At 32.5% G+C, this 144,179-nt stretch overlaps 12 protein-coding genes, 2 long non-coding RNA genes, 1 other non-coding gene and 2 pseudogenes across 23 annotated transcripts; 6 read left to right on the top strand and 11 right to left on the bottom strand.

Annotated features, from left to right (window-relative positions):
- The first annotated feature begins 3,466 nt into the window (after positions 1-3,466).
- Positions 3,467-4,069, top strand: LOC102663419 (uncharacterized). Its single transcript, XM_006588221.1, has one exon. The coding sequence runs from the start codon at positions 3,467-3,469 to the stop codon at positions 4,067-4,069; it is 603 nt and encodes a 200-aa protein (XP_006588284.1).
- Positions 4,070-5,650: 1,581 nt separating this feature from the next.
- LOC106794442 (pentatricopeptide repeat-containing protein At1g12620-like) lies at positions 5,651-7,452 on the bottom strand (annotated as a pseudogene).
- Positions 7,453-9,528: 2,076 nt separating this feature from the next.
- Positions 9,529-9,736, top strand: MIR5674A (microRNA MIR5674a). Its single transcript, NR_048913.1, has one exon. It is a non-coding gene; the product is annotated as a microRNA MIR5674a (primary transcript).
- A 3,331-nt stretch (positions 9,737-13,067) lies between these two features.
- LOC100781273 (protein C2-DOMAIN ABA-RELATED 4) lies at positions 13,068-13,500 on the bottom strand. Its single transcript, XM_006588219.1, has 2 exons — positions 13,489-13,500; positions 13,068-13,358 (listed from the first exon to the last, which is right to left on the bottom strand). The coding sequence occupies exons 1-2, from the start codon at positions 13,498-13,500 to the stop codon at positions 13,068-13,070; spliced, it is 303 nt and encodes a 100-aa protein (XP_006588282.1).
- A 1,407-nt stretch (positions 13,501-14,907) lies between these two features.
- LOC102668410 (uncharacterized) lies at positions 14,908-16,541 on the top strand. Its single transcript, XR_416051.4, has 3 exons — positions 14,908-15,168; positions 15,344-15,409; positions 16,270-16,541. It is a non-coding gene; the product is annotated as an uncharacterized lncRNA (long non-coding RNA).
- Positions 16,542-49,107: 32,566 nt separating this feature from the next.
- LOC100779660 (pentatricopeptide repeat-containing protein At1g12775, mitochondrial) lies at positions 49,108-51,051 on the bottom strand. Its single transcript, XM_014761712.3, has 2 exons — positions 49,971-51,051; positions 49,108-49,272 (listed from the first exon to the last, which is right to left on the bottom strand). The coding sequence occupies exons 1-2, from the start codon at positions 50,739-50,741 to the stop codon at positions 49,108-49,110; spliced, it is 936 nt and encodes a 311-aa protein (XP_014617198.1). The 5' UTR covers positions 50,742-51,051.
- A 1,845-nt stretch (positions 51,052-52,896) lies between these two features.
- On the bottom strand, positions 52,897-55,299 carry LOC121172852 (galactose mutarotase-like). Its single transcript, XM_041005495.1, has 3 exons — positions 55,143-55,299; positions 54,532-55,052; positions 52,897-53,052 (listed from the first exon to the last, which is right to left on the bottom strand). Exons 1-3 carry the CDS (start codon positions 55,297-55,299, stop codon positions 52,897-52,899), a joined length of 834 nt encoding a protein of 277 aa, XP_040861429.1.
- Positions 54,414-58,779, bottom strand: LOC102668851 (putative pentatricopeptide repeat-containing protein At1g12700, mitochondrial). Of its 2 annotated transcripts, XM_026123801.2 has the most exons (3): positions 56,971-58,778; positions 55,194-55,247; positions 54,912-55,052 (listed from the first exon to the last, which is right to left on the bottom strand). In XM_026123801.2, the coding sequence occupies exon 1, from the start codon at positions 58,699-58,701 to the stop codon at positions 57,061-57,063; it is 1,641 nt and encodes a 546-aa protein (XP_025979586.1). In that variant the 5' UTR covers positions 58,702-58,778; the 3' UTR covers positions 54,912-55,052; positions 55,194-55,247; positions 56,971-57,060. The 2 variants fall into 2 exon arrangements, with proteins under 2 accessions (XP_040860932.1, XP_025979586.1); XM_041004998.1 differs by having other exon boundaries at positions 54,414-55,247; positions 56,656-58,779.
- Positions 58,780-60,457: 1,678 nt separating this feature from the next.
- On the top strand, positions 60,458-65,267 carry LOC100779133 (putative nuclease HARBI1). 4 transcript variants are annotated; one of them, XM_006587400.3, is made up of 4 exons: positions 60,458-60,559; positions 62,270-62,733; positions 62,812-63,037; positions 64,627-65,267. In XM_006587400.3, exons 2-4 carry the CDS (start codon positions 62,296-62,298, stop codon positions 65,139-65,141), a joined length of 1,179 nt encoding a protein of 392 aa, XP_006587463.3. In that variant the 5' UTR covers positions 60,458-60,559; positions 62,270-62,295; the 3' UTR covers positions 65,142-65,267. The 4 variants fall into 4 exon arrangements, with proteins under 4 accessions (XP_006587463.3, XP_025979587.1, XP_006587461.1 ...); XM_026123802.2 differs by having other exon boundaries at positions 60,491-60,559; positions 62,265-62,733; XM_006587398.3 differs by lacking the exon at positions 60,458-60,559 and adding an exon at positions 60,566-60,710.
- A 2,928-nt stretch (positions 65,268-68,195) lies between these two features.
- LOC100778596 (uncharacterized protein At3g17950) lies at positions 68,196-69,695 on the top strand. Its single transcript, XM_003533276.5, has 2 exons — positions 68,196-68,840; positions 69,029-69,695. Exons 1-2 carry the CDS (start codon positions 68,757-68,759, stop codon positions 69,518-69,520), a joined length of 576 nt encoding a protein of 191 aa, XP_003533324.1. The 5' UTR covers positions 68,196-68,756; the 3' UTR covers positions 69,521-69,695.
- Positions 69,696-71,274: 1,579 nt separating this feature from the next.
- Positions 71,275-74,978, bottom strand: LOC100778062 (pentatricopeptide repeat-containing protein At1g12300, mitochondrial). Of its 2 annotated transcripts, none has more exons than XM_003533275.5 (3): positions 72,784-74,978; positions 71,904-72,017; positions 71,275-71,576 (listed from the first exon to the last, which is right to left on the bottom strand). In XM_003533275.5, exon 1 carries the CDS (start codon positions 74,861-74,863, stop codon positions 73,211-73,213), a length of 1,653 nt encoding a protein of 550 aa, XP_003533323.1. In that variant the 5' UTR covers positions 74,864-74,978; the 3' UTR covers positions 71,275-71,576; positions 71,904-72,017; positions 72,784-73,210. The 2 variants fall into 2 exon arrangements, with proteins under 2 accessions (XP_003533323.1, XP_025979585.1); XM_026123800.2 differs by having other exon boundaries at positions 72,800-74,978.
- Positions 74,979-83,149: 8,171 nt separating this feature from the next.
- Positions 83,150-87,404, bottom strand: LOC100808360 (surfeit locus protein 1). 2 transcript variants are annotated; one of them, XM_003534089.5, is made up of 6 exons: positions 87,110-87,404; positions 86,866-86,951; positions 85,725-85,963; positions 84,476-84,644; positions 84,109-84,392; positions 83,150-83,526 (listed from the first exon to the last, which is right to left on the bottom strand). In XM_003534089.5, exons 1-6 carry the CDS (start codon positions 87,261-87,263, stop codon positions 83,457-83,459), a joined length of 1,002 nt encoding a protein of 333 aa, XP_003534137.1. In that variant the 5' UTR covers positions 87,264-87,404; the 3' UTR covers positions 83,150-83,456. The 2 variants fall into 2 exon arrangements, with proteins under 2 accessions (XP_003534137.1, XP_040860931.1); XM_041004997.1 differs by lacking the exon at positions 86,866-86,951 and having other exon boundaries at positions 87,110-87,241.
- Positions 87,405-88,575: 1,171 nt separating this feature from the next.
- On the bottom strand, positions 88,576-90,052 carry LOC100807824 (non-specific lipid transfer protein GPI-anchored 8). Its single transcript, XM_003534088.4, has 3 exons — positions 89,556-90,052; positions 89,229-89,255; positions 88,576-88,997 (listed from the first exon to the last, which is right to left on the bottom strand). Exons 1-3 carry the CDS (start codon positions 89,998-90,000, stop codon positions 88,861-88,863), a joined length of 609 nt encoding a protein of 202 aa, XP_003534136.1. The 5' UTR covers positions 90,001-90,052; the 3' UTR covers positions 88,576-88,860.
- A 4,536-nt stretch (positions 90,053-94,588) lies between these two features.
- Positions 94,589-101,091, bottom strand: LOC100807288 (protein TIFY 6B). Of its 3 annotated transcripts, none has more exons than XM_003534087.5 (7): positions 100,781-101,091; positions 97,589-97,782; positions 96,928-97,205; positions 96,707-96,797; positions 95,994-96,315; positions 95,448-95,508; positions 94,589-94,987 (listed from the first exon to the last, which is right to left on the bottom strand). In XM_003534087.5, the coding sequence occupies exons 1-7, from the start codon at positions 100,866-100,868 to the stop codon at positions 94,861-94,863; spliced, it is 1,161 nt and encodes a 386-aa protein (XP_003534135.1). In that variant the 5' UTR covers positions 100,869-101,091; the 3' UTR covers positions 94,589-94,860. The 3 variants fall into 3 exon arrangements, with proteins under 3 accessions (XP_003534135.1, XP_014617706.1, XP_014617707.1); XM_014762220.3 differs by lacking the exon at positions 100,781-101,091 and adding an exon at positions 98,188-98,289; XM_014762221.3 differs by lacking the exon at positions 100,781-101,091 and adding an exon at positions 97,899-98,104.
- Positions 101,092-109,693: 8,602 nt separating this feature from the next.
- Positions 109,694-121,895, top strand: LOC100776995 (probable serine/threonine protein kinase IREH1). Its single transcript, XM_006587397.3, has 18 exons — positions 109,694-110,657; positions 112,902-112,966; positions 113,113-113,295; positions 113,384-114,763; positions 115,159-115,331; positions 116,023-116,263; positions 117,736-117,828; positions 117,911-118,051; positions 118,147-118,239; positions 119,401-119,605; positions 119,938-120,023; positions 120,151-120,239; positions 120,441-120,492; positions 120,604-120,660; positions 120,757-120,930; positions 121,013-121,090; positions 121,421-121,605; positions 121,691-121,895. The coding sequence occupies exons 1-17, from the start codon at positions 109,940-109,942 to the stop codon at positions 121,499-121,501; spliced, it is 3,909 nt and encodes a 1,302-aa protein (XP_006587460.1). The 5' UTR covers positions 109,694-109,939; the 3' UTR covers positions 121,502-121,605; positions 121,691-121,895.
- A 4,752-nt stretch (positions 121,896-126,647) lies between these two features.
- On the bottom strand, positions 126,648-129,851 carry LOC100776467 (probable inactive receptor kinase At1g48480; annotated as a pseudogene).
- An 11,265-nt stretch (positions 129,852-141,116) lies between these two features.
- LOC102666905 (uncharacterized) lies at positions 141,117-143,192 on the bottom strand. Its single transcript, XR_416050.4, has 4 exons — positions 142,867-143,192; positions 142,395-142,477; positions 142,161-142,275; positions 141,117-141,932 (listed from the first exon to the last, which is right to left on the bottom strand). It is a non-coding gene; the product is annotated as an uncharacterized lncRNA (long non-coding RNA).
- Positions 143,193-144,179: the final 987 nt, after the last annotated feature.

The raw sequence follows: 144,179 nt of genomic DNA, 5'->3' as shown, positions 1-144,179 counted from the left end.
TTATGTTTGTTTTATGGTTTTAAAATTGTACAGATTAAGAGCTAATTTTTATAAAACTACATTATTATGATCACCATACCAAGTTAGAGAACGTAGATCTAAATGTGATATCTAACACATTTTAGTGGCTCTCCACAAACCTAGCTTATCACTAATGCTTTGTTTGAATTGATGGTAGAAAATGGAACAGAAATGAGATAGAGTGGGAAGGTAAGTTATTCTATTGTTTAGATTTTATAAACTAAAATGAAACACATTTAAAAAGGATGGAATGAGATCCATTCCACTCCACTATTTATAGTCATTTTTCTTCCCCTAAATTTGGAAAGAATGTGGTGGAGCCAAAAAAAAACTTTATATTATTTATTCTTACTATCTTTGCTCAAACACTACGTAGCTTTGGATTGATAGGCTCTGTCCTTCACCATTAAAATGGATACACTCTCAGCTATGTGTGACGGTGCACTAACAAAACCTATTATCTTTAGCAGAAAACTACACGCATATGTTTTATACACACATATGTCCATGTATCGCTTGTCTTCAAAGAATAATAGTGCACGAAACATACTTTCAGTATATAAATCAAGTATGTCTACAGAAAAATAAAGATAATTTTTTTCTACGAAAGGAGATTAGAGCTAGGCAAATATATCAAGTAACTTGCTTGCTATCCATAAGGGTATGTATATTCATGAGATAAATGATGGAACACCTTAATTTGGCAATATGGGAGGGGCAAGATTTTGGCAATCGATGACTATTCGTGTATTTCCTTAGAAGCAGTAAATAATTTTTTTTTTAAAAAAAATCTTACAAAATATTTTAAAAGTAAGTGTAATATGAGAATTAAAGTTATAACTCATTTTGTTTCTTTTAAAAAAAACAATGAAATAAAATATTTGTTCTATTTCATAATAAAATATCTAAATAATTGAATGGCATCCTTATTCCATTTCATTTCAATTCATTTTGGTCTATTATATTCTACTCTTTTTTTTATCACCAATTCAAACAACCTAAATATAGTTGTTCAAGGAGCATATGGTTAGGCTCAGTCTGTTGAAGCCACTCATTGGGCTAAAGAGCCATTCGCAACATGAAGTTCTAGAATATTAAGTGGTTTAAATAATGTATCATGCAATGGTGGATATATATCCAGAAAATTATGGACAATTTTTCGCCAAGAGAAAAACCCTCCTACTAAATCCATATCCCGAAAATTTAGTGTTTAATGTGAGGGGTTTCTTAAGCATATTGACAGTTCCTGATCGAGTATAGCAAAATATTTATTAGGAGAAATTATACCCATTTTTGGATATTTGTCTCAAAATCGATTTTCAGTGTTCACCTTGTATATGACACTAAAATTTAGGACTATTGTTAAAATGAAAGATAGCAATGATTCACATAAAGTAACATATTCAATGTTGTAAGAGCAAGAGTAATGTCTTGTTCATGAACATACATTCACACTTATAGAGTACTAACATGAAATTGGGTTTATGTACATTGACACATTAACAAAGGATAATCTACAAAATAATAGTGCAGAATTTTTTAGAACGAGGAGGCCACTTCAAAAGTATCAAATAACCCTCCATATGTCCATTTAAACTTCTCTCTTCCGTGCCATTCCAAGTTCGATTGGAAGATATTCTCCAAACTTACCAAAAGTTTATTTATTGGTGTTAAGTTATAAACAGACCTGAAGCAACCATGATTGTAATAGGAATCAAATGAGAAAAGTAAATAGGACTTACGTTGAAAATCACTTTTGTCCCTGAATATAAATCAATATGATTGCAGAATCAAGTGGAAACATGGAAAAAAAGTAACTCACAACTCCAGGAGTACTTGCCCTCCTTTCCAACCAACAACACTCCAAATCCAATCTAACTCAATAGTTTTCCTCCAATTTATACCTTCTGACTTCTCCCTCTCTTTCAATTTGGTTAGGATGTTTAACTAAATCACTGTTAAATTTACCTGTTAACAACTTCAACTAACCCTAGTGTGAGCACACAGAAACCCACCTTGTGCTTGCTATTTTTCCTTCTAGGCTCTAGCATAACTTTTTTAATTTAATGTCTGCAAATGAAGTTGCTCTGATTGGAAGGCTTTGTATACATTGCATCAATTCCAACATCAAGCAAGCATGGTTGATTAGCAACAGCAAAGTAGAGCTGGTCATGGAAAGGTGCATCGATGATTCTAAGATCCGATGTTGTACCACTCTCAACAATGTAGATAGAGATAAACCCAAGAGATAGAGAATGGAACTTAAAAGCTCTTGCAGCAGTATAAAATAATGCTAACATATTAAGTTATTGATACTCAGCATATAGCAATGAAACTGACAAACAATCTTGTATGTAACATATCAGAATTAGAATTTGGGCTTAGGGTCAAACTCAACCCCAGAAAAACAGTTATGAAAGTATTAGCACACAAACGAAAAGGAACAAAAAATTCAGACTTTAGAAAATTGGCTTACACCCAGAGTCCATTAAAATTGCACGGTTACTAATATATGATTTTGAATTGGCCAGCCTTCTTTTCTTTGAGTTGTTGTGATTACCTAGTGCAGATATAATCCAGGAGAAATTAAAATGCCTTCATTAGGACGTCTGAACAGAGGCCTAGGCAATCCATGTATGAAGAAAGCAAGAGAAACAATGGGTCTACTTCCATCCTTCACCAAGCTGTTTTGCCTATTCACCATATGTTCACATCCTTTGTGCAAATTTAACATCCGAAGACTGTCATGTTTGTATCATACATGACAGCATAGTCGTATGCTTATTTTTTTCATTTTGTAAAAAGAGAACAAGAAGCAATCAGAAAAAAAATAAGATCCAGTTTTAGTTTCTATGCTTTTAGATAAACAAAGTCAACTATAAGAGATAAAGCATTTCAAATAATCTTGTCAGTTTCAGATTAGTTTCACAACTGAAACACTAACAATGAGGAGTGACTGAGTAAATCATTAAAGCAAGCATCCACAATACATTGAGAAGGAAAAGGATGGTTGAATCAAGACAGTAATCATTTGACTATTGTTATATTTATAACATAAAAAATGAAGCTAAGTACGTGTTGAAGATATACTTTTATAACTGCATAATATTTTATTTTTTCAGTTTTTAAAATAGGATTTAGTAAATAAGTTGGTTTCCTATATTTTAGGAGTAAGTCAGTTTTAATGGATTAGCCTAGTAAATAAGTGGTTCCTATCTTTAAGGAGCAAGTTAGTTTTAATATTCTGTTTTGCTAATATCTTGTTATCTAATTAGTTTATCTTTTGTTATTTATTGTATTGCTGCTGAGAACAATTTGAATTAGAATAGAATAATTCTATTTCCTCCGCATACGCATTGTTTCTCTTCTCTCCTCTGTTTTTTATAATTTCCTCCACAAAACCAACAATTGGTATCGAGAGCCTTATTCTTACGGGACCTCTACCATGGAAGGTGAAGCAAGTTTTTCCCACATAACTCTTCCAATCTTTGATGGAGAGAATTATGATCTTTGGGAAGTGAAAATGCAATCTTACATGGAGTCTTTGGATTTGTGGGATGCTGTGGAAGAGGATTATGAAATATATCCGCTGCCTGAAAATTTCACCACGGCCCAAATTAAAAATCACAAGGAAAAAAAGATGAAGAAGGCAAAGGCGAGGTCATGTTTGTTCACTGGTGTTTCACAAATGATATTCATCAGAATCATGACTCTTAAATCACCCAAAGCAATTTGGGATTATCTGAAAGAGGAATACGCTGAAGATGATAGAATACGAAGCATGCAAGTGCTGAATTTAAGGAGGGAATTTGAGCTTCAAAGGATGGAAGAGTCAAAGACAATCAAAGAATACTCAAACAAATTGTTGGGTATTGCCAACAAGACAAAGTTGTTGGGTAGTGATTTTGCTGATTCGAGAATTGTAGAGAAAATTTTAGTAACGGTGCCGGAGAGGTATGAAGCATCTATAGCTTCATTGGAGAACACAAAGGATCTGACAAAAATCACATTGGCAGAAGTGCTACATGCCCTGCAAGCTCAAGAGTAACGAAGGTTGATGAGGCAAGATCGTGTTGTCGAAGGTGCTTTGCCCGCCAAACATCATGAAGTTGATGAAAGCAAAAAGGATTTTTTCAAGAAGAACCAACTAGCAAGCAGCGAAAATAGTGCAAACAACCAAAACAAAGGTAAGGATAAAAAGAAAAATTATTCACCTTGTCAACATTGAGGCAAAAAAGGTCATGCACCTTTCAGATGTTGGAGGAGACCAGATGCAAAATGTAACAAGTGCAACCAGATAGGGCATAAAGCGGTGATCTGCCCCAACAAAAATCACCATGATGAGGGAGCTCAGATTGCTAATCAAGACGAGGAGGACCAACTGTTTGTGGCCACATGCTTCTTGAGTAGTGAATCAAGTGAAAATTGGTTGATTGATAGTGGTTGTACTAACCACATGACATATGATAAGACTCTATTCAAGGATTTGAAGCCAACTAATGTCTCAAAGGTCAGAATTGGGAATGGTGGCTATATTCCTGTAAAAGGAAAAGGAACTGTTGCAATTTCAACGTGTTCAGGTATCAAATTAATATCAGATGTTCTTTATGTACCTAACATTGACCAAAACTTGCTAAGTGTAGGTCAGTTGATTAAAAAGGGATTTAAAGTGTCCTTTGAACATCAACATTGCTTTATCTATGAAAGGTAAAAGCTTTTCATTTGATCCAACAGAGGAAGAGCATACAACCTATTTCACTCAAGTCACACCCACGGAACTCTGACACAAGAGACTTGGTCATTGCCATCTTGAAAGAATGCTAAACATGAAAAAAAGGAAATATGCAAAAGAAAATTTGAAGAAGTTTCAAATGGAGGAATGTAAATCTGTTAGCACACCAATGAATCAAAAGGAGAAGTTCAGCAAGGAAGAAGGTGTTGATAACATTGATGAAGGATATTATGGGAGCTTGATTGGATGTCTAATGTATCTCACTACAACAAGACAAACATTCTATTTTCTCAAAAGAACAAAACTGGAATTTTTGTTAACAATCAAGTAGCCATTGCTATTGCAAACAATCTCGTGTGTCATGGGAAGACTAAACATTTCAACATCAAGGTTTATTATTTGATAAAGATGCAACAAAGTGAAGAAGTGAACTTAATTTACTACAAGTTTAAAGATCAACTGGTTAACATGTTTACAAAGTCACTACCTATCAACAAACTTGAACTCAAAGAATTGGAGTTTACAGTTCCAAAAGCAAGGATGAGCGTTGAAGATATACTTTTGTAACTGCATAATATTTTATTTTTTCAGTTTTTAAAATAGGATTTAGTAAATAAGTTGTTTTCCTATATTTTAGGAGTAAGTCAGTTTTAATGGGTTAGCCTATTAAATAAGTGGTTCCTATCTTTAAGGAACAAGTTAGTTTTAATATTCTGTTTTGCTAATATCTTGTTATCTAATTAGTTTATCTTTTGTTATTTATTGTATTGCTGCTGAGAACAATTTGAATAAGAATAGAATAATTCTATTTCCTCCGCATACACATTGTTTCTCTTCTCTCCTCTGTTTTTTATAATTTTTTCCACAAAACCAACCGTACGTATCACCTTTAATCAAAAGTAAAGTGATATTGAGCCCATTGCATTGTTCATCTTCTTTCTTACGTGTAACTAGAAAGTTCTAGTGTAGTTTAGTCTTACAACAAGCCTCTAGCAATCATTTCATGAAGAAGTTTTTCTGCCTTATCATTCTCATCTTTTTCAAAGAGAGCATTGATGATAATTTCAAAAGTTACTGCACTAGGGATGCAACCATTGTCTTCCATTTTTGACCGCATGGTCAATGCTTCCTCAAGCAGACCCTGTTTACAATACCCATTGATCATAACATTGTATGGGTAGACATCGAGATCATATTCTTTAGTCAAAAGATCTTGAAAAACCTCTTGTGCATCCTTAAGTCTTCCACCTTTACATAGTCCGTCAAGAAGTATAGTGAATGTGAGACGGTCGAATCTCTAATCTTTCATTTTGTTGAACAATGCAATTGCCCTGTCAAGATGACCGTTTTTGCATAATCCATCTATTAAGGAATTGTAGGTGATTACATCTGCGGGTATACCTCTATCATGCATCTCATCAATAAGTTCCCAAACATAAGATATTCTCCCTGATTTGCATAAACCATCCATAAGAGAACCATATGTCACTATAGTGGGAACCATATTTTTCTGATGCATCTCCTTAAAGAGATTTAAGGCCTCGTCCACCATTTTACTCTTACAAAATCCTTTAATCATGATATTGTAACTGTGAACATTAGGAGTCACTCCCATTAGGGGTATTTATAACAAAGCAGGAGATAACGAAGCTGTAATTTCCCACAGGTGGGCCAGCTATTGAAACAAACTCATAGTGGTAGTAACAGAATTGATTCTTACGGAAATAACAGAATTCCAAAATAGTTTTATCCTAATGCTATTATCAGCAAGAACTCGTGATACTGAAACTAAATGTAATCTTGATATTGGGCTGGTCTCCTAGTAATCCTTTTGGGCCTGCCTTGCGTAAGTGTCCCTTGTCCTGTGTCCTGTGTCCTGCTGCCTTCGTTGCTATCACAACATTAGCAGAAATTCCCTTGGCAGTCATTTCAGAAAATAAACCATAAGCCTCACTTACAAGTTGATATTTGCACAGGGCGTCAATAATTGTGTTGTACATTTCCACGTTAGGTTTAGTCAGTCGTCCATCAATCTTTCTCACCAACTTGATGGCACCTCTTGTGTCTCCTATCTTGCATACTCCATTGATCAAAGTCCCATAACTAACTTGGTCGAACTTAATTCCTTGTGCTAATAGCTTGTCGTGAAAGTGCAGTGCTTTATTGACTTGTCCCTTAAGACAGAGACCTTTGATGAGTGTTGTGAAGGTTATGGTGTGAGGCTGGTAACCCCTCTTGAGAATCTTGGCCAATACAGAGAAACCGAAATTGATTTGACCCATATGACAGAAACAATTCATGAGAATGTTCAAAGTAAAAAAGTCAGGCTGAATTCCCTTGAGTTCCAATCGGTGAGAAAGGGAAACAGCAGTGGAATAGTGCTTCATCTACGCAAAGGAATCTAAAATCTTGTTAAATTGGATGACGGGTGGGGTATGACGCATACACAGCATGCTATTGAATTGGGAGACGGCATCGTCAACATTTTGAATGGATGGGGGCTGAGAGTGAAAGTGGGAATGTGAGGAGTTTTGAAGAAAAGAGGGAAAATTGGGAATGGAAAGAGAGACGGAAAACCTTAACCTTCGTGAGAATGAGATTGCTGAGAATGGATTGTGTTTGTTGGGGAGAAATCAAAGCTCGGTTTTCTCCGATTTCAGCTTCGGCGTGAAGCCAATGCAAGAACTTATGGAATGGAAGGCAGGGCATATACAAAACTTGTTTTCACTTGTGTAACTCCATAGTCTTTTAAATCTACTTTCTTTATTATAAAAATTAAAGTTGCACATTTGTTTTATTTTGAATTGTTAAGTTTGAAATATTTAATTTTCATCTTCTATATTTTTAAAAATTTCCGTTAACATGATTTAATACTAATATTTTTAATTTAAAAATAATTCATTTAAAGTAACGATGATTAAAAATTATTAATATTTTTTTTAATTTTATTTTTCTCCACCATAAAATAGCATTTAACATTTTAAGTATTTTAAGTTTAAAAGTAATTAATTTAAAATATTTTTACTTTTCTATTATTATTTTTTTAAAACTTTAATGAGGTTTGTTGTGTTTGGAGAAATTTCTATAGTTTTTCAAAATAAACAAAGGTTTGCAAAGTAATGGCAAAATTCAAGGAAGTTACGAGTAAATTATGGGTAATTTGTAGAAAAATATTTAGAAAGCAAAAATTTTTTGCTTGTCTTTATTTTTTTTTATTTTTTTTTTCTGAATAAACTTTGTAGTCATTTTTTATATTTATCAATGTTACGAGCTTTTAAAATGAAAGATTTAGTTATCACCCAAAAATTAGTTTTGGAGCATTCTAAAACAAAATCTTGCTTCTAGTATATAATAATGATAAGTCATGACCTCCTATTTCAATATATATATTTTTTTAGAAGAAGGTTTCAGACCATATTTGTTCAGGGTGCAACTATTCCCTAAAACTGGTTGAAGAAAGTAGGTCCCGATTTGATTTTTTTTATGGAAATCAAGAAGAAAGGAGGTGAATCACAGTTTTTAAGGGGTGTGAGGGACTGTGCTTGATGTGGAAGGACAATTTAGAAGTGTATATTTCATCTTTTTTTCTAAATGACTCAAAATAAGCAATTTCAACTCTCAGTCATATATGGTTTTCCTGGTTAAAAAAGTAGGAAGATGCATATCATGAACATCTTACAATCTTTAAAGACAAGAAGTGATACCTTGTGGCTATGCATAGAGGACTATAATATCATTTCCTCTCCAAAAGATAAAAGTAGGGGCCCCAATGTTTTGGTAATATTCATAGGAAGATAAAAGAAAGGACTCAATCTGAATGTGTATTGACGAGTCCATTTCGGTAAAGAATGAGTTGGATGAACTACTATTGAAGGAAGAAATCATTTGGGAGCAAAGGTGGTGGAGGGATGGCGAATATAGTTGATAATAATACGTTGGAGGTGCTGAATACTCCATTCAAACACGAGGAAGTGAAAGAGTTTGTTCTACAAACATTTTTGGGAGGTAGTGGGTGATGATATCACATAGCTTGTTTTGGATATTCTCATAGGTCTCAACACCACCTATATATTGTTTTGATCCCTAAGACTAAAAAATCCAAAACGAGCAACTGAATTTAAGCCTTGTTTATGTCACTACTAAAAAATGACTACACAGTGACAAATTTGTTATTAGGAAAGTGAAATTTATTTTTTAAACATACTAAAATGAGTATAAGAATCATCTTAGAATGTAGTATGGTGAGAATTTCGTCTTTATAGGAAAAAAAACTAGAATAATTTTATGCAATAATTGTCTTTGATTTAATTTTCCCTATTTATGAAATTGTCATTGTGTCCCATTTGAAATCCCAAAGTTGTTAGCTCATTTGTCCCCTCCGTCATGCTCTCCGTAACCTAGCCTCCGTGGTGTCGCCTGTCAGCCTCTCTCCATCGTCCTCTCCCCAATCATTGTCAATCGTGCCCTCCATTATCGTCACGTCATCTTCGTGTGCTACCATCGTCATACACGTAAGTACCCTTATTTGTAGCAATTATGAATTTCGTAAATTCTTCGACGCTCTTGCTCTATCATGAATCTCATCAATAAGATCCCAAAAATAAGAGATTCTCCTTAACTTGCACAAACCATTGATAAGAGAATTGCGTGTCACCATGTTAGGAACCATGTTTCTCTGATATCAGGTATCGCAAAAGATTTCATCATCACAGTTATCATACTTTTGGCTTCTTTCACCTTCCCTTTTTTACATAATGCATCATTATAGGTATAAACACTTGGGTTGATGGTTTTCAATACAATTTCATTTAAGAAGTTAGTTGCTTCTTTCAGCTTACCAACAATGAAGCCACACAATCAAGAATTACAAGTGACAACATTAACAAAAATCCCTTTGACAACCATTTTAGGAAAAAAAAACCATACAAGTTTATGTTTACATAAACAGTCAATAATTGTGTTGTACATTATCACATTAGAGTCATCGATCTTTCTCATCAATAGGACGAGAGCTCTTGTGTCTCCTGTCTTGCATATCCCATTGATCAAAATACCATAACTAAAATCCTTGTGAGTGTTTTCTTGACGCGTCCCTTAAGACAGAAACCTTTGATGAGTGTGTTCAAGGTTATGGTGTTTGGCTGGTAACTCCTCTTGAGAATCGTAGGCCGCAATAAAGAGAAGCCAAACGTGATTTGACCCATATGATAGAAACAATTAATGAGAATGTTCAAAGTAACAAGGCTTGGAACACTTCCCTTGAGTTCTAATCGGTGAGAAAGGGAAGCGGCAGTGGGACACTGCATCATCTTTGCAAAGGAATCTAAAATCTTGTTAAATTCAATGATGGGTGTGGTATGATGCATGCACAACATGCGATTGAATTGGGAAAAATCATCATCAACATTTTCAAGGGATAGAGACTTAGAGTGAAAGTGATAATGGAGAGTTGGAAATGAGGGGTTTGGTAGAAAAAAAGGGAAATTGGGATTGAAAAAAGAGACAGAAAATCTTAACCTTTGGCAACAACATCGATGTTGTGTATTCACATGATACTTGTTAATGTGAAATCGAAGTCTACCAACAAAAAAATAAAAAAAAGGGTTTAATTATGAATTAGTCGTTCAATTATTTTAAATAATTTAATTTGATTTTTAAATTTTAAAAGATTTAATTTGATCGTTAAATTTTCAAAAAATAAATTAATTCAGTCTTTAAATTTTTAAAAGCTTCAATTTAATATTCAAATTTTAAAAAATAAATCAATTTATTTTCCAAATTATTTTTAAATGATTCAATGTGATTCTAAATTTTTTGGACATTTTGTGGTTGCAAGGACATCTTGGTGCCTCTCCTCAAGAAGCCAAGCAATAGCTCTACAATCTATAGGATGTTGCATATGCATTTCAATAAGATTATTTTTTTAGATAGATTGTGAGACTATATCTAACTGTATCATTCCAAAGAAATTTCAAAACATTAAAGTTTATCATATCCTGAGAAAACTGTGCTGCAAGTTTATTTTCTTGAAATGTTGTTGGATACAGTTTGTAAGTACGGAAGCCAATGCAATTCTCATATGTTGACTAAGGCATCTAAATCTTATGAGCGTCCACAAATTTTTATGTTAGCCCTTCGGATATTGATTCTCTTATTTTCCAAGATTTAATATAAATTATTTATTCTCACAAAAAATATAATATTAATCAAATGTGATTCTTGAGAATGCAATGCATTAAGGAAGGATCAAGTTACTCCAAAAGTAACTAAAGAATTGACACTTCATTGGGTTTCTAAGGAGCCGTTAAAGGAAAAAGTTGATCAATGTCAACGGAGCACGTAAAATATAAGGTGAGAAAGGATCCAATGAGAACTATGGCGCCAGAGACTGATGTTGGGAAGGTGACCTCAAGTTTTGTGACACCCTTTACCCTATACATATATGTACTAATAATATATGGAATAATAAATTATAATTAATTAAAAAAGTTTAAACACACATTTAAATAAAAGTCTTTCAAAATGATAAAAGACTCACATTCAATTTTCTAACATCATAAAATGACTGTCAAATAAATACTAAAATCATCTCGGCTTAAAACAAGGTCGTTGAAGACTTCATGCAATTAATATAGAAACTTATGCCCCAATGTCACATCCTATCAAAGCATTGTGTCCCAACGTCCTTTAGCACAAGTTTCCTTAAAGTCATTCACCTAGTCATCTGCTCCCCGAAACACAAAGTTTGAGATTATCACAGGATCCAAAGACAAACAACACACAGAGAGTGAATCATCACATTCCTAACTAATAGAGGATCAAGACAACTAGATATACATGTCATATAAATGAGATACAACTTACTTAAACATAACTCACGTAATTCCACCACTGTCATTTAAAAATCACTTTTCAATCATCAATCATATTACACATGAATCACACACTTCGATCAAAACACAATAACACTCATCAATTTCATAATAAACAATTAGCAAACGTTATGCAACAGTTATACTAAGACTCAAGCCTATATGTAATGTGGTACCATGTCAACGAAATTGAGAGGAAGAGAAGGCTTAGAAGCTATCGTCAGTCTGAAAATTGACCTAACATTTCTCTATTTATAGCTAGAATACTCACAACCTATTATTTACTCTGTTTTTTTTAACTAATAATATCAATAAAATAGTTGTTGTACCATGCAAGTGCTAACTGTTTGAAAGCTTCTTGGATGACTTCGAAAAGGTTAAAGATATGGAATAGAGAAAGAGGCTTGTGATACAGAAACAAAACATTTCTCACATGATTTTTCTTTCCCTTGAAAATCCTAAGTAATAATTGAACCACCACAATTTTATCAAAAATTAGCAGATTGCTCACACCTAACGAAATTGGTGTAAGATCATTTTTATCCATACTGATGGAAAAAACAACTAAGAATGAGAAAATGGAAGATTAGTTTAATTTATAGGCACATGTAAAATTGTTTATATTATCAATTAATCAGAATAGTGATAAGTGTGACTTTTTTATAGTTATTAAAAAGTCAACAAACTTATAAACATAGCAATCTATGAATAGATGGCATTGTAAAAATCTTTTACACTATCAACAAATAGATTGTTTACTCTTTAAATATTTGTAAAAGATGTGATGCAAACTGCAGACTCAATTAAAAGTAACCCTCAGTAGAAATCATTTGTCTTTCCTCTTTGAATACATATAATTCCTTATCATGATTGCTTTACACAATACAATATTAATGTGGTTTTTAATCTTTCATCCCATTTACAAATTGAATACAACATAAAATTAAAACTTACATCAAGATGCAAACCACTGTCCTTTCAATTTTTATTAGGAAAGTAATAAGTACACCTAATTCACTTGTGAAAATAATTTAAACCACTTAAATACAGTTTCAAGTGAAACAAGTTTACAATCAAATGATGACAAAGATGATGCAGTTACTGTTTGATCTAGAGTGGAAGTGTGCAACATTATTCTTTTTATCATCTTTTGAAGCGTAAGTGACATGCAGATTTCATTTAGGAGATGGGACCAAATCAATGCCTCCATCCCCTTCCAAAACACACTGAGACCAGACTGAGACCAGAACCAGAAGATAAATTTTTAAACATGAAAAATTACAAGTTCTAAACTGTACTAATACATCACATACATTCCGGGAATAAACACAAGTTCAGTAATTTGTTCCTCAACAAGTCTTAGATACCTTAGATAGTCCAAGGCAAAAGCCAGCTTATATGCATGAAGTTGTTAATACACAAACACCTCATAAGTCATAAGATCATAAAACCTTAGAACCAGGAAGATCAATCCACTGCAATTGGATTTCCACTTCACCACACTCCACATTTTGCAATCTAAGGATCATATCTTGGACAACCTTGCCATTGCTATAAGTTATGCAGCTCTCGTCTGCCAGGCAATTATGCTTGCTTGGTTGTATTCTTGTGACTACAGTACCATTTGGAAGGCCAGTTAAGTTCATCTTCAAGGCCTCTATAAAGGGAAAGATGTCAAATTCTGCATCTCCCATTTTGTCATCTTTGCTAAAAGTGTCATGGTCATACACAGTCTGCAAAATCAGAAAGGATCATCAACCAATGAGCAGTCTAATTATGATGAACCAAAATTGATGTATCCTAACATCATATATTAGAGAACAAATTAGAACCTACGTTTGAGGATTGCAAACAGGATTTTACTTTCCAAGGCATGGCAAATGTAGTGCAGAACAATTCATGAAATTTATTACAATTACTCAATCACAGATAACAATGTTCAGGGGTGTTGTGTAGATTGTGAACTCATTCTCACTTTTGTTATCATGAAATTTACTACAATTATTTGTTGAATCTTTTCAAAGGTATTTGGGGATAGATAAATAAAATAGGCTTGTCATCGTGAGACATAAAGGAGAAGTAAATGAATAGATATGATACAATAAATTCACTTGAATTGATAAAGAAAAATCATAAAATCATACATCCTAGGCAAACAAGGCATGTTAGGTCCTAACATTCGCATTCCATTGAATTCTCGATTTAATTCTTTTGCTTTTAATTCTTTTGCTCTCTACTATCTATAATTTCCTGTTATTATTTCTTATTCTTTCTTCCCCCCTCTCTTTAATTATTTCTTCTCTTATAAATTGAAAAGTATACAATAAAAAATACAACACAAAATTCCTGTGAAATCCGACACTCGGACTTTCGAGTTTTACTACTTAGACATTTGGTGCACTTTCCAAATTGTGAACAATGACCTTTCGAAAACTTGTGAAGAGTTGTGACTTTTCAGAGTTATATTTGAATTTTTTTTATTGATAATTGATTACATATCATTGGTAATTGATTACATAATTATTTTGAGGGGTCATGTCTTTTTAGTTTGAATATCAAAACTCTCCTGTGACTAGTAATCGATTACACAACAATGATAATCCATTACAGCTTAAAAATTCAAATTCAAACTTTCTGAAAATTGTTTAAAAACATTTTTGCTTCTAGTAATCGATTACCATATAAAAATACATAATTTTCAAAGATGTAAAATTACTTAAAATTTTTATAAGAGATTTAAAAACTTAAGTCTTTTAAGGCCACACATTTGCAATTTTTTAAAAAAATTCTTTTAACATATAAAGGATTATTGTGAATCGTTTCTCTTGATTTTTTGATTTTGACTTGAATCAACGTTGAATAACTTCAATCTTTTGGCATCATCAAAATCTTCATACATCATATGCACTTACAATAAAAAATTATCAACTCTCCACATCCAACATGGAACTAGGAAAGCATCAGCTACAGTTAGGCCATGGTGTAGTGTAGCCTAACTCCTTTGATCCAACAAATAAATGATATACAAACCACTCGTGTAATTAAATTCAACAACAATAGAAATGTAACTTAATATATAACTGAGGCATGTCACTGCATATCCAATGTGGAATGCTAAAAACATCAGCAGCAGTGAGGCCACTGCATAATCCAACTACTCTGATCAAACAAATACAAAATTTACAAACCATTCATGTAAAGTCAAGAACAATAGAAATGTTATTTAATATGGAAATGAGGTGTGTGTTATCTTTTCACCAAGCCTCTTGAAACACACCGTCCTGCAGTTTCTTTAAAACTCCCGAGAGCTCCCCATTTCCGTAAACTTCCTTTCTTTTTCTTCTTGCAGCAGCCACACCTCTCAACCCTAACCCTTTTGCCCCAAAAATTTAATCTTTTGATCCTTCACTCATCTCCTTCCATAATTCCGAAATTTGCAAGCTTATTACATCTTTGGGTTTTTTTTTCCAAGCACGAGAAGGTGACGGGAAAAAGGAGAAAACACTACGCGTTTCTTTGGTCTTTCTATTTGATCTCTTTAAGGTAAATGTTTATGACCCGTTATGCTAGATGAGTATGTTATAGCACTGATTAGTCATGGGCTGTGAGAAAGAGTTAAAAACTAAGTATTAGAGATTATTGTGATTTTCTCAAAACCCTAGGTTAGCTAAAATTGGAGATTTTGTCTAATCCCTTGTTCTATTATTTAAATGCTTAGGTTCTGTGGAAAATACTATGGTTGACCTTCCTAACAACGGTAGAAGTCAGTGATTGCGTTATTTAGGTGAGTAGCTAATATACTTAGCGATTTTCTCAAAGTTCATTTATAGAAAAGCAAGTATACTTCCGAACATATATATATATATATATATATATATTTTTTTTTATTTTTTTTTTTGGTGAGCTTTGAAAGTTATTTTGAGATCTTGATAATGGATAAGGATGAATGTTGAACTGTTTGTTTAATTTTATTTATGTTGAGTTCATGAATGATATGTGTCGTTTGCTACAACGAAGATATAATGTAGCCTATGGGATAATTTCTCATAGTATAATGAGGATAATTTCTCATAGTATAATGATATGTGCCGTTTGCTACAACGAAGAGATAATGTAGCCTATGAGATGATTTCTCATAGTATAATGATATATGCCGTTTGCTACAACGAAGAGATAATGTAGCCTATGAGTTGATCCCTCATAGTACAATGATATATGCCGTTTGCTACAACGAAGAGATAATGTAACCTATGAGTTGAATTCTCATAGTATAAATATATGTTCCGTTTGCTGCAACGAAGAGATAATGCAGCCTACGAGCTAAATGCCGTAGTTATATAATTACCGTTCACCACAACGAAGAAATAATGTGGTCTATGTGCACATAGTAGAATAAACGCTTGATTATTTAAAGTAATTATGTTGAATACCAGATTATGAGAAGTCCTTAAATGTATATTCTTTGCGTACAGTGATTTCGAAAAGCAAGTGCATTTACGTTCATTATTTATTTAAATGTCATGTTAATATCTTTTGGAAATGGAAAGATTTATGTTAAATGGTGCTCTCTTTCATGTCTGCTTAGTATATTATGCTCTCACTAAGTCCTTGTGACTTACCCCCTTATTTTACTTCTTTTCTCAGATACCCAGTAGTGGAGTAACCGATTTCCTGGGATTTACTGACACACCTAGGAACTGGATTATCTTTTTGGTAGGTCCCCATTGTGTCTGATGGATCTTTTGGTTGTAACTCCAGTATAATGCAGCTATAGGGACCAAGGTAGTACTAGATTTAGAAGGGCCTCCTTTATTTTGGAAATGTAAATGACTCTCCTTTATAGATATGATGATGATGCACTTGTGATGTTTTGAGACACTTGATGATTAGTGGTTATAATCCACTTTGTTATTAAATGGATGAGATGAGATACCAGTACATGAAATTGTCCATATATATATATATATATATATATATATATTGTGTTCTTTACAGGTTAGGTTGTATAGGATAGACTGGCCAAACTAAGGAAGACATAGTCTGTGCGCCGGCCATGATCAAGAGTGGGTCTTGACACCTCTAGTGATCATTTCACAAAGAAGTTTCTCTGCCTTATCAGCCTCACTTTTCAAAGAGAGCACACATAAATATTTGGAATGTTATTGCATTAGGGATGCAACCATTGTCTTCCATTTTTTACCGCAAAGTGAATGTCTCATCAAGCAAACATGCGATTGAATTCAGAGAAAACATTTTCAAAGGATGGAGGCTGAGAGTGAAAGTGAGAATGGAGGGCTGAGAGTGAGGGGTTTGGAAGAAAAGAGGGAAAATTGGGAATGGAAAGAGAGGCAGAAAACCTTAACCTTGTTGGCAGTGACATTTTGTTATGTTTATGTGTTGTGGCAACTGGCAAGTTTGACCTGATAATCTCATGCAACTTTTAACATGTTGGATGTCTACACTATGAATTCGAATAGCCACTGCAATCCTCTCTGCTCTGAGGAATCAAAGTGCTACATGATATATCTTCAATTTTTTATTTATTTTTTGCTCAGCAAAAATAGAATTATATATATCTAAAATTAGTACCAGTGGTACTATAGTTACAAATGTTTATGAACCTAGCTGGTTCCAGTTTTTACAACCACCAAGCTAGGAACAGAATTAATGTGTTACATAAGCCACCCACATCATTCCCTGCTAAGAGCAGAAATATAGATACTTGTATTTCTTAGCCCTGGTGTATTTTTACATTAAAAATCTAATATAAACAGACCTGAAGCAACCATGATTGTAATAGGAATCAAATGAGAAAAGTAAATAGCACTTACGTTGAAAATCACTTTTGTCCCTGAATCTAAATCAATATGATTGCAGAATCAAGCGGAAACATGGAAAAAAAGTAACTCACACAACTCCAGGAGTACTAGCCCTCCTTTCCAACCAACAACACTCCAAATCCAATCTAACTCAATAGTTTTCCTCCTATTTATACCTTCTGACTTCTCCCTCTCTTTCAGTTTGGTTAGGATGTCTAACTAAACCACTGTTAAATTTACATGTTAACAACTTCAACTAGCCCTTGTGTGAGCATACAGAAACCCACCTTGTGCTTGCTATTTTTCCCTCTAGGCTCTAGCATAACTTTTTTAATTTGATGTCTGCAAATGAAGTTGCTCTGATTGGAAGGCTTTGTATACATTGCATCAATTCGAACATCAAGCAAGCAAGGTTGATTAGCAACAGCAAAGTAGAGCTCGTCATGGAAAGGTGCATCGATGATTCTAAGCAACGATGTTGTACCACTCTCAACAATGTAGATAGAGATAAACCCAAGAGATAGAGAATGGAACTTAAAAAGCTCTTGCAGCAGTATAAAATAATGCTAACATATAAAGTTATTGATACTTAACATATAGCAATGAAACTGACAAACAATCTTGTCTGTAACATATCAGAATTAGAATTTGGGCTTAGGTTCAAACTCAACCCTAGAAATACAGTTTATAAGGTGAGAATTGCCTAAACTTTATAGCACTACTTAGCCCCCCCCCCCCAACACCCACCCACCCATCATCTAACATAACACATGTTAGCACACAAACGAAAAGGAACAAAAATTTCAGACTTTAGCAAATTGGCTTACACCCAGATTCATTAGAACATGTGAACAGAGGCTTAGGCAATCCATGTATGAAGAAAGCATGAGAAAAAATTCAGACTTTAGCAAATTGGCTTACACCCTAAACTCTCAACATATTATAATTAGAATTTGGGTTTAGGGTCTGAATCGACCCTAAAAAACTAGTTTGTAAGGTGAGAATTGCCTATGGTTTATAAGCACTACTTAGATCTTATCTCTGGTCAATGTGAGATTAAACACACCCTACACCCATCACAATGAAGGAGCTCCGAAGTGGCTGCTGCTGTTAAGGCAAGCCAAGGGTGGCCGCAATTTAGATGACTTTCTACCATAACACATGTTATGAAAGTATCAGCAGACAAATGAAAAGGAACAAAAATTTCAGACTTTGAAAAAGTTGGCTTATGCCCAGAGTCCATTAAAATTGCATGGTTACTAATATATGATTTCGAAATGATTAGCCTTCTTTTTTTGAGTTATTTTGATTACCTGATGCAGATAACCCAGGAGAAATTAAAGTTGTCAAATTATTTAACTGCCTTCGTTTGGACACGTGAATAGAGGTCCTGGCAATCTATGTATGAAGAATTTATTAGGAAAAATGGGTCTATTTCCATCCTTCACAAAGCTGTTTTTCCTATTTACCATATATTCATCTACTTCGTGCTCAGTTAAAATCTGAAAACTGCCATGTTTGTATCATATATGGCAGCATTGTCTTGAGCTTATGCTTTTTTAAATATAAAAAAAAAAGACAACAAGAAACAATCCAGAAAAAAAAATAACGTTTACTTTCTCTGGTTTTAGGAAAATAAAGTCAACTATAAGAGTCCATCTTCTTTTTCATGTGTAACAATAAAAAAGAGATAAAGATTGACTAGTTGTCTTCAAAATTCAAAATAATTTAATGTATAAATAAAAGGATGCTGAAGATTATCTGAGCATAAATCCATGAATCTATTATAACTCACATGTCTAGTGGTCCACCATTAAAAGCTGATATCAACTTTCCATTGGTTTAGAGTGAATAAATAAAAACCATGAGCAGCTTTTCACATCTCAATTAAACTGGCATTAGATTCACATGCAAAACATAAATCAACAATAAATGCTAATATAAAAAGGAATGAAGTATCCAAACTGTATTGAATGAATATCAGTATCTAATTCAGCAAACAGAGGATCAAATTAAAGCATGACAGACCCAGCAGACCAAAAGGAAAAAAAAATCAACATCCAAATCTGATTCATGCTCAAACAAGAGGTTGTGCGTGAGGGGTATTAGCTCATTCTCTATGGTGATCACTGGTCAAAGATTATCAGTGCTTCAGCCTCGATGAAGTAAACTCCTCGGAGTTATCAGTGCTTGATAATCTTGAAGCAGATGATGAGCAAAGCTTTATAGAGAAGTGGGATAGAGACAACAGCATTCTCCACCAACTCAAAGTCGCGCATGATTCAAGACTCAAAAATTGTCTGAGCCTGAGTGACAATGTGAGAGATTGGGAAACAAAACGTGAGGTGGCCATGGAAATGTATTAGATTGGCAAAAGGAGCAATTTCCCACACTTCCACCTATTCCACAAACAACTCAATACTGTAACTCCATTTAAAAAGTGCCACTACATGGTCATGATTTTACTAGGAAAAAATTTATCATCTGAATCTGCAAAAAAAGTGCCACCACAAGCTATGAGCAACAAGTGAACCCCAAAAAAGACTTGAGAACAACTTGGAATAGAGTTTAGTGAAAAAGGTGATACCATCAATAGGAGGTTAAATTGGTTCTTTCTGATTTAAAAATAATGCTAAAGCAATTAATCATGTCAGTCAATCTAACACAATATAAGAATCATCATCTGCTTCTTTCCAAAATAAAGACGGCTTAATATACAAAACTGATCAGCACTACAACTCTATAAAGCTAACCAGTACCACAAATATTAAACTGTAAAATAAAATCTGAGCCTTCTAAAGAATCTCATTCCTTATATCTCTTTTCTTCATTAGAACACCCATTCCTTAAAAACCACCACCAAAATAAACCAGTGTTTGAAAAAGACTCAATTAGTTATGCCTCAATAATGACCTCCAGAAAAATATCAGCAAACACAAACAATTATGTTAGTTTCAGAAAACACAGACCATAATACTTGAGGTAAATGGAATCAACTACAAATGATAAAGAGTTCAAAATAAGTATGCTAGTTTCAGCATGGTCTGTGCTGTGAAACACAAAAATGAACAACTTAAAAATCATAAAAAGTAGATGAAACAGATGGACAATACATTCGTAAGAAATAACTTAATGTCAAACTAGAAAGCAACTCACCTAATTTAGTCTTACAACAAGCCTCTAGCAATCATTTCATGAAGAAGTTTCTCTGCCTTATCATTTCCATCTTTTTCAAAGAGAGCACAAATGAGTATTTCAAAAGTAACAGCATTAGGGATGCAACCTTTGTCTTCCATTTTTGACAGCATGGCCAATGCTTCATCAAGCAAGCCCTGATTACAAAGCCCATTAATCATAATAGTATACGTGTAGACATTTATACGATAGCCTTTAACCAAAAGATCTTGAAAAACCCCTTGTGCAATCTTAAGTCTTTTGCCTTTGCATAATCCATCAAGAAGTATATTTAATGTGTACACATCTGGTCGAATTCCCTGTTGAACAATGCAATTGCCTTGTCAAGCTGACTGTTTTTGCATAAACCATCTATTAAGGAATTGTAGTTGATTACATTTGCGGGTTTACCTCTATCATGCATCTCATCAATAAGATCCCAAACATAAGAGATTCTCCCTATCTTGCACAAACAATCGATAAGAGAATTGCATGTCACCATGTTAGGAACCATGTTTTTCTGATATCAGGTTTCACAAAAGATTTCATCATCACAGTTATCATACTTTTGGCTTCTTTCACCTTTCCTTTTTTTACATAATGCATCAACCAGTATATCATAGGTATAAACACTTGGGTTGATGGTTTTCAATACCATTTCATTTAAGAAATTAGTTGCTTCTTTCAGCTTACCAACAATGAAGCCACACAATAAAGTATTACAAGTGACAACATTAACAGAAATCCCTTTGACAGCCATTTCAGGAAATAAACCATACAAGTTTATGTTTACATAAACAGTCAATAATTGTGCTGTACATTACCACATTAGAGTCATCAATCTTTCTCAGCAACTGGACGAGAGCTCTTGTGTCTCCTGTCTTGCATATCCCATTGATCAAAATACCATAACTAAAGTCCTTGTCAGTGCTTTCTTGATGTGTCCCTTAAGACAGAAACCTTTGATGAGTGTGTTCAAGGTTATGGTGTCTGGCTGGTTCCTCTTGAGAATCTTAGGCCGAAATACAGAGAAGCCGAATGTGATTTGACCCATATGACAGAAACAATTAATGAGAATGTTCAAAGTAACAAGGCTTGGAACAATTCCCTTGAGTTCCAATCGGTGAGAAAGGGAAACGGCATTGGGATACTGCATCATCTTCGCAAAGGAATCTAAAATCTTGTTAAATTCGATGATGGGTGTGGTATGACGCACACACAACATGCGATTGAATTGGGATACAGCATCATCAACATTTTCAAAGGATGGAGGCTGAGAGTGAAAGTGAGAATGGAGAGTTGGGAATGAGGAGTTTGGTAGAAAAAAGGGGAAATTGGGAATGAAAAGAGAGACAAAAAATTAACCTTGTGTATTCACATGATAGTGTTTGGCTTGTTAATGTGAAATTGAAGTCTACCAACCAAAAAATAAAAAAAAAAGGTTTAATTATGAATTAGTGGTTCAATTATTTTAAATAATTTAATTTGATTTTTATATTTTAAAAGATTTAATTTGATTGTTAAATTTTAAAAATAAATTAATTCAATCTTTAAATTTTTAAAAGGATCAGTTAAATATTCCAATTTTAAAAAATAAATCAATTTAGTTTTCAAATTATTTTTAAATGATTCAAATTGATTTTAAATTTTTTGGACATTTTGTGGTTGCAAGGACATCTTCTTGGTGCCTCTCCTCAAGAAGTCAAGACAATAGCTCTATAATCTGCAGGATGTTGCATATGCATTTCAATAAAATTAATTTTGAGACAGATTGTGAGACTATTTGTGACTGTATTAATCCAAAGAAATTCCAAAACACTGAAGTTTATCGTATTTTGAGAGAAATTGTGCTGCAAGTTTATTTTCTTGAAAGGTTGTTGGAAACAATTTGTAAGTACGAAAGCCAGTGAAATTCTCATATGTTGACTAGGGCATCTAAATCTTATGTTTGTCCACAAATTTTTTATGTTAGTCCTTCAGATATTGATTCTCTTATTTTCCAAGATTTAATATAAATTATTTATTCTCACAAAAAATATAATATTCATCAAATGTGATTATTGAGAATGCAATGCATTAATGAGGGATCAAGTTACCCCAAAAGTAATTAGAGAATGGATGCCTTGTTGGGGTTTCTAAGGAGCCATCAAAAGAAGAGGAGAGGTTGATCAATGTCAACGGAGCATGAAAAAATGTAAGGTGACAAAGGACCCATAGAGCACTATGGTGCCAGAGATAGATGTTGGGAAGGTGACCTCAGGTATTGTGCCTGGAGTAAAGTCTCATTCCTTTTTTATAACGACTACAAAGGCTATGTTAAAGAGACCCATTGTCTATTTATATGGATGTGGCTTTGGAGGTTAATGGTGCATTTAAGTCTAACCCAATCCAGGAGGACGCCTATGACTGGGTCATCAAGAGTGATTCGATGAGTAGTGGTGAGTACTAAAGCATAAGTGAATGAGACATTAAATGATCCTTTTCAACAATGGAACCGCACGTGTATACCAAACCGTCAAATAGTGTGTATATTTTACGACTTTATTTCTATAATAAGTAGCTTTATATATATGTCCCATGAATAAATTCTACTACTTTGAATTCGTGGTGAAGGAACATATGGTGGTGCTTGTGCTAGTCTTGTGAATGTTTTATATTTATAACTAGTGATAGAAAAAAAATTGAAACTCATGTCCTCAAACTAGGTATAAACTAAGAAAAACCCACATGATAGAACTATTGTTGCATAACACTATATACATCTATGAGGCGTTGGTAAGTTAATGGTGGGAGGTCAAGTGTTGTGCTAGGTGGAGGGGGAACAAAGACATGGGAAGAATTCCTAAATAGGAAATGGCCTCGATGGAAGCATGTTTCTTGCAAAGACTTTAGCAATTTCAGACTTATGCTATGAAAGTATTAGCACACAAACGAAAAGGAACAAAAAATTCAGACTTTAGCAAATTGGCTTATGCCCAAAGTCCATTAAAATTGCATGGTTACTAATATATGATTTTGAATTGGCCAGCCTTCTTTTCTTTGAGTTGTTGTGATTACCTAGTGCAGATATAATCCAGGAGAAATTAAAATGCCTTCATTAGGAAATGTGAACAGAGGCCTAGGCAATCCATGTATGAAGAAAGCATGAGAAACAATGGGTCTACTTCCATCCTTCACCAAGCTGTTTTGCCTATTCACCATATGTTCACATCCTTTGTGCTAATTTAACATCTGAAAACTGTCATGTTTGTATCATACATGACAGCATTGTCGTATGCTTATTTTTTTCATTTGGTAAAAAGAGAACAAGAAGCAATCAGAAAAAAATAAAATTCAGTTTTACTTTCTATGCTTTTAGGTAAACAAAGTCAACTATAAGAGATAAAGCATTTCAAATAATCATGTCAGTTTCATATTAGTTTCACAACTGAAACACTAACAATGAGGAGTGACTGAGTAAATCATTAAAGCAAGCATCCACAATACATTGAAAAGGAAAAGGATGGTTAAATCAAGACAGTAATCATTTGGCTATTGTTATATTTATAACATAAAAAATGAAGCTAAGTACATATCACCTTTAATCAAAACTAAAGTGATATTGAGCCCATTGCATTGTCCATCTTCTTTTTCACGTGTAACTAGAAAGTTCTCACATAGTTTTAGTCTTACAACAAGCCTCTAGCAATCATTTGTCGAAGAAGTTTCTCTGCCTTATCATTCTCATCTTTTTTAAAGAGAGCAATGATGATAGTTTCAAAAGTAAATGCATTAGGGATGCAACCATTGTCTTCCATTTTTGACAGCATGGTCAATGCTTCCTCGAGCAGGCCCTGTTTACAATGCCCATTGATCATAACATTGTATGTGTAGACATTGAGATGATATCCTTTAGTCAAAAGATCTTGAAAAACCTCTTGTGCATCCTTAAGTCTTCCACCTTTACATAGTCCATCAAGAAGTATAGTGAATGTGAATATATTCGGTCGAATTTCCTGATCTTTCATTTTGTTGAACAATGCAATTGCCCTGTCAAGATGACCGTTTTTGCATAATCCATCTATTAAAGAACTGTAGGTGATTACATCTGCGGGTTGACCTCTATCACGCATCTCATCAATAAGATCCCAAACATATGATATTCTCCCTGATTTGCATAAACCATCAATAAGAGAACTGTATGTGACTATACTGGGAACCATATTTTTCTGATGCATTTCCTTAAAGAGATTTAATGCCTCGTCCACCATTTTATTCTTACAAAATCCGTTAATGAGGATCGTGTAAGTTTGAACGTCAGGAGTCACTCCCATTAGGGACATGGCATTGAATACATGTTGTGCCTTCCTCACTTCATAAAGTAAGACATATCCATCCATTAAAGTATTATAAGTAATAACATTAGGTTCCACACATGCTTTCAGCATCACAGCTAACACACTTTTTGCTTCTTTCACCTTTCCTTCTTTACATAATGCATCAACCAGTATGGTATAGGTATAAACATCTGGGTTGATAGTTTTCAATACCATCACATTTAACAAACCAATTGCTTCTTTCAACTTACCCGCGATGCAGAAGCCATATATTAGAGTAGTATAAGTAACAACATTAGCAGAAATTCCCTTGACAGTCATTTCAGAAAATAAACCATAAGCCTCACTTACAAGTTGATATTTGCACAGGGCGTCAATAATTGTGCTGTACATTACCACGTTAGGTTTAGTCAGTCGTCCATCAATCTTTTGCAGCAACTTGATGGCAGCTCTTGTGTCTCCTATCTTGCATACTCCATTGATCAAAGTCCCATAACTAACTTGATTGAGTTGAAATCCTTGTGCTAATAGCTTGTCGTGAAAGTGCAGTGCTTTCTTGACTTGTCCCTTAAGACAGAGACCTTTGATGAGTGTTGTGAAGGTTATGGTGTCGGGATGGTAACCCCTCTTGAGAATCTTGGTCAATACAGAGAAGCCGAAAGTGATTTGACCCATATGACAGAAACAATTAATGAGAATGTTCAAAGTAGAAAGGTCAGGCTGAATTCCCTTGAGTTCCAATCGGTGAGAAAGGGAAACAGCAGTGGAATAGTGCTTCATCTTCGCAAAAGAATCTAAAATCTTGTTAAATTGGATGATGGGTGGGGTATGACGCATACACAGCATGCGATTGAATTGGGAAACGGCATCGTCAACATTTTGAATGGATGGGGGCTGAGAGTGAAAGTGAGAATGTGAGGAGTTTTGAAGAAAAGAGGAAAAATTGGGAATGGAAAGAGAGACAGAAAACCTTAACCTTCGTGAGAATGACATTGTTGAGAATGGTTTGTGTTTGTTGGGGAGAAATCAAAGCTCGGTTTTCTCCGATTTCAGATGCCAGAACTTATGGAATGGAAGGCTTGTTACTTAGGGCTCTTGACCAGAATTGCATGGTAATTTACTAAATTAGTGTAACTCCATAGTCTTTTAAATCTACTTTGTTTAATATAAAAATTAAAGTTTCACATTTGTTTTATTTTGAATTATTAAGTTTGAAATATTTAATTTTCATCTTCTATATTTTTTAAATTTTCCATTAACATGATTTAATATTAATATTTTTAATTTTTAAAAATTAATTTAAATTAATGACGATTAAAAATTATTAATATTTTTCTTTTAATTTTATTCTTTTTTTTCATAAAACACCATTTAAAATTATAAGTATTTTAAGTTTAAAAGTAATTAATTTAAAATATTTTTATTTTTTTATTGTTCTTTATTTTTTGTAAACTTTATTGTGGCATGCTCTCTTTGAGGGAATTTGTATAGGTTTTCAAAATAAACAAAAAGTTTTCAAAGTAATGACAAAATTCAAGGGAGTTAGGAGTAAACTATGGATAATTTGTAGAAAAATATTTAGAAAATAAAAATATTTTGCTTGCTTTTATTTTATTTTATTTTTTTCACTTTTTTGTGAATAAACTTTGTAGTCATTTTTTATATTTATCAATGTTACGAGCTTTTAAAATGAAAGATTTAGTTATCACCCAAAAATTAATTTTGGAGCATTCTAAAACAAAACATTGCTTCTAGTATATAATAATAGTAAGTTATGGCCTCCTATTTCAATATATATATATATATATATATATATATATATATTGAGAAGAAGGTTCCATACCATATTTAAAACATGGTGGACTCACTATTCAGGGTGCAAACTATCCCCTAAAACTGGTTGAAGGAAGTAGGTCTCGATTTGATTTATTTTTATGGAAACCAAGAAGAAAGGAGGTAAATTACAGTCTTTAAGGAGTATGAGGGACTGTGCTTGATGAGGAGGGACAATTTAGAGGTGTATATTTCATCTTTGTTTCTAAATGGCTCAAAATAAGCATTTTTAACTCTCGGCCATATATGGTTTTCCTGATGAAAAAAGTAGGAAAATGCATACCATGGACATCTTACAATCTTTGAAGACAGGAAGTGATACCTCGTGGCTATGCGTAGGGGACTATAATATAATTTCCTCTCCAGAAGATAAAAACAGGGGCACCAATGTTTTGGCAATATTCCTAGGAAGATAAAAGAAAGGACTCAATCTGAAAGTGTATTGACGAGTCCATTTCAGTAGAGAATGAGTTGGATGAACTACTATTGAAGGAAGAAATCTTTTAGGAGCAAAAGTCAAGGGTGACAATCCTGAGGTAGTGGAGGGGGTGGCGAATATAGTTGATAATAATATGTTGGAGGTGCTGAATACTCCATTCAAGCACGAGGAAGTGAAAGAGCTTGTTCTACAATCAGTTTTGGGAGGTAGTGGGTGATGATGTCACAGAGCTTGTTTTGGATATTCTTATAGGTCTCAACAACACCTATATATTGTTTTGATCCCTAAGACTAAAAATCCAAAACGGGCAACTGAATTTATGCCTACTTGTTTATGTCACTACTAAAAAATGACTACACAGTGACAATTTTGTTATTAGAAAAGTGAAATTTATTTTTTACGACTTATGTTCTAAGATGTTCTAAGATGAGTATAAGAATCGTCTTAGAATGTACCGTGGTGACAATTTCGTCTTTAGAGGGAAAAAAAACAAGGACAATTTTATGCAATAATTGTCTTCATTTTAATTTCCTCTATTTACGAAATTGTCATCGCATCCCATTTGAAATCTCAAAGTTGTTAGCTCATTTTTCCCTCACATCCGTCATGCTCTCCGTCACCTAGCCTCCGTGGTGTCGCCTGTCGGCCTCTCTCCATCGTCCTCTCTCCCCAATCACTGTCAGTCATGCCCCTCCATCATCGTCATGCCGTCTTCGTGTGCTGCCATTGTCATACATGTAAGTACCCTTATTTGTAGCAATTATGAATTTTGTATATTCTTCGAACTTCGTTCTTGCTCTATCATGCATCTCATCAATAAGATCCCAAACATAAGAGATTCTCCCTAACTTGCACAAACCATCGATAAGAGAATTGTGTGTCACCATGTTAGGAACCATGTTTTTCTGATATCAGGTATCACAAAAGATTTCATCATCACAGTTATCATACTTTTAGCTTCTTTCACCTTCCCTTTTTTACATAATGCATCATTATAGGTATAAACACTTGGGTTGATGGTTTTCAATACCATTTCATTTAAGAAGTTAGCTGCTTCTTTCAGCTTACCAACAATGAAGCCACACAATAAAGTATTACAAGTGACAACATTAACAAAAATCCCTTTGACAGCCATTTCAGGAAAAAAACCATACAAGTTTATGTTTACATAAATAGTCAATAATTGTGTTGTACATTATCACATTAGAGTCATCGATCCTTCAAGTTAATTTATTATCAACTTGGTTTAATTTAAATTTTTAATTTGATCTCATTTAATCTAATTTAAAAAGGTTTAGATTGGATTAATCTTAAGTTTTAATCTTATTTGTAACTTTTAAAAAAATTAAAGAAAAAATAAGATATATAATAAAAATAATTTAAAATATTAAATATTTTATTTATATGTTATTATATAACTAATAATAGAATTATTATGCATCTTAATTCAAATAATTAGTAAAAATCTCTTTAATGAAATATATTTTCATAAATAGATATAAGTTATATGATAATTTTATAAAAATATAAGAAATAAAATGAGTGATACAATTAATTTATATATATATATATATATATATATATATATATATATATATATATATATATATATATATATATATATATATATATATATAAAAGTTTGGTACCATCAACAATCCCCTCATGCAATTCCTCCATTGACAACAAAAATGAACTTCATTTCTTTTTCTTCAATTTCATAAGTTTTAGGAGGAAGATAAATAAAAAGAAGATGATAAACACGTGTACTATCAAGAATGACATTTATTTTCTTAAAAGCTTAATAATAAAATAAATGATGAGAATCCAAACTCATTAGCAACACCTCCAACTATAGTTCATCCACTCGCCATTATCCAACTGTTTATATATCGTATAATATAATATGAAATATTCTCATTTTGGATCATTCATTACATAACTCTTTTGATACGAATTAAATAAGACAAGTCTCACATATAAATAATCACCTAAAACACAAAAATCATTATACATATAGAATAGATGGCCAACCATTATTATCATTATTATAATTTCAAGTGTTATATTGTATTGGATTTATTATGGTTAGAGTGGGTTAAATTTTCAAATGTTTCCACCCCATTCGTGGCCAACCCTCAGACCATACTAAACCCATATTATGGTCAACCTTGTTGTTGCTACTTGTTAATTAACACCTTCTCACCTTAATTGTAATTTTGAATAAAATAACTTTGTATTTCGAATTTTCAGAAACTCTCCATCCGAACAAAAGCTTAACTTTCTTAACGCAGAAAAGCACTTCATATAAAGGAAAAACTATTTAGACAGAGGTTCAAGCTGGTAAACTGCCATCTATTGACTTATCGTTGCATTAGGACTGTAACTGGATTAAGAAAAAAAAACAAGTTTAAAAGGGAAAACAATCCCTCTTCATGGCATGAACAATAGACTAGTGCAACAAACACTTCAATCAATAATATATCCTCTTACCGATGGCTGCTTTAATGGCGAAACATATGCGTTTCAGCATTTAAAAAAGAGCTGCATAAAATGGGTAGGCACCAAGCAGTGAAGATAAAATACTGTGTAAGAAGCTACTCAATTGACATACTTTGTTGCGTGATAAAAAGGGTTAATATATATATATATATATATATATATATATATATATATATATATATATATATATATATATATATATAATTTTTCTATTATTAATACATCTTAAACACGATCCCCATGAGCATGTAGCAAGCCATGAATGAGTTGGAAGATCCTAACGGAAGATGAATAAAAACCACCTCAAGATTCAAAATGTCAACCAACAACCCAACATCAAAATCAATTAAAAACAGGTTAATATAAACTTGACAGGTAATGAGGTCACTGCTTTCAACTCCTCTACTAATCATTTAAAACGAATTTTACAATGCATATGGAATTTCAGAGGGAACTTAAGAGTTTCAACTTCTATACTTTTAATATGACAGGCAATGAGGTCACTGCTTTCAACTCCTCTACTGATCATTTAATAAACCCAAAGGATTGGTGCAATAGTGTAAGGTTTCGTTGCATTTACAAGAGTGAAAGCAATGTATTTAGCGAGAGAACTCGTGTTCGATTTCCCTTGGACCAATGATAGTCACGCACCGCGAGCGGGTTTAATTTCTGACCCAGTGAGTTAGGGAACACTTGTGGTCTCTGACCCAGAATAAAAAAAAAAACATGACTAATCCACTATAACAATCAAAATGAAGAGAAGAAATAAAAAATTATCAACTCTTCACATCCAACATGGAAATAGGAAAGCATCAGCTGCAGATAGGCCACTGTGTAGTGTAGCCTAACTCCTCTGATCCAACAGATAAAAAGATATACAAACCAGTCATGTAATTAAATTCAACAACAATAGAAATGTAACTTATATATAACTGAGGCGTGTCACTGCATATCCAATGTTGAATGCTTAAAACATCAGCAGCTGTGTGGCCACTGCATAATCCAACTCCTCTGATAAAAAAAAAAACTACGTACTCCATTGCCCAGAGGCTCTTCGCTATGCGAAGGTATGGGGGAGGGATATTGTATGCAGCCTTACCCTTGCATATGCAAAGAGGCTGTTTCCGGATTCGAACCCATGACCAACAAGTCACCAAGGCACAACTTTACCGCTGCACCAGGGCTCGCCCTCAACTCCTCTGATCAAACAAATACAAAATTTGCAAACCATTCATGTAAAGTCAAGAACAATGGAAATGTCATTTAATATGGAAATGAGGTGTGTGACCTTTTATCTTTTCACCAAGCCTCTAGTGATCATTTCACAAATAAGTTTCTCTGCCTTATCAGCCTCACTTTTCAAAGAGAGCACACATAATTAATTATTTGGAATGTTATAGCATTAGGGATGCAACCATTGTCTTCCATTTTTTACCGCAAAGTGAATGTCTCATCAAGCAAACATGCGATTGAATTCAGAGAAAACATTTTCAAAGGATGGAGGCTGAGAGTGAAAGTGAGAATGGAGGGTTGAGAGTGAGGGGTTTGGAAGAAAAGAGGGAAAATTGAGAATGGAAAGAGAGGCAGAAAACCTTAACCTTGTTGGCAGTGACATTTTGTTATGTTTGAGTTGTGGCAATTGGCAAGTTTGACCTGATAATCTCATGCAACTTTTAACATGTTGGATGTCTACACTATAAATTCGAATTGCCACTGCAATCCTCTCTGCTCTGAGGAATCAAAGTGCTACATGATATATATTCAATTTTTTTAAGATTTAGAATATCAATATCAATATTAAAAGAAATATAGATGCTTGTATTTCTTAGCCCTGGTGTATTTTTACATTAAAAATCTAATATAAACAGACCTGAAGCAACCATGATTGTAATAGGAATCAAATGAGAAAAGAAAATAGGACTTACGTTGAAAATCACTGTTGTTCCTGAATCTAAATCAATATGATTGCAGAATCAAGCGGAAACATGGAAAAAAAGTAACTCACAACTCCAGGAGTACTAGCCCTCCTTTCCAACCAACAACACTCCAAATCCAATCTAACTCAATAGTTTTCCTCCTATTTATACCTTCTGACTTCTCCCACTCTTTCAATTTGGTTAGGATGTCTAACTAAATCACTGTTAAATTTAACTGTTAACAACTTCAACTAACCCTAGTGTGAGCATACAGAAACCCACCTTGTGCTTGCTATTTTTCCTTCTAGGCTCTAGCATAACTTTTTTAATTTGATGTCTGCAAATGAAGTTGCTCTGATTGGAAGGCTTTGTATACATTGCATCAATTCGAACATCAAGCAAGCAAGGTTGATTAGCAACAGCAAAGCAGAGCTCATCATGGAAAGGTGCATCGATGATTCTAAGCAACGATGTTGTACCACTCTCAACAATGTAGATAGAGATAAACCCAAGAGATAGAGAATGGAACTTAAAAGCTCTTGCAGCAGTATAAAATAATGTTAACATATAAAGTTATTGATACTTAACATATAGCAATGAAACTGACCAACAATCTTGTATGTAACATATCAGAATTAGAATTTGGGCTTAGGGTCAAACTCCACCCCAGAAAAACAGTTTATAAGGTGAGAATTGCCTAAACTTTATAGCACTACTTAGCCCCCCCCCCAAAAAAAAACACCCACCCACTCATCATCTAACATAACACATGTTATGAAAGTATTAGCACACAAACGAAAAGGAACAAAAAATTCAGACTTTAGCAAATTGGCTTACACCCAGAGTCCATTAAAATTGCATGGTTACTAATATATGATTTTGAATTGGCCAGCCTTCTTTTCTTTGAGTTGTTGTGATTACCTAGTGCAGATATAATCCAGGAGAAATTTAAATGCCTTCATTAGGACATGTGAACAGATGCCTAGGCAATCCAGTTTTACTTTCTATGCTTTTAGGTAAACAAAGTCAACTATAAGAGATAAAGCATTTCAAATAATCATGTCAGTTTCAGATTAGTTTAACAACTGAAACACTAACAATGAGGAGTGACTGAGTAAATCATTAAAGCAAGCATCCACAATACATTGAAAAGGAAAAGGATGGTTAAATCAAGACAGTAATCATTTGGCTATTGTTATATTTATAACATAAAAAATGAAGCTAAGTACATATCACCTTTAATAAAAAGTAAAGTGATATTGAGCCCATTGCATTGTCCATCTTCTTTTTCACCAGTAACTAGAAACTTCTCACATAGTTTTAGTCTTACAACAAGCCTCTAGCAATCATTTGTCGAAGAAGTTTCTCTGCCTTATCATTCTCATCTTTTTTAAAGAGAGCAATGATGATAATGTCAAAAGTAACAGCATTAGGGATGCAACCATTGTCTTCCATTTTTGACAGCATGGTCAATGCTTCCTCGAGCAGGCCCTGTTTACAATGTCCATTGATCATAACATTGTATGTGTAGACATTGAGATGATATCCTTTAGTCAAAAGATCTTGAAAAACCTCTTGTGCATCCTTAAGTCTTCCACCTTTACATAGTCCATCAAGAAGTATAGTGAATGTGAATGTATTCGGTCGAATTCCCTGATCTTTCATTTTGTTGAACAATGCAATTGCCCTGTCAAGATGACCGTTTTTGCATAATCCATCTATTAAAGAACTGTAGGTTATTACATTTGCAGGTTGACCTCTATCACGCATCTCATCAATAAGATCCCAAACATAAGGTATTCTCCCTGATTTACATAAACCATCAATAAGAGAACCGTATGTCACTATATTGGGAATCATATTTTTCTGATGCATTTCCTTAAAGAGATTTAATGCCTCGTCCACCATTTTACTCTTACAAAATCCGTTAATGAGGATTGTGTAAGTGTGAACGTCAGGAGTCACTCCCACTAGGGACATGGCATTGAATACATGTTGTGCCTTCCTCATTTCATAAAGTAAGACATATCCATCCATTAAAGTATTATAAGTAATAACATTAGGTTCCACACATGCTTTCAGCATCACAGCTAACACACTTTTTGCTTCTTTCACCTTTCCTTCTTTACATAATGCATCAACCAGTATGGTATAGGTATGAACATTTGGGTTGATAGTTTTCAATACCATCTCATTTAATAAACCAATTGCTTCTTCCAACTTACCCACTATGCAGGAGCCATATATTAGAGTAGTATAAGTAACAACATTAGCAGAAATTCCCTTGACAGTCATTTCAGAAAATAAACCATAAGCCTCACTTACAAGTTGATATTTGCACAGGGCATCAATAATTGTGCTGTACATTACCACATCAGGTTTAGTCAGTCGTCCATCAATCTTTTTCAGCAACTTGATGGCAGCTCTTGTGTCTCCTATCTTACATACTCCATTGATCAAAGTCCCGTAACCAACTTGGTTGAGTTGAAATCCTTGTGCTAATAGCTTGTCGTGAAAGTGCAGTGCTTTCTTGACTTGTCCCTTAAGACAGAGACCTTTGATCAGTGTATTCAAGGTTACGGTGCTGGGCGGGTAACCCCTCTTGAGAATCTTGGTCAATAAAGAGAAGCCGAAATTGATTTGACCCATGTGACAGAAACAATTAATGAGAATGTTCAAAGTAATAAGGTTAGGCTGAATTCCCTTGAGTTCCAATCGGTGAGAAAGGGAAACAGCGGTGGAATAGTGCTTCATCTTTGCAAAGGAATCTAAAATCTTGTTAAATTGGATGATGGGTGGGGTATGACGCATACACAGCATGCGATTGAATTGGGAAACGGCATCGTCAACATTTTGAATGGATGGGGGCTGAGAGTGAAAGTGAGAATGTGAGGAGTTTTGAAGAAAAGAGGAAAAATTGGGAATGGAAAGAGAGACAGAAAACCTTAACCTTGTTGGCAGCGACATTTTATGTTTATGTGTTGGCAGCAAGCAATAGCAATAGCAATGGATTGTGTTTATGAGATAGAAATCAAAGTTCCGTTTTCTCCGATTTCAGCTTCGGCTGGTATTCATGAAATGGAAGGCTCGTTAGGTCGTTTATTTTTTTTAGTAAATACGTCTTTTTTTTCTTACTTTTTTTTAAAATTACTTACTAATTTAATTTTCAATATATATTATGTGCGACTTTTTATTTTTTTTAATTTAAAATATTATAAAATGAAAATATTATATTATATAATTTTTTAATTAGTTTTAAAATTACTTATTTATTAAATTAAATTTTATAATTTTGTTTTTCATCTTTTTAAAGAAAAAGTATACAAATAAAGGAGGAAAGTAAAAGAATTGGATAAAATTAGAATACAATTTTTTACTTATTTTGTATGTACTTTTGTAGTTAAATTTATGTGATGTTGATATTTTTTTTTATGTTCGTTAATTAAAAAATAAGAAAAATAGTTAGTATTATTAAAATAAACTAAAAAATATAGTAAAAAAAATAATTGATACATCTACCTTATATAATAGACATAAAATTTCAAAGAGTAGTAACTGTTATATTGAAAATATCTTTAACAATATTTATTAAAAATATCTTTAAAAATATTTATTTAACAGTTTTTTTTTTGTTAAGTGATAAGAAATGATGTTTTTATTAGTTATGACTTGTTGAAAAGAAAAGATTGAAATATCCAAAAGATACTTATAATTGTTAAATATGAGTTATTTTTTTATAATAAAAATATCTTGAAAGATATTTAATTAGCAATTATTTAATTAGCAATGTAGCAGGAATATGAATGAGATGGACAGCAACATTAACGGGACGCCAAAGGGTTGTCCAGTTCATCACAAAAAGAATTATCCTAACATGTCTCTATCTTAAGTTTTTGTTTAACTAAGTATAATTCTTCAAGTATTTTATTGATAATGTAATATAATGTTCTTCTATATATAAGTTGTTAAACAAAAAGTCTTCTCATTTTTTAATTAAATCTAATGACATAAACAAACTAGTAAATAATAGAATAATTGTGCACCTTAATTCAAATAATTAGTAAAAATATCTTTAATGAAATATATTTTCATAAATAGATATAAGTTATATGATAATTTTATAAAAATATAAGAAATAAAAATGAGTGATATTATATATATATATATATATATATATATATAAGTTTAGTTTGAATCTGTTTCTAAAATTAAATATGAAATTATTCTAATAAAAATTTTGGTTTTAAAATTTTTTTTATCCATTTAATTTTTTATTTTTTTTATCAGTTTTTTTGAATGGGTTTATGAACACCCACATCCCTAACTACTTTATTGAGGACAAAACTTATTCATTTATTTTAACTTTTAATTTTATTTTACTTAAATAGCATCATAAATACACATAAAGTCTACTGTGACTTTGATAGCCGGAAAGTTTTTATTTTCTTAGGAATCATGAATATTATGAAAAATTATGTTTCTCAAGTTTGGTATATAATTAATAAAAAAAAACATTGTTTTTTACAATTACAACAAATTAGAATCTATCAAGATTGTTGTTTATCTAAAAGCTTGAGTCTCCACCATTGTTGTATTATGTTACTCTTGCAATGTCTTGAACTACTTTATGGTAGTGTTTATGGTAAATTTTAATTTTTATATTTTTACACTTTCCTCTGTTTCTCATCATCTAAATTTTTTATATTTAACATTGTCCTTGTTAAGCATTATGTGATATAAATCACTTGTGTTTTTTTATTTTTCTATTTTCATATCAATTTTGACAACAAGAGTCTATCATTGGCTTTCATAATGTGTTTCTATGAATACAAACCCAAAAAAAAGTAATGAAAAAACATCAAAGTTGTTGAGGAGATAATTCAATCATTATGATACATTTTTTCAATGAAGGATATATATGTAAAAAACTCTTATATACCCAAAAATGTTATAATGTAACCAAACACATGAATATTTATTTTTCAAGAAATATATATTAAGATTAATTAAACATATTTTACAGATTTTTCGGAATTATGATTTTTAGTAATTGAATTTTTAAGAATCATGATTTTCGTATATATAAAACGTCTTGACTACCAAACTCCCCCTAAAAGTTAAGTTAATCTTTTAACTTTTTTTTTACATAATAATTTTAAATATTTTGCACATTTTACCAATACGGTAAATGTGTAATAAAATGTCGACATGTCCCTAAGAAAACATAGTTTTCTCACTTATCCGCCGGTCGCAACCAATAACTAGTGGTCCTTGTGATTCGTTTGAACCACTGGGTAACGTCGCACCCTGTGCGTAATTGTCTCCGCCGTTTGAGGTCATGTCGTCCCATCGCGGGCCATAAGAGTTTGGTTGTTCCTGTCGCCTCCCCATATCTTCTATCTCCGGCGGCTCTGTTTCCTCCGACGTCGGCGACCCCATGTAGCTACCATCGGAGTCGATTTCTTCCGAGGATGGTGCGACGCTGCTTCTCCTCCATTGATACTTGTCTACGTTACCACCTCGTTCCTCCAGAATACGTACCTCGTACACCTCTGCACCTATGTGTACTTCGACAATGTGTTGTATGACCGGTTTCCATGGTATTTCCCATATCATTTTTGCTTCCTGCTCCTTGTTTTCCGCTACACGTGGCATGTCTACCAGATCACCCAGCACCCCCACTATCTTCTTGATGGAGATCGCATCCCAGACTATCACCGGGATTCCCCAACACTACACCCAGGCCAACCTGTAGCCCGGCCGCAAGTTGGGCATCCATTTTTGAATTGAATAGAACAGAGGCGGCATTCCATGGCAATCTTCACGCAACAAATTTTTTGCTCTTGCATCATTCAGTCCAAGCAACAGTACCATGTCGTCCCCCAGGTACTTAGCTGAGATATCCACCCCATAATCTCACCTCAATTCGTCTTCCACGTTATCAAACATCGCCAGGTTCAACAATCTCCCTACCCACGCGTCTTTAAGCCACTTCAACATTTTTTCGGAGGGCTCGAGGTATATGGAGGATGACCCCCCTTCGCGGCTCTTTGCTGCAATTCTTTTCCCTGCTACCACCTCCGCGTAAGATGGTTGGTTTGCTCCTTCACCTCTCTGTTTATGGCTCCATGCTTCAATTTTGTTCACCTGTTGTTGCTCTTGCCGTTTGACATCTAGATTTCTATTTCCTCCCCTTCGCCTCCCAAATCGTGGAAGATTGACATATAGCTTCATTCCTCCAATCACTATACTGTCCAGTTGCCTCTCCAGCATGTATTCGTCGTTTATGTCTTTGTAACGCATGAAACCGAACCTTCTACCATTCTTGTTGGTTTGCTTGGAGATGAACACCTCTCTGACATCTCCCCACCTCTTAAATTGCTGCCACAAATCCTTCTTAGTGATGTCGTCTGAGAATCGTGTGAAATAATAGGATGATATCCCTCTTCGATCTCGCTAGTTTGTCTGGTTGTTGTGGTGATGTTGTCCATCCCTCGTCCTGGTGCCTATCCGTTGAGGGCCCGCTCGGAGTCTCTCTCTATGCCTAACTCTCTCCCACCCTTGTGTCTCTCTCCTCTCTCGCCTCTCATTCTAACTAGGTCGAAGCATAATTTCTTCACAAATAATCCAAAACTCTTCATGAAATAAGAAAATTATGAATAAAAGGACTTTGGTTATAGTGAATAATATTAGTCAGGTTCCCACTATTTTCTGAAACTGGTTTGATAATGGAGATTGGAGGAGTTAAACAATGATAGGCTGACGAAATAAATTTAGCATGGTTCAACGTATTCAAGGAATATTGTGCTAGGTTATTGCACTATTATTAGAAAATTTACATTTCCTTTCATTTAAGAGACCTTTCATTATTTTTAGGGATTTTACCTTTATATGTTGAACCTCCTTAGAGAAAAATATTATCATGTTAAGATTTCTAATTTAATCTTATACAATTAGGATTTCATATTTTAAGGCAACCACGGTAGGTTAGATGGCCCACAATTAAGGCTGCTTTCCGACAACAACTTTTCCCCCCTCGTTTTTGTGCTACACAATAAAGAAAAGGGATACATACAAATCAATATTTTGAACTGACTGTTCCTGACCTGTAATATAGCAGGACTTTCTTCTGCAGCTGAAACAACAGCCTCAACTCCTTCCAAATTATAGACATTAAATGCTCCAACAGCATATCCACCCTTTTCTGCATTCTTTGTGCCAAAACAAAAAACAGCATTAAAATTTAAAAGAGAATCAGTTGCACAACCGTGAACCAGGTGATCCTTACGTTGATAATTTCTTTTGTTGATGTAAGTCTGATTGGACTAGTCCAGGACTTTACAACTTCTGCAAATGCTGTGCTGTTACCAACATTACCTACCAGAAGCAAATTATCTTTGATAAGATGAAATATATTGAAGAATAAGGGAAGATATAGATTTTACGGCACCAGATACTCAGATTTGGTAAGAAACTGTAATTAAGTAAAAGTAAAAAAGGAAAATTACAAAAATTTACCAGGGAAGACAATGTAAGGAACTCCAGGATGTCTACTTTCAGGGCCTAATTGCCACAAGGGAATACCAGCAAGTGCTTGTCCAACTATCTTCGCATATCTTGCACCAAGGGCTTTTGTAGCAAGGTCTGAAGATGTAATACCACCCCAGAAAATGTACTATATTTGTCGGTGTATGATTAAAAACTCAGGACACAATCAAAGAGGAAGAATATGCGGCTCGGTTTTCTGGCTTTGATTTGCACGAAACTATTTTATTTCAGTTGTAAAATGGAGATGGAAAAATGCAATGAAGTTTTATAAGATCTCTAGTAACAAATTAAAAAGCAAAAATGATTTTGAAAAAATTTCTTGCTTTCTTGAGCATGAAACCTAAGTGTCAAATTGTACTTCTGAGCCTCTAAATTTTGTAATGAAGTTATTCAGTAACAATAAATTTCTCATGTCAATCAACCTTATGTGAAATCATAGCTAAAAAATGATCTTGATAAAAGTGTGCCTGGAATGCCTGGATGATCAGCCCCAAAAGGTCTGATCAGTGTGTCTATGCTGGTAATATATGCAATATTGACCCATAAAGTAGTGATTATATTTCAAAATAAAATGAAAGGACAATAGGCCAAAGGAAATAACACATTACCCATACCAAAATGCACGTTCACTGGGTTCATTAAACATGGAGTACCTTTGCAATTACATAGCGAGGTTTTGTAGTTATTCTTTTCACTATTTCCACCAAAGCAGAGCCCACTTTAAACTTAATGTCCAAACTCTCAGTGGCAGCTGCATATTTGAAAATAAATAGGAAGATTAGATTAAGGGACATAAAATTATATTTCTCCCATTTAAATGCGATATAATTCGCTTTGAACTTCAATGACTTGATCTTCAATACAAAAACAGTTTTAGTCTCTAATTAAGCAAGAGATGGAAAGAAAAGAAAAACAAGCAAAAGGAGAAAGACAAACTTCTTCCAGTTATGAGATTTCGGCTGGTCATTATTAGAGTGTCTTTATGAGCTTTAAGATATACATCTGCTAATTCAGCTGTTCTACTGATTTCCTCCTCCCTCTCCTCAATAGGACTCATTGCAAGTTTTTCAGCTGATACCTATTACAAAAAAAAAAAAACCTTATTAGGCATAAAAATTAATGTCTTTGCTAAACAAACTTTCTTTATCATTCTCTCCGTGAGAGAATCAACAATGGAAAATGTTGTAAAGAAATTTGGAATGTTGATCCCCTCAGTGCTTTTTAAGAACTGACCACACTGTAATTTGAGCTCTTCAACCTGTGGATTACAACTTACAAGCATAAGCCTAAGTGAGAAAATGGGCATGCTTGAGAGATTAGATATCAATCTTAATCTCATTTATCACCTGCTTTGTTGTTTTCGGAATATAGGATCCCACAACTATCAAACCACCATTCCTTTCTCTATCTATTCCTATATCATTTGGCAATATTGGAGGCTTAGAGATGATTCCCATAAGTGTAGAAACAAAACTAGCAGCAGTGCGACACAAGAAACGTTTTCCCATCAATCCTGCCTGTTAATAAGACAAAACAGTCCAATTACATTTGCATTAGTAACAAAACGAGCAAAAAGGGACAAAAAAGCATGAACGAGAAGAAAGTTTTGCCTTGATCATTCCAAGTGCAAATACAGTCATGTCTCTTTCACTAGCTGCATTAACTATGCATATTGACCCCTGCTTAATACAATAGATACAGACATAGTGAGTGAATTCAATATACCTTCGTATTTGTAATTTCTTACCTAGACAAAGTAAAGCCACGTGTTCTTTTTTAGAACTTAAAAATGTACAAACAAAGATGCATTAACTATATCTCTTATCTCTTATCTGTATACCTTCTGCAAACTGCATAGATGCCGACAAACTGCGTCTGGACCACCTTTCCTCAAAAGTTGGATAGAAATCGATGCAACCCTACTTCCAAGTATTCGGCCATTTGTTTTCTCCTCTCCCACTATATTTGGAAAAAAAGCATCTCAAAATTAAGAATTTGTCCAAATTATGAAAAATAAAAAAACTACAATGTTTAGTCAATAAAGGGATTAGAGGTTTTACATCACACAGGTTTGAAGATTTGTAGCCAAAGGAAGCATCTTTGGCAAACTCAGTGTCCCCGGCAGGAACAAGCCTGCAGACAAAAAGTTAAACACTCAGGACTCTAATTTTGGATCCATTCATAATTGCTTATAGCTAGATCAGGAGTGGCAAGACCTAGGTATCAGAATCATCAACATAGTGTATGTTTTCAATAGTGTAACGACCTCCTTGAAGGAAAAAGGGGCAAATTATCCATGCATCCATATCACCCAATACTGAAACAACATCTGCTTCCTGTACATAACAATTTATTGTCATTTAGAAAATTGAAGAGTGTCAATATTGTTGATCAAAATATGCTTATTGAGCTAAAACATCAAAATGGCCACGTAAAGTTGAATCTCCCCTCAAAACTACGGTATAGTCAATGTTGTCAACTGATTTTGCTGCAGCGTCCAGATTTCTGCAAATCTCTTTTATCAATGCACTGGCCTGTTGGAAGAAGAAGAAGATTTTATTTCATTTGGCACCCAAAATACAAGAGTATGATCCCCTATTTATACTAAAATAGAGTGACCACTCACATAATTTGCTTATTCAAGAATACTAAATGCTCACATAATTGCTTATTCAAGACTTTGTAACTTACAACCTTACAACTTTCATCTTCCACAATTTAAGGCTCATAAAACTTGTTATTATTATTTTTCTAATTAATATCTAACATCCTCCCTTAATTGGAAAATTCTTCTGCACACCAAGTCTTGCTCGCAATCTTTGAAAATCTTCAAATTTGAGAGGCTTGGTGAAAATATCCGCAACTTGATCTTGAGTTTTCACATGAGCCAATTCTACTTCTTTCTTTGTAATGCACTCTCTAATGAAATGATACCTTGTATCTATATGCTTACTTCGTTCATGGAACACCGGATTCTTGGCAAGCTCTTGTGCAGATCTATTATCAACATAGATCTTTGTGCTTTCCTTTTGCAACAACTGAAGTTCCTCCAACAATCTTCTTAGCCAAATGGCATGACATGTGCAAGAAGTTGCAGCTACATACTCGGCTTCACAAGTAGAAAGTGTCACAATGCCTTGCTTCTTAGAACTCCATGTAAAAACACAATCACCCATAAAAAATACAAATCCGGTAGTACTTTTTCTATCATCAACATCTCCGGCAAAATCACTATCACAAAATCCCACAAGCTTATAGTTATTGGAGGGAGAATAAAACAATCCAAAATCAATTGTACCTTTCAAGTAACGAAGAATTCTTTTTGCGGCTTTTAGATGAGGAGAGGTAGGAGCCTCCATAAAGCGACACACAACTCCCACCGCATATAGAATATCGGGCCTTGTATTGGTTAGATAGCTTAAACTCCCCACAAGACTCTTGAAGACCGTGGAGTCTACCTTCTCTCCTTCATCAAACTTTGATAACTTCAAGCCACCTTCCATAGGTGTGTTCACGGGATTGCAATCAAGCATATTAAATTTCTTCAACACTTCTTTTGTGTACCTTTCTTGTGAGACAAAGATACCATTCTCCGTTTGCTTCACTTCCATTCCCAAGTAATATGACATGAGTCCCATATCTGTCATATCAAATTCACGAGACATGGACTCCTTGAAGTCTTCAAACAAATTTGGGTTATTGCCGGTAAAGATAAGGTCATCCACATAAAGACAAATAAATAAGACATCTCCATTATTAAAAGTTTTAACATAAAGAGCATACTCATTTTGACAACGAACAAACCCATTGTCTTGGAAGTACTTGTCAATGCAAGTATTCCATGCCCTCGGTGCTTGCTTTAGACCATACAATGCTTTGTTCAATTTCAAGACTTTTCCTTCTTGACCTTCGATGACAAAACCCATTGGTTGTTCAACATAGACATCTTCTTCAAGATAGCCATTTAGAAATGCCGATTTTACATCAAGCTGAAAAATTCTCCACTTCATTTGAGCTGCCAAGGAAATAAGAAGACGAATGGTCTCCATGCGGGCAACCGGTGCAAACACTTCATCATAATCAACTCCATATTGTTGCTTATAACCTTTAGCTACAAGTCTTGCTTTGTGTCTCTCAACCTCTCCTTTTGCATTCTTCTTGATTTTGAACACCCATTTGACTCCAATTGCTTCATGACCTTTGGGAAGACTTGATAACTCCCAAGTGTTGTTCTTCTCAATGGCTTTGATTTCTTCTTCCATGGCTTGTCTCCACCTTTTGTCTTTCATTGCTTCATCAAAGTTTAAAGGTTCACTGTCAACAAAAAGACAAAACAAATCATTTATAACTTCAGCTTCATCATATAATTCTTGAATATTTCTCATCCTTCTTGGCCTTTCACTTGAACTCCCTTCGGAAGATGATGAGGCTTCATTGGTTGAAGGAGTTGGTGAAAGTGCTGGAGTTGAATCATTTGGAGTCAAGGCTTCTTCATCTATTTCTTCAAAGTACGGGAAAAAATCATAAGTGTCTTCTTTCTCCTCCCAATTCCATGTGCCTTCTTCATAGAACTCGACATCTCGGCTCACAATTGTCTTTCCATTGTTTGGATTGTACAATTTGTAGCCTTTTGAGCTTGCATCATAGCCAATGAACACATGTTTCTCACTCCGATCATCAAGCTTGAATCTTCCTTGGTCGGGTACATGAGCATATGCAATGCTCCCAAATACTCTCAAGTGATCAACTCTTGGCTTCACTCTACCCCATGCTTCTTGTGGTGTTTGATCTTTGACATTCTTTATTGGGGAGCGATTGGACAAATAAACGGCATATGCAACAGCTTCGGCCCAAAATTCCTTTGGCATATTTTTAGCCTTCAACATACATCTAGTCATATTAAGAATAGTTTTATTTTTTCTCTCCGCTACCCCATTTTGTTGTGGAGATCTATAAACCGTTAGAGGGCGACGAATCCCATATTTTTCACAAAATTCATTAAATTCTTTTGATGTGAATTCGCCACCTCTATCGGATCTTAGAGCCTTGATTACATAACCACTCTCCTTTTTCACAAGAGCTTTAAAATTTTTAAAAGCTACAAATGCCTCAGATTTTTGCTTTAGAAAATAAACCCAAGTCTTTCTACTATAATCATCAATAAAAAGCAAGAAATATTTATTGTTACCACATGAAGGAGGATTGATTGGGCCACACACATCGGTGTAAACAAGTTGGAGAGGCTCTTTTGCTCTTGAATTAACTTCTTTTGGAAAACTCCTTCTTGCATGCTTTCCAAGGAGACATGCTTCACACAATTGATTAAGATGGTTGATGTGAGGCATCCCTTTCACCATCTTCTCTTCTCCTAAGGATTTTAGTGCTCCAAAATTCAACTGCCCAAATCTCATATGCCAACACCATGATTCATCTTTTATGCTAACCTTCAAACATTTTGCTTCATTGGTTTTAATGTTCAAAGTGAACATTCTATTTCTTGACATAAACACCTTGGCAATCAAATTAGAATTTTGATCTCGAAGCCATAAACAACAATCTTTCATATGAATTTCATACCCCTTTTCAACAAGTTGTCCCAAACTCAAAATATTGCTTTTTAGTTTAGGAATATAGTAAACATCCGTGATTAATTTGTGAGCACCATCTTTTAAAGAAATTAAAATGGTACCTTTTCCTTGGATTTCCACCTTGGAAGAATCTCCAAAAGAAATATTTCCTTTCAGCTTCTCATCAAGTTCCACAAATTTCTCTTTGCATCCACACATGTGATTGCTTGCTCCATTGTCAAGATACCATAAGCATTTGTCTTCCTTCTCACCATTATTAAGTGATAGTAGTAGTGTTGACTCTTCAACTTCTTTATCTTCTTTATCATCAACAAGATTGACCTTCTCTTCAACATTTGTTCTACACTCCCAAGAGTAATGGCCATATTTATGACAATTAAAACATTCAACATTAGATTTATCATACCTCCTTTCATATGCTTTTTCATAATTGTTTCTACCTCTTCCTTTTCCTCTTCCACAACTTCTAGTGGATTGATGGCTCCTCCATTCATTATTGTCAAAATTATCACGATCTCCTCTTCCTCCTCTTCCTTGGCCATGACCACGTCCTCTTCCACGTCCACGTGCTTTTTGACTACTTTCTCCTCCATTTTCTTTCAAAGAAGCTTTGGCTTTGAGGAGTTGCTCCAATGGCTCATCATATCTTCTATTAAACCTTTCTTTATAGGCTTGAAGAGAACCCATCAATTGGTCTACGGTCATTGAGTCTAAATCCTTAGACTCTTCAATAGCACAAACCACATAATCAAATTTAGCGATTAAGGAGCGAAGGATCTTTTCCACCACACGAACATCTTCCATATTTTCTCCATAACGCTTCATTTGGTTCACAATAGCCAACACCTTGTTGCCAAAATCTGAGATAGATTCGGATTCCTTCATATGCAACGATTCAAACTCTCTACGTAGAGTTTGTAGGCGCACCTTTTTTACCTTATCAACACCTTCAAGGGAGGTTTTCAAAATCTCCCATGCTTCTTTGGATGTGGTTGCATTTGACACCAACTCGAACATAGCTTCATCCAAACCTTGATGAATGAAAGTAAGTGCTTGTTGATCCTTCTTCTTCGACTTCAACAAAGTCTCTTTCTCATTTGGTGACAAAATAGCCTCATTTTGAGGTTGGGTATAACCTTTCTCTACAATCTCCCATGCATCTTGAGAACCTAACAAGGCTTTCATGCGATGACACCAATTATCATAATTCTCTTTGGTAAGACGTGGGAATTGAAACATACTCAAGCCATTGCTTGCTATCTCTCAACTCACAAAGTGTTTCTCTCTCAACACTCTAGAACTCAAGCTCTGATACCACTTTGTAGGAAGAAGAAGAAAATTTTATTTCATTTGGCACCCAAAATACAAGAGTATGATCCCCTATTTATACTAAAATAGAGTGACCACTCACATAATTTGCTTATTCAAAAATACTAAATGCTCACATAATTGCTTATTCAAGACTTTGTAACTTACAACCTTACAACTTTCATCTTCCACAATTTAAGGCTCATAAAACTTGTTATTATTATTTTTCTAATTAATATCTAACACTGGCCTGCCAAAGATCAACTATAAACTTATGAACTTGATAGAATTTGATATTGCTGGTTATTGAAATATCCCGTAGCTTGAACTCCAGCTCCTTAGGTGATTTATGGTATGTTACTTACTTATAATTAAAGTGTTGCCTCTATTACAGTTCAAAACTTTATTCAGCTCAAATATTGCATGCCACTAATGAAGACACTTTTTCTTTGTACTTCAATAGCTTGCTTTTCCGTTTGCAGAGCAACGATGGGACAAATGGTGGAGCTAGGTTTATTTAATTGTTGTGGCCAAATACAAATAGCATCATTAAAGTAAGTAATTCAATTTAATTGTGATGGCCAAATACAAATAGCATCATTAAAGTAATTAATTAAAAAATATTAACTTTTTCTTTAAAAATGTTACAAATAAAATAAAGAAAATTTGACCCCCACCCCACCTCTTCCTATTTGTAACTCAAACACTTGGCCTATTTTACCTATAAATAGAGTTCTTCAAAATTTCATCCATGGTTATAAGTGGATTTCTTACAGAAGAGAGATCAAAATAGCAGTATATTTTCCTGTTTAACTGGATAAAAAATCCTGGATTGGTTGGTGAATGTGGGCTAAGATTTTTTACCTTGTCAGAACTCAGAGTGACCTGGAATTTTTCAAAATGAAAAGCATTTTGGACTTTTTCTAAACTGCTCAATCAGTGACTCAATGGTCCTGTATGGAAACATAAAACTTGAGATTTTCTTCAGGAAGATCTTGCTTTCAATTCCAATCTCATGATGAAAAATTATTATTAAATGAGAAATTGACTAAAAATAGAACTAATTAAAAGAAAAACCAGTGCTTTGGTAGTTTGGTTTGAGATAGTACTGTATGAAATATGATATGCATTGATTCTGCCAAGAAATTGGAAATAACTGAAGAAAATGAAATAAACTTACCATTCTGTCAAATATTCAATATCATGAACAGTTTGTTTTCCTGTCGGATCATCATCCAAAACAACTAAAATCTTTGAATTGCTTTCCTGTCGTGACAATTTTTCACATGTTGTGGAAACTGGCAAGTTTGACCTGATAATCTCATGCAACTTTTAACATGTTCGATATCTACACTATAAATTCAAATTGCCGCTGCAATCCTCTCTGAGGAATCAAAGTGCGACATGATATATCTTCAATTTTATTAAGATTTAGAATATCAATATAAATATTAGAAGAAATATAGATGCTTGTATTTCTTAGCCCTGGTGTAGTTTTACATTAAAAATCTAATATATACAGACCAGAAGCAACCATGACTGTAATAGGAATCAAATGAGAAAAGTAAAGAATCGGACTTATGTTGAAAATCACTTTTGTCCCTGAATCTAAATCAATATGATTGCAGAATCAAGTGGGAACATGGAAAAAAAGTAACTCACAGACCTCCAGGAGTACTATCTCTCCTTTCCAACCAACAACACTATCCAAATCCAATCTAACCCTCTCTTATTTATACCTTCTGGCTTCTCCCTCTCTTTCAATTTGGTTAGGATCTCTAACTAAATCACTGTTAAATTTACCTGTTAACAACTTCAACTAACCCTAGTGTGAGAATACAGAAACCAACCTTGTGCTTGCTATTTTTCCTTCTAGCATAACTTTTTTAATTTGATGTCTGCAAATGAAGTGGCTGTAATTGGAAGGCTTTGAATACATTGCATCAATTAGAACATCAAGCAAGGTTGATTAGCAACAGCGAAGTAGAGCTCGTGATGGAAAGGTGCATTGATGATTCTAAGCAATGATGTTGTACCACTCTCAACAATGTAGATAGCTAGAGATAAACCCAATCAAAAGCTCCTGCAGCAGTATAAAATCATGCTAACATATAAAGTTATTGATACTTAGCATATAGCAATAAAACTGACACAAACAATCTTGTATGTAACATATTAGAATTAGAATTTGGGCTTAGGGTCAAACTCAGCCCTAGAAAAACTGTTTATAAGGTGAGAATTGCCTAAACTTTACCCCCCCACCTCACGCCCATCATAGTGTAGGTGCTCCAAAGAGGCTGCAATTAAGATGACTTTCTAACATAACACATATGCTATGAAAGTATTAGCACACAAACGAAAAGGAACAAAAAATTCAGACTTTAGCAAATTGGCTTATGCCCAAAGTCCATTAAAATTGCATGGTTACTAATATATGATTTTGAATTGACCAGCCTTCTTTTCTTTGAGTTGTTGTGATTACCTAGTGCGGATATAATCCAGGAGAAATTAAAATTCCTTCATTTGGACATGTGAATAGGGGCCTAGGCAATCCATGTATGAAGAAACCATTAGAAACAATGGGTCTACTTCCATCCTTCACCAAACTGTTTGGCCTATTCACCATATGTTCGCCTCCTTTGTGCAAATTTAACATCTGAAGACTGTCATGTTTGTATCATACATGACAGCATTGTCTTATGCTTATGTTTTTTCTTTCTATGCTTTTAGGTAAACAAAGTCAACTATAAGAGATAAAGCATTTCAAACAATCATGTCAGTTTCAGATTAGTTTGACAACTTAAACACTAACAATGAGGAGTGACTGAGTAAATCATTAAAGCAAGCATCCACAATACATTGAGAAGGAAAAGGATGGTTAAATCAAGACAATACTCATTTGACTATTGTTATATTTATAACATAAAAAATGAAGCTAAGTACATATCACCTTTAATCAAAAGTAAAGTGATATTGAGCCCATTGCATTGTTCATCTTCTTTTTCACGTGTAACTCGAAAGTTCTCGCATAGTTTAGTCTTACAACAAGCCTCTAGCAATCATTTCATGAAGAAGTTTTTCTACCTTATCATTCTCATCTTTTTCAAAGAGAGCACTGATGATAATTTCAAAAGTTACTGCATTAGCCTTGCATCCATTGTCTTCCATTTTTGACAGCATGGACAATGATTCATCAAGCAGGTCCTGTTTACAATGCCCATTGATCATAACATTATTGTTGGAGTATCAGTGTGAGGTGAAGTCCCACATTGGGTAGAAGTGAAAAGGTTGAGCACCATATAAGTGAGGAGAAAACCCATAAACTTGAGCCTTAAGGTTTTGGGTTAGAATGTGGTGTCAGGTTTCCTTATGTGGTGGCTCGCGGTCCACAGGTGTACCCCTCAAATTTCTCCAATAATTGGTATCAGAGCCAATGGTTCGACTTTGTGACCGACTCAAACGAGTAAGATGGCGGTGTGGCGGTATGTCCAGGCAGCGTGTCCCACAGATGGAGCGGCGGTGCGAGTAATGGTTATACTCGTGGATGACTTCCCCTCAAGGGGGAGGCTACCATGTGGAAGAGATTCACACTTGAAGGGGAGATGTGTTGGAGTACAAGTGTGAGGTGAAGTCCCACATTGGGTAGAAGTGGAAAAGTTGAGCATCATATAAGTGAGGAGAAGACCCATAAACCTGAGCCTTAAGGTTTTGGGTTAGAATGTGGTGTCAGGCTTCCTTATGTGGTGGTTCGTGGTCCACAGGTGTACCCCTCGAATCTCTCCAATAATTATATGTGCAGATATCTACATGATAGCCTTTTAATTAATCTTACAAAATCCGTTATAAGTAATAACATTCTTCAATACATGCTTTGCCTTCTTCACTTTATAAATAAGACATACCCATCCAATAAAGTATTTCACACATGCTTTCAGCGTGACAGCTAAAAAATTTTTGGCTTCTTTCACCTTTCCTTCTTTACATAATGCATCAACCAGTATATTATAGGTACGGACATTTGGGTTGATAGTTTTCAATACCATTTTATTTAACAAACCAATTGCTTCTTTCAACTTACCCACGATGCAAAAGCCATATATTAGAGTATTATAAGTGACAACATCAGCAGAAATTCCCTTGACATTCATTTCAAAAAATAAACCATAAGCCTTACTTACAAGTTGATGTTTGCACAGGGCATCAATAATTGTGTTGTACATTACCACGTCAGGTTTAGTCAGTCGTCCATCAATCTTTCTCAGCAACTTGATGGCAGCTCTTGTGTCTCCTATCTTGCATACTCCATTGATCAAAGTCCCATAACTAACTTGGTTGAGTTGAAATCCTTGTGCTAATAGCTTATCGTGAAAGTGCAGTGCTTTGTTGACTTGTCCTTTAAGGCACAGACCGTTGATCAGTGTTGTGAAGGTTATGGTGTCGGGATGGTAACCCCTCTTGAGAATCTTGGCCAATATAGAGAAATTGAAAGTAATTTGACCCATATGACAGAAACAATTAATGAGAATATTCAAAGTAAAAAGGTCAGGCTGAATTCCCTTGAGTTCCAATCGGTGAGAAAGGGAAACAGCAGTGGAATAGTGCTTCATCTTCGCAAAGGAATCTAAAATCTTGTTAAATTGGATGATGGGTGGGGTATGACACATACACAGCATGCGATTGAATTGGGAAACGGCATCGTCAACATTTTAAATGGATGGGGGCTGAGAATGAAAGTGAGAATGTAAGGAGTTTCAAAGAAAAGAGGAAAAATTGGGAATGGAAGGAGAGACAGAAAACCTTAACCTTGTTGGCAGTGACATTTTGTTATGTTTATGTGTTGGCAGCAAGCAATAGCAATACATGACAATTCAAAATAAGCTGCCCTTTCTTATTTAGCAGATAGTAGTTGGAGATGTGTGCCCTTTTCTATTTCAGCGAATTCTAGGGTGCAAAAGTGAAACTCCTTTCGCACCTTACGTAAGTTAACAAAAAAGGTAGTAGTCATTTGGGTCCATCCGATTTAATAATAAAAATATTAAATGGACCAGATTTAATGATGGCAACCGGATTGTGAGGTATTCTGATGTACGCTCCTACGCTTGTGACCCCTCTTTCCGCCATCGCTAACCCGCCGCGCACTACGCCATGCTCAAAGCCAACGTGGATCGCCTCCACCTGATCCAAATCGGCCTCACCCTCTCCGACAACGCAGGAAACCTTCCCACCCTCGGCACCTCCAACACCCTCGATGCAGTTATTTTTATCGCGTGCTCGAAGTGAAGTCTTTGAAATTTGTGCTTTCTCTGTGTTCTTCGATTTTGGATTTGGCTTCCGTCGAATTGAATTAGGGTTTGTATGGCTAGAAGAAGCAACAACGAGTCGAGTGAGGATGACATGAGGAAGCGCAGTGGTAGCGAATCTGAGGATGAGTTAAGGTATAGGTATCAACGGCACGGTGCTGGGAATGGTAAGAAGAGTTCCGGTCACCGTGCTCCTCACCTCCATGCCATCTATCGCCATGATGCAATCTATGACTCTCCTTCTTCCCCCACCTTTCACCCTGGTTATTCCCTGGACGAGAATCCCTACCACCCCAACCATCTCCTTCATCTTCTCTTCCTCCACGCCGCAATCTCTCATCCTCTCCCTTCTCTTCCCTAACCCTTTCTTTGTTCACAATCTGACCCTCCTCCTCAGAGCTCTCAGACATTTCATCAAGCTGGTTGGCACGGCGGGTTGTCCTGAAGAAATCTCCTGTTACAACCGGTTGCCTTGAAGAAATCTCGACCATTTCATTTTTTTATTTTTAAATCAGACGGATGCGGTTCATTCTAATTTTTTTTCAAAAACTTACGTTGGGTGCATAAGAAGTTTACTTACGCACCCTAGTCTTCGTCTTCTATTTCATGTAAGTAAAATATAATATTATTGTTATCTTAATCAATTCTAATTTCAATTCAGTTTTTAAATTTCGATGTGCTATATTAATAAAGATAATTCTTGATTTTAAAACTTAATGTAACTTTTTACTTAGTAGTAAAAATCTTATCTCTTTAGTTTATTTCAATTGAATATTATAGAATATTTATTTTTATCATTAGGCTACAAGGAACAAAAACGTCACGCAATGGATGATGACGTCTCAATTTGTTAACAATGTTAGTAGTTAGCCTAACGAGTAGGGATGGGTAAGCGGGCCGGCCCATCCCGCGTAAGGCCCGCCCGCATAAGTACGCATTAGCAGCGGGCCGGGCCAGTCCGCCCGCATTCTTACACGGACCAAATAAATTGGTCCGCCCCCATCCCGTGAACCCTGCGGGTCAAACAGGCCGGTCCACGGGCCTAGTTTTAAAATAATTTCAATTTCAATAAAAATACAACACAATCAAATTAAGTTCAATACAAATGTAAATAAAATCTCAACAATTAGTCAATTATATCAATAAAATAAATAATGTCTTAACAAAAGAAAATCCAAGCAATAAATCTAAAATATGAAACTTAAACATCTCCAACAACAAATGATTCCATATTTAAAGTAGCTTGAGTCTTCTTCATCTCCACATCTTCATCTTCTTTTCCTAAAACTCAAAATAATAATAAATATTAGAATAAAGTTAAGTTAAGTGATTAAAAGACGACAATTATTACACATTATTTACCTTGCATATCAAATCCTAGTAACCAATTTTTAGTACATATCAAGGCTTGTATGTTGTCAACAAGAAGCCTAGTTCGATATTTGTTAAGCACCCGTGAGCCAATACTAAATGCTGATTCGGAAGCCACCGTTGTAATTTAGATGCTTAAAATATCACAAGTCAATAATCAAAGATCTGGAAACCGAGCTTTATTGTCCTTCCAATATTGCAAAACATCAATATTGGGATGATATTTATTTGAAACGTTTGCCTCTTCCAAATATGTATATAGTTGAGATTTACCCACTTGTGACATATCTTCATCTTCAAATTGTATAAACTCCTACATTAATTCCACAAAAATAAAAAATAGTTAGTCAAAGTAAATAAGAATAAATGATTGGTAGTTAAAAAAATTAAGAGAAACCTTGACTTACATCCATAACATCAACTTGAGCAATACTAATAGTACTAGTAGTAGTTATGGTCTCTTGTGATGAACCTTGACTTAAACCAACATTGCTTCTTGTTTCTTTGGAATACATTTGAACATACTCATTATATAAAGATATTTTTATTGGATTAAATGATAAGAATTGATATTTTTATTATTTATGACTTGCAATTATGAAAAGGATAGATTAAAAGAGAAAAAAATCTAAAAAATATAAAAAAGGAAGATTTTTAGCCGGTCAGGTCCCAACAGTATCACTTATTTTTTTTATCTTAATCTTTTATTTTTGTTATCTTTTACTTTTCTTATCTTATCTTTTTTATCTTTATTATCTTTTAATTTAAATTTTTTATTTTTATATTTAAATCTTTATCTTATCTAATATATTTCTTTATCTATTTTTTTAAAATTCTAATCTCTTGCTTGTAACTTGGTCACACAAATCAAACCTAATATGGACAACCTGCGGGACCAAACCCACATAGTCCGCCGATTAAGCAAGATGAGCCCAAAAATATGACATAACCATTGGCCGTTCAAAAAATTGGTCCGCTACACGCACGGACCGCAGGACCCGTAGGCTAGTCCATGGACCTGGGCAAGTTTACCCACCCCTACTAACGAGGGATGAAAACGAGTCAATTGATTATAGACGAAAAGTTCAATTCTAAACGTACGGGATGAAAAATCAATTTTGCCTCCATATGTTTTTTATTATAGTTTTACTTGTATTGAATCACTCATTTTACATAAAATAATATAAGATTGATTTGATACCAACTTTTGGAAAGATTATAAGAAAACGTGACACCAAATTTTAACCCAAAACCTTAAGGTTCAGGTTAGGACTTCTCCTCACTTATATTATTTTCAACTTTTTCACTTCTACCCGACGTGGGACTTCACCTCACACTTGTATTTCAACAACTTTTTAGTCTTTACTAAAAAAGTTATAAAAATAATTAGCTACAAATTAGTTATAAATTATCAATAATTTTTTTGTTTACAAATTATCTTGTGATAAATTAGTTATGAATTACATATTAATATTTTTGTAGTTAATTGTAATTGATAATATTATTCATATTTTGATGATAAGAACTAAAAGTGAATTAAAATATAAAGTATAAGAACTAAAAAGATTACTTTCAAACTATATGAACTAAAAGAAAATTAAAATGTAAATTATAAAAACTAAAAAAACTACTTTCAAACTACGGAAACTAAAAAAGAATTAAATGTAAACGATATGAACCAAAAAAACCACTTTAAAACTATAAGGACTAAAAGGTATAAATGATTAAACTACAAGGACCAAATGAGTAATTAAACTATATATATATAACACCTCCTTTTCATATATAGCACCTGTATCTCGAGACATAACCCGACATGCTTTCCATATATAGCACCTCCTTTTCCTTGAACACCATTCACATAGTTTGTAGTGTAAAATTGCACACCAGGGGCATTTGTCCACAAGTTAAGTACTCTTGAACTTGATGGATCCCTCACTTTTGCAGTATGTCTCAAACCCTCTTTCTCTTCCCCACAATCAAGCACATAATTGTCGTCATATCCCAGTCCAACCTGACTAATGGTGCTGCCTATTCTATTAAAAGATGTAAAATCAAAAGGGGTACCCTTCACTAGCATGATTTCACCGGTTGGCACCGTATTCTCGTCCACAGGCGTGATATGATTAGCCCATAAGTGAATTGAATGGTCAAGTATATTCCCTGAGTTGTGGCCAGCTAAGTTCCAGTAGGTATGCTGAGCTAAGTTAACTATGGTGGGCTTGTCCTTAGGCACTTCTTCCATGTCAAGCCTCAGAGTTGTGCTTGAGGTGAGTGTGTAAGTGGAAGTAACGGTGATATCCCCAGGATAACCTTATATAACACAAAACAAAAGCCAAATAAAGGGAAAGGAATAGCATAATGATACTTAAAAGTGAGGGAGAAAAACAGCATAGACACTACATTCCTCTCCATCATGACTGTGGCACTTAAAAGTGATTGAGGGGGTTTCACCTTTCTTATGTTCAACTATCTCCCATACCTTCTTATCAAACCCAACATTTCCACCTGAAATTTGGAGAGGGGACAGTGGATCAGGAAAACAGCAAACAAAATTCATACTTCATAGATTATTGTGTGATTTTCTTTCTTTAGAAAACACTAACTTAATGTCATTTCAAATTCCATTTCAGAATCACATTATTAGTGAAAACAACACACAATAACATCTAAAACATTATAATTAGGTAGTCTATCATTCTTGAGAATAACAGGTAATGTTGTATTAGCCAAGTCCATGACAAATCCATATGTGCTTCGCCTTTATGTATTAAGAGTTCACATTTTCATAACCATTATAATCAAATCCTAGTTCGCATGCACATGTTAAAATAATCAAAAGGATTGATGATAGGAAGAAGGTATTGCAGAAGGAAGAAACGGGTCTGCTAAGGCCCAAAAGGAAAACTGATTCGAGGCTGAGCTGACAGTGGGACCTTGCTGTGTAGTGCTGCTAGGAGACAAGTTTAACCGCTTTCTGTTATTGTAATATTCCCTAGCATGATTTGGTGCAATTCTGTTAGCAAGAATTGCTATATATATGGCTATGTAATAATCAGCAAGGATATGAATGAAAATACAGAACTATTCCCTCTAGCACACATCCATCACTCCAAGGACTTGACATCTCGATTATATATATGGCTATGTTATACCTTCTGACTTCTCCCTCTCTTTCAATTTGGTTAGGATGTCTAACTAAATCACTATTAAATTTACTTGTTAACAACTTCAACTAACCCTAGTGTGAGCATACAGAAACCCACCTTGTGCTTGCTATTTTTCCTTCTAGGCTCTAGCATAACTTTTTTAATTTGATGTCTACAAATGAAGTTGCTCTGATTGGAAGGCTTAGTATACATTGCATCAATTCGAACATCAAGCAAGCAAGGTTGATTAGCAACAGCAAAGTAGAGCTTGTCATGGAAAGGTGCATCGATGATTCTAAGCAACGATGTTGTACCACTCTCAACAATGTAGATAGAGATAAACCCAAGAGATAGAGAATGAAACTTAAAAGCTCTTGCAGCAGTATAAAATAATGCTAACATATAAAGTTATTGATACTTAGCATATAGCAATGAAACTGACAAACAATCTTGTATGTAACATATCAGAATTAGAATTTGGACTTAGGGTCAAACTCAACCCCAGAAAAACAGTTTATAAGGTGAGAATTGCCTAAACTTTATAGCACTATTTGGCCCCCCCCCCCCCCCCCCCCCAAAAAAAAACACCCACCCACCCATCATCTAACATAACACATGTTATGAAAGTATTAGCACACAAACGAAAAGGAACAAAAAATTCAGACTTTAGCAAATTGGCTTACACCCAGAGTCCATTAAAATTGCATGGTTACTAATATATGATTTTGAATTGGCCAGCCTTCTTTTCTTTGAGTTGTTGTGATTACCTAGTGCAGATATAATCCAGGAGAAATTTAAATGCCTTCATTAGGACATGTGAACAGATGCCTAGGCAATCCAGTTTTACTTTCTATGCTTTTAGGTAAACAAAGTCAACTATAAGAGATAAAGCATTTCAAATAATCATGTCAGTTTCAGATTAGTTTAACAACTGAAACACTAACAATGAGGAGTGACTGAGTAAATCATTAAAGCAAGCATCCACAATACATTGAAAAGGAAAGGGATGGTTAAATCAAGACAGTAATCATTTGGCTATTGTTATATTTATAACATAAAAAATGAAGCTAAGTACATATCACCTTTAATAAAAAGTAAAGTGATATTGAGCCCATTGCATTGTCCATCTTCTTTTTCACCGGTAACTAGAAACTTCTCACATAGTTTTAGTCTTACAACAAGCCTCTAGCAATCATTTGTCGAAGAAGTTTCTCTGCCTTACCATTCTCATCTTTTTTAAAGAGAGCAATGATGATAATTTCAAAAGTAACAGCATCAGGGATGCAACCATTGTCTTCCATTTTTGACAGCATGGTCAATGCTTCCTCGAGCAGGCCCTGTTTACAATGCCCATCGATCATAACATTGTATGTGTAGACATTGAGATGATATCCTTTAGTCAAAAGATCTTGAAAAACCTCTTGTGCATCCTTAAGTCTTCCACCTTTACATAGTCCATCAAGAAGTATAGTGAATGTGAACGTATTCGGTCGAATTCCCTGATCTTTCATTTTGTTGAACAATGCAATTGCCCTGTCAAGATGACCGTTTTTGCATAATCCATCTATTAAAGAACTGTAGGTGATTACATTTGCCGGTTGACCTCTATCATGCATCTCATCAATAAGATCCCAAACATAAGGTATTCTCCCTGATTTGCATAAACCATCAATAAGAGAACTGTATGTGACTATACCGGGAACCATATTTTTCTGATGCATTTCCTTAAAGAGATTTAATGCCTCGTCCACCATTTTATTCTTACAAAATCCGTTAATGAGGATCGTGTAAGTGTGAACGTCAGGAGTCACTCCCATTAGGGACATAGCATTGAATACATGTTGTGCCTTCTTCACTTCATAAACTAAGAAGTATCCATCCATTAAAGTACTATACGTAATAACATCAGGTTTCACACATGCTTTGAGCATCACAGCTAACACACTTTTTGCTTCTTTCACCTTTCCTTCTTTACATAATGCATCAACCAGTATATTATAGGTATAAACATTTGGGTTGATAGTTTTCAATACCATTTCATTTAACAAACCAATTGCTTCTTTCAACTTACCCTCGATGCAGAAGCCATATATTAGAGTACTATAAGTGACAACATCAGCAGAAATTCCCTTGACAGTCATTTCAGAAAATAAACCATAAGCCTCACTTACAAGTTGATATTTGCACAGGGCGTCAATAATTGTGCTGTACATTACCACGTTAGGTTTAGTCAGTCGTCCATCAATCTTTTGCAGCAACTTGATGGCAGCTCTTGTGTCTCCTATCTTGCATACTCCATTGATCAAAGTCCCATAACTAACTTGATTGAGTTGAAATCCTTGTGCTAATAGCTTGTCGTGAAAGTGCAGTGCTTTCTTGACTTGTCCCTTAAGACAGAGACCTTTGATCAGTGTATTCAAGGTTACGGTGTCGGGCGGGTAACCCCTCTTGAGAATCTTGGCCAATACAGAGAAGCCGAAAGTGATTTGACCCATATGACAGAAACAATTAATGAGAATGTTCAAAGTAATAAGGTCAGGCTGAATTCCCTTGAGTTCCAATCGGTGAGAAAGGGAAACAGCGGTGGAATAGTGCTTCATCTTTGCAAAGGAATCTAAAATCTTGTTAAATTGGATGATGGGTGGGGTATGACGCATACACAGCATGCGATTGAATTGGGAAACGGCATCGTCAACATTTTGAATGGATGGGGGCTGAGAGTGAAAGTGAGAATGTGAGGAGTTTTGAAGAAAAGAGGAAAAATTGGGAATGGAAAGAGAGACAGAAAACCTTAACCTTGTTGGCAGCGACATTTTGTTATGCTTATGTGTTGGCTGTTATTCATGAGAGAAATCAAAGTTCGGTTTTCTCCGATTTCAGCTTCGGCTGTTATTCATGAAATGGAAGGCTCGTTAGGTCATCCATCTTTTGTTAATTTATTATTAAATTGGTTAAATTTAAATTTTTAATTTGATCTTATTCAATTTAATTTAAAACGGTTTAGATTGGATTCATCCTAAATTTTAACCTTATCAGATATATATAAAAATAATTTAAAATATTAAATATTTTATTTATATATCATTATATAACTAATAATAGAATAATTATCTATTTTAATTCAAATAATTAGTAAAAAATTCTTAATAAAATATATTTTCATAAATAGATATAAGTTATATGATAATTTTATAAAAATATAAGAAATAAAAATGAGTGATATTATTAATTTATATATATATATAAAGTTTAGTTTGAATTAGTTTCTAAAATTAAATATGAAATTAATCTAATAAAAAATTTGGTTTTACAATTTTTTTATCTATTTAATTTTTGATTTTTTTATCGGTTTTTTCAAATTGATTTATGAACACCCACATCTCTAATAATACTTTACCGAGGACAAAACTTATTCATCTACTTTATTTTACTTAACTAGCATCATAAACACACATAAAGTCTAATGTGACTTTGATGGTTGAAATTTTTTTATTTTCTTAAGAATGAGGAAAACTATGAAAAACTATGTTTCGCAAGTTTTGTATATAATTAACAGAAAAAACTATATTTTTTACAATTATAAATTAAAATCCACCAGGATTGTTGTTTATCTAAAAGCTTGAGTCTCCACCATTGTTGTATTATGTTACTCCTATACAGTCTTGCAATGTCTTCGGCTATTTTATGATAGTGTTTATGATAAGTTTTGCTTTTTATATTTCTATACTTTCGGGTGTTTCTCATTATCTAAATTTTTTATATTTGACATTGTCCTTGTTAAGCATTATGTGATATAAATTACTTGTGTTTTTTATTTTTCTACTATCATATACATTTTGACACAATAGTTCATCATTGGCTTTCATAATGTGTTTCTATGAATACAAATCCAAAAAAAGTAATGAAAAAACATCAAAGTTGTTGATGAGATGTGATAACGGCTAAATATGAACTATTTTTTTTATAATAAAAATATATTGAAAATATCTTTAAAAATATTTATTTAGTAGTTATTTTTGGATTAAATGATAAGAATTGATATTTTTCTTATTTATGACTTACAGATATAAAAAGGAAAACAAATTCAAAATATATCAAAAATATAAATGAGGAAGATTTTTTGGATCAGGCCCAAATTCACTCCCGTCGCTGTAAATAAAGAGTTAGGGCCAAGGGAAAACAGATACCACTACAAAATCCCCTTTAGGGAAATCATTTACTCTATTTCTTTCACCCCTCTTATTCTATCACTTCTTATACCCATATTCAGTGTAACTCCTCAATGGCCATGAGAGGTAGATCTTCTTTTAATAATCTATTATTTTTTTGTGGTGATTAAGAAATTATGATTTATTTTTTTTATTGGATAAAAAATTATTCGTAATTTATGTAATTGTTATTAGTCTAAGAAATTTTTTATTCATAATGTAAATTAAACATGAATGTTTTTTTGCAAAATAATTTTTTTTTTCATGAATGCAGCCCAACCATACACATTGAACTTTTGAAGAAGCTACACTATTTAACTCAACTTTTATTTATACAAAAATAATATAATGTGTAATTTTGTTATTGGTCAATTTACACACCGTTTCGTTACGCAGGTATTATATCAAATTTTGGATTCGTTCGACTTCGACTCCAAAAGACGAAGACGACGTCGTCTCTCTGGTCAGTAGTCATTATTCACTCTCAACAAGTAACTTTTTTTTTCCTGCTTGGTTGCTGAGAAAATTTTCTAAATATTTCCCCTTTCGATTTTCTCCCCTTTCCGGGATTGCGAAAAACGACGCTAATTCGTGTGGCTGCATTTAGAATCGCCGTAAGCATTTCTCTTAGGTGTAAATTCGCGGTAATTGTTTGTTTGTAACAAGAATATGTGAATGTTACTACTGTCTTTGCATTTGGTTGCTGCATTACACAAACCTGTTGTTTTCCCCGTTGTGTGAGGGCAATGTTTTAATTTGCGCTTGCGGTTTCGTTGTATTTTTTTATATTGCTGGAAATTGCGAACAAATGCGGTCATGTTGTGGTCGCAGACACCCCAAAAACCTTGATGTTGGGGCCGAAATCGTGGTCGTGTGTGAGGGTGAGGATATTCTTGTTTGTAATGTGTGCATATTGATGATGTTTACTTTGGGATTGTGTGTGGTTGTGTGAAAATGAAACCATCCTAGTTGAACAGGTGGGGCTTGTTTGTGCATTCTAAAATTTTCAGTTTGAGGAGTGCCTATTTATTTAAAATTATAAAATCATGAGTGATGTTTATTAAATAAGAAATGAGACCTATATATAAATTAGTTGTTCCCAACAAATTTCAGCCGGTGTTTGAGTGTATTCAAAAAAGTGTATTGTTACTTGAGCATAATTTACGTATCTTTTGGCCGAATTCTGAATTAGTCAAGATTTCTTTTTCTTGATGAATAATAGGAGAATTAAGACTAAAAAAAAGAGGATATTGTTAGCGGTTCTCTTTCTTGTCAATTTTTTTAATTTGTGTGCTCAAGTTTGTTTAATGACAAATTCATGTTGCATGCCATATCACCGCTTCATAGTTACTGTTTAGATGTAGTTACTTGATATTGTATTTTACAATTCCTTCCACAAATATACCTTTTTCTCTGCATGAATTGATTTACAATTAAATGCATGTTTGGAAGAGCGTCATCTGACCATGTCTAACACAAAAACCACATCAAGTATACGAAAACGGCACGGAAGCTATAATCATACACATATTAAAGATGTGGATTGGTACGACGCAATGCCAGAGCAAAAACACGCTAAGTGGCTCACTTACGTGTACACTCCCTTCTTTGTGTGTTCAGTATCTCTCGTCTACTAGGACCATTACTGGACTATTTTGAATTGTCGAAGGAAATTTTTTGGAAGAACTGCATAAACTTCATGGTTTCATTTTCTGGCTTTAAATGCAATAGAATACTTGGGGACTTAATGCAAATTGCAAAAAATGGTGTATGAGAGAAGTTGAGTAGATGCTTACCATTTTTGTGTGCCTTCCCTGCGTTGTTGTCTCTGCATTTTGTGACTGTGTGTGTTTCTTGCCTGCTTTGTTTTTGTTTAATAAATGAAGCTTCTATTTCAGAACCTGCTGGGAGTGGGGGTGGCATTGTAGGTTTTCTTGAGGGCGTATATTGATGTTAAAAATAACTAAAATGCAACTAAGTTCTGTTTGCAACTAGGCCTTAGTTGCCAAAATTATGAAACTTTACTTGTCTATCTTTTTTGTCTCACATGTGTAAAAGAGATAGGGAGGAAGGGGTTGAAAAGGGATAAATGACTGTCCATTTTATTTACATTTTCATGGTACAACAAATTTCATTTCCATATTTGTATTTGCTGACATACATCATCTGTCAGAACTCAGAAGCAGTCCTAATTCCTCAATGGAGAGTTCTGAAGAGGAAACTGATGGAGTCTCTGGTAATCATGCTCCTAAGGAACTGATTCGTTTGGCATCAAATGGTGCAAAATTTATAGATGAAGTACTCAATGGTCAAAATGAATGCTGTCTGGATAATTTTCGCATGGATAAACATGTATTCTATAAGTTGTGTGATATCCTGCAAGCCAAGGGTTTATTGCGTCACACAAATCGAATCAAAATTGAGGAGCAACTGGGCATATTTATGTTCATTATTGGGCATAATCTACGGACAAGGGCGGTTCAAGAGTTATTCCGTTATTCTGGAGAAACTATTAGTCGTCACTTTAACAATGTTTTGAATGCTATAATGTCAATTTCTCTGGATCTCTTTCAGCCTCCCGGCTCTGGTGTTCCTTCAGAAATCATTGAAGATCCTAGATTCTATCCATATTTTAAAGTAAGATTTCTAGAAATGAGTTTGATTGGTTTCTTTTATGGATTGATTCTATCTTACTTTTTGAATATTCTTGCATAGGATTGTGTCGGAGTAATAGATGGTATACATGTACCAGTAACGGTAGGTGTAGATGAGCAAGGACCATTCCGCAATAAGAATGGTTTGCTTTCACAGAATATTCTGGCAGCTTGCTCATTTGACCTCAAGTTTCATTATGTTTTGGCTGGATGGGAAGGATCTGCCACAGACTTACTAGTTTTTAATTCAGCAATCACAAGGAGGAACAAATTGCAGGTCCCCGAAGGTAAATATTCTGTGATTTGGGTAAATATATGTAAGATGAAGTTACGATTTAGGTAGTAATACTGTTGGAACTCTGTATCTTGAATTGCACCAACTTTTAAGTTCTAGCTATAGGAAGTTAAAGTGATTTTATTTTCATTTGTATGATATGGTTAGAAAGAACTAAACTTTTTGTCCAAAAGTTCACATCAAATTTCAATCTTGTACCAAAAGTATTATGTTTCAAATATGCCCTAAATAAATGAGACTAATAAGTTGTAATGTATTTTGGTTGAGCCTTTCAACTAGCTACCGTCTTTCATTTTTGGATAAAAACTAGTTAATGAAAATTCATTGTGTATTTTCTATGTAGCAATCCCTTCGAATCTAACTGTTGATATGGAAAAAGTAACTTCCTACTCAGAAAAAGTTTTTGGTTCATTATTATAAAATTAGGCATGGTATGATTCATCACTTCATACTGAAAGAATTTTTTTAAAAAAAAAATCTTTATTTATTCATTTTCCTATCTTTTTTGTTTCTCTAACTTCCTTCACTGTTTGAACTGGATTCTTCTTTCTCCCCGAAAAAATGAAGATGCAAGCCCCCACGGTGAAAATACTACACATCAATCCTGTCAAGTCATCAATCTTAATGATATTTCTGTTCAATTCACAAATTTCGCTGAATATTTCTCCCTGAAGCATCTTCAGTCCAATGTTCATATCCTCAACAAATTCATTTGACTCATTTTGTTCCGTCCATTTCTCACATGCTCAATGAATCCTTTTGACTCATTGGCAGTGCCTTTAGTTGAGCAGCCAAGTCGAAAAAATTCACCATCACTCATTTTTGGGTTTTCAGGATGTTTTGTTCTCTCCACAAATGTCCATTAATTTGGTTTGGAAAATAAAAAATCACGGTTATTCGGTTAGAGGGGAAATACTGGGAGAGGAGGATTTTTTTACCTCTTTTGGTTCAGAAATTTGAGGGCTGAAATCCCCCTTACATTCTTGTCCTCCCTCTGAAATTGGGTGAATTTGGAGGAGAGGAAAAGTAATTTATAATGATATTACAGTATATTATTCTTGTTTTCCCTTCCCTCCCTTGTAAGCAAACAAGGGGACCTTCCCTCCTATTTCATTCCCTTTTCTTGAACCAAACCAAAGAAGGGGACTCTCTTTCCCTTTTCTCATTTGAACCAAAGGCATTGGAATTTTTTATTATCTATTCTTTAACTGCATCAAATTGAAGTTGATCAAGATAACATATTTTTCATTAGTTAGCTGATTTCAGCTTTTGTGTAGTTGTGAGAGATTGATAGTTTGGAGATGACAATGCCAAATGCCACCTTAGGTGATTGGTGATGTATTCCTATTTTCATAGAGCAACTCACCTTAGGTGATTGGTGATGTATTCCTATTTTCATAGAGCAACTCAAGGAAAACATTCCAACTTCTTTTTTATACAAGACTTAACCGAAACATATAAAACTTGTACCACAAAAATGAAAGTTGATGCAAACTTAAGGGACAAATTATTCCCGACGATTACCATACACTTATAACATTTTCTTCAAATATTAGATTAAAACACCTGTTTATGATACAGGTAAATACTACATCGTAGACAGCAAGTACCCAAATGTGCCAGGTTTCATTGCTCCATATTCCAGTACTCCCTACTACTCCAAGGAATTTCTCAGCGATTACCACCCACAAGATGCCGGTGAACTGTTCAATCAACGACATTCATTATTACGACATGTTACAGATCGAACTTTTGGGATCTTAAAGGCACGGTTTCCTATATTGATGTCTGCTCCTTCTTATCCATTACAAACACAAGTGAAGTTAGTGGTGGCTGCATGTGCATTGCACAATTACATTCGCAGAGAGAAGCCAGATGATTGGCTTTTCAAGATGTATGAAGAAGGGTCATTTCCAATGGAGGAACCACAACCCCCATTGGAGATGGAAGTACCTCCAAAGATGGATGTTGAGACCCAGACCCAGCCATCTGTTCATACTTTTGATTCAGAAGAAATTGGACTTGCTTCACAGTTAAGGGACTCCATTGCTACTGAAATGTGGAATGATTTTATCCACGATTTCCCCCCCATGTAAATTTCTTTAGTTAAGCTTATATATGATCATATTAGGTTTGAATTTTTCTCAGTATCTACAGTATATCAGACTATGTTACCATAGTTTACATTGGCATTTTGTTTATAAAATAGAAGTATGCCTGTAGATCATATCTCATCACATAAGCTTTTGCTTTTAATTCTTATAAGATGGTTTATACGCTTCAATATAGCGACAGATGAATACAAGGATATTACCTATTGCTATAAAGGGTTTATACTTTATACAAAACTCAAAAGTGATTCAGAAAAAAAATGATTTTAGTAAAAGAAAATCTTTAGAACCTGCCAACTTCTATTATCCAAATTTCATAAAATTATTTGGAAGGTGCTTTTTTACTCTGTACTTCCTCTTGTCGGCAAGTGATGTCGTGTGGGAGAGCTTAGACTTTCATATTTCATACTATGGTTGAAGCCGAAATGATATAGTTACAGGTTGTGTACAGTATACTCAAATGTTCATGGGACCATACGGAATACACTGGCATAGTGACATGGAATTGGGAGAGTGAAAGTACATAGTCAGGGAAGTGACTTAGCTTGAAAGGCTAAATATGTTATTGCCATATCATGGAGTTTTGGCACATGATTCAGTATTTCATAAGGTATTACGATATTCCTCTATTTCTTCTGTGTAAATATTTTTCTGTCAAGCAATGAACTTCAAAACATTTTCAACATGAAATTGAAGGTCCGTTCCATCTCAACGACTCGTAAGAGTTGCTAAAATTTATTTTATATTTTTTTTTCACTTTCGTAATGTCATAGTAGTAATACTTTTATTACACTAGACAATCCAGTTAATTTTTTTAACTTTAATTTGACAACTCTAAAAAATTTATTAAATATACTTCACAACATAGTCCAAACTTCTATATTTTATTATTCACCTCTTTTAATTTAATATATTTTAAAACAATGAATGAATATATAGTAGTTGAATAGATACTATTTCAACATGTTCTAACTTGATTTTTTAAGGTGGAATTAAAACAAGAAAAGAGTGAAAGATTTTGTTATTTTTTTTCTTATACAATTTTTTAAAAGTAAGAAATAAGGTAACATTAAGTCAGTGTTTTAAAATTTATTTATAAAAACAAAAAAATAGAAATAGAAGATGAGCCAACTATTCCCATGAATCCCCCTCCCCCCCTCAAATTGAACTGTAAAGTTAAAGAAAACTCAAGCTCCACGTGAGTTTAGTATGAGTCATGAAGTGCTAAACCTCCCGCGCCATTTATGATAATATAGCCTTTTCCCATTTTATGCAATGCCCTTGTGATTTAATATCATATGACCCTCTTATGCACTATGTTGCTAATTCCACAATGTTAAACGAGTTATAAACAACTCACAATGTCTTATGATCACTATACAAGTGATATTTTCTTTTTTTATTTATTCTAGTTCAATTATAAAGATGTTTAATTCATTTAATTGAGTACGGTATGTGAATTATTATAAATTTTTTTATATATGTATTTGATTTCATATATTAACACAAAATCCCAAAGGTATCTTATGGCTGCTTGGAGTTGAGATGATGATGCAAAGATCATTAAGCATTAATTCACCTTTTTGTTGGGGATATAGATAGATTTATACTACTAGTTGGGACATTACATCATATGGTAGTCCCTTTCAAGCTGGCTTTGGCTTAAATTGAAGATTTGAACCATCATTTTCTTGTAATTTACTTAGACTTTTATGTTTGATTCCATGCCACATAGATGATTAGAAAATTTCGAATGAAAATGAATCCAAGCTTGTTCGGCACACTCAGATTTTAAATTCTTAGCTCCTCTCAAATGAAAATTAATTACTATGTTGTTTTTTTTCCTCAACCAAACAACAGATGATTTTTTTGGTTATATTTTCCCTCTTGGGTTTTCACTTTTCTATTTCCCACCTATTCAAACAGGTAAAACTTTGACCTTTGTTACAACTTTCAAGTGTCATTATCTGACCATACCTTTTTCCATTCAAATTCTCCACTACGCTACAATAGATCTTAATGTTTTAATTACCGTGCCTGATCAGTTTTGACATATTTTATTATATCAATGTTTCTTGTGGACAGAAGTTATAATATTTTAGAGTTTGATATTTAATTGATCTCCTTAACCTTTTCCTAAAGCCTATTATAATTGATCTTTTGCAGGTTAAAAATCATTATCTCCCTGCACCCATTGAAAACTGTATTATATGCTAATATATCTTAATCTTTCAGTTATTGTTTCTTCCTCATTTTCAGGCTTTAATCACATCAATATTTCTTATTGGACAGAAGTTACAATGTTTCAGAGTTTAATATTAAATTAATCTCCTTAATCATTTTCTAGAGCATATTATGATGTGATTGTATTCTTCTAGCTGAATTATTGGAGCCCTTTTCAACGGATGTGACTCTAGTTGAATTCTTAAAATGTTTTCACCCCTATATTCACCTAAGATTACTAAAGGATATTAAATTATTTAAAAGAACAACGTTATTTTATAGGGAATTACATAAAAAAAATGTGTTGTTTCTTGTTATTGACAAAGCTAATAGTTTACTTCTTCAGTCTGCATCTTCAGCTCAAAAAAGCATCTCAAAACAGTCTATCAAGGAACTCGTTTCCTGCTAAGAAATAAGAAAAACAAAACTAGAGAGTCAAGTGAAGAAATCACACGTATGATAAACATTTTCCTTTATACCTCACACAGTTATCATATACTGCATTCAACTATTACTATTCTGTACAAGAGTAAGGAGTAAAGAAAATTTTGTTCTGAACAGAGAAAAGAAGAAAACTCAAAAGACATTGACAATAATTGAGGCATCTTACCAATGCATTTTGACTTATCCCTCAATCTTTTAATATATATAACCCGTAAGAATCTAAAAAAGTTGAGAGAGACCAGGGTAGAAGAAAATTAGGCAATCAGAAAAAGCACTACCATTAGGTGCTAGCTTGGTCCATTATTATTACCATTATCAAATAGGAAATTCTATGACTCCCTTTGTAACTTTGTTTCTATATAGATTGTACTCTAGTTAATTATAAGATTATTGTTGTGTGCATTTCAATACAGAAAGCAAACAAGGCTATGAACCCCCAAAAAAAGCAAATAAGGCATAAAACATTCCGTAACTTTTTTCATTATGGATAAAATATGTGCAGAAAGGTTAAATTAACTGTATTAACATTGTTCAGACAAGTTAAAAAAGAAAAAACGTACAGTATCAATGTAATTTCCAACTTTCAATCTACTACCTAACTCTTTATGTTGATATCAAAGAAAAGTCAAAATTCAAAAAAAAAAAAAAAAAAAACTGTGGCTGTGAAGTTTTGCTGGGATTTAACCTTAACCCACCATTGATAGTGATAAACTGATAATCACCCCAAGCAACAATCATTTCAAACACATCCGATTCCTTTTTCTTTGATCCCCCAACATGCCTTTTCATCCATTCCTCATAGTGCATATAAACCAACAAAGCTCAACGCATTACTAGTTGCCTCAAGCTACTTTTTTTCCACAACACCTCAGAGAGTTTCTCTGCTTTCCTCTCTAATCCTCCATTCACCACAACACAAGTCACAATACAACAATGCTAGATCCAGCCTCTGAATTGGTGCCACCACCATCTTCACCCACAATTTCTTCCATTTCTTCCTCTGATCTTGACACTGAGGTACCATCAAATTCACATTCTCAACATTCACATTCACATTCACAACTCCCCACACCCGTTTCAAATTTCTGAAAAAAAATCTCTAATTTTTTCCACACCCCAGAATTTTTTTCCTCTAAATTTTTCCTTTTTCCACGAGAAATTAATCAAAAGTTTAATTTTTTATTTTTGGGGTTTTTGAATGATAGTCCACCGGATCATTCTTCCATGACAGAAGCACCACATTGGGGACACTAATGGGAGTGAACTTCCCAACCATTGCATTCAGAGTCCCATCGCAGCACCGGAACCCTAATTCCGCCGCCGAGGACACCGGCGGCGCAAGGAGGGCCGCCGCCGCAGTCAAAAAGAAGAAAAAGGCTACCTCCATCGCGACGGTGGCGGAGAGGCGGCGGAGGTGGTGGCAGCTCTGCCGCGACGGCGACGCCAGGCCAGCGTCTCTCGGGGAGTTTCTGGAGGTGGAGCGGAGGTTCGGCGACGGCGCGTTCTACGGCACGGCGGCGGAGCTCGAGGGAGTGGTCGCCGGCCACCAGCAGAGGAACGGCAGCAGGGTGCTCTTCGCCGACGGGAGGGTTCTTCCGCCGCCGGAAGACGTCGACGATCGAGCACCGCCGACGGAGAGCCTCTGTAATCGGTTTCCGGTTTCGCTTGCCGGAATTTGTAGCGGCGGTGCGGCGTAGTGTTGTCATAATAAGGGTTTTCAATTTTTTTTAAAGAAAGTAAAATTTTGTGGTTTTATTTTAATTTTTTATATTAATTTTTGGGGGTTGTTTGGTTGTTACCTAATTGGAAGATTAGGATTCTTTTTGTCCGTGGTTTACGTGCAAAACGCAAGCTTTGCCCTTTGCCTTTTTCCTTTTGGGCTTTTTACTTTTTCTCCTTTTGTTCTTCTTCTTTTGATAATTATGCTTATGGTGGTCCACATAATAATTATATATCATTCATATTATAAATACACAAATATTAGTGGGTGATTGGTCGTAATCATATATTCATATGCTTCATTTAGGCAAAAAAAATTAGAAGAATATGGATTACAGAAAGTTTTGTGTTGTTGGTAAAATCAATTTCCCAGAGTAAGTTTATTATCATTGCTTGTATTAGCGACACACAATTCAAGTTGGTGTTTTACTATTAAGCAAGGCAATGGAAAAAAATGTGATAGAAGTGCTTTATTTTATTTATATAAATAATATTTATACAAGTAAATGAAAGATAAAAAGAAAAATTAAAAATTATAATTTTATAATTATTTATAACAATATCTTTATATCTTTATTAGAAAAACTTAAATAAGATCTAATAAATAATAAATATTTAAAAAATAATATTTGTGTTCTTATTTATAAGACTCAATTAATTAATTCATCAAAATTAAAAATAATTAATTGATTAATTTAGTTGATAATAATAAATTAATCCTAAATTTATGTACTATTTCAAAAATATTATTATCATTAATGCTAATCTCTTTCTTCTAAATGTATGTTAATATAATCACTCTCTTATTTAATTAAAGGTATGTTAATCTAAAAATAATTAATACACCAAATAATAGATTGAGTTTTTTTATAAAGGACAACTTTTAAAAGTTGAGCCCTATAAATATAACCAGAGACATGTAATAATGTTAATGATAGTCAATTCAATATTACTAATATAACAACTAATTCTTCATTGTTTTCTACCTAAAATGGATATTTGTTCACATTTGATAACTTGTAATCAAGATGAAGCTTTATTCTTAAATCATTTGTTTGAAATTTTATTTGTGATTCACTCCTTTTGAGAGCTCTTCAAAAGTTTTGATAATATTCAAGTCAACAACATAAATAGTTATAACAATTTTTTTTGTGTGGGGAAATATATGAACATTCAACATAGAAGGTCATACCACATGTACAAATTGCTTCAATCTAATAAATCCATGAAGAGATTTACTCATTTTAGTTGAATAAATCTACTCAAGAACATATATTACTTCAAACAAACTAATTTGTTCAAAGAGTTTCGCACAAGTATCATTATCAAGTGAATCACTACAAGTCTAAAAACTCACTTCACAAACATGTTTTTTACTTCAATTACATCTTTCTATTTTGATCCATCATACGTGTCTACGTTCCTTAGTAAACTTTGAGTCAGGATCCTTATTATCATTCCTCAACTACATCAATTTAACCAGAAATAGATTCATGTCAGTGAATCATTTGATAAAAGATGCATAGCCTAAATCTTAAACCATTATATTATTTTATTTTTTAATATATAAAAACACCTTTTCTTCTGATCCCAGTGTTGGATAATATTAGCAATTGTTGTCCATGTTAAGTACTCTAACATTACATTTACATTGAACAATGAAATCAACACATCTACCAGCAGGTAGAAATAAGAAAGAAAGTAAATTCAATACAGAAAAATCGTGTCTAAATTTTCAACCCTCGTGGTCGAATCTCAACTTTATGTTTTCTTTTTTAAACAAGGAAACCAGAATAAGAAGTTATTAAAACAGTAGAATTACAATTACCCCCAGCTCAGGATTTTACAAAAATATATTACTGGAGAACAAATTCTGGGTTCAGGTCCTTCCATACTATCTGTTATCATTTGTATGCTCAACAACTACCCTTTTTCTGTAGTTCATTTTAGCTTCAGTTTCTTTGACAACTGCATTTTCCAACTCCCTTAACTGATCTTGGTCATTCAGCATATTCGAAGATAGCAAAGGAGAACCTGGCAGAAAGATTAGAACAGTCTTAATGATTTCATCAAGAATTAAGAATAAACTGACAATTGGCATCTCCAATGACAAACCAGACATTCATTGAAAATTAAACCGCAATACAATATGCTTATATTTTATACATAACAATCCAAATTATTCCTCCGGCAACAAGAAAGTAGAGTTCATTAATTAAAAGCTTCAAAGATTTTATTCTAAAATAATACAGTAATTAACTGGAAATGACCCATAACATAACAAACATACACACAAAAATGAAAATAAAAAATAAATCTGGTGATACTTAAAGTTACTACAGAAGTTAAACTGAAAATTACCATTCTGGTAGTGTCTCATCCTTAAGAACAGATTCTGCCATTTCTCGATCTCTTCTTCCAACCTATTGTAATATGTTTAGAATTCCAAACCTAATAAGGTATGCACCATATCTCCTGCAGTAAAACAATTGGGAAAATTTCGCTTATTAAAACACAATTATACAAAAGAAACATTGGGTTGTAGGTATGCTACATCTTTAGCAATAGGCACACGCACATCTCTTCCTCCATGAAAAACATCTGAGGGGTATTAAAAAGTTTAAACTTTCCCAAATAAATTGAGGGTGGCACTAATAATTTGGAGATCTACTAGAGTTTTATTTAGGATAATGATATTTCACTAGGATCATGTAGTACAGCATGGCAAAGCAATATAATCTGATGTAATAGTATTTAAGAGAAGGAGAGCAAGAAAACCTTCATAGAAGCAAAAAATAAGAATATAAAATCAAGAGGTATAATGGCCATTTTCACCATATGTGCCTCTGAAGGAAGAGTTTGATCACTTAGACAATATACCATTAAAGAACCTGTTTAATTTTATATGGAGAAAAAGGTCTCTTGTTAATTACATGTGAATTTTATAATCCAAATCTTGCAGGCACTACCCATTTAAATTACAATTGTTCTGTTGGACCAGATGGGACAGATTTTAATTTTTTTCCTATAAGCTTAGCAACTCAAAGGCACAGCTGCTCCACTAACAACTAAAATATCATTCAAACTCCACTAAAGCTAAAATGCAACTCATGCCACTTCATAGAAAGTATTTAAACCACCATATCATAAATAGCTTCACTAGTGCAGGCAGGTATTACATACAACTATTATTCATTTAAGATACAGACAACCAAAAATATTCACGCAGAACATTGATTACCTCCAGAAAGTGCTACCTTTCACAAAATTTACTTTTGGAGATGGCCATGCAAGGCTAAATGCAACAACACATTTTCCATGGGGTTCAACACTTAAACCCATATTAAAGCTGCAACAATGCATTTGCTAAGCATTCAGCCAAACCCATCTTTAGATATAGTAAATCGTGAGTGATAGATGGCCATCCATTATCATGTATATCATCAATAAGCTCCCATTTAGATGAGATTCTCCTGGATTCCTGAGCCATTAATAGCAGAAATATGAGTTTACAGTATCAAGAATCAAACTGTTGCAAGACAAATCTCTGAAGAGATCCATGGCTTCTTTCATCCTTTTACCCGGGCAAAATTCATCAATCAAGATGCAATGACTAAAACCATAAGAAGCCAATCCCCTTTCAAACATTAGGTTTAAAAATCAATTGCCTAGATGACATGTTGTATTTTGGAAAAAGCATCGAATAAGATATTATAAGTGATAACATCAACCGGCGGACCACCATCATGCATCACATTGAAAAGCTCCCATGCATGAGAGATTCTCCCAGACTTGCACAGGCCATCAATGAGACAATTATAAGTTACAGAGTCAGGAACCAAATTTCTGCGATGCATTTCTTCGAAAAGGTTCATGGCTTCATCAATCCTCTTGCTCTTGCAATACCCATTAATCAAGATGTTATAACTAGAAACATTTGGAGTCAGTCCCCTTTCAAACATTAGATTAAATAATTCAATTGCCTTGTCGACAAGTTGGATTTTACAAAGAGCATCTAACATGATATTGTAAGTGATAACATTAGGGGACGGACCACCATCATGAATTGCACTAAAAAGTTCCCACGCATAAGAAATTCTCCCAGATTTGCACAAACCATCAATAAGAGAACTGTAAGTTACAATATTAGGAGCCAACTTTTTGTAATTCATTTTATTGAAGAGGCTCAATGCTTCATCAATCCTATTATTTTTGCAATACCCAATAATAAGGATGTTATAACTCCAGACGTCAGGCGTAATACCACATTCAGCAAATGTATCAAATAATTTTCTCGCCTCAACCACATCATTGTATAAGCAATATCCACTCATCAAAGTGTTAAAAGTAACTAAATCTGGTCGCTGACCTCTTTCAATCATCAAATTACGCATATCATGAGCTTTTCCAAGCATTCCTTTTTTACATAATGCATCAATTAATATATTGTAGGTATAAACATTCAGGTTGACGTTTCTATCAACCATATCACACAACAACCGAGTAACTTCTCTCCACTGCCCCAAACCACAAAAACCATGAATTAGACAAGTGTAAGTAAAAACATCAGGGTCTATTCCCCGGCCAACAACATCCGAATATAAATCCCTCGCCTCAGTTACAAGTCCATCTTTGCACAAACCATCAACAATCATGTTGTAGATTACTACATTCGGCCTAACCACTTGCCCTTCCATCTTGTGCAGCAACTCAAAGGCCTCTCTTGTCAGTCCTATCTTACACAACCCATTGATCAAGGTCCCGTAAGTAACTTCATCCAACAGAAACCCCTGTGCCACCACACTGTCATGAAATTCCAATGCTTTCCTAACCTCACCATTGATACAAAGCCCTTTCATGATTGTGGTCAAGGTTATGGCATTGAGCTGATATCCCCTCTTGAGAACCATGCCCAACACAGAAAAAGCAAAACCCATGTGACCCAAGTGGCAGTAACAATTGATCAAGATACTCAAAGTCACTATGGACGGTGTGATTCCTCTCAACCCCATTTGTTTAGAAAGTGATATAGCAGTTGGGTAATGCTTCATCTTCACTATTGACCCTAAAATCATGTTAAATTCTACAACAGATGGAAGAGGGTGCATAGTAATCAAGCGAGTGAATAAGGCCACGGCATCATCGATAGCATCAAACCCAGATTTTTTTTTCGCATTTTGTTTTTGGGAATCAGAAAAGAACCTCAGAAAGACACTAAATTTGGAAATCGCATACCTTAATCTTGTTGTCGTAGCAGCGTACAACATGGCGGCCTTCCTTCCAAAGTTGAAGAAAAAGATTGGATTTTTCGGTGATTCCATTCAATGTCTCTTCCCAAACTTCGAATGAAGAATGGGTTCGTGTGAATTTTGCAAGTGAATCCCTGATTTTTTTTTTCGTTTTTTCTAAATTTTAAAATTTTACTATCAATTTTTATTTTTTAAAACTATGTACTATCAATTTTAGTTCTTAGAAAGTGTTTTATATAAGGAAAAAATTGATTTAGATAATTCTTAAAACAAAATAAAAAATATTTTTAAATTAAAAGAAACAAAATAATATTCTTTTAGAAAAACCAAATTCAAATATTAGTAATTTTAAAAGAACCTAAAATATATTATATCCTAAATTTAAATAGAGATTCGGTTGGTGGTGATCCTAATGTTTATATTTACTCAATTTTAAAAGTATTTAAATTAAGTTGTAATTTTGGTTCCACTAACTTTAAATTTATGATTTTGATTTTTTGAATTTTAATTATAATATTTGATAAATTAGTGATTTTGATTCTTCTGATAAATTATTAATAAATAATTATAACTAATTAAATTATTAAGTTAATTGTAAATTAATCAAAATCTTAAGAATTAATAGTATTTTATTAAAAAAATTTAATGATTAATAATTTTTATTTAATTTATAATTGATTTAATATCTCTAATAATCACAACTATTAATTAATAATGGTCATAATCATAAATTTATAAAATTAAAAAAATTAAATTAAGTATTTATTAGTATTCCTTAACAAAAGTTGGATGAGATCTTTGAAATATCCGCATATAATAATATCAGAATATTAAGAGAGAAAAAAAAAAGAAGCAATTTTAGTTGCTTGTTTTTTCATTGGATTTAGTTACTTGTTTAACAAATAATTATTTAAAAAATCGACGTTAAAGTTTGGAAAGTCCTTTGAAATTTTTAATCAAAAGCTTCTTTAACAGCAAGATATTAATGGAGTCCACATATTTGCGTAATAATAAAAGAAGATATTAATAACAATCCTGGACAAAGATAGCCTTCTATTACAATATTTAGGAGTCGATTACTTTTTACTACAAATAGTTAGTTACCCGTATCTACGCAAGGGTGTTTCACTATATTTTTTTGTTTTGGTACTGTAATTGTGTTTAGATTTAAAAGTTAATTTTTTTAATGTTTGAAAAATGAGAATTTAAGATAAATGAATAATCAAAATTAATAATACAAAGTAAAGTCCATCATAGTTGAGGTGTATTAAAGTTTTAATGAATATAAGAATAACAATAATTTAAACGTAAATATGTAATTTAAGTATAGTTATTATCATATTTTATTGTTTATAACGTTATAATATATAATCAAAAGTGCACTAAGTAGGATAAGAGTTGCATAACTTAATTATAGAAATACCAATCAAAATATCCATGAAATTTGGTGTTAAACTTTAGCTCAATAGATACAACCTACATTAAAGAATACTATTTATCTATGTAGATGCACTAATAAGCTACAAAATTAAATGTATAATACAATTGTATATATTTAGTTGTAAGTGTGTAAAACTTAATAAATGAGAATCAAAACTAATTAGATTGAGATATGTAATATATTTTATAAAATAATAATGTCTATTTAGTTTGGATGATATTTATGGTTACTCATGTTTTAAAATTTTATAAACAATAAAATGCATAATTTTTGTCTAATTTGAAATCTAAAACTAATTTTAAATATAATTAAATTGTTATTGTAAATTGTAGTAGACAATATAATTTATAAAAAAAGAAAATCTTTGACAAGAAGAACAAATAATTTTCTATATTTAAATCAGATGATAATATTTTTTACTTGAACTATAGTTCTACATGAATTCTAACTAACAACTAAAGAAGTAGTTCAAGTCGTTGTACCTAAGAAAAAAAATAACAAAAAAATTACATTTTACCCATGATATTATATATGAGTAAACTTGATATTAAATTGTTATAGAACATGTTGAATCATTTTGTTAGCAAAAGACTTACATATAATTTGAGTGTGTCTATTAAAATTATTCTCAATAATAATAATAATAATTTACAGCAGTAGCGGAAAAAGGAGGAATCACTTAATGAAAATTGGGCTTTTCTAGGTATGTGCAACACAACCTTTGGATGATAACATTGGCTGCTTAACACCCAGACGCATTCTTCAATGGGCTTCTGCTTGACCAATTGTGAAAGAAATCCTCCCACAAAAGCATCTCCTACAAAAACAAAAGAATATAAGTATCTAACATTAACAATTTTTTAAGTTTCCACAAACATTTAAAATAGACAAAATCAGAATCTAACTTGCCAGTATCATCAACTATATATTGGTCGCATGACTATGATTTACTACTCAAAGCATTTTATGAGCACACCAATTACCCATAAACTTAACTACACATATAACTTTAACATTTAAATACTAAAAGCAATAGGTTTGTACCTACTCTATTTGTATCAACTAATTTGTCTTTAGATAATATCATCATAGGGTATAATTTCATTTTCCCATCCTCAGCAACACAAACAGGATTTGCAACTTGGGTGATAACGATAATTCTTTTATGTTTTTCTTATGCTTTTGGCAAGTGAGAAATCTTCAAAGCTACTTCCTCAACATTATCATCTGCTCAATAGGACAATAAGAAAAGAGTCAAAATACATGACAAATTAAAACTTCAACAAAAACGACAAGCCTTTAAATCTGCTAATTAATGATTACTTTCTAGCCTTGAGCTTTAGAAAATGTTCTTGCTTCAGTCTCAACATTATTAAGATCAATATGAAAAATTTTCTTTCTTTGAATTTACCAGAGAAGGATCCTTATGGCATAACTTTGTCTGGTGCACCCTTGAAGAACTCAAGGATAAAGGTAGCAGAAAGGTTCATCATGAAGATCTACATATAGGAATAGAATGCTTAATCTGCAAAATGCTACAAATCGACCATATTTCTTTCAAATATACTACAGTATGGGAGGGGAAAATACACACCAAGTTTGCTCCTTATACCATATTGTAAATCCTTTAATTTCAACTACTCAATCACTCAATTATTTACAAATAACTCCCCAAAAGACAACTAAAATTATCTTCTAGGATTGAAGAACAATGAAGTCAATTGTTAAAAGAACTCCAATAAATAAATCTCTCATTTCAATCTAAAATATTACAGTAATAACATTCAATATTTTGAGTACATTGCCACTTTGAAATGTTAGTCATTCCTCTAATTTGGATATTGGGTTGATAAATATTTTTCAAGTGTAAATTGTCAAATGAAGCTAAAGCCCATGTTTGTTCTTAATGCTGATATGGTCTTTGAACCACACTTACGAATATAAAGAAATCAGTAATTTACAATTTTAATTTTTTCTTCAGTATAAAAAAATATGTACTTAAAAATATTGGCAAAATGCATATCCTTATCGAGAAAGTAATAATAAGAATTTGCTTACACCAATCTTCCAGCTTTGCTAGTTTCTATAATTGTTCTGCCTTCATATCTTCTATGTAGTTTTCTGTTGAGGGGCTGCCAAAAAATTCAATCCAAATTTCTACAACATCTTTCATACCTAAGCTTCAAAGAAAAGAAAATAAAATAACTGAGAAATAAAATGCATATAATAAAGTCCAAAAATCACACATCATTCTAAACTTGTCTACTAAAAAAAGTTAAACTATATTTTGAATGTAGCGTGATAGTGAGTATGCACTAAATGTAACATCAATATTTAAAAAACCAACCAATAAAGCTTACCAATGAAAATTTCAAAGTTCATTTGGGTATTAGATCAAACACATAACTTGCAACTCATAAATCAGTCCAAAACAAATAAAAAGTAGAATATCATTCAAACAAAATGTACAAAGACTCGTATAACATTATCCAGATAAAATATTAAAAGAACAAATGAATAGAAATCTTTTCTACATAGCCAAAGAAAATCTCAAAGTACATTTGGGCATTTAACCAAACACGTAGCTTCCAACCCGCAAAGTAGTACAAAATAAAATCAAATAAATATTTAGCTATTTCTCCATAACCCATCAATAAAGTCACACCAAAATCCATGGAACAAAAACAACTAATAAAATCATATGAATGAAACATTAAAAGAAAAAAATAGATGGAAAAAAAGGAATAAAGGAGAAAAGATGAATGAATCGTGTATATAGAGAACAAGATATTCATCTTTATATATAAATTTATTTTGTACTACCAAATAGTTGGGAAGAGAAATGGGAAGACTTACCAAGAGTAGAGAACTCTTAAGTTGTTAGCGTCGAACTTCAAATTGATACCAACGTTTCGCTGAATAAATCGTGTTTTTTCATCTTCCTTTACCACCAAATACAAAAACGGATTCAGAAAACAAATGGGAAGAGAAAGATAAAGCGAAATGAGAAATGGGAGAAACTTGGTACTAATTTTTAAAATATTAAGAAAGTGGAAGCCAGGAACACCCAACTTAGACAAACACAACGTAAGCTCAATTGAATTTAATCTTCATACCAAACAGAACCATATGTAGAAATATATATTGAACAAAATAAATGAAGAACATGTATGGAAGATTTTTGAAGAACAAAAAACAAACACAAAGTGACATCACACAAAGAAAAAAAGGTAAAAACTTTTCAAAACTCATTCGATGATACAATTGTATCATGTGAAGCATAAAACTCACATAGACCAAAAATCCCATCATCACAACAAAGTTTTTGATGCAATCCTACCCCCAAGAGTATTGGATAGAAGACTCCAAGAGGATTGAGCTAGAGTTGCTAAAGAAGGCCCTAGGTTTCTCAGATTTATGAGCACATGGGCCAAGGCTAGGTCCATTCTTCTTTGTAAATATTAGAATAGGTTTTTGTTTCTTTTGGGCCTTGTATTTTGGCCATTTTATTAGTATAGGATTTTAGCCTTGTATTTTAGGGCATTTTGAGTAGTCTTTGTAGTAGGAATGTTTTTGTATTTTCATGTATTTTGGCATGGGAGTGAACTTAGCTATTATAGGAGGTGTATAGCTAACTTCTAGCTTCTCATCTCAAGGAGGTGAAGTTAGCTATTAGAGGGGTGTGTGTACCTAAGCTCTAACTTCTCTAGGAATATTCTCAAGGAAGCTTCTCAAGGAAGTTTTTCAAGGAAGCTTCTCAAGGAAGTTTCTCAAGGAACCTTCTCAAGGAGGTGAGCTTAGTTATTAGAGGGGTGTGTAACTAAGCTCTAGCTTCTCAATGAAGTTTCTCAAAGAAGTTTCTCAAGAAAGTTTCTCAAGCAAGCTTGTCAAGGAAGCTTCTCAAGGAAGTTATCTAACCTATTCTAATATTTACAAAGAAGAGTGGACCTAACCTTGGCCCATGTGCTCATAAATCTATCATGAGGTTCATGAGAATCCTAGAGCCTTCTTTAGCAACTCTAATTCAATCCTCTTAGAGTCTTCTATCCAATACCCTTGGGGGGGTAGGATTGCATCAATTTTGCGGTTGAATTAAAAGACCTTAAGCTAGAACCTACATAATAATAATAATAACAATAATTAAACAAAACCAAAAAATCACACAATTTTTTTTAAAAAATATGCCCATAATACCTTACAAAATTGAACTTCAATTACAACGATGCATACCTATCTCATAGTCATATATAGAAAAGAAAAATCTTTCATAAGCTACCCAATGTTACATGTATATATATAAACTATCACAAGACTTGCTAAGGAACTAACCCAATACTTTCAAAGAGATGTACGGTTTTACCAAAAGCAACACCTCTAAATTCAACGATTAAAGTTGGACATTTAGGTAAATTCTTCCCATTAGAAGTATTGATAACTTTCATTTGAATTTCATCCAATTGCTCTAACCTTGATTCCTTGACAACTAACTCGCATAAATAGAAACTCATAATCAGTGACAATAGCATCATTTGTTGCATCCTTCATAAAAAAGAAATTTCACACTAAAACCATCATGACTTGATTCTTCTAGAAATCATAATGGAATTTGGGTGAGATAGTTTGTCAAACACCTCATAAGCAAGATAGATTTCAACATTTCTTCAACATTTCATCAATGATGTTCTACAATAACCAAATGCTGAGATAGTGTATGAGAGCTTGAAAATTTTTGGTCTGTCAATTAATGGTCATTGTTGCTTTTGTAACCTAAGACTTGTTAGAAATCATAATGGAATTTGGGTGAGACATTTTGTTAAACACCTCATAAGCAAAACAATTTTTAACAATTTTAAGTAGAATTTGTTTTTATGATATAAGAAGAAAAAACAAGATTAAAAAATATCAACAAAAATTTGGAACGTATATCAAATAAAAAGTTCATATCTAATGAGAAGAAAGAAACAATAAAAGACAAATATTTCAAACTTGATCTATCACATTGAAATACTTGTTACTGCGGCAAGTCGGTGGTGGTGTAGCAATGTTGTTTGGTGGTGGTCGGAGTTTGGTCATGGTGGATGAAGGGTGGAGAAGATGAATATGATGAGGTGCGACGATGCTGTCGGTGTCAAATGAGTGGAGAATATTTTCAAAATGAAGGCAAAATTGTACAAATTTGTTCAACAATATCCATTAGGTGAGATGGTGGAGAGAGGATTTTGAAATTCAAACGGCTGAACAAAAATGGACAAGTGTCAATTTTTTATATTGTCCAATTTTGTAAAATGAACAACCTATTATTTGCTCATAATAAAAGTAGAAGCTACAATTTAGAAGTAAATTATAAATAGAGAGAATACAAATTTAAAGAATAAATGTAAATCAAAATTTAGATTAATCGTAATCTTTGTTGTCTTATGAATCTAAGAAGATTAAGAGAAAAAATGTAAAAGAGAAACATAGTAGAATATTTGTGTTATTTGAATATTTTTATTTAAAAAAAAGTGGAAAAATTTCCCTCCATTAGTTAAAATAAGTGAAAGGGGAATGAAAATTGAAAATAAATACATAAATGGTATTTTTTATACCAATTAAAAAAATAAATTTAACTCAAAATTTTCAAATTTTATTATGTTATTTTTCTTTACGTCAAAATATTTATTAATCTTATGTTTAAATATCCGTGTTACAAAAAGAATATAAATTTAAATATCACCTAATCAGTATTACAAAAACTACTAAAAAAGCATTACAAAAAATATATATGAAAATAAAAGCAATCCGCAAATATCGATTAAAAGTATTAGATAAAAGAAAACGATCTTTTTTTGGGAGAGGAAAAAAAACAATATCGGTTAGTTGGCCATTAAAAAATGGATCTTGGTCGTTACAACATTATATCTATCATATATATTCATAACCATTAGAAAGAGAATATTGTTAATGCAATTTTAAAGTTAGATTTTATCTTTTAGTTGGCTCAGAGTAAACATTAAATGCAATGGTTTTAAATCAAACTAGACTATAGAGACTCTTTTGGAATTGAAACCTCACTTTTTTATAAAAGAAACCCACTTTTCTGTGTTTATATATCATGGATGTGATTGAAGTGAAGAAACTGATGGAGGCAGAAGGTGGTGTTGGGAGTGGAATAACAACCGCATCGTCGTCCAAAATATGCAAATATTGACTGTGACACGGTGGTGGAAATCGAAAGCGATTCTCATACAAATTCAGCATTACGCATAGGTGATATCATCTCTTTAATCATTTCTCTTAGTAAAGATGGTCTTGCTAAACATGGGTTGTCGTTGTCTCCTTACTCTTTGTGGGAAGTGCCACTTTACTCTTAATCATTGTACCAGTTCAATGTATGGATAACTGTTTTTAGTTTGTTCAAATATCATTAATGAAGGAAAATATAATTTCATGGATGTGAATTATTATTATTTTTATGTGGCAATTACAACAATGTCAATATAAAATATAAAAAAACCATCAATTCCTAAAAAGCTTTAACTATGTATACGGCCACCTCAACCATAAGATTAGCAAAGCCTTTGTATTTTTATTGTGTAACAAAAAAAAATAAGGTTTTATTATAATACTCAAATTTCTTTAATTAATATTATATTTAATAATTTATTGGTAAATCATAATCAAAATTATATTTTATTGATTAAAATAGTTTTCCCATTTTTAAAATTTAAAGTTTTAAATCTATATGCTTTAATATTTTATGTACTTTTTATCATTAAAATTAATGTATGTGGATTAAATTAAATTTACCCAATAATTTCATAAACATATTCTTCCTAACTTGTGGAACCATTAGTTGACAAGCGTTGCAGTATACTCACAAGTCACAACTTCCTAACCTTACAAACAATCCAAATATAACTACTAACACTAGTTGCTTTTCCAACAAAAATTCGACCTTCTAGACAATAAATAGCATCTTCATCCCCTTGACATCAAAATTCTAAACATGGTTTTGTTGCACAAAAAATATCACCCCACATTCATTTCATCAGTGTTTTTGAGGTGAGGATAACTTGCAAGGAGGACTTCACTCCAACGACTAAAGTTGCTCGAAAACTGAGATTTGAAGAAAATATTTGGAAGACAATGCTCCAAGGAGATAGATAGATGTATCAAGATGCCCAAATGAGGGAGTATGTGTCATAAATTTCAACTATAACAGGCAACAGCAAAATGACTTTGCTATCTCCACTTATTTTTCTGTCTAAGCCTCTTAAAAGCCATAAATGTAACTGCTGCAGAAAGAGAACACCTGACCAAAATACAAATGAAAATTTGTTAGAAGGATGCTTCAACCTCATCATTAGAGGCTCAGTTCAACAGAAAGCTGCTTATTTTCATTGAAAACCTTATTTCTTATGTTAAGCTTAATTTCCACAGGTAAATTCTAGTTATAAGTGGGACAAAAGGCCCTACCGAAAAAGAGAAGAATACAATTATACAACAAACTATGACATTGAACAGATAACAATGAACAGAACAGCTGATAGGGAGAGAAGAAAACTAAGTTTGAATGGGCCAACTTATCTGAATCTCTTAAATAATGACAGAATAATAGTTTATGTCACCAGATAAGCATTGAAAAATCATAATTAATATCACTTACAATCAAGAAAGGATGGATAAGGTTTTGCTTTGATTAATATTTAATTGATTTTCAATCATACACTGTTACTCTATTAGTGGTATCATTCAGTGGCAAACTAAGTATTATTGCAAAACCCATGATCTTGCAATCAAATATACAAATGCTGGGAGGCACCAATAATAAATCAATTTTTAATTAGACCCAAAAATGCATCAATATTCAGCAAGAGAAAAGTAAGTTGCATACCATGTCAATGTATAGTTTAGGTGGTCCCTAGGCATGACTGAACTTCGAATCAAGGTATTCACATCCTTGGGCACAGGGTAAGGATTACTTGGATTCACATCTTCGTTAATATCTTCAACATAGATGGTATTTTCTGGAAGGCCGCAAGCACGAGCAATGCCTGGAACATCAACATAGAACCACTGGGAAGCCTTGGGATCATTTGCCGGAACAAATATGCTTGGCTTCTCACTTTCACGAACTACGCCAACAACTTCTATAGGTGTAACAGATGCAACCTGATCCTGTAAGTTGCAGAGAGAAGTTTGAATTTAAATTTTTTTTCTGCATTAAACAATATATGGATATGGTTGTGGGGAGAGGCAACCTCAATAACAGGCTTTCTAGACCAAAATCTCCACCAAGATTTAGTTCCATCATCGTGAGAAGGGGAAGGAAGAGCATCTTCCAAATCTTCATCTTCTGAAGCCTCTAAAAATTTGTCTTTCCAACTACGTGGAACCCACCCTCTGTTGACTAAAATTGGAAAACTCACACTGGAAGAAACATACACAATAAAAAAATTGAAGAAACTCAGAACAAATAATATAAATTATCTATTAAACCAGTTGCAGGGTAGTATTCAAAACTAGCAATTGATTGCTTATGATCAAGAGAAAAAAAACTACGGTTGACTTGATAATATGATAGACATGTTAACTTACAAAAATTAGGACTTAAAGCTTATGAAGTGATGAAATAAATCCAAGATATCCAAAGCCCTCAAAAGCTCAAAAAGTTTAGCCAGACACAGTAGACAACACATTGCACATGGATAATTATATTGATGAAAAGAAAAGACACCGACATGAAACATACATAATGATCAGCAATAAGTTAATAATCTTTACCAAAAGTAAAATCTTAAAGTTCATTCAGGACATGAAGATTTTGAATCAAAATAATAAAAATCTGTTATAAGAGAAAATTAGTAAGTCGTACATAGTATAACAAGCATCCATTTTAGAATAAAGAATTAGTTAATCTAATGCAAGAGGGCGCACTTTAGAAAATAAAGTACAATTGTAGCTCTTAAATAAAAAATCAATGATTGAAATTACAATAAAACACAGACACATGCATATAACAAACTATCAAGTTATTAAATATCAACTGTCAATTTTCTAATCAACGGATATAACAGCACTTTGTCCTCTAAAGTGCATCCCCCTCACTTTAGGAAGCCAAATCCTTTTTATGCTTAGTAATGTTGAATATAATGAGCAACACTTTCAATATCAAGTAACATTAGTTTGACAGAAAACTCATCCTTTATCAAATGGTGTCAAAAACAGAAGGTAACGATGAGGGAAATTTTCAATCCAGAATGTGTATATAGTTTTACAGTACAAATGACAGTGCAGTGCAATCTATTTAGAAGACTAAATGAAAGCCTTAACTACTCTAATTAATGATGCTTGACCTTCTACTTTCTTGTTCTGTATAGAATTTTACACTCACATTTGATGAAATTTAAGCTCTAAAAATAAACAAAAAGGGTAATGCAAGAGACTAAAAGTTTCTCGTGACTTAATCTATTACTTTCATTGACAAAGCTATTAATGTTTATATTTTACCTGTCAGGACAATTGGGAACTGGCATAAGAGGTGTTATGATATAGTAACCATTTTCAGTGATTCCTGAAATACTTCTTGAACGTGGTCCCACATAGATTGATTTTTTATCATCAAAATATCCTTTGCACACCACCTTCCTAAATTCCAGAGAATCTAATTCCTCATTTGATGAATAAGCACTACTGAATTTTAATGGTTCCATTTGCAACCTGTTCTCTCGATATTCCAACATTTTAATCTGCAACATTGAAGATGGAAGAAATTTTCAATTAGCTAATATGCATAGCAAATATCCAAACATGAAATCTCATGAGTTCATATAAAATAAACTCAATCCACAAAACTTTTTTCCAAATATTTACAACAGAATACTCTATCTATTAGTAAACTATTAATGTTTGATTGTAATGAAATTCTTAAAACATCGTGTATTCAAATCATCCATGTATCATGGAGATGGAAATTAAGGCAATAATCCATTCCACAATATAATCAATAAGCCTACGATTAGAAATCTCCTAAATGGGTTAAGACTTAAGAAATAAGTGGCATGCACAGATGAAATAATACTAAATTCAAAACATGATGAGGAAAATGAGAAAATATTATATCACCTCGATGCATCATATTTATTAAAGTTACCTAGATCAATAATGTCAACAGAAATTGATTCAAAGTCTCACAATCTTGACAGTCACAAATAATAATACACGTTTTCAGCCATGGTAGTTCAGACAAAGTTCACAACTTGTTACACATATAAAAAAAAAGTTTACAATAGCACAACAGATCACATTTTAACTTTTAAGACCACAATCCACCAAGCTTGTAGAGTGGAGTTCTTTTACTTGATCCTCATCACAAAGCACATTGCTATATCCCCCCTCCCCCAATTCACTTACAAATACCTCATTCCAAAAGCAATACAAGTATAATTATTAGGGTGGTGTTACTTTCACATTTTACATAATCTTCTATTAGATTCAATCACATTTCTTTCGGCCCTCCTATTCATTCCCCTTTATCATCAAAATCAATGGTTCAAAATTCTATAATTGAGATTATGAGAAGAAAACATTAAGTGAAGAAAAACAAAACAATTTCCTAATTATTATGAATTCAATACCAAAAAAGACACACCTTTTCTTCTCTTCTAATAATCTGCCAAGTCCCGAGGCCAAATGTGATTGCCCCAGGTAGAAACAGCAACCATCTAGATGCTTTTCCTTACATATACCCAAAACAAAATACAAATACAAAAAAAAAAAAAATCAATGACAATAAAATAAAAGATTGAATTTTTATGAAGAGGGACTTAAGCATTGCAAAAACCAACATTAACCCGGATGGAGAATCGATCGAAGGAACAGGAATCAGCACATACTCTGTGATTCGGAAGAAGAGGGAAGTGTTGGGTCGGAATCAGACACAGAGGAAACGGCGGCGCCGGCGGCGGAGCTGAACTGCCTGAGGACGAGGAAATGTTTGGAGGTGGCACCACCGCATGCGGCGGGGGTGCGGCTGAGATGAGTTAGCATTCTTGCGAGGGAAGGCGACGAAGCCACTGAGACATGTGAAGTGAGAGAAGAAAAGAGGCACGAAGAAGAACAAAGGGTTTATGGAGGTAAAACCTGCTGCGCGCGTGTGGAAGCACCTTTAGCTTCGGTAGGCATTAGGTTGCATTGCATACTTGCCTTTGCATTGTATTTGAAAATATTAAAAAAAAATATTGTGAAAAAATGTATTCCTTGAATTTTTTTCGATTAGAGAAATGCCATACTAAACTTAATAATTTATGTTGTGTAATAAATGTTAAACAATGCAGTAATAATTTATATTGTGTCTATGCTTTTGTCTTTTTAAGATAAGGTGGTGTAAAAAAATGTGTGAAAAAATTATTTGCAATATTAAATTTTTGCCTTTGTGATTGGAGACATATTTTTGGATCAAAATGTAATTTTGACAATTTTCCCTTTCTTATTTGTTGGAGCATAAGGTAGCTTTTTTACCAATGTTTCGTCTGATGTCTGGAAAAGGCTATTTAAAAAAAATATCTTTTAATTCTCACATAAAAGTGATAAAACTATTTATAAAAAATAATATTTTTTAAAATGAAATAATCCAAATATGCACATTATTGCTCCTCTTTGAATACAAGAGTCCAAAAATATTATTTTACATCTTCTTTTTTCTTTTTTATTTAATGATTAATTTCCAAACCTTCTCATAAGAAATATACTCCACTCTTTTCTTATTGTGGCTTGGTTTTAAGAAAATGGTGAGAAACTATATATGTCGTCATGTAATTATAATTAAAATACCAATCGGATGGATTAAGAAAAAAAAAACATTATAACATGAGATCATCATGCTCTTTAAAGATGTGATTAGAATCTTGATTCCCTAGTTCGTATGTATGGCATAATGAATATCAATATTTAAAAGGATTAATCACTCATGAGATAAATCTATATGGCATTGTTTTATATTTTGTTCCTCCCTATATTTCTCTCTTCTTTATTTTTACATACATCATATTTCTCTCTATTATATTACTTGAGTTTCTCTCTCTTTTTTATTTAAGTTCTAAAAACAATTATGAAAAAGCGCTCTACAAATTAAATAAAATTCCTCTCTAGAGAAAAGATGTGCTTTGACAATTGACACTGCATCAGTGATATAATATCACCATTCAACTCAGATATAGAGCCAAAGAAAAAAAAATAAAGGATATATATATATATATATATATATATATATATATATATATAATTAAGAATGAACAAACCTTCCAAAAGAATTTACTCAATATAATAAATTGAATTTGATTTTTTTAGGCAAATATAATTATATTAAGGTGAGTATGACTAAATAAGATCAACCCAAACACCAGTTCCAATTTTAAAACATCAAATGGCTAAATAGAAACAATGAGAACAAAACAATGTGATATCAATCTTGTTCCCTACCATTATTTCTATTGCAGCCACTGCAAAATTAAAATTCAAAATGCGTTGCACTATAGACAGAGTTCTGCTGGTACATGTTCTTTACTCATTCTGTATTCATGATCACATGAAAATTCGCAGAACCAAGACAGAAATTTCAACAGTAAGTAGACTCTCGTACATAGGCCTAGTATGAAGAAAATACTAGAGCTGTCAACAATGCAACAAAGCCAGGTACACCAAAATAAACGATTCCATGTGGGGTAATCATATTTGTTGAACTTGTTGATTCAGAAGACTCCTCTTCAGATGCAGCATATTCACCTAGAAGCAGTAAATACATATAGTATTAGTTATTACAATATTTATAGCTTGTTCATAAAAATATTGCTTCAAGTATAGCTAGCTTCTTATTGACAGATGAATTTATTCGGAATTAATTTCATTTAACTTATTGAATGAAATTCTTCATATTTTCAACGTTTTATGAGTTCTTATTAATTTAAAAAATTTATCCTATGTTAACGTAAGCACACATGGGTGGCAATGATTTACCTTCTGATGCCGGTGATGAGCTTGATTCTACAATGAAAATAAACAAAACAAGTTGAAAGTTAATTAAAACCAGAACATTGGCAAGCAATTCAAATGCAAAATTTTAAAGAAAGGTAAAGATATTAAAATTTAGTAAGCATATATATTCTGCTAATTAAACCTATAATTACATATCATCATTATATAACTATTAAAATAATTAATATAAAAATCAACAAAGGTGTCATCATATATAAAAACTATCATCGTGTACATATACAAAGCACAAGAAATAAAGAAATAATCAATGGCATGGAAATAAATCATTAATTTATGATTATTAATTACCTTGGGATGATCCTCCTCCTGCTGTTGTGTTGTTGCACTTAGAAAGTTCAACATCGATGCCACAAGCTTGAGGGAGCTTCAAGATCTCATCCTTGGAAGCACCAAGGGACTGAAACAACGGAGTGTTGTTAACGAAATTGCAAAGACATTGTGTGTTATTTTCATGCATCTCCTTCAATGGTTCACAACAAGCCGGAGAAGGGTTGTTTGGAGATTTCAGGAATTCTTGGCATGGAAGAAGCCTTTGCATGCATTTTGCATCTTGTAGAAAATCACCTTGTGCTAGGCCAGGTAGAAGCTGATCAAGAGAAGCTGCACTATCACACATACCAAGGTGAAGAAGAGATGAAGAGAAGAACATGACAAAGAGGAAGAAGACCTTGTTATTGGAATAATAGGCCCTGTTCTTCATCATGATGAGAGAGAAATGAAAATGAAACAACATCAACCAAACTCTTGATGTAGTTGTTGTTGTTTTTGGTTTTCCTCTATTATCCCCCTCTAGAGCCTCATTGTGGTGGATGGTAGTTATATATAAACCAAAGAAAATTTCTATTTTTAAAAAAGGGTTGTTTTGAAAAGGAAAACTAAATTGAGCCAGCCATCTCTTCATAGCCATATTTATGCAACTCACCAGGTTGTTCTATTTTGAAATTACACCTTTTTTTCTTCTATCTTTTTCTAGTTTGGGATATCTGTATTCTGTATTATATATTTTTTAAACTTCATTAATTTTATCTACATGCACAATATATTGGAATTTGCAAAATTCAAGTGTAGATGTTTTTAGGTATTCTTATCTGGATTTTTTTGGAAAAGTGTAATGCATGCTATATGTTAGGAAAGTATTTTGCACTACCTGATTACGAAATCCAAATTTTTGTGTTATTGTGTATTATTAGAAAATATTAAAATAAAAATATAAAAAATAACAACTTTGACGGAAATTAAAAGTGGTTGTTCTTATATATAGATTTTGTGCCACACGAATTTTGTACATACCAAGCATTTGTCATTTTGGAATACTAATAATGTAATTTTTCACACATTATTTTTTATTATTAGGTTAAATTCTTGTGATAGTCAATAAATCACCGAGTCTCGCTTTTTGTCTTGAGATAAAAATAAATGTTTAAATCATATCATTTCGATGGACAGTCCTTAATATTTTGAGCTCAAAACACATATTCATGACACAATAATAATAAAAACATTTTTAATTTTGTGTTGTGAAAGTTGCTGAAAAAGGAAAAGTAGGAAGAGAGAAGAGAAATAACAAGTGCTAACAGAATAAGAAAAGAAATAAGAAACAAGGAGAAGTGAAAGCAAAAGGAAAAGGAAAAATATTTAAATGGTGAAAAGAATAAATTGAGATACATTTAGTAACTATCGTGAACCAATTAACTTGAGTTCACAGTATAAATGGGCCTATGACCTATATCATTTAAGCCCGCATAAGTTTATAAGTTATAGACACTTTTTAGATAATTACTTAACGCACTCAGTTTTTGCTTGATGCATCTCCTAAATTTGAAAAGTTCCCATCTTATGCTTCTCACACCTCACTCTCTTCTCTCCGTCTTGCTCTTCCCTGTCCGCAGTGTGAAAGCCGTGGCTGAAGAGCATGAGACAGTTGACTATCGATTTGAGTCCAAGGAGCTTGGAGATGTAGCAGGGCCAGCTTAAGGCCCAAGTAGTCCAAGCAAGGGCTTTAGGTCCCAAAAAAAGACCCCAAAAATTTGTTTTAGTACTAATATTCCTCAAAAAAAAGTTTATTGTAAAATTATATTTGAAAATAAATTTTAATTAAAATACTATAAGTAACTGTTAATCTTTTTATTGGTAATTTTAAATAAAATAATGATAATTTTAATAAACTATTTTATGAGTAAATAAATACTTCATTTTTAAATTTATTTTAGATCTCTCAAGTCCTTGAGCCGTCCCTGAGAGGTAGTGGTCGAAGTCAAGAACAATGTTGAAGCAGGAAGTGGTGTGTATTACGAATTACTAAATTCATAACTATATTATGGTAATGTGGCACGGTGTTGAGTTTAGAGCAACATGAAGGCTCGTGATTGACAGTGATGCATGTGATAGTGGTGGGTGGGGGCGCAATGGTGTGTTTGGTGTGGTGTGGAGGCGTCAAGTGGTTGTAGGGGTGGTGTTTAGGTGCAACTGCAATGGTGTTGGGTGGAGCTGTGGAGTTGCAGTGCGGTCATGGAGGTTTGGAAGAGAGGTAGCTAGGGTTTTTTTTGGAAGAAGAAGGGTGAAAGGGGATATTAAAAAATGTGGAGGTGCACCAAGCAAGAAATAATGTGCGGTAAGTAATTTCCCACTTTTTATTTTTGTTTGGAATTTAAAGGCCTTTCTTTTTTGCAACATTTGAAGGCCTTTCATAATTCATTATATATACTTTATGATTTACACAATTACACACAAATAAATATAATTTTCTTTAAGTTATTTTTTTACTTATATCTATTAGTGTTGATTTTATTAATATTTGAAAGAAAAGTTGTTACTGACTGAATTTTTGGAAAGGAAAAAAATGTCAAACGTGTACATTTGTAATATATATATATATATATATATATATATATATATATATATATATATATATATATATATATATATATATATTCTGATTAAAGAAAACAAGCCAAATCATACACAAATACCAATCTGGTTTGGTTCTCTAATTAAAAGTAAACTTGTCTCTCAATATATTTTTTGGGAATGTGTTTCAAGTCCCTCTATTTTGTTATACTTGGTTTTGTCTTTTGTAGTTTCAAATCAATGAAATCATTTTTTAAAATATTTGATTTTTGTTCCTCCTCACTAACTTTATTGGTGATTGAATTGCATATTGAAAAGATGAAAATTACATATTTCCAAAAGCTATTGAAGGACTGATTTCATTAACTTTAAAGTACAAAAACTAAAACTAAAATTTAATTAAAAATATAGGGACTAAAACATTTTTTTCTTTTTCTTCAAAATTAAATCAAACCTAAGACGATTATTAGAATAGAGCTGTACATAAATCTTTCTTTCAACATTTATCTTATGGAGAGAGAAGAGGAATAGTTCGATAAATGGCAATGCTTTGCCATGGGAGTTGTAATTTTTGGTTTTGGGTAGTGTTGTTTAATTTGTTTTGAAGAAGAATGATAAATTGCAGTTTTCTAAGTCAATTACAAGTCATTATATTAAGATACTAATACATCTAACTATGAATGCACACTTGTGTATACTACACCATTTTTCAATTTGCGTAGATTTTGGGTCCTCTAAAAGTCTAAAGTGAGGAGGTAAAGTCAGTTGCCAATGAAAAAAATTGAATTAATATTTTTTTTCAACAAACATTAATTATTAATTTATTCATTAATTATCAATATTACATCTACATAATAAAATTATGGATGTGTTAGAATATCAATAACTGATTCCTTTATCAACAAATGAAATTATTTTATGTTTAGTCTTTACTCACTTTAGAGGAGTGAAATAATCTAGTCATGTACTCATACAAAAAGGAGGATCAATAATTACAATGCACTTTGGTATAAAGGACTTGCCTTTTAGTCCCTTAAAAGGATAAGCATCATAAAATGTCAGCATATAAAACAAGAAATAAGCTTTTGAAGTGCACAACTACACGTCTTTTGCTTCAAAATTGCCCGTCGTTACCCATGTGGATTTTGGACAAGAATTTTTTTCTAAAACGCTTCCTTGATGCATTACCATCCATACATAAGGGTAGAACATAATCTAAACTAGAAAGAACCAACAACTTCAACTGATATACAGAATCAATGCTCCTTTATTATGTCCTCTCATTTGAGGAACAAATGCTATTCCATAAAACGTGCACGTTTTTATGTTCGTTTTGAAAATAGAGTAGCAATACATGTAGTCCTGTCACGTGTATGTGTCTCGCTCTTGATCAACAAAACATATTTGAAAATCAACAATTATTGAGGCATATTCTAATAAATAAAAAATAGATTCTCTATAACCTAATGTTAGTATTACCACACCAAGTACGATCCAACCATTGAAGTTCCATCCTCGTTATAGTCTAAAAATGACAATGATACTTTTTTTTTCCGCCGTAAGATTCTTATAAACATAGGTCAACCACAAAAAACTTTGGCCTAATTAGCATTTAAACTTAAGTATATTAGGTGTAAAAGCTTTTGCGATCCAATGAGGGATTTTTATACATTTGTCATTAGGTGTACGTAAAAGCTTTGTCTTAAGAATATTTAAGTTGATTTTTTTTGTTATTTATTGGTTTGTTAATTTTTGTTAACAAAGAAATTAAACTCATAACGTTTTCCTTTTTTATTTCTGAAGCATCCAATCAACTTTATATATATTGTACATTTAAGTTGTGTTTGAATTGATTAAAGATATAGATAAAGTATAATGAAAAATAAAATTCTTCTAAATTTCATTTTTTAAAAATTCCTAAATTTCATAATTTCGAACATGTAAAATAGAATGGAATAAAATGCATTTCATTTCTTTTCATCTAACCCCTCTTTTTATTTTCAATATTCAATCATACTATCATAATATCAATCAATTTTTACATTACACATAACTGATTTTTTTAAAAAAAAACTTAATTATAAATCACATAAAAATTATTATTCACCATCATGACTACATAATGGTTCATGATCATATAATGATCCACTATTAAAAAAATTTAACTCAATTGATTGAACAATATACATAAATTATTATAAATTCTTAATATCTTAATTCGATTCGAGTCATTTTTCCAACCATATAATTTCTCCGGTTTAAGAGTATGAGTTGGAATTTAAGAGTATGAGTTGAAACATTTTTCCCATTGTAAAAATATTCAAACATGGGAATATTAACTTCGTTCCATATACCACATTATATATTGTCCAAAGAAACTAAGCTAATTGTATAATAATTGGCCACGTAATTTGACATGTAACAGCTGAAAAGATATTAATCATCGATCAATGATCAATCCAATAGCCATAATAAATCTGAAGATTATTCACTGTAATATATGTATAAAAGAAATAATTATACATCATGATGAAAGTAAAAAAAAAAAAAATCATATATGACGATTTGGAAAAATCTTCACAGTGAAGTAAAATACTGCAAAAAGTAATAATTGTAAAAAAAAAAACCTCGGGAACCAAAACAATATTTAGGACAAAAATGCCTACGAAATTTCTCTACCAATGACAAAAAAAAATGATCTTACAATTACAGAAGTATATAAATCTAAACTTCCATTCATGTAGGGCTAGTTGGTGGCTGGTAGTGAACAGGATCCAGAGAAGTTCAAGGAGAAACTGACACTGTCTGATCCAGAAGAGCTGCATTCAGGTGATTTCTTGCTCATATATAAGTATGGCGATGTTCTCATCATCCTGAGTCAGTACAACAAACATATGCTTCAGCCTCATAAATTCACTTTACAAGAGAATTGAATAAAATGTTATTATGTCACATGCTTCTTCATATGTGTGCGCGCATGTAATTACTAACAACAGAAGGTTGAATTGACACCATCATAGTTGGCCAAACATCTACAGTGAATAACATGTGGAGACAAGTATTCAATGAAAGAAAAAGTTTATAAATGTTATATATATACCTTTAGTTATAATCAAAGAGTTTAATTTATATAACATGTTGGTGAATATTATATGACTGCAGAAAAACATCTTAGGCTCGCAGTGTATATAAGTTAAACTCTTCGATAAGATCTAGAATATTTATATACTTTTTCTTTCATTGATTGTTTCACATTGACAGTGCAAATTAAACAATGTAATCAAAACAATAAGTGATAGGGAAAACTTAAAATTGACCAGCTGCATCAATTACCTTCCCTTTCTCTTCTCCAAAAACCGAGCCAAGGATGCTTTACGTGCCTGAGGCAAGCAAACTGTAAACACAAAAAAACTTTGTTGTTCATCACAGTGTCTTACATAAACTAGTGAAAGATACTAGTTACTAAAAGTTGAGGAATGCTAGCGAGTAGGAACAATTCTTTAACACTTTATTCTTAGGTGAAATCCATGCTAGCTCCACTATCTACCGGTGAGACCAACATGATTTATCTGAATAAATAAAAAGTTTAAATATGTTTTTGATTCATTAAATTCTTAATAAAATAACAATTTTATTTTTGGTCTTTGATATTTTGTTTTAGTCCTAATAAATTAACTAATTTTTTGTTTGCTTCTTGATAAATTAGCAAATTTTATTTTAGTCCAGATTAATTACAAAATGAAACAAAATTTATCAGGAGCAAACACAAAATTTGTTAATTTGAGGAATGCTAGGGAGTATGAACACTTGGTTAACACTTTATTCTTAAGTAAGATCAACATGGATTATAAGTATAAAAGAGACTAGGCATAAAGGTACCTGGCTGAGCCTTTTCTTTAGATGCAGATCCTATAGAACCAATAATGGGTGATTCCAAATGGTTAGTAGGAGCAGTTGAAGGTCCTACTTGTCTTATTATTGAAATTTCTTTGTTGCTAGAAGATCCTCCTCCTGGCTGAGAATTGACATGAGAGGTCAATGGGAGAGGGGTTGGAAAGGTTGAGGGTGGATAGGATTGGCTTATCATGAAACCATCATCTTTGGAGGGAATAGAAATTGCTGGCTGTAATTTCACTGTGGGAAGTTCCATTTTCTCAGTTGGAGTATAACCATTCCCAGCCATTAACATGATAGCCTTGGCCTAATGGTCATGTAAAGTAAAAATCAGAAAACTAAAAATATAAATATTGAATACAAAAGCTTTGCTAACCATCGCCTCAAGGACACCAGTTAGGAAATAAATAAATAGAAAATATGTATTGATAATCATGGCTTCTAATGCGTTGAAAATATGTTACAAATTTCTAATAAAACCTTTTTTTACTTTTGATTCCTTAATAATGGTCAGCAAAAGTGATATACAAAAAGAAGCAATTTGAAATTTTAACTGAATTAAGACAGCAACATCAATAAAAAAAAGTTTTATCCCACCAAGTGAGGTAAACTACATGTATCAAGCAAAATTACTTGACTTGGTTAAAAACCAAATGTTTAGAATTTAACAGTATTACTACAACTAACAAAAAACATACCTTCTCTGGAGAAATGTCATCATAAACACACACAGAACCAGCATAGAAAATCGTGAGCTGAGTAGGCATGGTGGAGGATTTGGAATTATTCCTGCACAAAAACAACAATTTAGTTGTGCCACTCTACATTGCTCAACAAATCACACCACGCTATATCTTAGCAAGTATTTCCAGTGAAATGGAAAATTACAATTTTTTAGATTTGTAAATGTATATAATACCTTAAGTCAGTAGATCCAACAATGGAACCTATTGATGGAAGAATAGATAGAGGTGTGCCAGAGGATTTGGAACCAAAAGGTTGTGGTTTTATGACTGAATTGACCATGTTCAGTCCGGTAGAGGCAAGATTAGATTGAAGAACAGGACTCACTTGATTTGATTGGTTGGACACTGAAAATATTCTTGCTTCCTCTGACTGTGCATCACAACATTGTAGAGGATAAACTGTCATTCCTTGTTTGTTCCCTGCAGCATGCTTGCTTATGGACAAATTTCTCTACAAAATATCAAAGAAATAAATAAAGAAAGATTAGCTTTAGAAAAAAAATTACAAAAACCAATGTGAAAAAAATAATAAGATAAAAGTAAATGGTATATACACTCATAGTGTAAAGAGTTTTAGGTTTATCATCTAATCACAAACTGTCATATATAATAAGTTTGTTAATTTTTACTGTAACTACCTTAAAAAGTCATACCAACTGTAATTTCTTATTGATTTATAGTGTAAACTTTTTTATACCGATAATTCTTAGAAATTACACTCATAAGATAGAGTAAATAGTGTATGTACGGATAGTTCTATTTCTATGCTATGTGAGATTAGGTCATTTGTAGACATAAGAAGTTTAAAGCATCTTTTTATAAGAAGAAGCATACGTTGGTCAAACCCAAGAATGATTTTTGGTTAGAGTCAAAAGCATATTGAGTTGACATGGCCATATATCCAGATGAAGCTAGTGGCTCAAGAATAGTCTTTCTAGGCTTGTCTTCCTGATTGGTCTTGAAAGACAGGAATTGAGGAAGGGCAGAGACCTTGTTTGGGAATGACCACTGCATTCCTGAACTCCTCACTGACACAAAATAAGGACAGAAAAAAAAGTGGAACATCAGATCAAGCTCATGAGTATTGAAAACATGTAAAAGAAAATCCATCTCTAAGTAAAGATGATAATACATTCAAAGATACCTCAAAAATAAAGAAGTTTAGCAATTTGAATGATATATACAAGTAACTAATAAAAAGAATAGGTTAATTTGCTTTCCTAATTCAAACTATAAGAAACAGGAGAATGATGATGGTCTTGATGATGATTTAAACTATTGAGAAAGTAAACTAACAAAGACAGAACATATCCACAAGAAAAACTCTCGGCCTCTTACAAAGTGAGAAGATACCCCCACAAACTATATTTGAAGTCTATTACCCCACAGAAAAAATAAATAAGGTAGGAAATAATGAAGGTACAACTAATAACCTGAATGGCCCAGAACAACTTCAGCAACAGCCATGAAACAATTACTCTACAAAAACAAAATTATTTTCATAGAAGCTCCAAAAGCACTTTTATCATAATAAGCCAGAGTCCTTGTATTATTACGCACATATTTTAATTATTTCACATGTGAGGATGTGACCATGTTAGTTTATTTTAAATGTCGGCAGCCTCTGGACAGGCACAGTTTAGAAATACAAATTTATAAACCAAAGAAAAAAAGGAAATATATATTAACTCCTTATGAAGTTTAGCATTATTTAATCATAGTCCACCGTTTGATAAAAGGTGTACTTTATTAAATGCTATGTTATTATATTATGTTACAATATTTTATGCTGTGGCTCTATGTTTATTTTATGAAAATGCTTCCTTCCATAAGTATATTTTATGTAAACCTTGTTGCTAACAGCTAGTCACTACCATCGAAGATAGTTCTTTATTTATCTATGCTATTCAATATTGTAGCATCACGCATGCCCATGTTAACCTAGGATATATAATATTAAATAATGATTAATATATGTGAAAAAATATACACATGTTTATCCTCTTTAAATGCTTTTCATACACATCAGAATCCATAATATTAATATTTAAATGCATCTGATTGCTAATAACCAAATAAAATAATGCATGCATCTGATTGCTAATAACCAAATAAAATAATGCACATCATTACATCAATATGAAAGCGAGAAAAAGAAGTAGCACATTGTAGAATATAAAATATAGAAGAAATAGCACCAGAGACAACCAAGGCCACGTCTCTACCGTGTACCAAACACACCTAATAAATGAATAATGTTTGTTTGATGTGCCTTTTACTTTACAGTTTCTACACTAGTTATTCTTTGTAAAATGTGTAATAAGACAGCACAAAGAAGCTTGCTTCTAATGAATATAAAAGTAAGTATTAAAATATTATAATCAACCTTTAAATAATTATTTTAAATGTCTAAAATATAACCAAAAAAAAGACATTTCTTTGAGAGAGAGATAATAAATTATAACATCCAACGTAGGAAATGCTTTCTTCTTTGAAAAAAATAATTGCACTTTTAAATGCTTATAATATGAATCTCAAAGGCTTTGTGTCTCGGAAAAAATTATGACAAATATCAAGAATTTCCAACTGAAATTTTTATTATTAGTTTTGTTAGAATTAGTTTTAAAAATTGATAATAATTAAAATTTATTATTAGAAGTGAATTTTAATGCACTGTTAATATAATTTGTTTTTTTTACAATATCAATCAATCACAAATAATCTTAGATCTAATTTTTAAAATAATTTTTATACAAGATAATAACTTTACCATATATACAGCAATTAGATAATAGTGTCACTCCATTCTAATTAAATTAATTTATTATACTTTTATATTTATAATATATATAATAAGAGTAAGTAATTTATACATTTACAATGTAAAAAAAAGGTTAAGTTTCTTAATTTTTATAATAATTGTATTAAATATCATAGTACCTACAATAATTTTTTTATTAACTAATGGTATAAAAAAATAATATTAATAATACATAAAATTAAACTCATATAATCATTTTTTTGAGTGAAATACTTTCACTTTTAGTTGTTCATCTACATGATTTAATGAGTCACACAAGTGCCTCTCTCTCTCTCTCTCCTCTTAAAAAAGAGTGTCTCCTACGTTTGGTTTGACTGACCATCTCACAACACACTGCCACACGAGGAAGAAGGCAACTGTATACAGCTTACCATTCCCCACCATTTCCATTTATCAAACATCTACTTTAAAACATAAATACCAAATGGGCCCATGTCCAGTGCTTGGACCACTTATCAGTATTTTTCTTGCATAGTAGCTGCATATGTGACTATGATAGATATTTCACCTAATTAATCCAGTTTTATTGCATTACAATAGCCTACTAGTTAGATTGCAACTTGCAGGTAAAATGCCTTCACTTTATAGCCTCATGTTTCAATAGGTTAACTTCCCCCTTATGCCTAAAAGAGTAGTTAGAACTTAGAATTAGAAACCTTAAAATTAATGGTCTACTAGTTCTTATCAATTATTAAGATTAAAGGGTAAAACCAAGACCAAAAAAAAAAAAAAAAGCAAACCAACAAAGACCCCGACAATAAATATTTTTCTGTGACATATTATGGATACTAAAGCATTCTCTTTTCCTTTGTTCTTCGATGTTTTATCCTTTTCTGGAAGGAATACGTGTTCTTTCCTTTTTCTTATTTCTAAGAAAATAAACAGCAATTCACTAATAGCATATCAAGTTAAACTGAAAAAAAGGGGTCCCATAAATGGAACTGAAAAATATTGCCAGCATAGAATCACACCACTCGAAAACTCTCTTGATTTTATTTGTTTTTCTCCTCTTGCATAACAAAAAAATCCAAATAATATTAATAATTAAAAATTCCAAATAATTAAAACCCCCCCAAAAAAAAGAGAGGCTCTAGCCATTTAAGCTAATGCAAAACTTTCAAGTTCATATGAACGTGAGAAGTGCAAAGTTTTTTTTTATATATAAAAACAAAATAATAATAATAAAAATGGTGGAAAAATGCTACCTTGGTCTCTTGATTTGTTGACAGCATCATCTTTCATAGTAGTCCATGCACCATTTTTGGAACTCAAGCCAAAAAATTCCCTCTCCATGTGGTGAAAAAAAATCAGAGACCCTCAAGAAATTTTCTGTTGATAGCTACACAAAGAACAAGACTTTGAGAAAAGAAAAGAAAATCTGAAGTGTCTAGTGCGTGCAGTGTGTGGTTGGATTTTGAGCAGGGACAAGAGTAGAAGAAGAAGAAACAGAGAGAGAGAGAGAGAACAAAAGAGAGATATAAACAAGAAGAAGAAAAAAATGAATGTGAGCACTGCAAAATAAAAAGCTCGTGTACACGGTTCGAATCATTATATCTGGACCGTTGGATTAAATGAGATTCGGCTTTCTGGCGTGTTGGTCCGTACTGATTGTCCGATTGAACCGGTCTGAAAATGGGTCTTGGCATTCGGTGAGACACTGACCACGTATGCACCTAAGGATGCCAATTGAAGTCAAACCTAACACGTACTGAAAAAAAAAATTAATAATTATAGCCATTGTAGTATTTATTCATTAGATGAATATATATTTGAGTACATTATATTAAAAGCGTGAGAAATGAGTTGAGAGGGTGAGTTTGTAGGAAAAGGTTTATGCTCGGTTTGGTTGAATGGAAGGAAAATAAAAAAGAAATGAAAATTTTAAAATTTGAATTGAAAAAAATAAAAAGAAAGAAAAATCTTTGATGATCTTTGATGAAAAATATGATCTAAATCAAATGAAAATGTTATTTTTATATAACATGTTTATTTTTTACTGCTATATGACATATAACATGTCTTTAGAACTATAAATGAAAAAAGTATTCATTAACATATTATATTTAACCAAAAACAAAAAAAAAAGTGATAGATGATTAATAAAAAAATTAAAAATTAAGTGAGCACATTTTGTTAGCAATTGATAAGAAAAAAAGTCAATAATAAATTAAGGATATTATTCATCAAATATAAATATATGCATTAGCTGATATAAAATTATTTGAATTAAATAAATCATTTAAGATTCTAGTATTTATGTACGTAAATAAAAAATTAATAATATTAAAACATAAAGGATGCCTTAATTATTTTTAATCAGTAGTAACTAATCATAAATGATGCCTTAATTATTTTTAATTAAAATATTTTGTCAAACATAATGTTTCAAAACTTTTAGGTTAAGATGTAATTTTTGTATGGTGTTTTCAGTTTGTTGAGATCTTTTACTTTCCACTTTTAAATTTTTTTTTATTTTAGTTTCTCATTTTTCAATTAAAGATATTTCGTTTTTTACTTTTAAAAAAAATTTGAAGTTTTTGTGATCAATTTTAAATATTAATTTATGTGCTCTCTAAACATTGATTTATAAGTATTTGTTTATTATGTGTATGACAAATATTTTTAAAAATTATTTAACTATTAAAAAACTTAATTTATCAAAAAATAATTAAGAAAAATACAGTTAATAAGTTTGAAATTCATTAAAGAAACTAAAATTACATATTTTTTGAAAGTGAAAAACAAAAATTTTTAATTAAAAAATAAAATGAATAAAATCAAGGATTTTAAAAAATAAAGAGAGAAAAATTACATTGCCAAATTTTTATCAATTTAGGGTATTGGTACAATATAAAATCAGGTACTACATCATTATTCAATAACTACAAATTTTTAGAGAATTGGCTAGATGCGATGGAAGATTGAATCGAGTATTTTTTATATTCGTTAAAAATAACTTTATTTACTATTTTATATTCAATAATAATAACAAAAAAACATTAGGCAAACTCCATCCGACACGTGGTGCCGCTGCTCCCCATCTTCTGTAAGAAAATCTATTCATAAGAAATATTAATTAAGTACTGTACTATATTTTCTGACTTTGGGCTCACATGTATGGATATTAATTAATCTTTCATTCACCAAAACTTTTTGTATTATATTATTTGGTAAACATTTCACGAGAAAAAGTTGATGGATTCGATTTGTCTGTGGGTTGTGGCAGCCTGGGGTCATATGATAGCATTCAAAACTTTGTATATTTTAATTATTTGGTTGGCCGAGGTTGTTCTTTTCTTTAATTATCAAATCATGCAAACGTTGGTTTAATTTAATTTTTTGCGTGCTTCTTTTCTTGGCTAATCTAGTTCCATGCTTTAATCATGACAATCATTTTAAGTCATTATCTGTTTTTGTTGTCAATAAAGAAAAGACAAAATCAACTTTTAACCGTAGGTTTTGAAATTAAGAAAATAATAATAAGTCAATCTGTTGTTTTCCGTATTTAAAACATTTATATTTGAATCTAAAAAAAGTTAAAAATCATAGTCCAGATCGATTGTGAGCTATGTACTCTTAAAATATCATTAGAAATTTATAGTAGCAATATAATTCTATAGCAAGGATTATATTTATTTAGAAAGCCTTAATATATAAAGACTTAATTACAAACTTGTTAAAGCACTAGGTTTGTTTTTTTATAAGATCTCCCGGCTTAACCTAAAAACAATAAATTTATAAGTAGTCGACGGATGGCAAGGTGGTTATGAATTTTTTTAAAAATTAAAATATATTTTTCATTCCTATAAATATCCATATCTTTAGAATATGTTGTTACTAAATTTTGAATATATTTTTTTGTCCTCACACATAATAAATATGTGATAGTTTAATTCAGAGCTCAATTAAAAAATTTAATCTTACTTTTTAATATCAGTTTCCATGTGTCAATTAAAATTACTTGACGTGTTGACCTTTTTATATTAACATCTCATATTTATATTTTTGGGATGATGAAAAATATATAAATTTTAACATGCAATTATCTCATTAAAAATGTAATTATAAAAAATAATGTGAACAATTCCTTCAAATCATTGGACTTACAAATTAACTTCACAAAAAAGACGTATTACTAACAATTTTCTCGCGCCTGATATTTTATTATCGACTCTGCTTCATGAATTTAAAATAAATAAATAAATAAAAGGTGATCATGGATGCAAATATAGATATGTATAAACTAGATAAATACAAGTCAATTCAAATAAAAAAATACAACTCATTAGTCATTATCAAATTGAATATCAAAATATGCTCCTTTTCAAAGTCTGATATAATCCAGTTCTCATTATTTATTTTAAATATTTCTGCTTCTCTCATTTTTTTTAAATATATATATATATATGAACATACATAATCCAAAACTTATCGTTTTCTCTTTTAAATTTATTTATAACTATTTTATTGAAAAAATACATTATATACAGTTGCACATCCCAGTGATCTAACCAACCTAATTTAAGTTTAATCAAATCAGTTTGATTTGTTAGTTCAATATTTTTAATTCAACTCAATCCAAACTCTATTAATTAGTTTGGACATTTTTTTTCTCTGTCAAATCGGCCCACCCCCAATCAATACATAACCCAAATAACTAGACATTGTTACATTAAGTTTTATTGATAACTAAAATAGGAATTCAATGGTTTAATTTTAATTAATTTAATGAATTAATCTAAAATATAAGGGAGTAACTCAAGTCCTATTAACTATTAAGCAGCCTAAAAATAGTTAAACTCAAAGAATTACATGTTAAAAACAATTATCAATATACTAGTTTTTTTATTGGATTTTATATAGGATTTGTTAAATTAAAATATCCACGTTCAGTGAGAAAAGAGAAACTAGTTTTTTTTTTTTATATATATAAACAACATGCGCTTTCCATGTTCATGTTCTAGTTTAAGTCTTTTCAGTCTAAAGGTTCACATGACTTACATTAGATCAATAACAAAAATGATGAAGATGATTCAGAAAGAGGCAAATAGACTATAGTACTATACCTATAAAGGTATTGCTGACATCCAAGTTAATATTGTAACGATATAATGATAATTCTATCTGATAATATTGGGTGTGCTTTATTTATTACGTTCAAATGTGAGTAAGGACCAATCATGCCATTCAAATATAATTATGAGATATCTTGTAAAAAAAAAAAAAAAAACTCTTATAACAGTTGGATATTAATACGACCCCTTCAATGTGAGGGTGTGAACGTGTGATGGAGATTCTTTGGAGTATAGTGAGTGTCATGTGGTGTAAACTTTAAAAGGTGTATTAAATCTCATAATTTTTGAGTGATTATGACCATCTTAATCTTGTGTTGAACTAAATAACTTACTTAGAGTAACTTTCACTTCAATTCCCTCGATTGGATAAACCTTTATTGATTTGGTAGCTTATTTTTAAATTATTCATTATACATCAATCGCTATTTTTTTAATAGAACACCAAGTATTACTTAAGCTTTCATAATTTAATTAAAAATTTAAACTCACGAAGTAGGAGAACCTCGTAGTTTAAGTTTAACCCATTGAAATGCAAATTTAAGTAAGCAAGTGCAATTGTTTCTATGAAATAAGAATAAAAAAACGTATGGGGGAGGGTGTTGGTACTGCCAAATTGAAGCAAGAAAAAGAAAGAAACAATGTTAGTTAAGGTGTGAATTTTGATGTAGATAACATAGAATTAAATGAAAATAAAGAAATGGCACATGGGTGAGGAAAATATAAAAAAATGAAAGAGAAGGAAGAGAATAAGAGAAAGAGAAGGAAGCATGTGGAGAAGGAAAAGTATGGACAGACAGAGCAGAGGGAGCATGTGATTGGTGAGTCTATTTGGCACGCGATGTGAACGTCCTTGGTCCCCACGTGCCAATAATATCTATCTCTATATATATATATATTATGATATGTGTCAATAATATATATATGTGTCAATAATATATATATATATATATATATATATATATATATATATTGGTGTGTCCTCAATTATTATTATTTTATTTTGTCACTCTTGATCATAACCCCACACCTACCTATTGTGCTATTTGTCATTTGGTTTTTGGTATCACATCCACATGACTGCACGAGTGACGTAGCTAAAATTAGAAAATAAATTTATATTTTGGGTCATAGAGGAGCTAAAATTAGAAAATTATAACGAGACCTTCACAAATCATAAAAAAAAAAAATGAGACCTTCACACTTAAGACAGTAAATAAGAAACAATTATCATCCTATCAATTATTCTTTTTGTTTTATTATAATTATCCTATAAAAAAATTATTTTAAAATAATTATTATTTTAACTTTTCAGTGTAACATTAATTTTTTTCATTAATCATTTATAATGTTAATGAGATAAAAAAATTAATAATGATATAAGATTATTTTTATAAAATTATTATTTTATTTATATATTTATTATTATTATTGAATCATATAAAATAACTTAAAATAATAATTATTTTGAGACAGATAATATACTAGTTTTAAAATTGAGTTAAACTAAAATTAATTTTTAGGATTATATTAAAACTTACCAACTACTAGTTATTCTTAATCCTATTTTATCATTTTGTTATCGAGTTATCAAACTATTTGCATACATATTGTCCTATAACTTATGTTCAAAATGTTTAATTCTCCTGATCAATGTGTGTTGAAAATCTCAAAACTAATATTGTATCCAAAACATTAAAAGAGTTACTCCAAACAAACTAGCGGCTTATAATGAATATTGAATCAAAATTCTAACATGGAAGAAAATAAAAGTACAGTATCATGGCTTACCACAACTCAGACCATATACATCAAAAGCCCAAAATTGTGTCATATGAGTGGTTTTGTAGAACCTTGTAAAACTAGTTTCCCCATCCACATAGTTGCATAATTAATAGCAAAGTATTGCCACAACGAAATGTAATTAGTGACATGACATATCCCAAAAATTAGTTTGATAGACTCTCTCTGCTCACCTCATGATAGTTACAAGTTACAAACCTGTTCTCAATGGAACAGTATAATTAATATCTCAAGACTATCACACTCACTATAAATAATATCAAAGCCCCAGAAAAGTATAAATAATTGCCTAACCACAATTAATAAGATTTAAGAGAAATGATCACAATATATTTTCTATCACATCTCCTTAAATATATTTTTTTATTGGTTGAAATTTATTAAAAATAATAAATTTGGTGGATTTTATATTATATTTAATGACTTCTTTATTTTCTAATTTTAATAAATTTTAATTAAATTAGAGAAAATATCTTTAAAGGAGTATGGTAAAGAATATGCTAAAAAATATATTCTTAATACTCCTCTGATTTAATTGTACTATCAAATACTCCGTATATTCTATTAAATACTTTTAACTACTTAATGATTATTAAACCACTTTTATATTTTTAGTGTAATAAGTGCTAACTTTTTTTTAGCCTTTTCTAATTAAGGCACTAATTAACATTTGTTTTAATTATAAAAGGAAAATAAAAACTAATAAACATTGAGTCTTGAAAATGAGTGAAAATATTAGATTATACTATAACAATGTCAAAATAATCAAGACATGACACTTATCATAACAATACAATAAATTTATCTCAGTGCTAAATTGCATCACAATTCTTCTCCCTTGCTTTGCTTGCTCCACTGCTTTTATGTTCCTTTTGTTGAGAAAGTACTGTTTTTCTCTCGTCACATTCCCCTTTTCTGTTCTTACAATTCTCCTTTTTCTTAAAGAAATAAAAAGTCTTAGTTCATCTTTGCCTTTAGGGAACGTTTACTTTTACAAGGATTAGTTTTATATTCATAGGAATGTTGAGATGGATAAAAATTGTTCTCATGCCAATTTCAATATTTGAAAAAAAAATGTTCCTCTAAAATTTATTCCTCGATATAATATTTTTAAGATCATTCCTACTAATCATATCCATCATGAAAGAAAGTTGGTATGACTCATTTTGATGGGAATTATCCATGTCGTATCAAATAGGCAATCAAAGTATTGAGTAATGGAGAAAAAATTGTTTGTTTTTTAAGTCATGAATAATTTTAATTGTAAGCATGATAGATTTTTAGGAATGATATTTTCAATTTATTCACAAAAATAAATAATTATTCCCTCAAACTATTTCAGTCTTTTCTTTCTATACCATGTAAATTTCTTTTATACCTAACACTTTTTTGAATTTTCCAAAATTACTCATACTAATAAATGACAATTAGTATGAATCATACAGATTATCAATCCATATATTTATTAACAAAAATAATTTTAAAAAATTCAAAAAAATATTGAATGAAAAAAAAATATACACAGTACAAGAAGAAAAGACCAATTGTTTTGTTTAACAAGCCACAACTAATGTCTATATATATTTAAAAAAAACTTTCAACTAATTGCACGAGGACTAGTATGGTTCAAGTTATGGTCATTTTAAATTTGGGCCCATTTGTACAAGAAAATTGCTAACCGCACTCACTAATTTTTAAGTACACCTCAATCCCTTTTTATATTTTTTTCTACCAGATTTATCCTTTTGAACCCTTATCTCACACTCCCCATGTTTTTTAGTCTTTAAAATCTTATTTTCATTCTTTTAAACTCTTATCTTACACTTCCATGTACTTAGAAATAATGGGGGTGTATATAACAAGTGCCTTTGTACAATTATTCATGAGCCCAATCAAATATATAACCAGCTTACATTTTCCGAAATCACTATTGGAAATAATGGGGTGTATATAACAAATGCCTTTGTACAATTTATTTTTAACTAAAATATCTCTTGTACGATTTCGATTTAAACCAGTTATAGATACGATTTTCTAGTTAAACCGGTCTAATCGGCCAATCTAGTTCAAGTTTTACAACATTGCTAACTTGCTTATATAAAAGTTTATAGGCTAGAAAGTATGAATGAAAAAACTGAAAACTTATTTGTTAATTGATTGAATTAAAACTTTTTGATGGGATTAATTAATAAGTTAACTAATAAATGTTGAATAATATAATTTTCCCCCAAAATTCACAATGTGTAGTATTTTGTATAAGTACATTATTCCAAAAAAGACTTCTGAAGCCCAAAAAATAAACTAAATGTTACTACTATTATATACAAATGGATAACACTATATAATATGAATTTGCATTCGAGTCCCGAAAATTGTCTATACAATTAAGTTTGGATTGAGTTAGACCGAGTAATCAAATTAGAAACACAATAAATATTATTTAATAGTTCATATCAATTTAATATTAAAATGATTAAAATAGTTACCAACTTGAAACTGTACAAACAAGAGTGAAACAAGTGTTAAAGAAAAATAGTAACTAATAAAATAAAAGCTAGTTAGAAGTGGTTCCTTATAGTAGTTTTTGAAATTAAGTTAAAAACTACTAGAATAAATTGTACACGGATTAAACTTTGGTCAAATTAACTTATAAAAGAAGAGGAAAAAATAAATATACAATCGCGTCGTGTGACACATTTAATTGTTGTAATTTTATTAAAATGTTAACATTAATGGTATAACCCTATATCATTATGTTGACTAATAATACTATACAAGAGTTATGGAAAAAAAGTAGAATTGGTGCCATATAATATATTTAAAAGTGTTATCACTGATAATTTACAGTGAATAAATGTGTGTCATTTCCTCTTTATCCAAAATACTTTAAACCAAGTCATGTCCAATTTATAAATGAAAGTCACCAGTAATTTGCATCAAAGAAAAAAACAACGCGATTCAATCCAAAATCGTTGGATAAAAATTTACCCCAAAACCTAGAAAGTTTCTCAACTACACCAAATCCACATTTCCACTTGACCAAAATCGTGCCAAAATTGTAATTATCTGATTTTTATTTTCCTATTTTCAACAAACACTCAAGGGAATTACATTATTTGGTCAAAGAACCCAAAAGATAAAATAAAATAAAAAGGCCTTTGAAGAAATGAAGAAAAATAAAATAAAATAAGCTAAGGTCTCGGTCATAGAAAATCTTCAAATCCGAAAATTGGTGTTGAACAAGGTCATTTCAATAATGTCTAATGTCTAAATGTCTAGTGTTTTTCTGTAAAAAGTTAGTACACATTTTCCAGAGTCCACAATCATCCCCTTTGAATTGAACATCACCACTATCACACCTACCCCTCCTTTTTTCTTTTTTTCTTTTCTTTTCTTTTCTTTCTCTCTCTCTCTCTAAGTTCAGCTTCAAAATCAATGTCTTACTTCTCAGCAGCATGGTGCTAGGGTTCGTTTGGTTCCTCTCCAAACATGGTCTTCAAGGGAAGGTTCTTCTCTTCCAAGAAATCCGATTCTTCTAGCCCCGATGCGTCCTCCAATAGTCCTCGATCTTTCTCCTCCAATTCCCCTTCCAGATCCGACAAGAAAAAAACTAAATCCGCCGCGAATCAAACCCTAGCCGCCGCTGCCGCCGTCGGCAGCGGCGGCGGCGGCGGCGGTCTCGCTCCGTGCCGGCAGACGCAGGTCAAGGATGGAACTAAGAAGAAGGATGTGGTCAAGGGGAAAGAAAGTCAAACGCCGCCGCCGGATTCTCGAAAGGATTCTGCGGCGAAGAAGTTGATGGCGGCGGAGGGACGGGAGTCGCCGTCGTCGTTGTCGGTGTCGCCGATTCTGGCGTCGTCGCTGGGGCTGAACAGGATCAAGACGAGATCGGGGCCGCTGCCGCAGGAGAGCTTCTTCGGATTCAGGGGCGAGAAAGGGACGGCGGCGCTCGGCGGCAGCAACCTCTCCCGGCCGGGTGTCGGTGCCCGCGCCGGCGATGGGAAGAAGAAGGAGGTGGCGAACCAGAGCAGGGTGGGGTTTCATGAGGATTCCGTCGGCGGTGCCGCCGCCACCGGAGGTTGGGGCGATAACGGGAGCAATTCCGATAGCGTTTCGACGTCGGGGAGCTTGCCGTCGCGGGAGCAGAGTCCGGTCGTGTTGCCGCGGTCGCGGTTGCAGAACGGAGAATCATCATCGGAAGCTGCAGGTATAACTGTAACTCTGTGTGTATATGTGGATTTTGTAATGATTCTGATTATGTTGTTTTGATTGGTTTTTTAATTAGTTAAGTAAAGGATCATTGATTGAATAGTTTTATTAGGATTTTGGTGGAGAAGTGTTATTAAGTGCCCATAAGGGCTAAGGCCATTGCTATACTTAGACTATATTTATATGCTTTAGAAGAATGGCTTGGTGTCATTTGGTTTTACTTAGAAGTTTAAAGAATGAGGATGAGGGGTTCTGCTGAGTGTAGTTCTTATTTCAATTTTAGTACTGTCAGAATTGGAGTTGACTAAACTTTTATTCTCGTGTTTGGCATGAGTAAAGATCTGAGGGATAAAATTGTAATTGAATTTTAGTTTATAAGTATTAAGAATTCAAAACTATTATCAGTAATGTTTTCAATAGAGCTTGGGTGGGATATGTCTTTGTTGGTGATGGATGCCATAGGGACAATGGCGGTATTAGAAATAAGGTTGCGTGCCTCCCTACTTCATTGTGATTATCTGGATTTTATATATATGTTGACGAATGAATTTTCTTTATATATATGTATATATATTGATGAATGAATTTTTTATATACAGTCTCAAACATGATTAGCATTCATTGAAATAATCACCCATACTTGGGTGACATTTTATTAACTTGATGTATTTGAAGACATTATCTACAAGACTTCCTTGAGTAAAGAGAAAATTGCATAGCTCAATAGATGAAGTTAACTTGTATTTTCATATATTCTACGTATCACAATGTTTCTTTTAATCATATTAAAGGGGATAATATTGCTACGTTTTTTATTTAATTATTTCATTAACTAAATGACATTTTTTGGTGAAGTATTTGGGAAAATACACACAATAACCAAAAATATTACTTTTTTTTATAAACTGAAAGAACTACAACAGAAGTCCTTTTCCCACTAGATAGGGCGGGCTACAATAACTGAAACCACTGAGACTGAATTATTGAATTTCTTTCTAAATGTTTGGGACCTTAGTTGTAACTTGTAAAAACTGGAGCAGGGTTTGACCAATGCAAGTGACTTGGTTACTGATTCAGTGATTCATTCACCAGTCTGGTAGGAAAAACTGGTGAGGCATAAAAATAAAAAAAGTAAATCACAAAAATCAGCCAGTTTTTTTCTGATTTGTTAAAAATCAACTGGGTGTACCAGTTTCTACCTTAATTTAAACTGGCCTGTCTTTCTGGATTTTACCTGGTTCCCTGAGGCCTGAGCATTGACCATGTTTGACTGAAAAGCAATTTGAATTTTGAACTAGACATCACAATCCAGGGAGAAGCGTCAAATGAGGGAGACTGGCATTTTCCCTGCAATAATTTATTCATGCACTGTCTATATTTTGTTAGCTGGTTATTATTTATTTAGGACTACTCATTATTCAAGTAGATGTAGTTCACAATTTAACACCCTAGTAAAATAACCAGCTTCTAAGAAACATAAATAAATATATAATTATATAAATAACAATAATTACTGAAGGAAAATATGCAACTAAAGCTGTAGCATGCACAACTAAAGATCTTGATTCATAGATCCTACTTAAAGTACCAACAAATCCATATAGTTAAAATATTACAATTACCCAGACCAACACATTAAACCAAACAATTGAGGTTTGTGGATATTTAAACTTATAATTTCTTATAGCTTTCTTGGTGCTACATCATATTGGTTGCAACTTTACACAGTGAAAGTGGCTGGTTGTAGTATAGCTATTTCACCAGTTTTCACCTTTCTGTATCTCTGCCTGGCAAGCTCATCTATTGTTGGTTTCTGTAGTTAATGGAATGGTTGTATTGGTGAAGTAAAGTATTGTATATGTAATGTGCGCCAAATATGAATGCAAGGGTGTTGTTAATAGTCCCATATTGGTGGGTTACGCACAAGTATAAGGCAGTATAAGTTAGAGGTGGACAAGTACAAATAGTGAAACTGCCAACGCAATTTTAAAAATAGCACACACTCAAGCTTAAGCTCAAGATCAACTAAGCTCACTCCCTCACACATCAAACTTAGACAGGGGCCTGCACACAAATTCCAATTGGGGATGTGTGATGAGTCAATTTTGAGTTGATGTTATTATTTGTTTAGTTTTATATACCCACTACTGACCAACAAATTTATTTTATACCGAAGTATCTGGAAAAACTGTTAGTTTTTTTCTTGAAATGTTACTTTTGCTTATGATATCACTTTAAACAGGCAAACAGGTATCATCACGGGCTCAGTCTGGAGGCTTAAAAAGTGCAGATATTTGTACTCCAGAGGTACCACTGGGTTTGGGGTGTGTGTGTGTGTTGGTCTTTGGTTTCTTTTTTATTACTTCAATTAACTTAGATTTTGTCTGAATTAGTTGTTTATTCTGTTTATTCATCTATAATGGCAGAAAGATACTTAATTGTTTCCTTTTCAGACAGCATATGATTTTGAAAACCCAAAGGAGTCTGAATCTCCTCGTTTTCAAGCTATATTACGCGTCACTAGTGCACCCAGAAAGAGGTTTCCTTCAGATATCAAAAGTTTTTCCCACGAGCTGAATTCGAAAGGTGTCTGGCCTTTTCCATTTTCGAAGCCTCGGCGGTTAAATAACCTTGAGGTACTTTTGCATTTCACATTTTATTGTTGAGTTGATGATTTGTGTCATAGGAGGCATTACATTAAAAGTGCTTTACTTTGTTGTGCAGGAGATTTTGGTTGTTATTAGAGCAAAATTTGATAAAGCAAAGGAAGACGTGAACTCTGATCTGGCTATTTTTGCGGCAGACCTGGTTGGAATTCTTGAAAAAAATGCAGATACTCATCCTGATTGGCAAGAGACCATTGAGGACTTGCTAGTTTTGGCCAGGAGCTGTGCTATGACTTCATCCGGTGAGTTTTGGCTTCAGTGTGAAAGCATAGTTCAGGAGTTGGATGATAGGCGTCAAGAGCATCCTCCAGGGATGCTAAAGCAGCTTCACACTCGAATGCTTTTCATTCTCACAAGGTGTACCCGATTATTGCAATTCCATAAGGAAAGTGGTTTGGCTGAGGATGAACCTGTTTTCAATCTCCGTCAATCCAGAGTCTTGCATTCTGCTGGAAAATTTATTCCTCCTAGTGTGGGAAGGGATACTAAAAGTTCAAGTGCTGCAAAGGCCTTAAAGCCTTCATCGAAAAAAGCTTTTAGTCAAGAGCAGAGTATGATGGGTTGGAAGAAAGATGTTATGCAACCAGAAAATTTATCTATTCCTGCTGATGATGACAATGCAAAACTCTTTGACTCTTCTTCAGGCAGGAATCGAATGGCTTCTTGGAAGAAATTCCCTTCTCCAACAGGAAGAAGCCCTAAAGAAGCTGTTCAGTTGAAGGACCAAAATTATGGGAGGGTTGAATCTTCAAAGGCATCAAATAATAAGAGATTCACTTCCGATGTGGATCTCTCTACTGCTAAGCCATCTGAGCTTCTTCCTGTCAAAGATTCCTTGGATCATGCTTCCAAACACCAACACAAAGTTTCCTGGGGATACTGGGGAGATCAGCAGAATAATAATAGCGAGGAGAATTCAATAATCTGTCGTATATGTGAAGAGGATGTTCCTACTTCACATGTTGAAGATCATTCAAGGATTTGTGCAGTTGCTGATAGATGTGATCAGAAGGGACTGAGTGTCAATGAGCGTCTTGTCAGAATTTCTGATACACTAGAAAAGATGATGGAATCATGCACACAAAAGGATACCCAACAAATGGTGGGAAGTCCCGATGTTGCAAAAGTGTCAAATTCTAGTATGACTGAAGAATCTGATGTTCCTTCACCTAAACTTAGTGATTGGTCTCGCAGAGGCTCAGAGGACATGCTTGACTGTTTCCCTGAAGCCGACAATTCTGTTTTTATGGATGACCTAAAAGGATTACCACTTATGTCATGTAAAACTCGTTTTGGTCCAAAGTCTGACCAAGGTATGACAACATCCTCTGCAGGGAGCATGACTCCCAGGTCTCCATTGATGACACCACGGACAAGTCAGATTGACTTGCTCTTGGCAGGGAAGGGTGCTTATTCTGAACATGATGATCTGCCGCAGGCATGCCACTTTTTAAATCTTTCTAAGATGCTTTTATTTCTAATTTATTGCCCTATAATATGTAATGGCTGACATTGTCAATTCAATTCAGCATGTTGTATCAAATGGTCCTCCCCATGTGTTTAAATATGATGTTTAGTGATACATGATCCAGTAATCATAACTATGCCTAAGCACTATTTCTTTCTATTTTCAATAACAAATGTTTTATTAAAATAAATACAAGATTTTTTATATATAATTTGCTTACGCCTGTATCTGTTCTGAATTTTCAAAAAAATGAGGCATGTCTTGCATTTGCATAAAGAAATATCAAATACTCTTGTTTCATAATATTCTTGTCAGAAAAATCTTATCTTTGGCATTTCTGTCACAAAATTCCTGTTTTATTGTAGATGAATGAACTTGCTGACATTGCGCGCTGTGTGGCAAATGCACCTTTGGATGATGATCGCACGACGTCATATTTATTATCTTGTCTTGATGATTTGCGGGTTGTTGTAGATAGAAGGAAATTTGATGCACTTACTGTGGAGACCTTTGGAACACGTATTGAGAAGCTGATTCGGTTAGTTCTTTCTGCTATACATGTTGCATAATATGAAAAGTACTCCTAGTAACTTGAGTAGATGAATTCTTAATGGATAAATTTTAGGGTAAATTCTTGTTAGACTCTTTTTTTTTACAGATAGTTTTAACTTTATAACTGAACCCAGAATATCATATGCCATAATAAATAATAATATTTCTATGTCTATATTTGTGTCCAATTATCTGTTATTTGATTCCTCTACAGTGAGTAAATGTGTAAAGTGAGAAAGTATGGGCGTATCTGTTGATTTGTGTTAAAGTATGTAATAAATAAAAAAGAATGTTCTGTTTTTGATGAAGGAAAACACAGCATAATAGAGAATGATATACAAGAGGGAGTACCTGACTAATAAAGTGAGAGAAGGGAGGACTAAGTTGCAAATAAAATAATAAAAATAAAGAAAACAGAGCATGGACTAAAAGTGGCCTTACCTGAATCAAGGAGGAGGATTTGCCTAAAACAGAGCATGGAATTAAAAAAACACTACCCTGATTGCAAGATCACACAATGCCAAGCCTTTTATATGCCTTTTTCTCCAAAATTGGCCACTTCAAAGTTCAATCCACCATTGCAGTTCAATTGATACTGTTTAAAAACATGGACTTTGCTATTTGTCTTTTGTAATTATTTGGTGACTATTCTTGATAAGTTGTAATTTGGTTTGTAGAGAGAAGTATCTGCAGCTCACTGAGATGGTGGATGTTGAAAAGATAGATACAGAGAGCACTGTTGATGATGATATCTTGGAAGATGATGTGGTTCGCAGCTTGAGAACAAGCCCAATCCATTCTTCAAGGGATCGCACCTCTATTGATGACTTTGAGATTATAAAACCTATCAGTCGTGGGGCATTTGGAAGGGTTTTCTTGGCTAAAAAGAGAACAACTGGTGATCTTTTTGCAATAAAGGTATATATACTTTATGCTTCTGATTCGGTGGTTACTGTTTCAACCCTTATTCCTCCCCTTCTCATATTTCATGGTTATGCCATTTGTTGTATATCTCTATAATTGAAGATTCATGTCCTTGTGTTTGTTTCATGTGTTAAAGTATTATATTGTAGACAGCTGTGTAGGAAAAAGTGTTGAGTGTATGTGTGAGGTTGAGTGTATGTTAAGCTTTAGGTTGAGTGTGTGGGAAGCTGAGTGTCTAATCCTTATCCAAAGGCAGCTTTCCCCTTCTCTCTCTCTCTTTCTCTGTACTATATATATATATGTGTGTGTGTGTTAATAAAAAGCTAAGTGTGCTGAGTGTGATAATTTTCTCCACTCATTCAAATTTAAGTTGTTGGTATCTCAAATCCTTAAGCAATGTAGTCCTAAATTTTCAAGATCATGCTTGATTGTTCTTTTTTGTGGCTTGTATTGTAGAAGAGTTGTTTAATAAAATCTGGGTTACCAAGGTTGAATGATCTGTTTTGGAGTTTTATTGAAGCTTACCACTGAGTGTTTGGAATGCTTGTTGGGCAAAAGCCACCCTTCTGACAGCATCTTGAGAGAGCTTTCTGGAAAAAAAAGGATCATTTTACCAAATATAATTGTTTCTGAACATGCTATCAATTTCACATATAACTGTATTTGATCTTTATATATTTCACTAATTATGGTAGCTTATAAGAGTATACTTACTCGACTGATATTGTCTTTTCTTAGCTAAACTGTAAAGGCTAAGCTCCAGTTAGTTAGATAAACTGTTTGGACAGCTGTCACTAACTAACTAGAGTTAGTTGACAGTTACAGTTATGTAACTGTCTATATAAACTGAGGTGTAAATTGTTCATTCCTTGGGTTGAAAAATATCATATTTTCACCTCAATTCAGTTTTCAAATTTTCTCTTGAGATTTGTTTATGGTTTCATAACCTATCCTAGATCCATTAAATTGACCACCCACCATATTATCCATGCACCAAGCCCAATAGTGCTGGGCATGAGGTGGTGTGTTGGAAAAAATCCAAGTCCCACATCGATTAGAGATAAGGTCAAGATAAAGTATAAAGTGAGGGGAAACCCTCACCTTATGAGCTAGTTTTTGGGGTTGAATTAAGCTCAAATCCACATTCTAAGATAGCTCAACATGCTGCATGGATGGTTATGTATGTAATATAATATCTGACCTTTTATTTCTATAATTTTCTTTAATTACTTTTCTTTTTTAACTGGAAAAAAATCTAAATTGAATTATTCTTTAAACTCTTTCCATGTATTGTTTATTACTTTGTACTATTTACATCTTTCAATGGTTCTACGGTTCCAAGGTTATGCAGTAGATTTTGGTAACTTAGCTTTGCGGTAATGTCTTTAATTCACTATGTTGTAAATTTGTCTCTGTTTCTTGTTTTACGCTTTAGTTCTTTACCCTATTGAGCTATTTTCTAATAGGTTCTCAAGAAGGCAGATATGATCCGTAAGAATGCTGTGGAAAGTATATTAGCAGAACGTGATATCTTAATTACAGTACGCAACCCTTTTGTGGTGAGCAGGTCTAACTAGTTTATTATTCTATGCTGCTTTGAGAAATGTTGTCTTATTCTAATTTTAGCTTTAACTTAATCAGGTTCGATTCTTCTATTCTTTTACATGTCGCGAGAACTTATATCTTGTCATGGAATATCTTAATGGAGGTGACCTGTATTCATTATTAAGGAATTTAGGTTGCTTAGATGAGGAAGTCGCCCGTGTATATATTGCTGAAGTGGTAATTATTGGTTCTGTCTCTTTACTGTCTCTCTCTGGTTTCTGAAAAAAATTATCTTTATTACATTTGCTAAAACAGTTTTTTTCCAATGGTAGGTGCTTGCATTAGAGTATTTGCATTCACTGCGTGTGGTTCATCGTGACTTGAAGCCCGACAATTTATTGATAGCACATGATGGTCACATCAAGGTAACTACTTAGTGTGTTTGCATTTCTTTTTACATACCTCCAAACCATGGTCATGGGAGAAGGTTGCCTCTTCTAAGTTTTGCCCAAAAACCATGGTTTGGAAATTTGTAATGGAAATCCCAACGCAATATGGCTAGTCTTTTTTCTTCTTCTTCTTAGGATTAATATCAACAGTTTTGTATTTTAAAATAGTAGTTAAGTACTAATTTGAGTAAGTTACACTAACCACCCTTGATGTTTTGTGAAATTACACAAACACCTCATGTTTTTAACCATTACAATAACCTCCCTTGTAGGGGGTGTTTGTGTAATATACAAGGGGGTGTCAATAATGTTTCAAACATATAGGAAAGTTAGTTTAGGTATTGAAAAGGAGTGGTCTTATGTGTTATTTGAAAAAAACATGGGGTGCAAGTGTAATTTGTTCTATTAATTTTATGGTGTTTGGTTAGGTTAGCCTGTTTGGGTGGTCTGGTGGTGATTTTGTTGTTTTTTTGGGGCCTATGTCTATATGATGAATCATTGAGTTTTACATCTTTTCTATTATTAGCTTCTTTCGATGGCTCTACCAATCCCATCCCTGTAGGTTGTGATTCCATGTATTTGGTTCAATTATTTTAGAGAATTTTTTTACTAGCTTTCTGACAGCTTTTGAAGAAAAAAATGATTATTTCAAAAAAGTCACTCCCAAACATATATTTAATACTAAAATGTAAAGTATTTATTTTCCTCATGAAAAAATGGTAAAAGAGGTTTCTGCAAACTTGTGTGTGTGTGTACATTTATTATATTTTAGTTTATTTGGATGAGGTCTCAAACTGAAGCACAAACAAAATTGTGCTATTTTGTGGTTTTTTCCCCCTAGCTATTTTTTATTCCTTCTAAAAAGACTTTCTTATATAGTTATATATGATAGAGAAGCTGTTTAAACATTTAAAAAGTATTACTCTATATTAGATCCAAACATATAAGTTTTGTTTTATTTTTCTAGAAAGCTCACATAAAATAGATTTCTTTTTGAAAGCTCATTGGAACCAGGCTAATTTTTTGCTCCTCTTAGGTGTAAATTGCATTCTTTTGAGTTTCAACTTCAACATTCATGTAATCCTGTTTTATAGTGTGCTAGTCAACTTGATTTTTTTTCTCTGTCTACTTTGGCAGTTAACAGACTTTGGGCTTTCTAAAGTTGGTCTCATCAACAGCACAGATGATCTGTCTGGTCCAGCAGTGAATGGGACATCACTACTTGAAGAAGATGAAACTGATGTATTTACATCCGCGGATCAAAGGGAAAGGAGGGAGAAACGTTCTGCAGTGGGCACACCTGATTACTTAGCCCCAGAGATACTTTTGGGAACTGGACATGGTTCGTATAGTCCCATTTTTATGTTTAAGGTGGTTTGATTTCTGGTTTTGTCCCATCTCTTAAAATATAGATTTGACTTTTGTCATTTGGGCAGTTTCTTTTAACTAAATAATTACAGAAAGCATGATTTTCCTTCTGTCTAGAATTAAATCCTTAAGAATGCTGAAAACATCTTGTAGGATCTTTATTCTTTATAGTGAAATGATTAAGTCAAATAGAAATGTTTTTGGTCATTGTAGCCTGCTGATTTAATGATTCTACTTTATTTATGGTGAATACTCATGTATTTATTATTGGAAACAACAAAAAAAATATTTGTTGAAATTTTACAGGGTTTACTGCCGATTGGTGGTCTGTTGGGGTCATTTTATTTGAGTTGCTTGTTGGTATTCCACCCTTCAATGCAGAGCACCCTCAGGTTTATATACCCTGCTTCTTTGTGATGAATTTTATAAATGGTTTTTAAGTTTCATTTCCTGTTAGTTTTGCCTTTATATGGTTGGGTTCTCTCTGACATATGTTATTTTTGTGTTTGTACTCTGCAGATTATATTTGATAATATTCTTAATCGTAAGATACCTTGGCCAGCAGTTCCTGAAGAGATGAGTCCTGAAGCACTGGATCTTATTGATCGGTAATAGTGTTATGTTCTAATTGTACATCATTGTTCTTATTATATGTATTAAAAAATATTTGTTTTGAACAAAATACTATATAATATTGATTCCTTGTATATGTTGTTATAACAATTTTGTCGTTGGGTATTATTCTTGTTTAAGCACCAAACTATTAGCTGAGTGTTTTTCATTTTGTGCCTGTCCTTTTCAATTTTCAGATTATTGACAGAAGATCCTAATCAAAGACTAGGATCCAAAGGGGCATCAGAGGTGATCTAATTTCTTATTATCATACAGATCCTTGTTATCCATTTTTATGATTTATTTTTTCTGTATTTTCTTCCTTTCAAGTGTTAAACTAATCAACTCTTAATGATGCAGGTAAAGCAACATGTTTTCTTCAAGGATATAAACTGGGACACACTTGCCAGGCAGAAAGTATGTAATTGTTTACTTGAGCGATGAATGTTATTGTTGATTTTACTGCACTCTCATGATATCCTGAACCACATAATGCTTCTCTTGGTTTTGCAGGCTGCATTTGTTCCTGCTTCTGAGAGTGCTCTAGATACCAGTTACTTCACTAGTCGCTACTCATGGAATACTTCTGATGGTTTTGTATATCCAGCAAGTGATGTTGAGGATTCTAGTGATGCTGATAGCTTAAGTGGCAGCAGTAGTTGTTTGAGCAATCGACAAGATGAAGTGGTATTTCAGTTATAGGCATTGCTAAACGTAAAATACTAACTAAAATCAAATGTTATGGGCTGACTCTTCCTCTTGTTAACAGGGAGATGAATGTGGGGGTCTTACCGAGTTTGATTCTGGCACATCTGTCAATTACTCTTTTAGTAATTTCTCCTTTAAGGTAATTCTCTCAAATCATATGAAATTTCATTATAATTTAACTGAACTATTAAAATTAACTTCAATGAAATATGCATGATCTATTGCCCTTGTTTTCTTGTCACCTACGCGGGATTTAACATGTTGAATAGGAAGAATGGCTTTTCTCTGAGCTTACTATACTATTATTCATGAGTAAGCTAATATTTTTTCCCCTGCCTGTGCTATATGTTCTGTTGATATTTAGATTGGTAACTTTTTGTAAGGTTTCCTTCTTCGGCTTATGGTATAATTTCCAACTCAGCTAAATATTCTCTTATATTGCATGCTTAATGTTCCTGTGGGTTTTCAGAATCTCTCCCAGCTTGCATCAATCAACTATGATCTCACCAAGGGATGGAAAGATGACCCGGCAACGAACTCTAGTGCATAGCTGTATTTATTATCCTGTGTCAAAGTTCAGAATTTGGTTTTCGACCTATGATCCAAGCAATTTTGGGGGCATAAACACCTTTGTCATTTGTATACCTTGTACATGTATGATTCCTCGTTACTTGTCAATTCGTCATTTTTTATTTACTTGTTTTCTTGCTCACCTAATTTGTATGACTGGATTTTGCAGATTTAGAGGTTCAAAGTGGTTCAGGATGTACTCTTTGCTTGTTAGTTTACAGGGCAACAATGGGGGGTTTCAATCTTACGGTTATTGGTATTCACAATTGTGTATGAATTGAGAATTGTAAATTTAAAAAATGCAGATCACAGTTGCTCACATTATTCTGTGGTGTGCTCTTTATTGGCAATGAGAACACATCCCTTTTTGTTCAGGCCACTGTAATATTATTTACTTACAGAATTGAGATGCTGCTGTGAAGTCTTTTCTGAACTCCCCTTCAAGCATTTTCGAGACTTTTTTTACACCTTGCGTCCTTAATGATCACTAAACGATGTATAAGCTGATGTCATTGACTTGTTCCCCGTGAGTCCTATTGGTTTTATTAACTTTGCTAAGGAAATGTTGGTTTTGTTAACTTAGCTAAGGAAACATCACTTTCAATCCTCACTCCTTTTTTTTCTGGCAGCGTAGTGCTTGATTAGAACGTAATGCTAATAGGACAAAAGCAATTTGATTTCACTAGTGCTAAAATTTTTGATGTCATTCGATAATATCAGTAATAATGGTAGAGAATACCATGAAGTAACTTTTGTATTCTGTATCAACTAACGAACCCTAGTTGCTGACTTGCCTAGGGCATCCGCTAGAATTAAAGGACCCAAAGCAGCAGGGCAAACGTTCCAAAGCCGAAAGGATGTGTCATTGTGGGCTCCAATTTTGGCAAGCCAGTCGACACAGTTATTTTCTTCTCTCAAGGTATGACTGAAGATCAGATTCCTATCCATTTGCATGAAACCCTTTATTGCTTGAATGATAGCAGCACATGGATGAGTTGTATATGTACTCCCATGATAAGCTCAAGAGCTACTTTAGAATCAGATTCACAGTTGAGGTTTCTAATACCTTTATGCCACGCAAGTTTAATACCATGGTAGATAGCGATGAGCTCGGCGAAGAGAAGAGACAAGTAGTTAATCCGCAAGAACCAGAGTAACCTGAGGTCCGTTGACCTAAGGAATGTAATTTTGTAAAACAACCAGTGTACAAGTATAATGAGCATTAATCTTCTCAAAGGACTAAAACATTAAATACACGTTGAAACTAGAAAAAAAAGTTCGCTCTTATAGAGGCCTTTAGAAGGGTGAATTGTCATACAGATTCTGGCCTTGTGAATATGGTCGCCAAGGGCGCCCACTCACACCATCACTATTATTCATAACATCAGAAACATGTTTTCAAAGGATTGGAGCACACCTTCCCAAAAGCAAATTCATGTGTAGATTGACTTGCCAAGAATGGGTTTGCAAATGAAGATGTCTATAAGATATCGGAATCTTGTCCCAAGAGATGAGCACTTATGATGCTTGGGTGGGTGTGAATTACCTACATTTTTTTTTGTCTTAATTCTCCGATTCTTCAAGAAAAAAAAAAACTCTAACTAATCTGAAGTTTGATTGGAAAAATAAATAAAATTTAATAAAAAATTATTTCTATTAAGGAGCAAAATTCGAATACTACTTAAAGGATTTAATTTTAATTTTAACACATTAATCACTTGAATTCAATCATTTAGTTACATTCAATTCTAATTTGGGTTTCCTTTCTGTTGTTTTCTTTCTAAATAATAATAATAAACAAAAGAAAAAAACTGCCCAAACTTGAATGAGTAAAATTCACTGTTGTCATTTAAAATTTGATTCCGATTTGTATCTTTGATGTATTCACGAAACCTCCATGCTTTCTAGGCAAAATTATAAAGTTCATTCTTTTTCACTTTTCAAGTATAAAGTACTCACTTTTCTTCTGCAAGAGATAATATTTTCATCTATCCAAATCTTTCAATTCTTAACCTCTTGTACAAAATAGATTTAATTTAAAAAATTGTATCTACTTCATCTTGAGTAAAAAACATGTTACAACCATTTTCAACGAGGAATCAGCTTGGCACCAAATATAATCCATGCCAATCTGTCAGAAAGGAAGCGACAATAGTCCAATGTTTATGTCTGTGTGTGTTTACTGCCACTAATTTTGAAATAAGACTGCAGAGAATTAGACAACAATAGCCAAAGAGGCAAGAGGATCCCGTGTAGTAAAATGGTGGGATGACAATCTTGGCTTCTCCCTGTTCACTTTATCATTCATTCTTTTTTAACTACGACAATTAATTAGGATTTTGACTTTATAGTGATATCTTGATATATCTCCACAAACTTGAGTCATATAGGCTCATTATAAAACTAATTATTGATTTTAGACTTTTTTTGTATTTGTAGAAATAAAAAATAATGTAAACAAGTTTACAATAATTTACACGTCTTACTCAACTGATTAAATAAGACTCCCAACAAAATATAAATATCAAAGAGGGTATAGATCACTAGATGCCAACAAACTATGACCATGAACCACAGTGTGTTGAGAATAAATTTATATGTCCACGATCGAAGTCATCATGTAATCAATTTTAATTTTAATAATAAAGTATTATTTTATTTTCATTATCATATTTCACTATTTGATTAAGTGGTTCATTTGATAATGTCCTTGATTAAAATTAAAGACTTGTTATTATAATAGAGATTATGATAATGAGAAACAAATTTGTTCTAATTTTAATCTAAACCGTTTTTTATCATAGGATTATTGTAAATAGAATATCAATAATCCGGATAGATTAATATATATGTGATAGTATTTATTGGATAAATATTAATATATCTCATTTATTAATTTGTATATATAGATGAGTCACATGTTGATGTGATCATTGAATTGATTCAATTGAAATTTTTTAATGGTTAAAATTTACCATAAACTGTCAATAGAAAATTCTCAAGAAGAGGTATAATAGCTTTCTTTGACCTTAGATTGTCATAGTAATTAACATGTTATTTGTTGTATTTTGATTCCAGACACCTAATGCTTTAGAACACTTGTTGAATGGATATTGGATATGATTAAATACTTGTAGAATTAATGATTAATCAAGAAGGAATCCATCAACTCTTGGTGATGAGTTTGAGCTCTATGAATAAAATTATATACTGACCAAGAAAATTAAATGAAAGAAGAAATGAGTTTCTTAAGTTATTATGAGTTAACTCAAAAGGATTTGACATTAATACCATACTCCAGAGTTAACCCAGAGTTGTACACATGGAAGAAATTATTATACTACTCTTCTAATGGTTCTTGAAAATAAAATGTTACTTCATGCTATCCGGACATTAAGGAGTGTTGCTAGACGCCTACCTTGATTAGTATATTAATTTGATTAATATATTATCGGCTTAGTATTGAACCTATGGGATCATACACAAACTAGTGTTCTGATCTCTGTTAAAGAAATTATTTTAATATTTGATGATTAATTAAATTAGAAAATTTAATATGATCAAATGATTAATTGATTTAAAAAATGTGAAATATTATTATATTTTTGCTAGCACTGAAAATATAAATAATATGAAAGATTTGATGAAAGAAGAGAAACAAACTTGTATGATTTTGTATTTGGAAATTGGGTTGAAAAGGCGACTAGATATACAAGTTTGACTTGGTCAATTATTATTTCAATTTTAATTATTAAATGGTTAGCAATAAAAGGTAACAAGAAATAATATAGCTTAAAAAAGAATACTATCAATAATGATTTTGATTTGATCAGAAATTTGGTATCTTTAGCATGCTATAAATAGCCTTGGATTGCACGTTGAAACGATTCAAATATCACTTCTCTATTCTTATTATTTTTCTACCTGTCAAAGTTGTTGACGAATAGAGATCAGTTTCGGTGTGGATACACATAGAGTCTTCACACTACTGAAGAATCTCTATACTTCAAGAACTCATCAACAAGTACATTTTTTAATATGTCATCTGTTTATGATATAATTTAAATACAAAATAAATCTTTTTATTCTTTAATATGTGTTTGTTGAACACCTTTTTTCTTACACACTGAAGCAGCAACAGGACCACTATCTCAGGAATGTTCACTTTAAACTTCAGTGCTCCTCACTAGGTGTGTGTTCTCTATTTTGGTCCACCATAAAGTTACAATTATAATCACATTCACAAATACATCACCTTTGTGTTATGAACTTTTTTCAGTTCGGTTTGTACTCACCTGAAAGAAATTGTTTCAAGTGCCATCCATTTTAATGGTTTGATTTGATGTTTCAATTTTAAAATCCACATGGATAAGAAAGCACTTGTTTAACTCTTCCTAAGTCACAATACCATTTGTACACTAATGTTCACATTTTTTTTATAATAATCAACATCAACATATACTACGTTTACAGCGGTATGCTATTATTGAAAATCATGTCAGATTAAATGTTGAATTATTCAAACTAGGCATCAATGCTTAAAGACTCATTTCTTCGTTTTTGATATAATTGAATTATTTCTAAATCTAAAGGCATCATATCATATCAAACTTTTTACACATGCCCGTACCTGTTTGACTTAGCATTTTCCACATCATATGACTTTTTTTTTTTTTGACAATTTATCCATACAGCTCCTTCAACCTCAAGCTTGTGCTAAAAGTTGTTTTTGATAATATTCTTTTTTATGGAAGAGCACTAAATCTTATGAAAATGGTCCTCTGAAATTATTTTTTAATTACGAAAATCTCAATCCAAAAAATTCATTTCAAGTTTAGTAAAAGATTGATTAGACACTAAAAAAGCATCATGGTTAAGGAATTGGTCAGACATGAAACTGATATTTTTACTACTGGGGGAACCACCTTCACATCCAAATCTTAATTCACCTATCAAGTTAAGGAAGAGTTAATCAAAGTTGGTTCTGGGTATAAATCATCCATATTGTCTTTACCAAGGTGGGGTTCACAACAATTGAAGACATGCTACATGCCACCTATAGGACATTACAACCAACAATGAAAGCGACTATTTTCATCACAGTATCTACACTCTACAGAGAAAAGTGTCACCAAAAAGCAAAAGCCAATGTTAAAGCAAAAGTAATAATTACATCAACCAGAATCCACCGGCAATAACTAATGAAGTAGATATCCACTCCCTCAAGGTATTGATACAGAAAAAAAGAAAAGAAAAGATAAGAGAACTAGTACAATTGAGATTGGAGGAAAATTCAAAGTTGGGTGCTGAAGAAAATTATGACCCAAAGCTTAAAAAACAAAATAAAACATAAGCACAGGATTTAGGAAGCAAAATATGGGGCTCTTGACAAAGCCAAGAAGATCCATGTTTTTGGAGAAATTATTACATGGTCTGAAATCATATAGTTCTAGGCTGATCTTCATGTAACACGTTATTAACCTTTTTTTTTCATAAATTGAGAAAAATGTGATTATATGTCACGTAGAGATTGTCCAAGACAATAATGACCATGTAGAAGTTTATCCTTGTACACAAACCCATAACAAACTCATCTAGAAGACGCATCATCTATATCATTGATCAAATCAAGTTGTTGGATTTGGTCTTGAGTAGCCTCTTTCATGCTAGGCCTACGTAACTCTTGTATGCGTTGAATCACTTGAGACATTGAAGGACGGTTATCAGGGTATGGAACAACACAATCCACTGCAAGTTGCAACAACTGAACCATCTCCTCTTCAGAATTCTGATACCTAATGAGTTCAATATCAAACACCTCAGACTCCACTCTTCTCTAACAACTGATTGCACCCATCTTGGAAGGTTCACTCCTTCCTCATTCAAGAGGGCATGTGTAGGAGCCTTTCCTGTGAGAAGCTCCAAGAGCAACACTCCGAAACTGTATACATCAGCCTTCTGAGACACTTTGCGCGGATCGATTACTTCGGGAGCACGATAGCCAGCAACCCTGTTAGGCGTGGATGAAGGGCCAACAAGGTGTGTGAGGCCGAAATCAGACACCCTGGCATCATAGGACTTGGTTAGGAGGATGTTGGAGGATTTTATGTTTCCATGAGAAACACTTGGCCCTTGTGAATGCAGGTACTGGATGCCGCAAGCAGCTCCTAGTGCAATGCTTGATCTCATTTCCCAATTCAGTGGTGTCCTACCAGCTCCTTTGTTTCCTGTGATGATAAAGAATTATGATATAAACTTCATTTTATCATTGTTCTGCCAATGAATGAGAGATTGAAAGGTCCATGATGAGGTTTATAAGCTAATGCCAACAAATTACATCTTAACAAAGCAACAAACTCAAATGGATGCAAGACGAAACAAGTGAATTTTAATTAAGTGGAGATGCAATGCCAGACTAATTATGATTCTTAAATGATGCTCCACACTCTTTTCCCCCTTCTATTGTCAATTGCAATGTAATAAACAGTATAGAAAAAATCCAAAAGAGTGCAAATTGCAGCAATCAATAGAAAAAACTCATACCAAAATCAGTAAAGAAAATTTGAAGTCATAGCCACAGAAACATAAAGACATAACAAAACTCATACCGAAGTCAGTATAGACATAACAAGCATGATACTATTATCCAAAACCAAATTGAGGCTCAACTCACCATGCAAAATTGCAGATAGGCTTCCCATTGGCATGTAATCATGAACAAGAAGCTTCTCATCCCTGCTATAGTAGTAAGCCCTGAGAGGCACCAAATTCTCATGATCCATCATTCCCACCCCATCAATCTTCTCCTTAAACTCCTTCTCCGAAACAGTCACATCCTTCAACCTCTTCACAGCCACCACAGGCCCATCCTCCATAACCGCCTTATAGGTAGTCCCAAAAGTCCCTTTCCCTAACACCTCAGCAGAAGCCCTCAACAAATCCTCCAAATCAAACACCTTCACCTTATTACCATAAAACACCAACTTCTTATCTCCTCCTCCTCCTCCTCCTCCACCACCACCACCACCACCACCGCTGCCGCCACTCACCGCCGCCACTGCTGCAGCCACCAAATTCCCACCTCCCCCACCACCACCATTCTCCACATTGCCACTCTCAATTCCCACCTCCCCATGCTGATGCTGATGCTGCTCCTCCTTCAACCCCACAATGTTATTAACATTATCAACATTCCTAGTCTTGTTCCCACTTCTACACAAGAGAATCAAAGCAAACACAACCAACAAAAGAACCACCACACTCCCAACAACAATACCAGCAATTGCACCCCCAGAAAGCTTCCCCTTCTTATTCTTCTCCCCTCCAATCACACTCCCTTCACCCCCTCCAACCCCACTTGAATTTGAATTCCCATTTGCACCACTCTCACCACCCCCGTCGTCCCAAGGACAAATTGCTAGAGGTTTCCCACAAAGGGTATTCCCTAAAAACGAATCTTCACCAAAAGTTTGCAACTTTTTAGGCACAGAACCGTTTAACATGTTGTATGAGACATTGAACTGAGCCAATTCATTGAGTTCTTCAAAATTTGGAAGCGAACCGTTGAACCGGTTGTTCTCAAGGAAAAGGGTCCTCAACCGGGTGAGGTTCCCAAACCGGACCGGAATTGGACCGGAGAAGTTGTTGGAGGCCAAATTGAGGCGGATGAGGCCGGTCATGGCGGAGAGGAACGCCGGAACCTCGCCGGAGAAGTGGTTCTGTTGGAGGAAGAGGTTGCGGAGGGCGGCGCAGGCGGCGAGGTCGGCGGGGAGGGTGCCGGAGAGGGAGTTGAAGCGGAGGCTGAGGGTGTGGAGGTTCTTGAGCGCCGGGAACACGTTGGCTGGGAGCTCGCCGGAGAGTGCAACGGCGGGGAGGTGGAGCTCGACCACGGTAGCGTTGGCAGCGTCGCATTGGACGCCGGGCCAGGCGCAGGGCGAGGCGGCGGTGGCGTTCCAGAGGAGGGTGCGGCCGCGCACGGCGGAGCGCAGGGCGAGCAGCGCCGCGCGCTCCGATGAGAGGTCAGAAAATGTTAGAGGGAAGAAGAATGAGAAGAGGATTATGGTGATGGTAGTGAAGAGTGTATGAGAATGTTGTTGCATTGTTGTTTTGTGTTTTGGTTTCAGAATTGTGACAAGATGATACTCACTCATTAGTTACTAGTTACTTCACTTGTATTGTTTTTGTGCTGTGTGTGAGAATTGAGACAACACAAGAGAAGAGTTAGTAATAAAAACACGTTATGAATAAAGTGAACAACGGTTTTGCGTTGTGAGAGGGGTAGAGTTGGTAAGAAGAAGAAGAAACACGTTATGAATAGAATAGATGGATCGATACACGGCAATTTCCATCAGCTTTCTCCTATAAAAATAGGATAAATAGTCACTCTAAACGTAGAGAGTTGATAAATTCACTTGAATTTCGACCAAAATATCATTGAGTTATAATTGAATCAAATTGTCAATATTTTTCATTAAACCAAAAGGTTGGTAATTTTTTTTTTTACCAAAATATCAGTATGTTTACATTGGACTAACCAACATGTCAGGAAATTAACATTCACTAATTTGTTGGACTTAAATTTTTGTTTCATTTAAAGATAAAATATAATTTAATATTCATTTTTCTCTTTTTTATCATTGTAAGGATAACATTGCAATAAACACTTGAAAAATTAGAAAACAAACATAAGTTAAAACAAAACATAAGTTAGAATAAACATAATAATAAACATAATATTGATTTATAAACATAATTTACCCGTTGCTATGAAATTTCTAATGTGACAGTACTCTATCCAAAATATGAAACTTAAACAAAAATATACAATCATTAAGTTAATCAACTCAACTTGATTTTGTTAGTGCTTAATGATGTCACAATAGAAAATTTTCAAAATAAACATTCTACCAATGTACAAAAATAAACATTGTAAGTGTATCAACAATTACAAATTTATTCAAATTATAATAATTAGTCAGAATCTACTATAAACAAAATACAAGCATATCTCATATTTCACTTCTTCGAATCTTGGTGGTGGGACAACCCTGTGTGGGTATGAAGCTCATGTAATTCGATTGATTCATCCTATGAGATGGTACATCTAGGAATATAATTTGAATTGGTGTTGAAGACCTAACTGAAAGTGGTCTAAACACAATTGATAGTGGTGGAGGTATGAAGCTTGTTTCCTACAACAATTATAAATAGTGACTAGTTATGCATAATATAATTTAAAAATAACTAATAAGTTATATATAAAAGCTACTCACAACACTAGGAGTTGGAGCACTTTGAGTGGTAGTTGGAGTTGGAGTTGGAGCTGGAATGCTTTTAGCATTAGATGTTGGAGTATAAAATTAGCTTGAGATTGTTCAACTTGTGGAATAGATTGAAAGTAGTTAATCTCATCCTACAAATATGTAACATCTAACATAAATAACTTGTAAGCAACAATAAAAATAATTAATCAAAATTTAAAAAATATATTATTGGTGTTGTTATGGTTGCATTTGAGTTATAATATTTGTTAAAGTAATTATGTTTATTAATTAATATTATGTTTGTTTTCCTATTTTTTTAAGTGTTTATTGTAATGTTATACTTGCAACGATAAAAAAATGAGAAAAAGATGAAAATTAAATTATATTTTACCCTTAAATGAAATGAAATTTGGAATTTAACAAATTAATTTAATGAAAACGTACTGACATTTTGGTCCAAAAAAATATTAACATTTTGGTCCAATGAAAAATTAGTGACATTTTGATTCAAAAAAAGTTCCTGCCATTGGTCTAATGGAAAATTAATGACATTTTAGTCTAATGATAACTTATTGACAGTTTGGTTCAATATGTTTAACAACCATATCGACAGTCATTTTTGTGATATTTTTGTCTCTTTGTGTCACGTATACTCTTTCATTAATAGTAACAGACATAAGTTTATGGATGAATAGATTTGTCGCATTTTTTTTCCACTTTCAGGGACTATAATTTAAATTTTTATTTTTTAAAGATGAATTTGTTAATATTCTATACATTCAGAAACGAAAATGATTATTTATCCTAATAATATATTTTCTTCATCTTTAACCACCAATGTTATAACTTAATTAAAAATCAAATTTAATCTTAAATATATTTCTAATCTTTATGTAATACATTATATTTGTTTTATTCTTGTAATCTTTATAACTTTTTTCATATAATTTGTTTTTTAATGAGATTATTTTTATTATTTGAAAATAATTTATTGATACTTATAAGATTATAAACATTGGATATCAATCCCTTTTAAGTTAAAAATATTTATTTATTTTAGTCTCTATTATTTAGGAATTTATTTTACTGAAAAATAATGGAACTCTATTATTTAAAAAATATCAAGCCTACTTTTTAAATAAATGATTAATTGACACATCATCAGATAAAAAATAAAATTTTATTAGGATTCAAAACATAGAGTATATTATTGATATTAGATATATATTTAAGTCTAGAATATAACTAGAATATAAATATTTTTATATCATCGATCAACTAGTTGATATATAAAATAGGATTATTATCTTTTATAATAATTATATTTAAAATATAATTTTTTACAATGTCATTCAATTGAATCTACACATAACAAGATTATTATAAAATTATATTTAAGATACCTTTTAATTAATCAATTATATAATAATTTATCAAAATTAAATTTATAATATGATGAACCAACTAAAAGTTAAAGACATAATATATAATATTTTTTTATAATCATGATATTGAGGGTAGGAATCACAATAAGTATAATCATTTTAGATTATTATAACATCCTTTCTTATACTCATACTTTTAAAAAAATTCCCATATCTCAAACTAATATTCACATGGGTAATAATTTTAATACTTATGTTCTTTTTTTATTAGGTACCTAAATATTCATATCTATCCTAGTTACCTGCACTTTAATTAATATAATTTTTTTAAAAAAATAATAAAAATAAAAATTATGATAGTAATTAAATAAAAATTGCATTTATTTTATAAAAAACAATCCTAATCCTAATCATAAAAATAAAAAAATAAAAATCATATTCACGTTTACAAACAATGAATTTTTAGCAAATAAGAAACATTTTTTTTTATGAATTAAGAAACATAATTTATCTCTATAAGAAATATGATTTTTTTTGTGAATTAAGGAATGCAAACTATCTTTTAGCAATTAAGGACTAAGAAACATGATATTTTATCAGTGAATTAAAAAAATATAATGTATATTATTATTATTATTATTATTATTATTATTTTTGTGAGTATCGGATACAAAAGGTATTCATACCCGTTAAAATTTATGAATTATTGTCCATACTTGATTCTATATCCATTAAATAGATAATTACTTATCCATCATGAATAATTTTTGTGGGTATTTATATTGGCTCCAACATCCATTTACATTCCTAATTGAGTGTAGTGTTTAATAATATCTTGAAACGAGTGGGTTTCAAAAAAGTACATTACAAAAAATTATAAACATGTGTATAGAAGATGTGTGAGAAGTATTCTTGAGAAAGGATTTTGGATAACCTGTAATTTGTTTTTTTCTTATTCTATCTCTTTTACAAATAATTTTTTTTTCTTTTTCTTGAGGAGAGAGAGAGGTTGAATGTAATGTGCTGAGTCATGAAGACACGCTGCCAAAAAGAAACCCTACATGTATGTAATTGTACAGTAAAGTGAGTGCTGAGCTGGTTTCTTTTCTTTTCCTTCAATTTCCCTGTCACCTTTTATATATCATTTCCATTATTGTATGATATTTTTTTAAAAAAATGGATAATTTCCATCTCTTGTTATCAAAATTTTATTGGAAACTTTTGGTATTCGAATTTTTCTCTTAAATTAATAAATGCCAGTAGTTTTATTGTTTTAAAATAATAAGGATGCTTGTTTTGAGTTTTGACGTCTGAGAATATTCATCTTTTAATTTATATATATATATATATATATATATATATATATATATATATATATATATATAAATATAAATAGATTTATGTAAAAAATTCTTGGTGCAACTTTCACAGATTCAGAGATAATGTGATGAGTGGTTGTGTGTGTGTTTTTTTAAACTACGTATAATATTTTTTTAATACTTGGGATTAAGTTCTTTTTAGTCGGATAAACTGAAATGAATATATTATTAGGGATTTTTCGGTATCATCAAGTGAAATCACCAGCTTTAAAATAGTGTTGTTGTAAAAATTGAGATGTTTGAACGGTCAGAGTTGTTTGGACTTAATTTTTTCTTATTTTAATATAATAAATACAATTAATTTAATTATTCATATAATTTTATTTCAACTCACAAATATATTTTAACTCTAGTATATTAGGTGAAACAGCCTAAGTTATTTAGATTAATTTCCAATGTTTGCAAATTAATCTAAATAACCAGTGTTATTGATTAAGAATGAGGAGATTAGCTGCTCATCCTTTACAAATCAGGGTTTTATAATTTCAGTGGACTTTTGAGTTTGACAGGCTCCTCGTTTGAGCGTAAGTGAGACTCCTTAATCAAAAATTCATTTGTTACTGTCTTATCTTACTTAAGCGCTCAGAATGTCGCGGATAAGTGAAGTCTTTATATCCTTCTTGTTTTGTTTTCCTCGTTTAAGTGTCTTGGGAAAGGCTTAAGTGAGAGTCTTCAATGGTTCCAAGTGTTTTGTCTATTTGAACTTGCTTTAAAGCGTTCTTAAGCGAGTCAGCTTTAATAATTCGGCTTCTAAATCCTCTTGCTCAACCATCCAAGAAGGCTTGCTTGAGCAAGACAAGTCAATGACTCATCCACTTCAATCCATCTTGACTCGCTTAAGCGTATGACAAGCTTTGCTTAAGCGAACAAATATTCACTTGTATTTTTTTTGACTAAAATCCTAAAAACATTAAGAAATCTTAACAATTTTCCAATCAAAATTATCTGTATATTATTTCTTATTTTATCATAATTTTGAGTTCAAAACAAGACTCAATGTATCAAAAATATCATATAATCATCTCAAATCATACGTAAAATTAAAACATATTTGACTATTATTATATATATATATATATATAATTTGTATGTATAAAAAATAAATAATAGAAAATATAGAATGTTTTTAGTTTTTATTTACTATCCATATAAAATTATATTATTAATTAATCCAAAATTATGTTAAATATAACTTTTAATATAATTATTAAAAAAATAAAAACATTCCACCTATATGTGATTAAATGGTAACCGTTGAAAAGGCTCCAAATACAAATTCTAAACCGCATATTCTCGTACTATATGAGGTATTGTGTTTATCTTTAGTGAATCGTGAGAGTATCATTTTTTATCAAACAAAACATAATATTTTGTAAATAAATATGACTTATAATATTAAAATATTATATAATTAATTTTTTCTGTCAAGAAAGGACAAGTCACAATCGCACGTTGATTTACAAAAGGTAATAATGTCATACCAACAGGCAACAGCCATGTGGTATCCCATGTTTAGCTGAGTTTATTACTATTATTAGCTAGGTTTGAGATTATTTATGGTAAAATTAGTTGATGATTTAAATTTAATGAAAACACATGAATTTGAAGATCTTACACAACAATGATCAAATTGAAATTTCTCTAAACTTTAATTTAATATATTCACAATGTTTACTAAACATTTATATGGTAATACGTAATTAAATGAAAGTATAATATATTACACACTCAAATAATTTATTTTTTAATTTATATAGAGGTTGAATTATTTTATTGGAATAATAATAATAATAATAATAATAATAATAATTTTCCTAGCTAATGAAATAATGAAAAATAGCGATACACAAATTATACAAATTTGAGTGTGTATAATTGCACTATTAATTATGAAATTAGTTATAAAATTATACATTTATACTGTAATAATCAGTGCTTACTACTTAATAAACTATTAATTAAATTTTGAATGAAAATAATAGCAAAACCATATATTCTGTGTTAATAATTCATATTGATAATTAAGTTGTTAAAATTTAAGTTTATAATTTAACTTCATTTCGCATTATGTAAAAATTCCATATATAAAAATCTCACAACTCACAAGGGCCACTCCTCAACTCATTTATCAATTTCAATATACACGCAGATAATCTAAAGTAGAAAAATATAAAGAAGTTAAAAGCCTTTTCAGTCTAGACTACTTTAAATATATATTCAAAAGGGATTTTAAAAGAACATGACTATGGGTCAAGTGAAAAAATAAAAAATAAAAATTGGTTCAAACATTGTTTTCAAATGCATTTCTTAATTAGTATTCCAGAATATTAACACAGAATATAATCATGACTTATTTCCGTAACGTGTCACATTCTGTTTTTGGTCATGCAAAGCAAAATCATTACATGCATGATCGGATCATAAAAGAAACCAATTAAAAAAATAAGACATCTTAAGAATCAAATATGAAAAAAACCAAACCTTAACGAAGTTTATTTGGTATAGAACCATAGTGGGAAGATGGAAAATATACATGGGGAAATAATGAGAATAATATTAAGAAATAACAATTTAGCAAGAAAAAAAAGTATAGTCGCAACAACAATAGTAGATCCCAGTCCACACACTTGCTCTTGGGGATAAGAAACGATGCATTGCTATGCGAAATGGGCAAACCAATAAGACAAAAAAAATAATTGAAAATTCAGTTGATGTCTTAAAAAGTTATAGATATGCCAATGTATTGTAACGTTCCGACTCTTGATATCACCAATTCGAATTCTTGGACAACATACTTTATACACTTATCCTTAATAAATTATTTTCCATCAAAAGACGAACTTTGGTCTAATGTTGGTTGTGACTTATGAGCCCAACATAACGTTATAATTCTTTCTTCCATCCCAATATTTTTGGTAAGTTGGTGAAAGTTTTACCTTAAGACACACTTGATAATTGTAAACTTTAGAGACCCATGCACAAACGTTAACAAACATAGTTGGTGAAGAGATTTTAAACACAATAAATAACTATGATAAGTCATTATAAAAATGATAGATATGTAGGAGTAGGACCATCCAACAGGTAAAACTACCATCTCACAATATTAATAATAACTTCAAGTTTAGAAAGTAAACGATCGAGCAATGGGATCATAGAAAAAGGAAAACAATCTAACCTAGCTACACTACAATCTAACCAAAATCTAAAATGAAAAATCAAAATAATAGAATGGAAAGTGTTGGTGGGATTTTTGGGTACACTTTTCTTGAAGGTTTGGTAGTACACCTTAATTATTGTCCACAACACAGTACACACATGCATGCAACATCAACACAAACTTAGCTGTTTTCAAGGGCTTCTTCTAGTTGGAAAGCTAGCTAGCTAGTCAATTAGGTTACTTTTCTACGTACACTTTAGACAGAGAGATAATAAATTTCCAATTTGGTTACCCATGAGATGACCAACGCAATTCACCTAGACCTACTTTTAAAACTCTTATGTTTCTTGTGCTATATAAATAGAAGTTTCTTCTATATGTCAGCTAATTTTGCTGAGAAAGCCCGCAAATGGATATAGTGGTTGATCATAAGAAAGCATTAATGAATGTCTTCTTAATCACTCAAAGATTTATGGATACGTGTAGGATTTTGAAACAATGTATATAATTGAATTTGGTGGATGTTAAGTAGGATATGTAGATTGTAAAAGATGTAAACTAACACTTGCACTGTTATTGCCTCCTATTGCGGGAAAAGGTGTGATTTGATTACTAGAAAACAAAGTGTTGGCATATTGTGATTTCTAACATGCATTATGTGAAAGCATGAATCGCAGTTAGAGGGAGAAGGAGAGGCTCTGATAAATAATCTTTGTAAGTTTTTTTTTTAATAAAATAATTTTTGTAAGCTTTTTTTTTTCTAATAAAACTTTCAATTATCTCAGCCTATCATTTAATAACTCGTGACCTTGTAGTGGGTTTCGGAATATTGGTCTTTTTTTTTTCTTAATTTGGCACAATTAAACAAGTTTTTAAACTAAAAATCACTGCCCACCATTTAATAAATAAAATAAGTTATACAATCAAGAGGAAAAGAAAAGAAAAAGAAGTATATGATATAAAATAAATGATGCAATGAAAAGAGATAAATATATAAAATGGTGAACCAGTTTTTTTGTTTTGTTTCGAGGAAAACATAATGGTGAATAAGTTATTGTATAAATAACACAACTCTTTGATTAATAGATGTAAGATTAATTTGATTGGACGTACGTAGCTGTTTATATCTAGAGCTATTGAAGTTTGAATTTAATCCCTTTCCTGTTTTGATTGTCAGTGAAAAATATTTGATGGCTGACTACATATGAAATTAATGCGCAATGGGATTTGTCTAAAATTTTATACTTGTTTGATTAGCATCACTTATCCGTTTTATTTTTATTTTTAATGAGCGTTTGATTTTGGCATCAAATTGCCAATTAGATTGCCTTTACTAATGAAATAAAAGATTTTAATTTTAATTTTCCAAAAGATGACTTTCATATATAAACATGTTTTTTCTTTTGGAAAAAAATTGCATTCTGACTTCAGAATTAAAACGAGCAATGAACATTGCAACAGAACAACTAAAGTACTACTAACATGTAACCCATGTGTAATGTACATAGCAAAAGGTACAACATCATGATTACATTACAGCCTGCAATAGTGCAATACAGAGAAGAGGGTTGGGATGGGGGGAAGCTGATAAAAAAGTTCTTTTAAAATAAAGACAATGAAAATCTTTTCTAGTGTTTATTCATAAAAAAAAAATCAAATAATCATATCTAACTAATATTATAACACAATTATAAACATTCACCAAATAAATAAATAGCAATTATAGATATATTTATATAACTTTATCAATTATTGAAGGATTAAATCTTGGCATCTTGGCATCTTGGTTAAACATAATTCTTTCAAAGGTACGTTTGGATTAGGTTAGAACCTTTTCAAAAGTATCTCCAGAATGTAGGATAAAAAGAATATTCTTCAAAAATTGGTTCAGCACCCAAAAATATGTTTAAGATATTTATCCAAACATGCAATTAGATTTCTAAATCTAACCTTAATGGTCGCATGCGGCAGCTATATATAATGCCGACAGTTTCAATTAAACATCATAAATAGCTACTTACTCTTGTAATTTTTTTTAGAAGACGGCAACATCGTTATTGGATAAATCTGTCGATTAATAAAATAATGCGCAATGGATTCTTGAATAGCAAGCAGCTCTTACGAGTCTTACGAAATACTAAAGTTTAAAAGACTAAGTGTATGTTATTCATTAATTGAACGTGCGTTTATCTCAGTTATATGTAGGTTATGTTATTAAACGAAATATTTAGGTAATTCAATTTATCTGATTTTGCTTAAGATATGTGCATCTCTTTTTACGTTACTTTAAATAGTTTATGGATCTCACAATCAATTCTCTGTGGATATTTTGTTCTGATTTCCAATTTTATCTCTCTTTCACCTACTCATTCTCAATCATGTGTGATCTAATGGAATGGAAGAGTAGAACAGAAACACACGCACACATGTACGTAATAGAAAAAGTACAAACAAACTGTAAAGGACTTGAAAAGCCTTGCGAATAGCTTTAAATTTCACAATCACAATTCAAAAAGTTGTGCAAGCTTGGTAGTAGACAACCCTATGCAGATTGCAGCAACACTAAACCCACTCAAAGTTCTTAGGATAAATGTCCACCTAAGCTATTGTTTTAGTCCATACTATCTCACTTTTAAAAAAGAAAAATTCGATTGCAAGTTTTTATTTAGGTGATGCATTTTATTTGACAAGCTAATATTTTAATTATTAATTTGATTATAAAAAAACTTGTTATAAACCTACCTGTTTATTTTAAATTAATAATCGACATATCAATATAATAATAAATAATAAATAAGAATACACAAGACATGTATAAATAACTAAAACCCATTTTAGTAATTACATACTCAAAATAAATTTTAATTCAAAGTATCCAAACAACATTCTTGTCTTAAAAAATCAATTTTCTTATATCTGTTATCCAAACAAAAATCACATTATCTTATAATCAATTTTAACTATAATCAATTTTATAAAATCAATTTCATTCAAAATCAATTTTTTCACCACTAATCCAAACACGCACTAATTTCATTAGTGAATTGACAAAGAGAGTGTGGTTTATGATGTTATCAATGCATATCAAATGAAATATAAGTTGAAATAGTATGAGCATTATATTTAAAGTATTTTTTTTTATTTCTCTAGTTATTGGTACAATTTTAAATAATGTTAACTTATGCAACTTGGCTTTTAACAAAAAATTAAAAAGTGACAACTAAATTTTATATGCGAGAGTCAAATCCATATATCGTTGAGAAACAGAAACTATCGGTTTCGAGGTGGTTGAATTATTAAAGCGATTTGAATTTATTGGCATTCGAATTATTAAAGCGGTTTCCAATTTCGACTAGAACTGAGATGAAACAATTGAAATCCTACTGCAAAATATCATTACATTGGATTACCTGAAGATTGATAAAAAAAAAAATTGTGGAGAAAATTTCTGAAGATCTTATAAATAAGTTGTGTGGCACAGCTTAATCATAAGCAAGTCTTTTTATGTGATCAACAACTGAGAAGTCTCTAATTAGGACTTGTTCAACAGTATTTTGCCAGCTAAGCATTTTCTGCTTTGATGTTCATGTTAGAGCTAGTGGTTCCATTTCTTTAGCTTGATTTACGAGACATTTATTGATGGAGATTTAAGATTTATGTGTATGCATTGGCCAATAAATTGCTCCAGATATTCCAATTATTGGTGCTACATTGTTAAATGCATAGGGGGTACTAGAATACTAACCAGTTTGCAAAGAATTCAAGGAAAGCTAAATATAGTACATAGCCAAACCATTATTTACATAATAAAGAGTTGTTTACCGCACCTTGTAGACCCAAGGCCAACATATATGTGACAGATTGTAGAGAAACCTGGGTTAGGTCAGAGTTAATAGGGCAACCCTGATTACTCTATCAGCAGAATAGATATACTTTATTGTAATTTCATTGAAGTATTGACCCAATCACAATTTCTTTGACTATATTTAGTGTGTTTTGAGGCATGTTTGATTTTCAAAAATCATGTTAAAAAACTAGTATTTGTTTTTTAGTGTACAATAACAATAATGAAGATTGAATCCAAGTCTACCCCAAACTCCCTTCCACCACTAGGTTGATCCTACTAGGTTAGCCAACATAATTTTAAATAAATATTTACATGTTTAGTTTCATATAAAAAAATGACTAAAGTCTAAAATGATTTAAGTTAAAACAACTTAAGAAGCTTTTGCAATAAATAAAAGCCAAAATATACTGAAAATTTTGCTAATAACTTTACTTTAAACTAAAAATTTCTAAATATAGATTACTTTGGTTCAAAATAATTTTTCATCGTAACAATTCTCAAGCATACAAATTTCCTGAATCTTCATTGATACTTTAATAAAGCTAAAAACAGAACCAACCATGTTAAAATTCTATTTTATTATTTTCATCATATGTTGGTAACTGGAACAAACAGATTAAAAACTTGACAACAAATTACCACATCCAAATACAATTTAGAACCGCGTTAACCAACCACATGAGTTGCCATCCTCTCTCTTCACTTTCCTAGTTTCTTTTAACAAGTTTGCTAATGTTAAGAATTCACACGGCATGCCAAATTGAAGGGATATTTTGAATGTAACTTCACTGCTTGAAATATTTAGACAGGACCATGTTTTAGCAAGGGTTGCCATGGTGGGAGAGCATATAGGGTGAGTTCAAACCACTAATCTTAGCTCACACAGAATGTTTTAGGGGTGTAGGAGAACTAAAAAAAATAGAAGAGAATTTTGGAAGAAATTACTAACACGTGCTTCGTATAGCAGTGGTGTGGGGTGTTTAGTGTAGTGGAACTCATTCCTACTCCACTCTCTCAATTTTGACCTCTCATAGTTTGAAAAAAAGCTGAAACTAATTTTTTTACCCTCTTATCACCAATATACATCTTTCTACCCAGCTCCAAGGCCTAAAAAATCAAAACCATTCCACTACCCTTCCTATTTTTTAATCTTCTAACCAAGCATACCCTTAATTTTTTTCACCGTGTGTTCTATTAAAGGACTCAGATCTTTTCTGAAGTATCGAATGCTTAGACTTTGCTATAGAGGCAAAAATCCAAGTTATAATGCAAACAACAAAAAAGTAATCAGGGACAGGATTTTGGTGGCCAGATCTCCATAATAATGCTGTCGTAACCATGCTGATAGAGGCAAACCTTTCTTCAGACTGTCCTCCCCTGTATACATCAGGAAATTGGTAAGAGTCTTTATCTATATTATTCATGAAGGATTTCTGCTTGGAAGTTGGAAGATTAGTTAGTTAAGAGTTTCAAGAATCTTCATTTGTCTAATTCTGAATGATGGTGTAGCCTTCTTTGTTCAAGACAAATTAGAAAGTTCAATTTTTTGCATTCATGTGAAATGATTCATGATTGTTTCAGAATTAGCACATAACTGAGGTATACCTTAAGAAGTTCTTGATTGATCCCCATAGAGAGCCAACATTTTTTATTCCCTTGCTTGAAGTGTAACCTTTTGGATCCCTTTTTATGAATTCATTGAATTTTCCTTTAGGTATCCCTGGAAAGCACAGTTGCAAAAAAATCCTGTATAATTTTTCTAGTTCATGCATGTTCAGCATAATTCTATCCTATTATACTTTTTAATTTCAAAAGTATCTGAGTAAAAGGAACTATTACCATTGTCTTTAGAAGACAGTGAATCCCTATTGCTAGATGCTTTTAGTGAAGCTAACTGCTCAACAAGTACACGTTCGGTGCCACTAAACAAGCAGCAGGATTTAAGGATAAAAAAATCACAAATATAAGAAACTTAAAATAAATACATATGTACAAGTGACAAAAGCATTCATTTATGAGGAAGGCATCATGTGTACTGTAGACACTAAACTCTGTAGTAATATGTTCTCAAGACACTTCTACTTTATTTATCAATTAACTGTGAAGTCATAGAGAGGGCAATAACAGCAATTGCCTTTGATTGATGAGTAAATAAAATATTTACTGAAAAACGCTGCTCTTGGGAACCACAATCAAAGTACAAAAACTCATAAACTTTTGGCACAGGCAAAACACTAAACAAGAAATCAATGATGAACTCTTTCTTTAGGGATATAAGAAATAAGAAAAAGATGGTCAGAAAAATACAGACCTGATATCCTTGGGAATAAGAGCATTCACAATGAAATAATGATCGCCTCAAACAGATGGTTTGTTTATGTTTGGAACTCCCAAACGCGACAACTTCACAGAATCTCCAGGTTGAATCCCTGAAGGAATCTGAAGATCCCGTAAACCTTCAACAGTTCTACCTGAACTCACCTCAGTTCAAAGTTAAAACAGCCTTCAGAGATACAAAAGCACAGGATATTCCTTAATGTTATGAATGATTTAAGTACTGTGCTATGCTTGAAAAGGTATTCAGAATGATTAAACTTGTATATCTGCTCTGCCATTAAGCACATAAAAAATGGATAAATTAATATTACCTTCAAATATAGAAGGCACAGGATATTAGCACATCTGAAAAATGGATAAATTAATATTATGGCCTTCTCTCCAAACATAAAATATTAAGTATATACTTTGCATATTGTCAATATTAATATCCAAGTTGTCAATAGTTGGGTTTTTGACTTAACTAAGTTAAATTTAATAAGATTGAAAAATAAGGAAGGATCCCAATGCGATTTTTTGTTTTGCACAAAAAATGTTAGTGTTCAAATTCATTGCTACTTTAAACTTCAATTTAGACTAAATGTTTGTGATGATACTCAAATAGTTTGTAATTGTTAAAGTTCTAAAATAGAAATATGTAATAGATAATTTGTAAATCGATAGAATATTTCATATTAAAACCAATTTGATATATTATTTTAATATGGGTTTGGATGTGATGATTTAATAGGTCTTGTCACTGGCGGACCTACATGGTTGTGAGGGTGGACACTTGCACCCCCTCATTTTTTAAAATTCATCAAATTTGTAAATAAAATCTTATATTTTTATATTTTATTTTATCTATATTTATATAATTGAACCCACTGATTTTATTTTTTTATCAATGTTCAAAAAGTCAAGTCACGTGAATCAAAAGATGATCCCTTGAAGTTGCGTTATCCTGTGACAAAAGATATTATCATGGCTGAGATAATATTTGTTCTTTGTAGTTAAATGTTTTGTTGATATTAGCTAAGTAATGAATTAAGAAAAAAGCATATAGTTTGTAATATTTGTACCTTTCATGTCATTATTCAAGCATAGAGTAGAGAATGATTCATGTTAGAATATGTGGATAATATTTTATAATATTATTACTGTATCTTAAAATATGTTAGAATATGTTTTCTAGTTTGATCTTTCTTTAGATATGGAGGTTTTATTATAGGATGAATCTTGTTTATTAGTTTTGAATTCGGTAGAACATTTTAAAATATGCATGTGAATGAGATTATGCACCGTGAA

Source organism: Glycine max, chromosome 9 (assembly GCF_000004515.6).
Source record: "Glycine max cultivar Williams 82 chromosome 9, Glycine_max_v4.0, whole genome shotgun sequence".
Lineage (NCBI taxonomy): Eukaryota > Viridiplantae > Streptophyta > Magnoliopsida > Fabales > Fabaceae > Glycine > Glycine max.
Note: the sequence above shows the minus strand (reverse complement) of the source record. Positions and strands in the feature narration are given on the sequence as shown.

Excerpts from the sequence above, each read along its gene's own strand:
- LOC100807288 (XM_003534087.5), bottom strand. The coding sequence starts at position 100,868 with ATGGAGAGGGAATTTTTTGGCTTGAGTTCCAAAAATGGTGCATGGACT. Across the intron at positions 97,783-100,780 it reads CAACAAATCAAGAGACCAAG|TGAGGAGTTCAGGAATGCAG; the intron begins GTAGCATTTTTC and ends ATTTTGTGTCAG. Across the intron at positions 96,798-96,927 it reads GTTGGATCTACTGACTTAAG|GAATAATTCCAAATCCTCCA; the intron begins GTATTATATACA and ends GTTTTTGTGCAG.
- LOC100779133 (XM_006587400.3), top strand. The coding sequence starts at position 62,296 with ATGGAGAGTTCTGAAGAGGAAACTGATGGAGTCTCTGGTAATCATGCT. Across the intron at positions 62,734-62,811 it reads GATTCTATCCATATTTTAAA|GATTGTGTCGGAGTAATAGA; the intron begins GTAAGATTTCTA and ends ATTCTTGCATAG. Across the intron at positions 63,038-64,626 it reads CAAATTGCAGGTCCCCGAAG|GTAAATACTACATCGTAGAC; the intron begins GTAAATATTCTG and ends TTTATGATACAG.
- LOC102668851 (XM_041004998.1), bottom strand. The coding sequence starts at position 58,701 with ATGTCGCTGCCAACAAGGTTAAGGTTTTCTGTCTCTCTTTCCATTCCC.
- LOC100779660 (XM_014761712.3), bottom strand. The coding sequence starts at position 50,741 with ATGCTGTGTATGTGTCATACCCCACCCATCATCCAATTTAACAAGATT. Across the intron at positions 49,273-49,970 it reads TGAAATACTTTATTGGATGG|GACCTGCTTGATGAATCATT; the intron begins GTATGTCTTATT and ends CATTGTAAACAG.
- LOC100778596 (XM_003533276.5), top strand. The coding sequence starts at position 68,757 with ATGCTAGATCCAGCCTCTGAATTGGTGCCACCACCATCTTCACCCACA. Across the intron at positions 68,841-69,028 it reads CCTCTGATCTTGACACTGAG|TCCACCGGATCATTCTTCCA; the intron begins GTACCATCAAAT and ends TTTGAATGATAG.
- LOC100808360 (XM_003534089.5), bottom strand. The coding sequence starts at position 87,263 with ATGCTAACTCATCTCAGCCGCACCCCCGCCGCATGCGGTGGTGCCACC. Across the intron at positions 85,964-86,865 it reads TTATTAGAAGAGAAGAAAAG|ATTAAAATGTTGGAATATCG; the intron begins GTGTGTCTTTTT and ends TCAATGTTGCAG. Across the intron at positions 84,645-85,724 it reads GTTCCCAATTGTCCTGACAG|TGTGAGTTTTCCAATTTTAG; the intron begins GTAAAATATAAA and ends TGTTTCTTCCAG.
- LOC102663419 (XM_006588221.1), top strand. The coding sequence starts at position 3,467 with ATGGAAGGTGAAGCAAGTTTTTCCCACATAACTCTTCCAATCTTTGAT.
- LOC100778062 (XM_003533275.5), bottom strand. The coding sequence starts at position 74,863 with ATGGAATCACCGAAAAATCCAATCTTTTTCTTCAACTTTGGAAGGAAG.
- LOC121172852 (XM_041005495.1), bottom strand. The coding sequence starts at position 55,299 with ATGAATTTTGTTTGCTGTTTTCCTGATCCACTGTCCCCTCTCCAAATT. Across the intron at positions 55,053-55,142 it reads CAGTCATGATGGAGAGGAAT|GTTATCCTGGGGATATCACC; the intron begins GTAGTGTCTATG and ends GTGTTATATAAG. Across the intron at positions 53,053-54,531 it reads GGTTATGTCTCGAGATACAG|GAGTTTATACAATTTGAAGA; the intron begins GTGCTATATATG and ends GAATTAATGTAG.
- LOC100807824 (XM_003534088.4), bottom strand. The coding sequence starts at position 90,000 with ATGTTGTTTCATTTTCATTTCTCTCTCATCATGATGAAGAACAGGGCC. Across the intron at positions 89,256-89,555 it reads AGGAGGAGGATCATCCCAAG|AATCAAGCTCATCACCGGCA; the intron begins GTAATTAATAAT and ends TTTTCATTGTAG. Across the intron at positions 88,998-89,228 it reads CTCATCACCGGCATCAGAAG|GTGAATATGCTGCATCTGAA; the intron begins GTAAATCATTGC and ends TACTGCTTCTAG.
- LOC100776995 (XM_006587397.3), top strand. The coding sequence starts at position 109,940 with ATGGTCTTCAAGGGAAGGTTCTTCTCTTCCAAGAAATCCGATTCTTCT. Across the intron at positions 115,332-116,022 it reads CGTATTGAGAAGCTGATTCG|AGAGAAGTATCTGCAGCTCA; the intron begins GTTAGTTCTTTC and ends TTTGGTTTGTAG. Across the intron at positions 120,493-120,603 it reads GATCCAAAGGGGCATCAGAG|GTAAAGCAACATGTTTTCTT; the intron begins GTGATCTAATTT and ends TTAATGATGCAG.